Source organism: Ammodytes marinus (genome assembly GCF_949987685.1).
Source record: "Ammodytes marinus genome assembly, chromosome: 5".
NCBI lineage: Eukaryota > Metazoa > Chordata > Actinopteri > Uranoscopiformes > Ammodytidae > Ammodytes > Ammodytes marinus.
In genome coordinates, this window is record NC_137234.1 from 12,072,791 (window position 1) to 12,194,686 (window position 121,896).

A 121,896-nucleotide genomic window follows, 5' to 3' on the forward strand; every position below is an offset into this window, starting at 1 on the left:
ATGTTCACAGTGAGTGGAGCCTGACAGTCTCCCGTTGAGACTGTTGTTTTCATTCATACACGTAAAGTTCCTGTGTTCTCAGGAGAGCTAAGAAAGAGGGGGAGGATCATAGAGACTTATGACTTCCTCCCTCACTTTCTTCCCTTCCTCTCTATATCTTCGTCTGTACATTTTCACACGGACTAATTCCTGCGTGAGGAAAATGGGCTTTTTCTATATAGCACTCACAGGTAAAGCCAACTGCTTTCACTGCACGTGAACCTTAAAGGCATTTCACTGCAGAAGTCACCGTCTGCCATGTTTTAGACTCCCAGTGAATGAGCGGATGAATGAATGTTACGAGCAACCAGAGGGCATTAAAATCACATGAATTTTGCATGGGTAATGCATGCAAAGGTGAGGACAGTCGGTTCTGTGGTTAAACACTGCGCCGCATAACATGCTGGAGGAATATTATGGGTGAAACAGTAAATACCCTTTCCCTCCAACAGCACCGCGAGTGATGAGGGATGAGGAAGAGAGAGAAAGAGAGCAAAAGAGAAATAAAGAGAACAAGTCTGGATTGTTTATTTGATGAGGGGTGATTACGATCAGACAAGGTGAAGCGAGCACTTTCGTGAAGGGTGTGATCCCTGAAGAGAGGGGAAAATTGGAAGGGCAGGCAGGAGGAGGAGGAGGGCAGAATATGTGAAAGCAGACACTGGGGGGGGGGGGTAGAAAGAGAGCAAAAGCAGCGAGAGCGGCTGCTTTATAAAACATCTGGGAGCCATCAGGGAGCGAAGTGAAAAACGCTGGACTCAGCTGAAACTCTTGGGCTCCCTTCGCTACACCACTGCTTCATATCCAACAAACACCTTCCCACAAAAGACACAAAGTAGAGGAGGAGGGAGAGCACAGTCTATCAGAGAGAGAGAGAGAGTCCTTGAGATCTGCAAGCTCCAACTCCCCTCAGATGAAAAGGACGGAGTGGCGTAAAAGTGGACTATGTATTGTTAACAAAATGGGATTTGTATGAGGTCAAAACATTGCAAAATGTTAGCTGAAAATTACGTCCAAGCACGCAACTTGCCGTGCCTGAGATTCATTTGAAGTTTTAAAATGTAACCTATAAAAAGCTTCACCATGTGGTGGGGGACATGCAATGTCCAACCGTATTCGCCTGTGTTTCCTTCGTGCTGTCACCTGCACTTATTTATTTATCTTTTAAAATTCAAAGTATGACATTTAAGGAGGCAGTAGTACTTCCATAGATACAACTAGAATTTATATGCACAGCCTGTCACGTGAAAACACATAGAGACATAGAGTATCCTGTGTGGTCACAGCAGTGTGAGCACGGGGTGGCATCTGTCCATGTCTTCAGTGAAATGGCACAGCTCGTGTGATGGCATTAGCAGAAATGTCAGTCACCAACTCCCAGCGGTTGTGTAAAGGGCAGACTTTCTTTCTCTTCGGCACCACGACGGCTATCCATTAAAGCAGCAGATTCCCATCATGTCTCCATTTCATTCTCAAAGGATGGAGCAGATGGACGGCGCTCTATTATACATGCTTGTACACTGCATTCTTTGAAAAATAGAAAAATCTTTAGAGTATAGTCTTCCTCTAAAAACCCGATATCCGTTGCATCAAGTGTCTACTTGAACATGAATAACAAAGAAAGAAAAACATCACTACAGTTCAGATTTCCTACGAAAGGAAAGGTCAGTGGCTCATAAAAGTCAAAAAGGATTATCACCTTGGAATAATAACTTAACTTCTTAGGTTACAATATATGTTTAGTGCACATCATTTTGGGATTTTTGCCTGAGGTGGAATGGATTTGGAATTCTTTAGTACAATTCAATATTCTGTCCACAAGCTCAGAGGCAACCATGCTGTATAGGATTAATCCATGGATCACCATACAGTAAATATCCACGGCAAATTTGATTAAACTTTTAAAGTTTATCCCCTTTTAGTGGACCAAAAATATTACCCTGAATAAAAATGTCACTGCAATCTTGCCAGTACTTTGTAAAGACACCAGAGTGGTAGATGTATCCATGGACTACCAACACCATCATTCTCTATACAATGTAGATTATGGAATATGAAAAACAGTCACCATCTGACCCCTAACAACATTGTTGTGGCTCACGATAGCCAATCTATCAATGATAAAAATTAATCAGGACTATAACACTGCTATTCTATAAAAAGTACACATGGATCACATCTTACAATATTATCTTCATTAACTGCGGTAGGAAATTGTCCTTCACCTCTCAGAGCCAGGTCACTCCATCACACCTTTGTCCTGAAACTTCCGTGTAGCAACTTTGTACATAGCTGAGTAATGTCCGGACATTACAATGACAGCTTAGCCTCCGCGTTACTGTCAGGAAGAGGGGAAATGCATTCCTTCATGAGCCATTTGTAGGACGCTGCTTTCCATCAAATCTGTAAAAAGTCCAATTTCTGTTAGTAATCCCTCTCTGAAGGAACACATTGATATGTAAATTGTGGTCTCGGAATGGCAGACTGGTTATTAAAAAGGGGAAACAGATTGAAAATGATTCAGGGATGACCCCGCTAATGTATTCATGGCAAGGCCGCATACTGCTAGGGAACATTTCCAGCATACCTATCTTTAACAATCCGAGTCCCCGATATCTCATACCCACACTGCCTCTATCTATCCAGTATGATTATCATTGAAGAAATCATTTTGCATGGCGGCTCACAGGCTTCTACTGCTCTTACCAAAGGTACTGTACACACGATGTAGCAGAATCATTTCCTGCCGGCGCATCCACATGATGTAAGCCTTCGGTGATGGCTCATGGATTTTATACCTTCTGTTGTACATCCAGGTTTTTTCTTAGCAGTAGAACAAACAACTGAAACATTTCTTGGGATTTTGCTGAGCTCCTGCGCCAGTGTCAGGGGGCAACAACAGTTTGTAAATGCTGCCATACTGAGAATAACAGTTGTGGAGCTGATGACGCTTACTCAACTGTGTGTCAACTCATTTGACAATGGCTTGTAACCGACATTAATTTATATGAAAAGGATACGCACTATAGCTTTAAGCGATTTCCTTCACTCTCTAGCACTCTTCCTCTCCCCTCCTCTCCTCTCCTCTCCCCTACCGCAACCCCAATCCTCTGTCCTTCTTTTATCCTACTTCTCATTCTAGCGCTCTTCACCTCTCCCCACACACTAACACTGCCTCTCATCTCCTCATCCTCTCCTTGCCTATTTTTTTCTCTTTTTGTACTGGCCTGCCTATTTGTTGCCATCCAGCAGAGGTATTGCCGTGACGACAGTGGTGATGCAGAGTCCGGGACAGCGTGGCCGAAGAGACACGGGCATCACCATCATCATCTTCACCATCATTGTCATCATCAGCCAGATGAGGAGAGCCAAACTTGAGCTCTGTCCATCCCCATCAGGCTGGCTGACAGTCACAAACTCATCTCTTATTCACTCCGCTCATCAATTATGCACAGGCCAAAGGAGCCCTGAGAGGCAGGAGGCTGCAAAGGCCTTAGCCCACGTGTCCTCCTCGCCTACTGCAGCACAGAGACTAACAAATCGCAGTGCGCGCTCTGTGCTCAGCCCTTATCATCAATGTCCTACTTCAGTCTCTCTGAGAGCAGGAGGCAGCTTGTCATCATGCCTTTAGCCATGCACTGCTGCTGCTATACGTGCGGATGTCATGAATCTCATCGGGAGGTTATATTTTCATAAAAAGGGGGGGGGGAGGGGGGTCGAGCGACGCAGTGGTTAAGGGTTACATCATCTGTCGAACAAAGACACGATGATGAGAGAGTGCAGACTTGTACTAAAGTAAGTTTTTCCCGTCAAATGTTAATTTGTGGTGTCATACGTCAGGAGCCTTTAAAAGAGTGTCAACTATGTCAACATTTTGACCTGGAATTCTGCAATCTGATTATTCCCTCCCCACTGACCAAAACAAAACTGACAGATAGCCAAACATTAATCCTGCTCAGGTATTTATACAAGCGCCCATTTTTCTCTCCGCATGCTCAACCATTGTTTCGCTAACTCTGATTTACCACACAAGCGGGACCAATAACAACCAAACAAACATGATATGTGGTCCTGGAAAACAGATTAAGAAAGGAAAGGCAACGTTTAACAGTCAGTACAGTCCATTAAAAGCTCCATGTTGGGCTTGTATCAGCAATGCCTCAGCCAAATGCAGAGTAACATAGTGCTCAGTTATAAAGCTTTGTTATCAGAGATTATATAGATCTTTTGATGCTGTGTTCTAAGAAACATCTTTGATATACGAAGAGCTGAGCCTTCGTGATGTCATGTGGAGGATACAGCTGTCAAGTGGTCAGTTCAGTTCTAGCATGAAGAATCAGAGGCTAATGTTTGGGTTAGCTATTAGCTGTGTGCAAACACTGCTAATTCTGACAAGTAACCCTTCCAGCCATTCTTGGAAAGCTATAGACTACTTGGCAACAGAGCTGCTATCATGTTGTCTAGAACTTTATGATCCTCCTACCCCTGTAAGTGCTGTGCAGGCAAAACTTTATTTTGTCTACACGAGGCGAGTTTGATGGTTTAAAGAGACACAAGCGTCCACCAACAGTTTTGCAGTCACTATTTCTTTTTCCATATCAGGCTATGCAGCTAGCGTTGGTGAGCCCATTCAGAGAAGTGGGCTGGCCCTTACATGAAAGGAGAAGATTCCATGCCAGAGTTAGCGTGACATGCCCAAGTGTGTGTGTGTGTGTGTGTGTTTGTGTGAGGGAGAGAGAGAGAGAATGGTCACCACTGCATTAAGTAATCTGACCTGAGCAGGCAACACTAGCCTTGTAAGTCAGCCCAATCAGAAGCTGATGCTCAAAAGTTTAATTTGCAAAAGATACAACTGTGATAAGCATTGTATGATGAACAGAGCTCATTTTGCTTTTACTGATGTCAAGATGGCTACATTTTGATTGTTATTTCATGATGATATCATCACATTCAATCATTTTGGGCAATTTATTATTCACTCCTTTCCTTTGAGCTTGTTTTAAATATATACTATACTGTATAGTATATATTTAAAACAAGTCTATATACATTTGTTTATTTTTGAGTGTATGTATTTTATGGAATTTGGGATGTATATTGTGTGTCGATTTTAATATGTTTTTAAAACAATATATTTTTTATGATTTTTAATATTTTATAGGGGGACTTTTATCATCATCTGGTGTAGAATCTGACTGTGTTGTCTGGTGCTGCTCTGAATGGTTTTGTTAAGGAGCAAATTGATGATCAATTAGGTAGATGGTAACCACCTGACTTGTGTGTGTGTTAGGTGTGTACAAGTTCTTCTCTTTGATATTTTTTGCCAGCATAAAGACCTGAGGTTGGGATTTTGCTTAATTATGTTACGTTTATTGAAAGCCAACGATACAGTGTTTGGATATTTTGTCTAGGTTCTTCTAGTTAAGTTGAGTAGAGTACTTTAGAGTTATCTAGTTTTAAATAAACTATTGTCATTAGAGCTTTATAATTCATGCACAATGGGAGATCCATAACATCACCCAATAAAACATATTGGCAGCACACAGCTTGTACTTTGTTTATTTTGTACATGACAGCAATGTGTCGACATTCAATGTGATGCTCACTGCTGTGTAAACAGTGAAACATGCTGGCCTACAAAACCTGAGCAATTCACACACTCGAAGCATACACATCACATTATATGCACTGTTGACAGGTTCTGGGCAAATCTATAGGGAACTGATGAGTTTTTTTATTTTATTTATTTTTGGCATTTTTTTTATGCTTTATTGATAGTGTAGGGACAGAGTTGAAATGGGGCAGAGAGGGGAGTGACATGCAGAGAACGACCGCGGGCTGGAATCGAACCCGGGTCCGCTGCTGGCCGAGGCCCATGGGGGGGACGCCCTACCAACTGAGCTAACCCTTGATGAGTTTTCTAACGCTGACATTGCCTACAGAGGGGGAATAACTAGAGAAAATTGAGTTGTAGCTGACACCGCCTAATGCGTGATATCCTAACAAGATGAGGGAGGAGAGGATGGAAAGAGGGCAAGAGATAAAGATAGACAGAGCGAGAGAGACCACACAGAAAGCTGGGCAGCAAGTCTGACAACTGGCTAAAGACCGGATAATGGGAGGCTGCAAGAGGAGAAATACGGTCAAATGAATTCAATCAGGGAAAGGGATGGGGAGGGTTCAAGTTAAGATGGAGCAATACACTCATCACAACAGGCAAGTCCCAATTCCTCCACTGACACATACCTATATGTATCATGATGATGATGACAATAATGTGGAGATGAGGCTGATAAGAGGATAAGAGGATAAGAGTTAGCCATCCAGCTCTGATGATTAGAGTATACATTGAAGTCATGTGAGTGATTTATTTTGACATTATCTTGCAATATAGTACAGTGCTGTTACATCTAGCTCATGTGACACTTTGAAAGAAAAAGCAGTTCAGTAGTTCATTCTGGAGGTTAAGGAGGATCTTTCAAGCAATCTGAAATGAGGGTTGAACGCAGACAAGAGGCATGACATTAGTCCCACATTGTGACCTCAGTCTATACACAACTTCCACCCTCCAGAGACATATGCATGGACATAGTGTTATGGAAAAATACATAAAGGATTGAGATGGACTACTTATTCACATGAGTTAGAAGGGAAGCTGACGCTAGGCATGGCTAATGTGCCTTCACTAATTGATTCTCCCCAGGACCCGAGTTCAGAAAACACAAAACAGCTCCAACCATTTATTCCGTGCGCCCGTCGTCAGTGCTGCAAACGCCATCATCCCATCCGCTTCCCTTGACCCCCGTGAATCAGCACGTCAACCTGACACGATTAAATGTGGCGTCAAAACTGAGACAAGTTAAGTGCCGTCTGGAATCAAATACGCCGATGCCGGCCAGGAGTCAGGAATGTAGCCACACAGGCTACTAAAAATCAGTTTACAATCACAAAACTCTGTATCCTCTGTAAACTGAAATTAATCTTGAGAATGTAGATGGCTTCTCATGTAGTGGTATGTAGTACAACACTGTTAGAACCTGATTTACAGAAAAACAAATGTGAATAGATAAATATCAGAAACATAAATCAGAAGCGGAGCTTAAACATAAGTTAATGCTAGGCTGAAACGCTGAGCACAATTGGTTTATGTTTATCTTGGCGGTTATTTATATGGTGATCACCAGCTAGAGGTCGTAGAGTGTTATCTCTCAGCAGAATTTATTTCGACCACAGCCTCCCTTACTCCCACTAGAACCAAAAAGCAAACGTCAAAACAAGAGTTACTGTATGATATGAGGAAAGTTTGAACAACTAATCTAAACACAGACAATCACTCTGAGCCGTAATAGGAAACACACAATGACCCAATCGCATGTGTGTACCTCCACTCCTCGTTGTAGCAGTTTCTCCTCCAGTGCTGAGGACTGTGGATCTGATGAAATACGTTCATCTATAAATAAAAGCCGGCACTATCGTTTAGCTGCATTGCCTAATGGGAGAGTTGAGAGGGAGAGTGATGCTGGGTAAATGGCCAAAGGGCCACTCAACACTGTGGCAGAGCTTGAAGGTTGAAACAACTGAATGTGGACTGGGCACACAGAGAGAGAGCTCGACATTAACTCATTGATGCAGGCCTTCCCATTGCTTGCAGGTCAACTGTAATGACGACTTACATAACACCTACGCACCGACTTCCCCCCGTCAGAGGGCTGTGCAGCGTCTATTGGAGTGATTGCACTGACAGAGCAGCCATGTCTTTCTTTGGGACTAGAGGGTCTATATAAGGATACTGACAGGCGCATGCCTGTCAGTATCCCTATGGTAAAAAGAATAGAGTTTGGCAAAATTAGCATAATCACAATCAAATCAAAACAAAAGAATGGAGCTTATACCAGAAGGCAATTAGCCAGCATTAAAGGTGAAGTAAGCGGTTTATTTATGTTAATACAAGTGTAAAATCGCTCTTTATTCATACAGTGATCACTTACATAATGTGCGCGTTTCATAAAGCTGATCTCTCAGTCAGCTGCTTTGCATGTAATCGGCAAATAAACTAATTGTAGTGTCCCAACATTTTTATCCAATCAGAAGAGAGAACGCTATAAGCCGACACTCGTCTCACTCATACATACTATATACACTCCATGGTCTCACTGCCGGTGCACGCCAGAGCAACAGATGGGTGAATGTGTATGCGCCTACAATGGCGGAGCAGGTAAAAATCCTTCCCAATTTCTGTTTTGATGGTTTTTATCATGTTTTATCACACTTATGGATCTGAGTTGATGCTAGATAACTTGCTGCTTGAAGACCGCAGTGCATTAATGTGGTGACGTAGGGACGAGCGAGGGGACTGCCAACTGCAGTAACTGACAGGAAGTTAGCTAAAAGAACTATTCCGCTTATAGCACCTTTAAAGGTGCAGTGTGTAATATGACATCATCAAGAAAGTTCTAGAAAGTTCTAGAATGCAACACTCCCTGGGTAACCCCAACCCTTTAGAATAATAACAGAAGCTACAGTGGCCTTCAAGGACAAGAACAATTCTACATTTTAAACAATGCACCCGATGAAATTCCAACTATGACACTAGGCCTTGGTCCAAAATATGCAGAAATATGGACATATATGAGTCCCTTTCTAAGGGAAAAAATAATAATAAAAAAAAAAATCAGCTATTATGCACTAAATTGAATGTACTTATGGATATTATAATTACTTTCTAAAAAATCTGCTAGGAAATAAAAACCAAAATTCTACACACTGCAGGTTTAAGACTGATAGCAAGGGGAACACTCTATACCTTTCAATAGAACATAGAAGAAGAAATCAGTTTGTATTTTTATTTTTTATCTCTCTGTAATTTTATTTTCACACAAGATTGAGATTTAACTACAGAAAATGTGGTGCTGAACCTGTCTGTTGTTTATCCTGACCTTTAATATACACACATGCACCTGAGCCGACGCACAACATCCTGAGTAGTCCTTGGTAGGCCTTGTCCTATAGTGAAAATAGGTCCCCGCATGCATGACGCCCTACCCTAAAGCAATGGCACATTACGGTAGTTTGGATAATAAAATGAGATTTGGCATCAGACAGTAACTAAGCACTAAAGCTACCTTTACCTGGTCAAATTGCTCTATGCTGAAGGCAGAAAAAACCCTTAGGGATGGCCAGCACTGTAACCTGGTGGATGTCAAGCTAAAGACCATAACTGAGGATTTACTCCCCAGCTGGAAGATGTTTAGACAGGATTAGGTCCGTGTGTTGACAGGAGGGGTCAACAGTCAGGGCCACTTAAGGATAGATTATTGACCAATTCTCCATGCAGTGTAAACCAACCAAAGGGTTGAAAGCTGTCAAAATATCTGTGCATAAATGCTTAAACAAAAGAATAACCCAACAGAATGAATAATACAAGGGGATGGAGCTACGCAGCGGCAGTTATGTCAAAGCAGACTCGCAGCATCTCAAAACGACTTAACGTAAAAACAGTGAAATGGAGAGGCCGCTCAATAAAAATACCATTAGGGCTTCTCACTGTAGCCAAAGATTTAGGAACATGAGGGAAAGCCAATTAAAACAAAATCTACAAAGGAAGAGTAAGGCAGTTTACGAATATACCCTTGCAGTCGGTATGCCCTTGTCCTCTTTTCTAGACACGCACCATGTCTATACTTGGTCTAGCCTAGTGCAGGAATCCCTTATATGGGCTGCTGTCACACTGATGCATGCAAGCGTACACCGATTTCATCTGATTCTGTCAATTTTATTATTACCGTTTCAAAAGCTAAACGATGTTTAAGGAAAAGGACCAGAAGCTTATGTAACCATCTGAGATGAAGTTTCATATTTTATCCTAAACCATATACCACAAGAACAGCTATGAGGTCCAACTCGTTCCTGAGAATTTATCTCTCTGAATTATGTGAAACAGTGAGTAAAAGCAATTCCAGTCCAGATTTTAGAGCAGCAGCAGCTCATAGCTTTTGTTCCTGATGTAATGCCTTCATTCTTTACTGAGACGGCAGTGCATGTAGCCAGAGCAAAAAGGGAAGACCGTGCACAGAATGAGAAATTCAGATGGATTATTCAGGATCAAGTACATGCTGAGCTGAAGATGATGGAAGAGCTCCAGGTTGGAGCAGTTGGACCACGGAACCCAATGGAGAACATTTACAGATACAGTGTCCTACACATGACTGATGGACCGGCTTAATGAGGTTCACATGTCACAGTACAGAATGTGCTTCCATTGCTGCTGGTGTAACCAACCAAGATCAATATCAAAAGAATGTGACATGGATACATTTTCATCTGCAAACATGCTGTCATTAATTCTAAATAAAAAACATGTTTATCTGGGATTTTTTCAGTGGAGATATATAGAGGCAAAAGGGATTGGCGGTGTCCCAGGTGGGAGAGGAGATGGAGGAGGGGGAAACTCATCTGAGTGGCTGAGTCAGACGTCAATGGAGGGTAGAATCCCAGCGTTTCTTCACGGAAAGGCGGAGGCAGGATTAGGTTGTACAGGCAGAGCCGCTGTCCGCTCTCTAAATCTGCCTGCCAGTCTTTCCATCAATCATTCTTTTTGCTCCAAAATGATGTCACTCCTCAAGTCATGGTTTCGGATAAACCTTAGTAAGAATGTGGTAAACATCCTGCAAAGAATCATTCAGGGGATAATGCTGGAAATGCAATGTTCCAAAGAGAAATGAAGACCTTAAAACAAACACGGACACTCAATCCATCAGCAGGGATTATTAGACGTTAAAAAACCTTGTCAAGTTGGATGTTGTATGAGAATTTGACTGTTATAAAGTGATACTTTTCAAAATAAATTTTGGTTTATAGAAATAATGAAATAAATGTAGTTTTGAAGTGCACTCAATGATTGTCGGGGTAGGTGCAATTAATTCATAACAAAAAAAAGTTATTTTCGATTAACTTGTAAGATTAATTAATACGTAACAAAAGCAAACTGAATGTCTAATCAACACAAACAGACTGGATTACAATACAATTCCAAGCAAGGTTGTCAAAAGTGCACACCAAGCAGATTACATTGTAAAAATGTGCAAACAGGAGCGGTTTTCCTACCGAGCAATATTGATCATTATTGGAGAAAGCACTCCAGATATGGCTGCCTTCCTGTTTGTAACCGCGTCTCTGACTTTGCCGAAGCCAAGTGGTCTGCAATTCATTAGTTCAATGTTATCAAAAAAAAACTGTGGGAATGTTATTTACTTAAAGCTACATGAAACTGATTCTATTCAACTGTCTTGCCCTATGAATCATGAGTAAGTGAAAAATAGTAAATAATATGTGTACTCATAAGCTCACAGGACGCGCTTATCATTAAGAACTTCCTGCTCACGGCTGGCTTTAAATCTGTGATCCTGTGATAAGCCCTATTAAAACAGAATAGCTGAAACTGAGCAGAATATATTTTTAAGTTTAATTAAACTTATAAAATCCCAATAAAAAACAACTAAATGTTGACACGTGGAAACAGGGCCGACGGACTGGGGGGAAAAGTGATACAGTCGTGGGGGGGCCCAAGGCAGAGGGGGGCCCATTAAAAAAAAGGGGGGGGGCCCTGAACAATTCCATTCCAAAAAAAGAAATAATTGACTGGCTCGTGATAGGCCCCTGACCCTTGCAAGGAGATCAGGGGCCTGCACATGACTAAGGCATGTGTGCGGGAGAGTAAGCACGAGCAAGCCAACATTGAATTGAACTGGTGGCGAAAATAAACGCAGCGATGTTTCTATGGGGATATTTAGCTGTACAGAAATAAGTGCTGGCAAAGCTAGAACAGTTTAAGACTCCACATCACTGAGGCAACACAACCTATCTATCCGCTCAGACAGCGCAAAGAAAAGTCTGATGAATACATGAGAGTGATGGCCCCTGCAAGTTTCAGTAAGTTTAAAGAAGTGCCACACTGTTACTGTCTTTGAAATGCATTTAGACATTTTAAGGGGAAAATACATTGTATTTATTATTTCAACTATTGAGTTATTTGTAGAACAGCATGCTAGTGTAGACCAACAAGATTTATTTTCTGAATTTTCAATGCTGCTTTATTTTTATGTTTTAAATTGGGAAAGACATGTTCCAAAACGACCTGTATTTAAAAAGAAATCAAGCAGTATGCTAATAATAACCATTAATTAATTAATTATAGGCTATCGCATCACAGTAGGCCTATTGTCCACAATAATCACAGCCCCCCATCCATAAAGGAACTTTAAAAAGTTGAATTTGCACTTGATGTGCCTACACAAGTGTATGGTCTATTATTTGTATTTAGTGTGTCTGCATAGTATTGCACCAAAAAAGTAGAAGTTTTCTTTAATTGTATTTTGTACTGTCTGTAAAATTATACCTGCACATAGCAAACAAAATTGCACAACTGTATTCAAATAAACAGTTGTTTATTTCTATAGTGCGCATTGGCATCTTCGAGCAAAATACCCCCCAAATTTTCGCCACGGTGCTCGGTGCCGTGCCTCCTGTGACCCTGCCCAGTGACCACCTTGACTAAGACATGTTATGGGGGTAACACCGGTAAAAGTAATGATTTGGTCATTCATCAGATGAAATATTGTGGAGTTGTCTGGCTCAGAGAGCCATGTGTATTGTAAGACCGCTTTTCAGGGGGCCCATCAGGACTTTTTGTATAGGGGCCCAGAATTTGGTGCTACGCCCCTGCGTGGAAAGGATCACAATATATAGTCCTGTAAGTGGGGCTAATGGTGCGGTATAAAGCCCTGAAATGTTTTGCACCACAACATAGTGTCTTTTATCAATTTGCCATGACCCTTGCAGCTATGAAAAAAGCACACACAAACAAGAGGGTGCCAAACAACTTTCAGTGCTTTCCCCAACAAAAGAATGGAACAGCACCTGAAGGCCTCATTATAGGACATGCTGGAGTCCGAGATCCCCATGACTTTTATTTGTGTGAGTGTGTACGTGCACGAGACATTGAAGAGAAGGACAGCCATATTGTAGCAGACCTCTCCCTGAACTCCAGTTTTTCTCTGCAGGCATTTTCACTAACAGCTGAGGCCAGCAGGGGTTCTGCCCTGCTGGCCCAGTCATTAGCTCCTCCACAGCAGGCTCCCAAAGCTGTTCTGCTAATGGACGCCAAATAACGCAGCCCATGCCTACAACACACACATGCACATAAGGAACTTATATTCAGACCACAATGGATGCCTTGCTCCCTTCTGCCATTCCAACACCTTACATCCTCATCTGTACAAACAACTGGTTGTTGGTCAATATCCGTCGTTTTCCCCATTTTATTATATTTAGTATTCCATTTCCAATTGGGACAACATACAGTACAAAAAAACACATTTTTATTAATAATAAAAAATGTCATAATGTATAATGCATCATAACAACTATGATTAACACAGTTCATGTTACGGGTGGGGGGGTGGGGGGGGTGGGTATGCCGAGATGTCAGGGTCATTTATGTGCTGTTCTTTCTATAGACTGGGTAAAATTAAGAGCTACATTGTAGTGTCCTTAACTACTGAGTTACTGCCCCTGTAACAGTTTTCATTGCATTGAATACTATTCTGACATGGCTGGCACAATCTCACACTTCATTGTCATACACACGGGTAAAAGTACAGCATTCAGTAAGTATAAATAGGATAAACTGTTAAAGACTGTATTCTTGTACAATGCTACAATGTCATTCCAACTACACATTTCCAAATATTCCTATAAGTGACATTTAACATAGATTATCACAGTAAATACGGTTCTTTTAAAAACCTTCACAAATAATCCACACTACACAAGCATTTTCATGGTATAAAAATAAGTTAAAAATCTGCATAAATATTTTACACAAAACGGTTATAAAATATGCTGTTTTTTCTGACAAGGTTACACAGATTTACACCATTGGGTATTAAGTATATTTACAGTTTGGAAAAGAAAAAGTTCACATTTTTGATAAAAACAAGCTTTAAAAAAAATGCTAGTCCCATTTTACTGCACAAGGGCTACAAACAGTCGTTTCAGATGTACAGTTGTGTTCAAAATAATAGCAGTGTGTTTAAAAAAGTGAGGCAAGATCAAAATCTGTATCATAGCTTTTATTTCCAAACACGCAAATGCATTGGGGAGATTGCACATTCTATTCCAAATCCAAATATGAAGAAACTTTTGTCAAATGTTTCTTCATCTTTACAGAAAGTGAAGAAAAAGGAATATTTAGACTGTTCAAAAAAATAGCAGTGTCTGCTTTTCTCTTTACAACTCAAACATTTACTGTATCAACTGAACAATGCATGAAGATTTAGCTTTTTTATGAATCACTGAACTAATATTTAGTTGTATAACCTCTGTTTCTGAGAATTGCTTCACATCTGTGTTGCAGGGAGCCGACCAATTTATGGCACCTCTGAACAGGTGTTTCTGCCCTGGACGATTGGACCACATTCCACAATTCCTCTGCATTTCTTGGTTTTGCCTCAAAAACAGCATTTTTGATGTCACCACATAGGTTTTCTATTGGCTTAAGGTCCAGGGATTGGAATGGCCACTCCATAACATTAATCGTGTTGGTTTGGAACCAAGATCTTGTTCGCTTACTGGTGTGTTTGGGGTCGTTGACTTGTCTGTCTTCAAAGTGTACCGTGGCTTGAATTCAGTGTTTGGAGGTCGTCTGGCAAACTGTCTGCGGCCCCTATTCAAGCCACAGTACACTTTGAAGACAGTGAAGCATGGTGGCACAGACATCATGTTATGGGGATGTTTCTCATACTATGGTGTTGGGTCTATTTATCGCATACCATGGATCATGGATCAGTTTGGATACATTAGAATACTTGAAGAGGTCATGTTGCCTTATGCTGAAGAGGAAATGCCCTTGAAATGGGTGTTCCAACAAGTCAACGACCACAAACACACCAGTAAGCGAACAAGATCTTGGTTCCAGACCAACAAGATTAACGTTATGGAGTGGCCAGCCCTGGACCTTAATCCAATAGAAAACCTATGTGGTGACATCAAAAATGCTGTTTTTGAGGCAAAACCAAGAAATGCAGAGGAATTGTGGAATGTAGTCCAATCGTCATGGGCTGAAACACCTGTTCACAGGTGCCATAAGTTGGTCGGCTCCCTGCAACACAGATGCTCAGAAACAGAGGTTATCTAGGTTAACTAAATATTAGTTCAGTGATTCATAGGAAAGCTAAATCTTCATGCATTTTTCAGTTGATACAGTAAATGTTTGAGTTGTAAAGAAAAATGCTGACACTGCTATTTTTTGAACCGTCTAATATTCCTTTTCCTTCACTTTCTGTAAAGATGAAGAAACATTTGACAAAAGTTTCTTCATATTTGGATTTGGAATAGAATGTGCAATGTCCCCAATGCATTTGCGTGTTTGGAAATAAAAGCTATGATAAGGATTTTGATCTTTACTACATTTTTTAAACACACTGCTATTATTATGAACACAACTGTACAAATTTAAAGAGGCAAAAAAGGCAGAACTGCAGCAAAGCCATGTTTCACTTCCTTACATCGCCACTTCACTCCCCATTGTTCAGCAGAGACAGATGAAGAGCGTCCCATCCCATATATATATAAAAACATCCCACGAACAAGCAATTTCCCTTAAGTCAAGTCCATAGATGAGTCCTTACAGGCTGAGCACAAAGACAGGAGAGAAAGACAGAGAGAGGGAGTAAATGAGTTGTGCTCAGTGTGCCATGAGATGGATTATAGTATCCTGAATGTTCAGACATTGAGCTGACTTCCTTTGCAGACATGTTACTCAGTGGATTTTAGAGCTTGTTCTACAATGAACTACTGGGGTCAATTACTGGAATAATTACCAACATCCAAGAAGTATGACTTCATGTTTGAGTGTGACTTGTAAATGCCAAAGGTTGTGGCTCCAAAATGGCCTGTTTCCCAATTAACTGGCTTCAGAGCACATAGGCAACATGACACTGTGGGCGATAAATAATCATCTACAAAGATGTTTCACGAGAGGAGAGCCAGCCACGAGGTATTACTGCAGATGATCGGATGACATTACAATAACATTAAGGCATCAGCATTGTTTGATCTACACTATAGCAAAATAAATATGGAAGTATGGAGATGCAGCCTTGACGACAAGCCTCAAAAAGCAAGAATGAGGTGGGAGTTCTGTGTTGTAGCATATCAATTACTGTACTGTTTGTGAACTTCAAAAGCTGTGCACGGATGTTGATAGATATTATTTTATGCATCAGCCTCCGACTTTCTGTACATCTGTGAATACAACCTTGCCACTACAAACATTACTTAAAATACAATCAAAAATATTTTCAAAACTGAATTTACAATTAAAAGAACACAGAAGAAAAATTATCAAAAGGCAAAATTCCTGAATTTAGTCATTTGTGTGCACAAAATAAAGTAAACTTTTGTTGTTCAAATAAAACAGTTGCAGGCATTAAACTTGTACTATTCCATTAACTTGTAGTGTGCATGTGGTTGAATTATGTATAGAACAACTTGTCTACATAATACAGTATGTGGACATTTAAATACTTTTTGTCCAGTATCCACTATACATTCTTTATTGGGGCATAGGCGCATTACAATTGCGCAGGTGTTGTGTAATGTGTAGAAATCAATAACCAGGTCAAATAACTTGAGCACATAATGTAATTGATTAACACAATTCTTATTGTTGGCTGTGTGCTACTACTGAGTTGTATTCAAGCTAAACACACACTGTGATACTGTGTGTAGAATCGATATCTAAATACATACAGTATCTTATATCATATACAGCGGGTGAAATAAGTATTGAACACGTCACCATTTTTCTCAGTAAATATATTTCCAAAGGTGCTATTGACATGACATTTTCATCAGATGTTGGTAACAACCCAAGTAAACCATACATACAAAGGAACCAAAACAAATACGTTCAGAAATTAAGTTATGTGTAATAATGTGAAATGACACAGGGAAAAAGTATTGAACACACTCACTGATATTTATTTAATACTTTGTACCAAAGCCTTTGTTGGTAATGACAGCTTCAAGACGCCTCCTGTATGGAGAAACTAGTCGCATACATTGCTCTGGTGTGATTTTGGCCCATTCTTCCACACAAACAGTCTTCAAATCTTGAAGGTTCCGTGGGCCTCTTCTGTGGATCTTAATCTTCAGTTCTTTCCATAGATTTTCAATGGGATTTAGGTCAGGTGATTGGCTGGGCCATTCTAGCAGCTTTATTTTTTTTCTCCGAAACCAATTGCGTGTTTCCTTGGCTGTGTGTTTGGGGTCATTGTCTTGCTGAAATGTCCACCCTCGTTTCATCTTCATCATCCTGGTAGATTGAAGCAGATTTTGGTCGAGAATGTCTCGGTACATTTGCCCATTCATCCTTCCTTCAATTATGTGAAGTTTGCCCGTATTTGCTGAAAAGCAGCCCCACACCATGATGTTCCCACCTCCAAACTTCACTGTTGGTATGGTGTTTTTAGGATGATGTGCAGTGCCATTCTTCCTCCAAACATGGTGTGTATTATAAACAGTTAAACTTTGCTCTCATCTGACCACACTATATTCTCCCAGTATTTCACTGGCTTTTCCAAATGTTGTGCAGCAAACTTTAAACGAGCTTCAACATGCTTTTTTCTCAGCAATGGAGTCTTGCGTGGTGAGCGTGCATACAGGCCATGGCGGTGGAGTGCATTACTTACTGTTTTCTTTGACACAACAGTACCTGCTAATTCCAGGTCTTTTTTAAGCTCTCCACAAGTTGTCCTTGGCTCTTGGACAACTCTTCTGATTATTCTTTTCACTCCTCTGTCAGAAATCTTGCGAGGAGCACCTGATCGAGGCAAATTTATTGTGAAATTATTGTCTTTCCACTTCCGTATTATGGCCCCAACAGTGCTCACTGGAACTTTCAGAAGCTTAGAAATGCGCCTGTATCCAATGCCATCTTTATGTTTTGCAACAATTAGGTTGCGAAGGTCTTGGGACAGCTCTTTGCTTTTACCCATCATGAGATGTGCCTTGTGTGACACCTTGGCAATGACACCTTTTTGTAGGCAATCAGTTGGGACTGAACCAGCTGATATACATTTGCACTGACAAGGGGCTGGATTGCTTTTTAATTACTGATAGATTTCACTTGTTGTTTACGCTTTCCTTTCTTCATGTGTTCAATACTTTTTCCCTGTGTCATTTCACATTATTACACATAACTTAATTTCTGAACGTATTTGTTTTGGTTCCTTTGTATGTATGGATTACTTGGGTTGTTACCAACATCTGGTGAAAATGTCATGTCAATAGCACCTTTGGAAATATATTTACTGAGAAAAATGGTGACGTGTTCAATACTTATTTCACCCGCAGTATATAATATATATATTTTTGATCTAAATCTAACACATATTCACATGAACTGTTTCAGCTTACCTGAGCCTCAGCCGCTTATGAGGAAGTGCTCTGAAATTACAAAAAAAAAAATGTGTAAGGCCACTCTGCAAAGAATCTTTTAGATATCAGTGATTCTTGAGAAGTGGGACAAAACAGGGTGCAATGTTTAAAAAATACAAACCCTATGTCTAGGCAAATTAAATAACATGTATGTATCCAACATATACTAAGCTAAGCTTTTACACAACCTCCCAGCTTTTGTCCTTCTCATCAAAATGGGCTTTTTACCTTGCCATTCCTTATTTTGTGTCAACACCGTCAGACACCAAATACACAAATTCATATTCCCTCAATTTATGCTGGACCCAAATATTCACCAAGACTGACAGAGAAAAAATATTTTCTAAATGTATATGAATATACATTTTTTATATCGGTGTTCCTCCATGTTCTTCAGTTGAACTGTGTAATAGATTTTTTACTTTAAAATGAACAGCAATCAAAATGTGTTTAAAATTTCAAAACATTTACATGTTAGGTGACTGGTTAGATTTTCCCATATGACTAACTATTCCTCAACAACTATGAAATATCATTATGCAATATTATAAAAATATTTTTAATCTGACGGCGTTGACACATATCTGAGTTGACAAGTAGTTTAGTTTAGTTTAGTTTAGTTTATATATTTAGCACACATTAACAATTAATGGTGCAAGGAGGGAACGAGGCCCAATGGGCTTGTACTGAGTTCCACCCCTATCAATAATCACAATGAAATCATATTCAGGCTAACAAATAAACTCTAGAAATTAAGGAGGAGCCTGATTTTATTACATTTTAATGGATTGTCTGACGGTGGTGACAAAAAGTGTCCCACCACTTAGAAACCTTATAAAACATGAATGCGTTGTAGAAAAAAAGTTTTTATTGATACGAGTGATTATTTAGTGTTGCTTTTGATGAAAAAAACTCTTTTCAATCATTAAAGTACATTTTTAAGGTTTTATTGCATATGAATGATCGAACCCTTCTCTGTGGACACACTGTTTTGGATGTCGTGAGAAGATAACAAGTCATATATTTGACATAATAATGATAACATTTAATTTAAGGGGATAATTGTGCTCTAGACATTCTATTCTTAATCCCTAATAACATCTACAATTTGAAATAGTTTTACTTTTAAACATAACAGCAGTTAATATTGGAAGACAGCTTTTTGTCCCGCTTCTCAAGAATCACCGATATATAATTTTATACAATGTAATCACGTGTTTGAGGTGAATTCAGTCTAGTGTAACAAAATTAACCTCAACATGGAACTATATTGATACAATATAATTCTAGACTGCCCCTTAGTAAACCTCTTCCTGCCCTTTCTGTTTAAAATGTACAGGAGTTCAAAGACTCAAAGAAAGTATATTAACTGCCACATGCACCGGCCACCTCATTTGTTTTGGGATTTCATGCATTAGGACAACCTTAACATAAAATGGCTAAGTGCTGACGGTTATATTCAGCTATGAAACCAGAGTCCAGCAGCAGCCCATGCAGTTACTGAGCCTTCAGGTCTAATTAAAATCAGCCAGCCTGTGTGCCGATCAGCACACTTGTGAGCCATATATCTCCAGTAAGATGACCACTCTGTTATTTTAGGCACATTGTTCCTCTTTCAGGATGCATTTTCAGCCTTTTATGGAGTACCATAAAGCAAACCTTGTTTGTTTTTTTTCATCACAGTGATGACTGCACAGTCTGGCAAAGCTGCACAAGATTCACATCTTTTCAAAGCCAATATTTATTTCCTGGTTTAAATTAAACTATTATCGTTTGGATTTATAATTGAACAATGCAATTTTGGTTTCCTCAAATAACTCTTGTTTTCATATGAATCATGTGATAAGCTGCATCATTAAGTGATAGGCCAATGGAATACATCTCCACTAATAGAAACATATAATACATAATCAATAGATCTCTACATTATCAGAGCTTGTAGTTTCTGACTAAAGAAAACACAACATGCTACTACCAATCACTGACATCATTGACCAGGTTGTACAGTGTACAGTGTTCATTTCATCCCTCTAAAACACACAAGCATATACATACAGTATACACTTGTGTGTGTGTGTGTGTGTGTGTGTGTGTGTGTGTGTGTGTGTGTGTGTGTGTGTGTGTGTGTGTGTGTGTGTTGGTGCCACCTAGTGGAACAACATGCTAATGATGCTGAACATACAGATACACAACAGCTAAAATACACACTTTCACAATGGCACACACACACACAGGCTGGAGTTCATGCAATATTTACACATGGGAAACATGTGTTTGGCTGGGACACAATCAATCTGCAGCAATGATAGTGGGTCTGTGTGTGCACAAAGACACTACTGCCATCCTCTCACTTACACACACACACACACACACACACACACACTCACCTATAGATGTTTGGGTCTAGCTTCATAGCTGTGTCCTGCGGCAACTGGGACAAGTGCACCACTTTAGTCTTCAGCTGAGATCGCTCAGTTTCATTCACCCATACATCAGGTAGTCTGCAAGAACACACACACATATACAGAGATTGGACATGTGGTCAGAGTTTAAACTATAACAAGAAGGAGAAAAGGGGAGATGGAGTGGGGTGAGAGAGGTGTACAAAGAGCCTCATTGAGTCCAGTGCACATGTTAACACCTTCCTCTGAATACAGAACATTTTCATAAGTACCATGGCCTTGACCAAGGCACAGGGACTGACTCCCACAGACACACACTGACATACACAGAGATAAGAGGACAAAACATATTGTCCTCCACTGCTGTAACTTCTACAATACAGCCGATCTTAATGATCTTAATCTCTTGTTCTCACTAGTGTGAATGTGTTACCAGTGAAATGCATGCATGCATGGGAGTGTGTTTTTGTGCATTAACATGATCCATTGTGAAATAAACTTAAAATAAAGTCAGGCACCTCAAAATCAGAGCAGCCTGATTTATTTCATCTATTTAAACCTGAAAGTAGGGATGTCTTAAAAGTGACACACACACACGATGAACTGTACAGCTCAGATGCACGATACTGTACCCACAGCAGTGTGTTCCCCCAGTGAAAGAAGGGAGTGTGCGAGCACTGGCGTGGCAAGTCGAGGTGCAGTAGAAACAAAGAGCTTAGCGAGCCGACTGCGCCTTCCCTCCCTCCTCTAGCCCCCCCGTCTCCACCCCCAGCATTCCCCCCGTCACTATGTGCGTCATCACAGGAGCCCCCAGAGATGCAGACACACACACACACACACACACACACACACACTGCAGTAAGGCAAGCAGGCAGCCACCCAGCCAAAATCACTCATTCACATGCCTAGTCAGCCCACTCACTGGGACGGTGCACAGGTAGCACTTCACATGCAACACATTCTGCGCAACTGGGTGCAGGTAAAGATGGAGCAAAAGAGAGAGGAAAAGTGATATGCATGCATGTATATATCAATAAACCACCTGTGATGCTACATTTAAAAAAAAATCCTTCACGTTATCATTGTCAAACAAACAATGATTTGAATGGGGATTTGTCTGTTTTAACGAACACATGAACACAGATTAGAAAAAGTGTTATTTCAACAAGAATATGCACACAAACAAGCATGTGTTACAGAAGAACAAGGAAAATGTCCGGAGCCAAATACAACTCTTCATTGATGAAATGAAGCCAACAGCCCAACACACCGTTTTGCTTCAGACATCAGAAAAAAAAGCTGATATATTGAGTCCAACTGACTGGTACACTTAGTATGTGTTACTTCATTAATATATATACATTGGAAAACAAACAAAAAACACAAGATTTCTTTAGAAAAATTGTTATTAAAAAAGCAAAATCTTAGCAGGTTTCCAGTTTAATGAAAAGTGTAGAAAAAAACATTTAAATAGAGGTGCATTCAAATTAAATGAAAACTAAAATGAAATGCCCATGAGAAAGCCATTATGTACAAGTGTGATTATTATGATGGCAATGTTGTACAGTCTATTTTTGTTGTGGGTTTTTAAAACCGGTATATGGATGAACACTAATGGGATAAAGAAACAACCCTAATTTTGGTGAAAGGAAAGAACATTTCTTTAAATGGTTATCTCTCAAATGTAATGCTTATAACAAAGATACTAGTCAATTTTCTCACTTTTATGATCATGTAGTGCATGGCAAAAGTGTATCCCTCCCCTTTAATGGTGGGAAGAGTAGAAAAGGGAAAGTTGAGAAGAGACAGGGACAAGAGGAGAAACAGTCCCCTTCAAAGCAGCTTTAAAGTTTGGGTTGGTCTTGAGTTAGTGTGCTTGTGCAAAGCAAACCTAAAATGACAGAGGAGGACCTGCTGAGTGTTAGATAATGTGGTAAACAACCATGTGTGTTTGTGTCCGCGCACATGTTTCACTCCAGAGTCATCGTAAACATGTCACAGCGAGTGTGAGGGTGCTGTGTTGAGTAATTATATTCTGATGGATGTGAAGCACACAGGGAGGGGTCAGCATGTCACACACGTGTCACGCATACACACAGCCAAACTGTTCATCTCACTCATACAAATACACTCACACAAACAGATTTTCAAATACATCTCCATTTCAGTCACACCGGGCCACATAAAAAGAATTGGATTTGTTTTATTTTCCAGAGGCAGCTCTTATTTGGCTCGTTGCTTTATGAGACAGAAATGTATATTGTGAGTGAGGCCTCCATGGGGAAGCCTACTGGAAGAGCCTGCCAGAGTGAAGCCCGGTCTTCCAACTTAGATTGATGACTCGAAGGCTGCAGACCTTGAAGCTTCCAATTGTGACAGGAGCAATAAGTTCATCCCAAAGCAGCAAAATTAAATCACTTAGATATTAAATGGCTTCAAAATGGAACAAAGCAGGGATGACTGCAGGGGTTCAATGTCCTTAGAAACTATCATTCTGCAAAGCATAAGAGTTGGTAAGGGACCGCAGAGGACATTGCAGCCTGAAAAAAATAACTCTGACAAAAAGAATGGGACTGCACAACTTTAAACAAAAATCACAGAACAAATAATTGCTCACTATTGCGACTTATTCAAAATATTTCTTGTACTCCAGACTTATAACTACATTTGGAATTATAAATGGATTTAAAAGCATACACATGCATTGTTCTCTCTCATTGTTCTCTTTTTTTTTAATAGTTTTTGGCATTTTACATGATTTATTGTCAGTGTTAAGAGACACAGGTGAAATGGGGCAGAGAGGGGAGTGACATGCAGAGAACGACCGCGGGCGGGAATCGAACCCGGGTCTGCTGCTGGGCCCGGCCCGGGGGGTGGGGGGACGCCCAACCAACTGAGCTAAGGGCGCCCCTCTAGGTGCTGTTCTTCAGAATTGGTGCTCTTTCTTGGTCTGAAAGTTTACTGCTGCAACTGTGTGGCATGTTTCTTTCAACCACAATTTTCGCCCAAACAAAATCTAATGTCAGCACTAATGTTAACTGCAAAAACAAGTTATTATGAGAGAGTTACACAGCTTCATTAAAATACCAAAAATATACCACTGGTCCTACAGTGTCAAGCCCCGAATTGTCAAAGGTAAAGCTGGATATTCCCATTGTTCCAATTCCTACTACATCTGGCCTCATTTTACAGTTGAAAGCCAGCATGTTTTTTTGGCTATTCATAATCTTCTGCGCAGAGGAAGTGACATCACACATCAACTGAACTACCAAGAGATAACAACCAGCGATGGGACAAATTAATAAGCAAGAGGGTCAAGTTTAAGGTGCAATGTTACGATAACACACTAGGTCTCAATTGTTAGCATACTACATACATCTGACTGTCAGAGTTGCAGTATGTATATAGTAAAAAGAAAAGTGTGCAATTTGGAACGTATGGATTGTAGCAAATTCTAACTTTACATCCATGTTTATTTTCTTGTGTGTGACAGTTTAATCATGTGGAAGATTGACTTATAAAGTGCAGTGAATTGTTTTTCCTGTAGTTCCTTTTCCTTTATTATCTACCGTATAGACCAGAAATTTTACTTTTTATGGTGCGGAACAAAATGACACCTTTTCACACCTCGGTTGGAAGATGCTCACGGAGCATTAGTTTTATTTAGAGATTCTTGATCGCCTCCTTGACTCTGCACACTGAATTAGTATTGTCAATGTTATGTGACTAAGATCCCATGATTGTTTTCTCCCTAAGGAGATCAGGAGGTTTATAATTAATACATATGATTTATTATTAATAATGAAACAAACTAATTATGAGATTAAGTTTACATTTATTTTGTGCATCTATATAAGTTGGTATTGGCAAATGATCAATGAAAGATCTTTTCCCACTACATATATATTTGGTTTTCTAAGTGAACTAGACTTTGGTAGATGCCATCATAAAAAAGCAACGAAAACAAACCAATAAACAAAAATCACAAAGTTCTGCATGATAAGTAATGTGTAGTTTGTCTAAAATTATGTGCTAGAATGAATCCAGTGGCTTGAGGCATTCACCGACAGTGTGTATTCTATTGTTTGTTGTTCTGAAGTGTTTGACGACATGTATGGGAATCCATTCCCCCATCCATCAAAGATAGACAGCAATTATGGTTCTCTCCCTCCCTCTTATACCCACCCACTGCCTCGCTGAACCACTGCTGCTTCATGTTCAGAATGGTTTATGTTAATCAGTTACTCATTAATCCAAATGGAGTTAATGAGTGCCAGTCAGAATGTGAATGGTGTGCTCCAGTATTAATAAACATGACTTCCCCGCATTCACACGGCTAATCATTGACTTGGTCACTTAGAGACATACACGTACACACCGATGGATGCACTTGATGTTGACCTTGGTGTTCAGGTTCACGACACTTGATGGCTGAATAAATGACCACAAGATTGCCTGTCAGATACCAGGACATTACACTGAGTCAAAGACTAATTATTAACTTGGCCGAATCGACACCCTCTACTGACCATCCCTGTCACAAAACAGTTTTTGTAATCCCTCCCCTAAAACAGCAATGGCAGGCCTGTCAAGCTTTTCATTTCTCCACAAGCAGAAGCAGTGTGCATGATGGCGTACTAAGATCCATACCTGATGGTATTTAAAGAATGTGCTGGGTGGTTTCTTACAACAGCAAAAAATAAAATAAAGGCGTAAGGGATGGATTAAATAGTGTGTTGATATCCTTTAATGTCAGCTGGAATCGTTAAATCCTATTTTAAGCAGCTCTATCCAGCTGAATTTGGGATTGTTTACAGTTCAGCAACCCAACATAAGTTATCTGAAATATGATGGAATGCAATTATATAGCGCTTTTACAAATAAGTCCTACACTACCACTAAACTGTAATACAAGACAAATGCTGTTTCTTTTTTTTTACATGACCCCTACTTAGAACATCAATTAGGAAGAATTATGACTTTTTGCCTGGGACAGGTAGCTTTCAATGCTAGCATCAAGAGCCAACTGCCGACAACTGCTTTTAGGATAAAATCCATTTTTGAGATTCTTGATTTAAAACGAGTCATCTTAGAAAGAACAGAGCCTGCAGTGAAGTTTTAAACCAAAACATGGAGATACTGGAAGCTAATTAAGCTAACATTATAATGCTACTGCTAGTGTGAGATATCAGTGTATTTCCATCACCAACCCTCTATGGATCTATGGATTGGTAATATATGCGATAATGACCTGAGCCCTCGCCTGCCATGGGGCAAATACAGTATATGACTCAGTAGCCAAGTCAAAGGCATCTCACTCTCATCATTCTATTTTATCATATTCCCATCATTCACTCTCTCTGGTTTCATTCTGCGTATCCTTCACATTTCTCTCCCCCGCAACCATTTTCTTTCCACTTCCATTTCTCACTTTCCTCCATTCTCTGTCTCCCACATTATTTTCTCTCGTCCCTTCTGCCTCTATAGGTTTTTTGAGTCTCAGTATCAATCTCTATCTATGTCTCTTTGTTTGGAATGAATGTGAGCAAACTTCATCTTTCTCTCTCCCTCATTATTTCTCAGTGCACCAGATTAAAGTCCCACATTGGGAGGTGACGAGGAGATAGCGGAGGTGGATCAGAAGAGGAAAGAAGAAGAGGTGTATTGGAGGATGAAGCAACAGAATACTCAAAGAACAGGGCTTTAGCTACAGCAAAGTTCATCGAAAGCCGTCAGCTGAAATCTACTCCATGGTGCATCATACCGCTTTCATTGCCTGGTGCCACCTTTACTCTTCTTTTTGACAGTCATTCTTTTGTTTTTCAAACTCTTCTTTATCTCCTTTGACCTAATTATCCTCCCCTCCTCCTCCTCCCTCACCCTCTTTCCTCTTCTCTTTCATTCTTAGTCTGTCTGCTCTCTGATCATCCTCAGAGGGGGTGCAGTCAAACCCGTTAATGGGAGTATGGGAATGTTAGAAGTGTGGTGGGAGCTTCCCCCTGAGCCTGAAACCCTGCTGAATTTCACAGTCTTGTCCGGTGAAGCTCTCTCACTCTACAAGACGGGCCCATTTCATTAGCAGAGAGCTGAACCTACCTGCTCTTCTACCCAATGGCTCAAACAAGCTTGGGCTTAAGTGGTGCTGAGGTTCACCTCAAGTGTGCTGAGCCTGTTTATGCTAAGTAAGTTGGGAAAGGGTATGCAACTAGTAAGGACTGTGAGGAACATGACTTTTCCACCAAAATACTAGGACATTGGATTGAATACCATGGACATTCACTTCCTAAAATAGTGAAGAAGTCAAGCAGGTGGTATGGAGCTAGTCCCATACCCAGAGACAGCCTGTGATGGCTGCCCCTATGTTGTCATCAGAGTGTCTTTGCTGAGGCGTGTCTCTAACCTCTGCCTCCAATTTCAGCTCACCTAGGCCTGGTATGATGAGGTGACTTAAACTGCAGTATCCTTTAGCTCTCTCTCTCTCTCTCTCTCTCTCTCTGCTCTGGCCGTATACAGACGCACACTTTGGTTTTGTTTGGTTATGTTGTCCTGAGTTTACCTTTTGCTTCACAACACCAACACACACTCACATATGTCCTACACCACTGACCTCACTGCCTTCCACATCCCATTCTGTACATAGTTAATTTGGTAATTTAATTTGGTTGAATCTGCTATAATAAAGCCTTGTTTAAACATTAACATGGTGTCATATGGACAATAAGGGGACTTGGACTCCTCACACAGAGAGCTCTCCACAACAAATATTGGACCTGCCAAGAGCAGTAGGTTGGGAAGATTAATAGTGTGAGGGGAAGGCCACCATGTCGAGTGCAACGCTGGACAGAGGGAAGCATCGTAAAACTATCAGGGAAAGATACATATACATTGTTGACGTTCACGTGTACATGCATGCACCCCGGCTGCTGAAAAAGGAAATGTTTGTTCGACAGGCCCAGGCTTTACATGGTAAGGATGTGCAGGAGATGTGCAATGTGATGTTAAGATGCCTGTTGTAGATCAGTGACATTTCAAAGGTTAGCTGCAAATCCTAGTATGTTTATGAACACATATCTGTAATGCATGCAACATTTTTACTTAAAAATGTATACTGAACCATAGTTCAACTTTATGTCAACCAGTTCGCCAACAGGAATAAAGCTACAATTAATAACTATCGCAGATAGTTACGTCATCTGGCAAGTTGACCTAGAAGTATCCGCTATGCTATGAAGGTCACTACAACAACTACAAGGATATAATCATCACAGTGTGCAAAGGTTTCTTTTGTTTTGGTCACACAAACTTAACTTTATTTACAAAGATGTACTATATCCTCAAACTTTCTACTAAATGATTCTAGTAAATGTGTAACATACTAAATGATCACAGTCTGGAGAGCTAACAAGACCAGCTCGCCTCGGTTCGGCTAAGGGCTGCATCCTTTCTTTGTTGTTGGCAACCAAAGGCAGCTCATTTCTTGGCCAGTGAGAAGCTGGGGCAGCTACTGTATAAAGGTTAGCTGTAATCAAATTGCTTTGACCCAACAAAACATTTAGTTTGATTTCTTAATTGCTCATGATTTATATGCCTGAAATTGTTCTATTTGTGCAGTATATATATTAACTTTTTCTATATACTCGCCATTGTTTTTTAAATTCTATATAGGTCCTATACACCATGGTAAAGGTTTATGCAGATGAATAGTTAAGTGTAGGGGAAGGTTTACTCACATGTCTTCAGGTGTCCAATGCAGGAGGACCTTGACCTTGCCAGATCCCTCTTTCCGTCTGGCTAGCACCTGCATAAAGACAATCAAGCAAAAACACAAGATGAGCTATGCAAGACATATCAAAAGTGCCAAGTGCCTAAGAAAACAACTACTCCTTTCCCCTCACAATGGTTTGATTCAGTCAGCTTATATCTGCCGTACTGTTGGCATTTGAACTATGCAGAGCCAGGTAACCTGTAACGTGCTTCATCAATGAAAAGAAACCGCCCAAAAATGGACATATCGTTTAACCTACACATTATATTTAATTTCAAGTTTCAAGAGCGTGTGATTTTACAAGCATCAGATTAGCATAAATGTGTTAGCTTTGGCCCCTATTGCAGCATTCTGGCTCATCTGTCGAGAGCAGGCTTCAAAGACATGCCCCCATCCTGGCACCAACTCTCAAACGAATAATGAGGCTACATGCTTCAAACATCTCACCAAGTGATACTGTGGTATCCAAGTGATCATTAAACTAATAAGCAATGTGAGCACACTTGATAATGCATGCAAGAGCTCAGGAAGATTTCATTTGACAGGATCCATCCGACATTCCCCTGCAACATACTGTAACAAAGGAATTCAAATCTAGACAAATGATAGATATCTCCTAAGTATTTGGACTTACTTGAGAACTGCTTATCGCAGCTGACATTCTTGAGGGCCAAGAAGTTAGACAAGGAGGACCCACTGAGCAGTTATCACCATAAACAAGTCACCGCTCTCGTTGTGGATTATGTCAACACCAGGCAAAGCAAAGGTTTAGACAGGAGTTTGTCAGATGGAGACACACACTCACTTTCTAACAATTTGATGCAGTATTAAGGCAACTTGTGTCCGTTGTATTTGTGTTTTTGTTACCTGATTCAACTGCTCAATATTTAGTCTGCCAACATAACCTCAAACTTCAAAGCCTTTCTTCTTGTGAAAATACAGTTGAAACAGTACCAGATTCCCCAAATAGTTGGCCCTTTTTTTGCATAGCATTACATCTATCATGCTGTGTTAGTTTATAGTAAAACTGGTCTGGAATTCACACACATATTGGCAGTAAGGGGAAAAATGGCTAGAAAAATAACCAGGAGTGTCAAAAATAGCTACAGATGTAACCTCTTGCGTCAATTGGCTTTTTTGTTAAGAATGTCTATTTTAAGGATGGGGAATGAGCTCACATGTGAAGAACTCCTCTTACGCACATGAATATTTGAAATTATTTTTGTGACCCTTGGGACTGGCTGCGGCATTGATGGAAACTGGTTCGAGGGCAGCAGGGAGACTGCTCCACAGAGACAAGAGACAGAGAATAAGACCCAGAATTACTATCCTCTTTATCTTACAGCTGTGTGTACCCTCACTCTTTTGAGCCAGAACATGTATTATTTTTTATTTTTTTTGGAACCTGTCAGTTTAATTAATTCTACTGATTGGAATATTTTACATATTGTTATGCAGATCCATATTTTTGTCTTTTCTGTACTCTAGCATACTTTCTCGAAGTATTTATGCATGCTAGAATATTGAAAACAACACTCTTCCTTTGGTACTTGCACTCGGTTCACAAATAGCTGGTTTTTGTCCAAAATATTTGTCAGTGAGAAGTTTTGCAAATAGCAGCCAAGTTGGCAGATCAACCATGTTGTTGTCTCTTGTCTGTAATACAGTATTCAGGCGTAACATTGGAGTGGAAAAGAGAACAAGTATGCCGTGCAAATAAAACTATCTTTTACAAGCAGTGTACAAATACTTTGTTACAAGTTAAAGTCCTGCATTACCTGGATTCCTTGGATGACCTTGTTAGTTAAATGTGTATAAATGAACTGCATGTTTCCTATCAGTCACTGATTTGTGTTGTACATACTGTTTGGGCAGTACATGTTTCTCATATTATTAGATTTCCAAGGTAAGAATAATTATTTTCAGTACACTTAAAATGTCTATTGTGTAAATCCCCACATAGTTTGCTGCATTCCCTTCCAATGTTTCAAAACACAATAGTTTGATAAAAGTCTCTAGTTATTTTAAAAATGCATGTTGGCAGAGAAACAATCAACCATCAAGATACACAATCAAAACAAAATTCTTGTTCTTTGTTTACAGAGATTAACTTGAGTTGCTATTAGAGACCCCTCTTTGACATTTCCAACTCATTATTTATAAGACGTAAAAACGGCTTGCCAGCTTTTCAGAGCATTAGTCTCACCTCATTAATTAGCATTGTCACTGTATACTATTGGTGATTATCTCCCTCTGCCTTTATCTGCTAGCTTTTCACCAGCGCTTGGCTTGCTACTGCTGCTCTACAGTAAATCCGCACGAGGGAGAAGAGACAACTTCACAGAGACAACAACAGAAGCCTGGGAGCAGCATAAAGCATGAATCCTGTACTGGTTGCAATGGGCCCTACAGTTGGTGTATCAAGCCTTGCAGCCCTTAGACTAAAGTACACCAGGAGCTGCTTTACTGGCCTTTAATTAAAAATGCATAGCAGTAACATGTGCCCTCTTGCTCCTTGAAGTACCAGGTTAATAAGCCCAAGATACCCACCGAGACCATGTATGTTAAGGGTGAACAAGAAGAAGTGGGCTTGTGTTTAAGCAGCATGAAGTGATTTGTGAGCCGAGTGGTTTGACGATGGAAGTAGTTTAAAGGACAGATCTTAATCCTTTATGGACCCTAGAGAGGGAGGTAAGAGTGAGGGGGAGGAAGAAGGGAGTTTACAGTGGATGTAAGTGTGGCTCCAAAACAAGGCAGTGAAAAAAAGTGCAGGACCAAAGCCAGGGGGAGGGCTGGCCTGCTTAAACTGGGTGCCTGTCTAGTGTCAGGGGGTCAAGCTGTGGATGACGCAGATTGGCGCAATAACAAAAATATCCCATCATAAACATGACTGAGTTGCTCTGGCGTGTCAGCAGGCCCACCGGCCAAACTCCACATAACCCCCACAGCTTTGCTCCGTCTCCCGAGGCCTGGGGGGGTCCGCTGGGGCCCGGGCTCTTACACAGCGCCGCGGTTCTTCTGCACCACAATCCCCCTGGGGTTAAAGAGAAGGAGAACGTATGGCCCAACTGGCCAGATCTCCTTCCGATTCCATGACCCTCACCCTCACTTGACCCCCCGTTTTTCTTGTCCTTTCTCTCCAAAGTCTCTGTTTCTCTACATTTTATACTCTCCCTCCCCTGGCTGGCTCTTCCTCCTCCTCAGTCTGTGTCCAAATATGCGGTTACCTCTCTTAACCTCTTCCCAAGCTTTATCTTCGCCTTTATTTCTCCTGCGTTTTCTCTTCAAATTCTTGGCTGCTTGTGAGCAGCTGAGGTTTGTATGAGCAGAGTTGAAATGCCGACCAATAGCGTGGTGAAGACAGCGCTGATGTCAACATAAATTAGACTTAAACATGAACAGAAACACTGAGTTTGTCTAACATACTGTACATCTTCATGCTTAAATAACTGCCAGTGAAAAATTAATTGAATGGGAGAGATGAATGATGTGGCGAAATTGCCATCTGTGTAAAATGGCACCTCAAACGTACATGCGTGCGTTAAATACACCTTTATAACCAGCAGGTCTATCATTAATAATGATTCTGCAACCAAACTAATAAAATTAAAAAAAGTATTTTAACAAAGCAAGGGTTTCTATTTTTTTATTAACTAAAGAGTTTGATTTCATGTAATTTAGAATCAGGTTCTTTCCTTTCTTTAATTTATTTGAAGTGATTTTGCCAACATTTGCCATAACATGATTTATAATGCGATACGTATTAATATCATAATAACAATTTCAACATTGACAAATTCTTTAAACTACCGTCCTGCATGTGTGTGCCGTTCAAAACATGGCTTAACATGTGAGGAGGAGGAGCCCCAGGAGATGATTTCACTTCTCTCATAGACACTAATTGTTTCTGCTAGGTTAGCCTATGGTGGTATCCTACCGTAGCACAGCACTTTGAATGTATTATTTATTTATGAGTTATGGCGGGGGGGAAATGTCCCTGTAGAACACTAGAAACAGATAATACAGGCCACATGTCTGTCTACTGTAAACAGCATCACTGGCTAAGGAGTATTTCAGTATGTGAATATATAATGTGAAACAAGTCAGTGGGATTGTATGTGTTTATACGTGTACAGTATGCTAAAGAAGGTGGGGGATTTAGATGATGACCCTTTTTTCCGTTCACTGTGCAATTCAAGGGTCTTGAACTGGAGATACAGTGCTCCCTAGTGGAACTGCAGAAGAAAAGCAGTCATTCACAAAATCTGCCTTTCACACCCTGGCCAGCACATTCAAACTGGCATTACAGTTAACCTCCTTTTAATATATAATTCATTCCTCCACTCTCTGAAGCTCTTGCAAGTGAGAGATGGCGAAACTTATCAATGGAAAATGTTTTTTTTTTCTTCGACTGCTGCCCATATGTGCCTTCAATAGTAAGGTGCAAATGCATTTTAGAGCTCATTAAAAATGTATCACGCAGCGGGCTCAGAGTTGAACATGTGCTATACACAAAAAGATCCAATTGTCTTTCCTGTGAAGCCTGATTCAGAGAAAAACAACAGCCAAGAAACAACGAGCCTGGGGGCGACTTGCTAGGTTCACTTCAAGTGCACAGAGAAAAACAATCTGCAGTAATAAAAGGCTGATTTTAAAACAGTGATTCTTTCACACCCCCTGTTGACTAAAAAGAAAATAACACTAAAAGTATTGAAAGGGTGCACAAATGTGAAAATAATCACGTATGTTAAAGGACTAGGTACACCGTCTGTTCTATACACAAAACTAGTTAAAAATTAAAAAAAAAAAAAAGAAGTTCCAACAATAACCTTAATATATTTTCAACAATGGATATCTGTCAATGCTTTGTTGTGGAACACAGGAAACGTGCTATAACTGCTAGTTCATTGTGCCTATAACTCAAAGACCTTTCAGTTTATGGACGCAGAGTTTAAAAGCGGTTGATGAAGTATGACATTTCCACATATAATCCTCAATTTGAGTGATGTGAACTATTTAAAAAGTAGTTAACAAGTGAACTGTTAGAGACAATTCTAACTTAAGGTGAGTGACAAATGAATATGTAATTCATCATTATCACATAAGAAACGTAGGCCCATGTAAGCATGTAACATTAAATCTCAACAAACCCATGTATTCAGTGTTTACATTGTGATGTATTTGGTTCCTGTCGCACACTTTCAGCTACTTTCCGATTAATTTTTATTTTAGGAATTTTCCCATTTACATGAAAAATCTCTTTTTTGCATTTGAAACCTTGCAAATGTACAGTAGCAGCCATACTAGAAGAATATAACACAAATAAACGATTAAAGAGCAGTAAACAAGTCAATATGATCTTTGCCAAGGAATGCATCATATAATTTAATCCAAAAAGAGAATACATCCTTCAGCCATTCTCTTTGAACACTACAAGACATACAAAAGTGTTGAAGCTGCACACAGACTCACCGCGCTGTGAAAGAGCACACTGTGGCCATTGCCCACACTTTCGATGTGGGTGGAGAGGTTAAGACAGATGGCCCGGTGGCGGATAGCATCCATGGTTTGGGCATCAAAGAAGTCATGAGGCCTCGCTGGAAGGGGAGAAAGACAGACTCAGATCAGGCCAGAGTCAAATCAACATAACACCAGGGTTCACACTGTGGCCCCCCTGATATAAGAATTCCATGGCTTTTCCTTGTCTCTTTGTTACTAACCACACCTACGTCAGAATAAAAAATGCTATTCCTCTGCGGCTTTAGTTCACAAAAAATTAAAATAATAATAAGCACAACTCTCCATTGCCAGTAATGAGATTCTCATGGTTCAGCTGCTCTGAATAATTGCCTCTCTGCAAATATTCAGTGGTAAGGAATGGATACACAGACCACATATAAGAAAATAAATGTATGCTGGATTTTGGGCGGGGTACTATGCAAAGCACCTTGTACAAACACATAGAAACGTAGTAATTTAAAACAACAGAAAAAGTCTTTCAAGTTCTGACCCTTTTGCTTTATTTGGACTATAGATATACTATATATATATATATAGATATATATATAGGTGGGACTAAGTAATTTGGCAAGTCTAAAGTCCCAACTTCCCAAATCAAGTCCCAAGTCCGAAACTTTGAGGTTCAAGTAATAAACAAGTCAAATCTTCACCAAGTGTAATTCTAGTTTCGCAACTTCAGTGGTTTATGGTAAGTGGTTGAGTCTGCAATTTCCAAACCACAAGTTATTTTTTGTTGACAAGTGCATGGACAAAGTTACCATTGGTAAAACATATCTGACTGGGCTCAGTAAAGTAACGGTCATGTATCTCTCATGTATCTCTCCTGCAACTTGATTGAATGGATGCTTTGGGATGTTCAAAGTTAAAACTCACAGGATCTGAATAAGGAGTTGAATTGCTGAAAATGAACAGCGTTAACGTTAGTTAATTCAGGACATGAATTGATTGATGGGAAACTTTAAAACATACCCTTTCATCATGCATGTCCAAGTGAAGTTACGAGTGAATTTTGTTAAAGTCCAAGTTGGTTTGCAAGTCTTATTAGATTTTGTCAAGTTGAGTCTAAAGTCATTGAATTAATAACTGAAGTCTGACTCAAGTTCACACCTCTGCTATGACCTCTCGTTTCTTATTTGCTTTGGTTTTCTCTTTAACAGAGTGCTGTGCATTGAACAGGTTATTGTCAAAGGGACTAAAGATTCAGACCAATTATCTTTAAAAGCATGATCTTTAAAAAGCTGTGTTATAAAAATTGGATTTGTAAATGACAGTTTTAGTCATGTCCAGAAATGAAACTCAGATGAAGGTAAATAAATGATATCCTGAACATCCGTCTAATCCCTGCTGAGCAACAGGTTGTTCTGATGCAAGATATTCTACAGCAGGGCTATTCAATTAGTTTTGAATGGGGGCCGGTTGGTGGAAATTATCCAAAATGAGGGGCCAGAAAAAAATGCCTAAAATTGATGAGCATCACATCAATAGCTACATATACTGTAAAACACTACAACGACAAAGGAGTGCATATATTGTCTTTATTTTATCAAATAGAGTTCACCAGTTTATCAAAAAAAATCCCTATTTGATTAACATAGGCTGCCTGTTGTTTAAGTGTTTAACAATCTTATCAGTTCAGGAAAACACAATAGGTGAACAACAGCTTATCAAAATACATAGAAATAAATGTACTCTAAGTGCAACAGCTTATCAAAATACAGGTAGGCCTAGGTTTACTAAGAGTGCAACAGCTTATCAAAAAACATAGAAATAAATGTAGGCTACTCTAAGTGCAACACCTTACAGTGTTTCCCCCCAAAAATGTGTTTGTCAAGGGGTCACTGTCCAGGGTCATGGGAGGCGAAAATGTTGGCTGTATTTTGCTCAAAGATGCCAATGCACAGTACAGAAATAAACAACTGCTTATTTGAATACAAAAAAACTACAGACACTGACTTTACAGTTGTGCAATTTTGTGTTTGCAAATAAAAGTGTTTGCAACTGTTTCAATTTGCAACAAAGACAACAACAGGAAGTGGTTATTGCAAGAATATTATCCTCAAGATAAGGTTATAAATATCCTCAGATATTCTTGGCATCCATTCCAAGGATAAACTATTTATTTTTAATGGACTGAAATATGAAAAATGACTGGCCGTATTTGTTCTTCATCTAAAATGGTCAAGCTGAACATTTAACTTTTTTTAGCAGAACAAACCTTGCAAAGCCTCAAAGGCTTGTAAACCTTACCAACAAAGAAAAGTGTGAACAATTACAATGAAAAACATTTAGAAATGCGGTTAGTTTGTGTGCTTGTTAGGTACGTACGTAGGGAGCACCTGCGTTTGTTCTTGAGTTTCTTCCTCTTGTTAAGTGCAGCCTTGGAGGGCGAATCCTCTTTCAGTTTGGCCTGGCTGGACATTTTGGAAGAGCTCTGTTGGCTGAAATGGCTGGGGACATGGCGCGCTAACCCTCCTTGGGAAGCAAAGCTGGCATTGCAGCCACCGACTACACACTGCAGCGGAGCACAAAAAAGCAGAAATGTTCGCCACTTAACTTTTTAAATAAGCTATTACCGTATTTTCCGCACTATAAGCCGCACTGGACTATAAGCCGCAGGTGTTTTAATGTTTAATTACCATATGTAAGAGTTTGTGCACAGAGGGGATTGTCGGGAAAGAGATGGCTGCTTGAGGAAGCTCCCATTTATTAACATTTCAACAAACAAGTTGCATAACATATTCGAGTGTTACCATTTAGTGCAATAGTAGCTACTAGCTACAGAACATATACTGTGCTGTGTAGTTATTATATCATTAGCCGCACCGTTATGTAAGCCGCAGTGTCGAAAAATGGGGAAAAAGGCGCGGTTTATAATCCGAAAATTACGGTACTCACACATTTTTTTTAAATCAATGACATGGCAGAGTGATACTGTAGGGGTACTTGGAAGCCATAATTTCCCTATATCATCACAAAGACCCAAACATAAGGAAATATTATATGAAACCAACATCTATATTAGCAAAACGGTTTCGATGTTTATACTATAAATAGTACTTATTCTATGAGCAGAATATAATTAATTATCCATGTTCATTGATCACCTGAATCTAGAGAAACAGCAGATTTACATTGTGTATAAATTGTTTTTTTTTACCTTGAAGGGCTTATCTCCACTGTGGGTCAACATGTGTCGCTGGAGCCAACTTTGACTGGTGGACGGTGTGTTATAGACCTTACAACCCTTCCATAGACAAACAAACACCTGAGGGACAAAGAGAGAGGGACATGAAAACAATGAGCTTGTATGGGCTTAGTACACAGACGAATAAAAATGCATTTCATGCGGAGGAAAGTATAAGAAGAAAAGGCATAGTGAAACAACAGGGGAAAAATTGAGGTTTGTTGCCACGACAGCATGGAGAAATTCTATATACACTGTAAAGATTGCAACAAGTGGAAGAGGTTTGTGTGTTTTCTAGGAATCTCTCTATTGTCTCAGTCAGGAAATAGCAAATCATAACATTGGTAAACTATATTAAAATCTATACTGCGTATAACTTCTGTCGCCACCATGAGGAATTCTGAGGAATTTCAACAACACTGTCGGTGCACTAACATGATGTGGACCTTTGGTGATGATGCATGGATTTTATACCTTCTGCTGTATGTCCAGCTTTTTACTTAGCAGTAGTCAAGAACTGAAACATTTCTTGGTTCTTCTTGTTTTTTTTCTGAGCTCATGCATCAGTGTCGGGGTGACAATTAGTTTGTAAACACTGCTATACTGAGAAATATGGAGAGCTTTGTGGAGCTGATGGGCTTAATCAACATTGTGTCAATTTGTTTGCCGATGACTTGAATCTAACCGACATTCAAGTATATGAAAAAGTAACACACTTGAAAAAAAAGAGTTAAAAAAAGCAACCTCGCTTTCCAAAAACAGTGTCCCTGTTACTGCAGATTATCAGTTTTCAAAGGGCATATTTCTTCGGCAGGAAGTGGATTTTTGTAGTAGAGATTTGAACCAAACATTCAATACTGAGTGGTGGTTGCATGCAGTACAATTTCAGCAAATCATTCAACTCTTGAGTGTGTGGACTGTCAATATTAAGCTATAGTTAAAAATGTTCTTTAAAAAAGGGACTTTGTCTTGGTTGGCTACCTGTCAGACACAATAAAGGAGATCAATACGAAGCTTGTCCGAAAGGTTTTAAGTCTACTGACCCCTCCTCTCTGCCCGTCAACATGGATGCCCCTGATGTGCTCTGCCAGGTCCGGACTGGAGTTGAAGCACTCTGGACAGAGGTCCCAGCAGCAGGAGTAAGCCACAGTCTTAGTCCCAGAGGAACCGGCACTGCTCTGCCCGTTCATCATGGCAGGTGTGGAGCGCCCACTGGACACTGTGCTCTCCATCTCCATCAGGGTGCTGCTGATACTGAGAGTGAGAGAGAGAAAGGAGGAAGAACACAGGCCGACTATTGTAAGACATCGGCGCAAAGGTCGCAGATACAAAGATTGGAAGCTAATAATGGTCCAATATGAAATTCATATTAAGATGCGATAATCTGATATAGTCTAAATATATTGTTTTATTTATTTATTTACTATAATTCTAGATTTCTAATTCTGGAGTGGATGCATTTAAAGAAATTGTATAGGGAAGCCTATCAGGTAGGCGACCTACATATAATTACACATTAAGCTTAGCAAAGTAAGTTGTATATCTGATCACCTGATAACTGACTATCTCAAATTAACCTTTTGGTGGATAACAACAAAAATATGAAATCAAGTTGTATTACGTTCAAATATATATTATGGAAGGGTCTACTGCCTGGCCTGCAGCCACCGTGAGAATTTCAAATCTAACACAACAACCTGTCATATCCCCAACCAACCTGTCCTCCGAGTCCATACGGCTCAGCGGTTCACCATCCGAGGATGAGATCTCCACACTCGGCCGCCTCTTGTCGCCAAGCTCCCCGCCCCCGCCGCTGGCTTTCTCACCATCTTCACAAACTGTTTTGCTCTTTTCGCAGTCTATCCCCGAGCACCGGCTTTCCTCTGCCGGTTCCTCCTTCGCTTCTGTCATTGATTTATACTTTGCAGCTTCGTTGTTACCGTCTCCCGTGCTTTGCTGTGCCTCGGTCTTCTGCTCCGGTTCTTGAGGAGCGGCTGTCTTCTCCTGGTTACCCGCCTCAGCGCTGCCTTCTTCCACCGCCTCGCTAGGGGCCTTTTCTGTTGCTGCAGCGGGTTCCTCTTCGCCGGCCTCCCCGTCCACCTCTTCCATTTTCGGTGCTACACTGCTCAGCGGTTCCTCTGTTTCCGGTTCGGTGAGGCCCTTTTCTTTCTCCTCGCCTCTTGTCCCATGCTCGTTTGTCTCTACGGGGAGTATATTGTGTATAACACCCAGGGCGGGTGTTTCTTCTGTAGCCGCAGCTGCCATTTCAACGGCGTACGTATCGTGGGACCGTCAGTAATAAAATTTCACCGTGGCAGTGTCAAATGCTTCACTGCAGAAGAAGGGCGGGGTCAATCACACAGTCTGGCCTCTGATTGGTCAGAGTCAGCACGGGGAGGAGACACTCTGACGTTGGGATTTAAACTTTCCATGTGTTTTTTAAATCACAAGGCTTGTACTGTAGGCTACTGTCATGGCTTTATTCGGTCAATTATACTATTTTAATTATAAGCCATTAATGCAAATAACTTTTGGGGTTGCAAAGTTGTGAAGAAATCAATTTAGCTGGTCATCCTCCTTCAGCAGGACACTTGGTTTATGTGGATGATAGGTATTAGTTAGTTATAGATAGTATAATAATCATCAGGTAAACACTGTAATAGACCACCTAACCTAAAAAAAAATACTGGACTTAAATCTATTTATAAACTACATTTTAACATTAATGAGTTTAGAATTGATGGAATTGGCTTGGAAAAAAAGTGTTAAATCCACAAACCCAAGTTATTTTTTAACTGCATTTTTTGCAGAGAGGACACAACTATTTTTTACACTATGGCAATGCAGTTTGCTCCTTTTAATGCCTTATAATCATTAGCAAATTATTTATTAACCTCATAATTACCTCCTGCCAACATACTGTACATGCTGTGTAGCCTTCAACCCTTACTACACAAATCCCCCATGTTGCTACAGCAGAATGACCACAAGAGGGAGATAAAGTTCTAAATGTATGCTGGATTTCAATGCAACTGATTGTAGAGTTAGAACTCTAGCCAGACCGAAAATGTGAAATTATTGGTGAACTATTTCAGCATATAACTGTAAATGTTCACCGGTGTTTAAAGGCTTGAATGCAGAAATCTAGGATAGCCTTTTCCATATTGTGTCAAAATTAATTTAGTCTATAATACAATGTATAACTGTACACAGGTCTCGTGTTGTAGGATAAAGCTAAACTTGAGCAGATGAACTCAAGTAAATAGGTTTGCATGGCTTTAATCTCAGTTGGGTAGAAACAACGCAACCATTTATTAGGAACAGCAACATTTATAAACATGATATAAAACAGATGGAATATGAACATTTGAGAATCAAATCTAATATGTAGCAATATATTTGATACGTCCTCATATCCTGTTGTAGCACGTACATTATATACACAGTAAACCTCTGATAATTACACTTTGTACACACAAAGAGAAAATAATCCAGGATCCACAACCTTTGTATTTGTATTGCTTTTTACATGTGCTAATCTGTTTGTTTTTTTAGTTCCAAGACTTCAAACCAACATTACATAAAATAGAACCAAACTCTGATTTCTGTCCTTCTCTCAGTTTAAATATATCTTTCGGTAATAAAAAAAAGACAGTATAGAGTGACTAAAGCCAGAACATTCACATATGTGTCGGCAACAATGCGACGGGGACTGCAGAAGATCCCAATTTTAAATAATTACAACCCAGAAATAGGAAAATTACAAATTATCTTAAATCAGCTGCATTACGTGGCCCTTCCTTTCATTAAAATGGAGAGATCTATATTTCTTATATATATATATATCCATACTTTGCATCAACAAGTGTTCTTTACAGGAAACTGAAAATATGAATTATTAGTTAATAGCCGATGTTTGAAAAACCAATTGAGCGTCTTAAAAAAAGAAAAGACTTCAGTGAAGCATGTGGCACAACCCACAATATTTTGTCACAGGCCCCTAGCTCACAACAGAGCTCAGTCTATTAGCCTCATGTATGTATTGATAGACGTTGGCCCATATTCAAACAAGAACCTAGTAAAACCATATAAATAATACAAATAACCTTAAAATCATTGTTAAAACTGAAAATGGAACTGCAACGATAAGAGAATCAAAGCTGTGTTGTCTCACCAGGTTGAGGGGAGGGTGGTTGTCCCCCAAATATGGGCGATAACAGAGAAATGTCACAGAGAAAGTGTTTTTGTTGGTGCCATAGAATTTTAAGACGTCACAGTGACCATACAGAAGTCAGAGGTGAACACTCCAGAGTGCAGAGTGGGCAGTTTCTCTCTCAAGCCAGTGCCTTGTGCTGATGTTGCTGGGGGTTTGAGTCATCGTTATACCTCCACTGCTGATTCCTTCATGTGTAGGTTTTCACTGAAGCCAAGGCCTGTGCTGCAGAATGAAAGAAAGACAGTAAGGTATTATGATGAGGGCAAAACTAAAATTATGCTCCAAAAATAATACTCGACAAGACAATGGATAACTCAAATTTCCCCAAGATTCAAGAGTTCTACAATTCATTTAGTGGCCAATTTGTTAGGTACACATGTCTACCTTTATGATGCCTATAATGTTTAGTTTTGGTTGACAGTCATGCAGGTGTTAATTAAATGATGTGTTTCAGCACCGAGGTCATAGTTAGTTGGACTGGACTAAATTATATTCAGAGGTGTCGTGTCTTGGAAATATAATATAGACCATCTATGACCTTAGTAATCAACATATAATTTAAAATCAGCAAAAACTGAACATTAGGCTGTGTATGGAATTTCATTCCATTGGTGTGTGTTGTGTTCATTAGTCATTTGATCTTATGGTTAGGCAACAAATATTGTAAAATGTGAAAAAAAAACTTTTACACAACTTTTAAATCAATATTTTCATTCGTATGCTTTTTCCTCCGCAGAGACAACTATAAAAAAACACTGACAGCACTAAAGCATTGTGAGTATGGACAAAACAGGTTGATGAAGCCCTTACTGGTGCTACTACACACACATGAAGTGAGACCCGTCAGTGAGTTGAGGGGGTGTGTTAGGAGACTGTGGAAGGGGTGGGGAAGAGGGCGACAGGCTTTTCACTGCAATGAAACAGAGCAACATAACATGTTGAACACACACACACAAACACACACAGGCACACATGTAATCACAAAAGCAAATTACATCCGCGACTAATGACTACAGCCAAACAAGACAGGAAATAATCAGTAAAGTCAATACAATGAATGAAGAAAACTAATGAGACTAAACCGATTAATAAATGAGCACATACAAAATGGAAGCAGCTACGCTTTGTTAAACCACAATGAAAAAGCAGTGAAGTCACACTAGCAAGTTCACACTATCTTTAAAAAAAAACATACATTGTTTTGATCAACCTCCCACCTCCTCTCCTCTAGAGATGTACCTGCTACCAGCTTGCTGCGTTTTGAGGCCTCTGCTGCCAGCTCGTAGGAGATATTAATCATCTTCTCTTTCTCCTGTATGGTAACCTTCTCTTCAGTCTCCTCCTCTGGGCTGAGAGCCAAACTAGGCAGCACATTCTGCATGCTGGGAGAACACACACACACACACACACACACACACACACAATGGTGTCAATAATATACGGCCTGCAGCTTTAATTGTGGACATAGATCCTGAATACACACAGTCACCCCGGGACAGACAACACATCTTTTTTAAATAATTTCAAGATGGCTGACATTTAGAATAAAATGTCACGGTGGCTGGGAGATAAGTGCCTCAACTGTTGTGCACATCCAAGGCACTGATCTGCATTGGAGGAGCGGGCAGGCAGTGTGGCCCCTTCTGCAAATACAGCCCTTTCACCAAAGGATCCTTACATAACATCAAGGGTCTGCAGCAGCTTTGCCCGTGCTATTAGAGTTCTTGGTACAGGCTGATCCTGGTGCTGCGTTTACCTGTTTTTGGCTATGAGGGCTTTGATGCGATCCACTTTCCTCTGCTTATCAGCCTCCTGCTCGGGGCTCAGAGCCTCCTCTGGGTCTGACTCCACATAACGCTCAGGAATCAGCACTTTGTCAGGCACAGAAAGCTGAAGAAGCACAACACAAAGAGTCACTTTGTGTAAAATACGCTGAATGCAAATTAATATAATAAATCGGTGCTTTACAAAAAAAACAAAGCATAAGCTAAATGTGTCGACAATAACAATATGCAGAAATACACAAGATCGGATAAGAACATAATCATTTCATCATCGTCATTTACAGTACAGGATTTTTCTTGTTTTGGGGTGTGCAAGAACTAAATGGAGCCTCACAGTATGCTTTGTCCTGGAGCGAGAAACACTTAATGTGAGGCATTCTGCGGCATGCAGAGATCAGGGGGGAATATACATTGTAAGGAGTTTATTGATGTAATCCAGAGAAAGGCTATGAACTTGTAGAGAAAAAGACAGTGTATGGCTTGGTATGAAACTATTTTAGTATGACGGGCCATTGTGTCATGCAACCTTACATTTAGATAAATTGATTTATGAATCATATAACAAAGTAATTGATTTTCAAGGAAGGTCTCTAAGTTTGATATTGTGGTTGGAAATATGAGCGCATGGTGGTCCAAAGAACCAGAGTTCTTCATCAAGCGATGAACTATGAAATGATGATTTTCCATTTCATTAATTACTTGTCAAACATATTTTTGATGAGTATTATATTTAAGTAACAATATCTTCAAGGTACAATGGCATCTAGGCAAGGAACAAGCTCAACATCAAGTTTTTTCAGAACATCGTTTAACACAACATAATTGCACACATTTAATTGTGTCAGGTTTTGCTTTAATCCACAATAAGTGGTGTGCTGTTGGTAAACATCACCCAAATAATTAGCTTAAGATGATATTAGCCCTTTCAGCTTTCAGTCTGATGAGTAAGATAGCCAACTGTGTGCCTTACCTCCCGGTCCATATTTAAGTGGTCCTCATGCGAGGCCTCTTTGAGACGAGCAATCTCCTCTGCCGGCGTCTCCTGCTCCTGCTCCCTGAGTGAGGCCTCCAGCTCCTCAATGCCACAGCTTATCACCTCATCTCTGCGCCTCATTTGGGACTAGACAAAACACACACGAAAAGCAAGACAAAAAATTATTCCAGAATTTGATTCCAGCCCACTCTGAACTGACACACTTCCTAGGTATCTGAAGGAGTGGTCCAATACCTGCTTGCTGCGGAAATGGTTTTCTTTGGTAAAAGAGTGGCTGCGAGAGGGCGTGTTGGGGCTGCTGCCTCGGATGTTGAGGCCTTTCTTTTTCTCCTTGAGGGCACCCTGCTGGTGCCGGCGAATCCTCTCCAGCTGTTCCTCCACGCTCATCCTCGGCCGAGCGCTCTCCGCAGCGCACAGCTGCTGCTCCACCGCACTGTGTGGACGCTCCTGTTAGCACCAGAGGACGACCGTGGACATGCACCCACACCACATAGGAACAGAAGCAACACACACCATAGATAGAAGTTAATAATAATGTAGCATCACTCTCAGATATTTAAAGCTAAGATACAAAAGGCCACCATGGTTTATTTTTCCAAAGCAAAGCCATAGTTTGTGTGTTACTAAATGCGTCATGGTGTGGTTAGGTCAGATCTCATGATGCAGCATTCACAGTGAAAATCTAAACTTGACTAAGTTTAATAATAACATCTACCAGGGGAATACTGCACGTACTGGAAAAACATTTTGCTTCTTTAAACAAAGCCAACAGTCACGATTAACGTAATAATCACCATAATGATCGTGAAATGGTTCTTTAATGTGCATTCCCTTTGAGCCAAACTGAGCAGAAGTCCAAACACATATGGAAGCAACCTGCCTGACTGCCGTGAGCCTGTTAATGCCTGAGCAGGAGAGGCTGATGATGTGTAGTGAACTGAGAAGTTGTTCACTTTCAGGTTTGTGCCATGCCGCAAGGGCCGGCAGAGCTGGATTCAGTCCAGAGCCTGAGGCCTGCAGCCCTCCACTGTCCAGATTGTTCAAGATGCTGGTATCCAAGCGACTAATGCTGGGCTTACACTACACGACTTTTCACGCGATTTGACAGTCGCAGACAATCTTCCAATGTCGGACTGAAATCACTGAAGTCGTGCTGGAGTTGTGGCGCGTGCACGTAATCTCAGTCGTTTGGTGTATGGTGGTCTTCTGACCCGATTTCAGCCAGTCTTCTTCCCGTCTTGACGTTCCGACATTATCAAACAGGTTTGATATTATCGCTAGTCTTAGGGGGTTGGCTCAAGCAAAATGACGTCACACTCTTGCATGCACCAAGCACGACACAGGAGGAGCGGCATTAGTCGCGACCTGTGTCCACCTGGTGAGGCACAGAAGCCTCGGTGGAGAACCAGGCTAACAGCCGCGCAACCTGAACATTCTACCGTCAAATACAGGGTTAGGAGTTAAAGTTATTGGGGGATGAGATCAGCAAATAAAGCTGGTCAAATAACTAAAGGATGTCCCCCGCTCGGAATATTGAATTAACTTGTTTTTAATTAAATAATCACAATCGCATTTGCGGAAATAATATTTATCTCAAAAGGAATCTAGTTGTAGTCTTGCAATATGAGACCCCCTGTCTTTTCAAAATCGCACTTTGTGACTGAAAACTTGTCTTCAGGTGTGAGTTGATTGTCTTTAGATGTAAGAGGGTTTCAGTCTTCAGTCTTTTCAAAGTCCTCTAGTGTAAGCCCAGCATAAGCTGCTCTACAGGCCTGTGACACACTCCCTTACAACCAGGCTATGTGGCCTACAGGGAGGAATACAGTACGTGTGCATATTTGAGCAGCTGACGTTCACACAGGTTCATTTATACTACATGTCCTTTTTTTCAAACACAAACACATACAGACACTCTAAAAACAGAACACACCCTACAGAGTGGCACACTAATGACACGTTAAGGATATTTAAGGTTTGATAGTGACTGAGGCTGGAAACTGCTGGTAAACCGAGCTAGGCATCCATTTTATGCCAGCCTGATGTTAAGAGCATGAGTCACGTGGTGAGTGGCCACTTATGCCACATGATAGCTTTCAACCAACAGCTTAATAACCAAAACAACCAATTAAGAGGGAAGTTAAAGCAATTCCAGAAAATGAAGTGGTGGCTTGTTTGCTGTTGCCCTCAGGAGGCTCACAATAATGAGATAACAAGAAAAGCAAAAAGCATTTGTTAATCATTATAATTATTGTTTTTCTACTGCTTGTAGACACAAATGTCTGGTTTGCCACATAGGAAAATATGTGCTTGACAGATTAGCCATGTTTACAATTTAAGGTTATTTCTGGATCAAAGATGGAAATATCTTGCAGAATGCTGTGGCCGAGAACGTTAAAACATGCTAAGGACCAGTAACAGTTACTTTCAGAAGTCACATCCCCCCAGAACAGTGAAGACTTAAACCCAGGGACTCACCGTCCTGGGGTCAGGCTTCCTGCTCTTTCTTAAAGTAACATATGAAGCTATGGAGGATGAGTCATGCGCCGGAGATCTGGTCCTGGGTGGGACGATGCCAACTGGGTAGGACAACCCTAGTAAAAAAGGTTAGAAAAAAAAATATATATAAGACAGACAGTGACCCACCTGGTTCAGTATGTACATGTCACAACAGACTATTCTTAAAAAATAATTATCGAAAATGTAAGACATTGGGTTTTATAATCTTTTACTTAAGAGTATGAACATTGTGAATACATATAGAATAAAGTTTTGCAGTAGATTTCTAAAGGCATATTTTAAGTTTGACAAAACATTTTCTGTGTATTGGTGAGACCTTCAAGTGTGCAACCCCTGGGAATATTAAATCTGTCAACAAGTCCACTCTACCAACAATTACAGTAATAATACCTGCAGCATCAGCAGGTTGCTACTATTGATTGTGAGGCCGTGTGGAACAAGTGTGGGTCCACAGTGTAATCGTTCAACTTCAGAACATCCGGATTATTGCTGTGCAAAGCAGTTTCACCAAATTCAGGCCAATGTGCTCTTTTCTAAACCACCTTTTCACAGAAAATGTATAGTCTATATTAAGTCGATGAAATAGGTAGGATAACTAAGTGAAGCAAAAAAAAAAGGCAGTATTGCATTTACCATGTCATTGAATTTACGTTGCGATATATTGCCCTACATAAGCCTGGAAAAGCCTGAACTTGCATTTGTGCCCTGTGTCAAAGTGATGCCTGCTAGCAGTGTTTAGAACAAGTGTAACAGGTAGCACATTATACTTTCATCAAGCAATTATCTTTGCCGTCAACAAAGTTGATAGTTTATTGGAAACTGTGGAGATATCAGAATCGACATCTTATTGTGTGCAGTTGTTACTCTAAATGTACCTTTGTTTCCAGGATGTTCCTGGTGTTCAGATCTGTCCTCTCCATTTCCCTCATCCACTTCCGTTACTGTAGTGAGCTCTGGTTCACTCTTATAGAGCCTATAGTCTGGGCCCTGACCATGACAAATTAAGAAAAAATTCAAAACAAAAATAACATCACTAATTTACAGTTATGGTGAGTTTGGTTTCAAACTGGGACATAAAACATTTGAAAAGAAACAGTGACAAACAGACATTCTCATTATACAAGATGATTTTACAGACAAGGCAATCTTAAAAGACAAATTTACACAGCTTTAAGAAATAATCTGTTTTGTTTCTCCAAGCTGGCAGCAACACACTTTCACAACCAATTGAAAAAGTAGGCAACAGGCAGACAAGACAAAATAACTCAACAGAACAGAGCAAAACTATCAAAAAAATTAAATAAAAAAATGTACGGGTGAGGCTTCATCCAACTAACTGAAGGTGAAAGATGACGGAAGTATGACGTCAAGCAAATGAAGGAATATGATCCAACCAAAAAAAAAAGACATGAGACGTCTTTCCAAATGAAAAGTGAAGAGCATCACAGCGAACAATGAGAATGATGACACAAGCTGAAGGGGCGGGTTCAGCCATGAGGTCAACGGCTCATCAAAGCTTACACTGTGCGCTCCGTTCCTGTGCCCGGCCTTCCTGTCCTCAGGCCTGTGCAGCGATGATGAATGGCGCACGCCGGCGTAAGAGGGCAGAGGGGGCACGGTAGGGAGGTCGGGCTCATAGGACTGGGGTAGGGGTGGCCGTGGGGGAACCAAGTCCTCCTCCTATAGGGGGATTATACAGGGCATGACAGGACAGGAAGCAAGGTGACACATGGCGCCACCACGCACGCTCAGGGCGACCAAAACCACCATCTGGTACAGGGTAGCTCTAGTCACCACAACGACCAAACCAGCTGTTTAGCCGGAGAGAGAGAGAGAAAGAGAGAGAGAGAGAGCTCCATGTGCTGTTACAGGGTGACTGACACTGATACTCGCACTCGTACAGTCCAGGAGCATGTTCTGGCAGTTTGAGCACTCTGCTAAAGTTGGTCAGCATCTAAAAAGCCAAAGGAGATGTGTGGGGTAGGGAGAATTGTAGGGCTGCAGCTATAAATTGCTTCCCTTATCAATTATGTTTCCACCAATTAGCAGATGATTTAGTTTATGAAATTTAGTTTTAAAATGTTTAGTTATAAAATAGCAAAAAAAACACCCTTAAGGTCGGGTATTCAATTCACTTTTTTAGTCCTAAAATAGTCCAAAAGATCACAAACAAATTGGGCGACTGGAAGACGTCTCTTTCTGTAAATCTGTTTGTCCTTCGAGTTTCTTGCCAACAGTTCATCCTATCGCCTTCACACTTTGAGGGTGTGTTGCTGAGAACCCAAGGGACTGCAGAGGCAAGTGTGAAGTTGTTTGGATCAGCGGTTCTGTAAAAAGCTGCAAAAACCCGGACAAGCCAGACAGACTTTTGGGCCCATCTATCCATGCTGTCACGGTACAGGTGCTCGGAGCAATAAAAAAAAGAATCAGAGTGCGCTGCTACTTAACAGCGTGAATAGACATATACAAATACAAGTAGTGGAACAGGCATGTCCCGAAAATCCACCGTACCAATTTAAAAAAGAATAGAAAATAAAGATAAATGCTCACATTTGAGAAGCTGAAAACAGCAAATGTTTAAGTATGTTTGCTTGATAAATGACAGTTGATAATCATAATTGTTGTTGATTCATTTTCTTTTCATAAACTATTTGATTAAAGGTCTAATTGTCGAGAGAACTGTGCGGACAAGTGTACCATGTGGCGTCTCTGTTGGTTCCTCACCTCAGTTTTGTTCTTGCTGAAGTTGTTCTTGGAGCCGTAGATGTTCATACCGTCAGCAGCACTTCTTTCAGCTTTATGTTTATTGAGCGCCTCCATCACGTCTTGAATCCTCCAAAGTTCTTTCTGGATGTAGACGTGCTGCTGGCTCGGAGGCTCCGTCTGGGTGTGCACAGAAGACACAAACATGTTCACAAATCGCCAATAAAATATTTATTTTTCTTAGCTTGGCATTCTGGACACAGTGAAAAACAAAAGAGCAGTAGAAACAGATGTGTAGGTATCTCCTCCTTATTGATGACAGGTTTTGACTGTGAGTGAAGGGCACTTAAGAAGACACTGTCCAGGCTCCCTGCCAGCCTTCTGACTGTTGTATGAGCTCCGACTCTGACTCAGGCCCAACCAGGACTAACTGTTAGAACTGCTCCTCTCTGTCTCTACACCTCTCCCGCGATGAAGGAAGAGATAGAAGACAGACTTAATAAAGACCTGCTTTATCATCGCTAAAGTCATCAATCACTCACTAGGGTTGCTTTGATCTCTCAGCTGCTTCCCTTCACAGTGCACTGAAGGGCACTAGAGCACAGAAATCCTCTTTACTTTCTCTCCAGAGTGAGAAAAGAAAATGTCTACAAAAAGGATGATGAGGTGTTCAAGGTAATCTGTCCACATTTTCAGATTCCTTTGAAGCTTTCCAACCAAAGTTTGGATATTATGCCATGCTGGTGTTAGACAGCAAAATCGGTGCAGGGTTAAACCAAAGCGGCTTCGGTCTCAAGATTGATCCTACCTGAGGGCTTCCCAGTGCTTCAAGCTGCTCCAGCAGATTGTTCTTAGCCAGAGTCACATCTCCTTCCAGCGTGTCATACTCCCTCCACGACCGCTCCAACTCCTGGTTTAGGGAGAGAGACACTTTGTGAGTGACAATGTTAAAAACCTGAGGTATTGAGAAAACCATCTGTGTAGAGCTATACTGGACACTTTTTGGATGACTCATCTTTCACAAAATTTCATGAGATGAGTATTTTTTGTATTTTTATTTCATTATTATTTATTTTTCTTCAATATATGTGTTAGATGAATGTATGTACTGTATGTATGTGTGTAGCTATGTGCATGTGGATATGCACATGTTTGTTTTGGTGTATATGAAGATGTGTATATACAGTATGCAGGTATGTGCATATACACATGTACATATTTATACAATATATGTGTTTATATGTATAGGTATGTGAATTAGGGGTGTAAACATTTACAAACATTTCTAACCGGTTACACGGCTGCAAATTGTTCGTGTACACGTTTGACCGTTTGATATGGGGGGGGGCTTAATTATTGTTTTTTTGCCGATGCTGTTGGAGTGACAGTGTGCAGTGAGAAAGTCAGGCAGACAGACAAAGAGGCCTTTATTTCATAATTTAGCTTTTTGACTTCGAAGTGATCATAACTGCCTACTTAGTGATCATCTGTCATTAGACTGACTCTCGCTGTCGGGCTGCTTGCGAGTTGACCAGCTGATCGGACCAGCTGTTCAAGATGGAGATGAAAAGGAAAGTGAAACTGAAGGTGTAGCAGTTAAATAGTTCAATGAATAAATATTGTAACCTAAACAGTTATGATTTACCAAACGGTTACACGTGTACACCCCTAATGTGAATGCATGGTTAGGTATATGTATTTATTATTGATGTGTTTAATTTGTACATATATGCATTTGATTGTATACAGAAAAATAAATAAATAAAGAATAAAAAAAAAGACAAACCCTCCAACTTTACTAGCATTCCAGAAGAAAGACAGTGTCACTGGAAAAAGTAAGTGTGTGTGTGTGTGTGTGTGTGTGTGTGTGTGTGTGTGTGTGTGTGTGTGTGTGTGTGTGTGTGTGTGTGTGTGTGTGTGTGTGTGTGTGTGTGTGTGTGTGTGTGTGTGTGTGTGTGTGTGTGTGTGTAACTCACAGCGGTGACTCTGGACAGCTCTCTGCAGGTGCTGAGCAGGCCGCTCTGCAGTAAGTCTCTCTGCTGGATGACGCTCTGCATAGCGGCAGGGTTATCACAGTCCATCTCTATCTCCTGGCTGGCTGACAGCAGGGCTGTCTCCAGAGTGTGCTGGAGGAACACACCACATATAAAGCACACATCCTGGACCAGTATGTCGTTTGTCACCGTAACCTTTTACATCAGTTTACTTAGCGAAGTCACAATGGATTATATAAGCCCCCCCCCCCAACTTGTATCGCAAATGACCCTGTTTCTAGCACCCCTACTTCTTGCAAAGGCTCTTGTTGTTTACTCTTGTATTTAATTATGGCTGCAAGTAACATATTTTCTTGTATTTTTTTTTCTATGTGCACGGAGGCAACTCCAAATAGACACACTGACCGCAAATGATGTAACATTGCACACTTTGTTCATTTTATCAAACAAACATTTATGTAAAAAAAAAATCTCCTGTGACTGTGTTTGCATAAGTGACTCCAATGTTGAGTTAGATATGTTGGACAAACAGGGTGTGTTACTGTTCTTGCAATATCATTTGTTGTTGCAAGCCACACCACTCTTGCAGGTTACAAATAATTTATGTTTTTCCCCTTTTTTTGTTGAACCTCCTCAATCAAGCTATTCTTATAATTTAAATAGTTTGTGTTGTGTATTCTTTTTTTGTTTCAGCAAACTGTGTTGAGTTGAGAATGTAATGATGACAGATGTGCAGTGTTTAGTCACCTTTTCTCTGTACAGCTGCTGCAGTTTCTCCTCCTGTGTCCCCACCACTTTATCCTGTTCACACAACCTGCTGAGTTTGGTCTGAACAGAAAACAATAAAGAGTTGTTTGACCCTTGGCTTACATCGTTGAATGAGAAGCATCATGTGGTGTCAGAGTTCAACACTCAACTTACATCAATGTCCACCTCTGCTGGCATACATGTATAGGCATGTTCCCTGTAGCCTTCTGGACCCAACTGTGAAGAAAAACCCAATATTAGACAAAGACACCCAAAAGTGCAAAAACACATTAGAATCTGGAGATCTAATGCAGTGTCATGACGAGGCTCTCTCACTGAGCCATGGGATTTGTCCTTGATTAGAAACTCATATTTCACTGAATCAGTGCATCTGAGATAGCAAAGCCAGTCTAAACACAGATTCTGGAGCATTGTGTTTCAGAAAACACAGTTGTTTGCCTCCATCAGCACTGTGTAGTGGTTTCATTGGATATGCAACGAGGAGACATGTAAAACAATCTTGCTTAATAAACTCTAGAGTCAGCGTATAAACTATTTCCACCAAATGTGTTATATGCAGCCATGCACTGAAGCTAGTTGGCCCATGGATGAGTGTGTTGCACTAGGTGCAGTTTCACGAGAGTCTTACGAGAATAAAGGAGTTCAGAAGTGACGTTCAGAGCAATTATAAACCAGTCTTAACCGGTAGTTACTTGAATCCTGTCTAAAATACAGACCAAAGTTGTTTAATAATTATGCAATAACAAAACAGATGTTTATTATATTACCACACCTACATTTTTTTAGTAACTCAACCAAGAGCAGACAAACTCCTCTTCCTCTCCACTTGAATATATGACACTCATCTACTTATTTTGCAGGGGAGAAAACAGTGCAAAAACAGAAAATTATTTCAACTGCATTGGATCCCATGTTTCCAAAAATAATCAATGTATTCATATAAAGCATCATCATTCACCAAAACAAACAACACATATGCGGTCCATAAATATTAGGATAATTATGTTATTCTGTGTTGTTTTGTGTTCGTACTCACATTGGATAGAAAATCACACAATAACTAAAAAAGGTGCAAACTTTCAGCTTTGATTTAAATTATTAATGGAGCCCCAAAAAATGGGGAACCCAGATGAACTGAAAGTTGAACATAGACTTTAAGTAATCATGCTCACCATATATTTTCAAATACTCTGCGGTCAATGACTAGCCAATCACAACCTACACACATCAATAGGTCTGCACTACAGCCATCTTCCTTTCTTGCTTGTTTTCCGACTTTTTGGTTTTCAGCAAGTGAAACACAAGATCATATGAAATTTCAGATCACATATCGGCCTGGATCTAAAAAGCAATGCGTGCTTTTGGTGTGCAGTTTGTTTAGGATAATTAACCTGCAATTTGAAAGAATCTTAAACCTAAGAGCTGCTATTTTTACTTCTGAGACGTTATTTAATTTCAAATCCAATGTGCTGGCCAGCAGATCCAAAACAACAAAAAATTACCCACTGTCCAAATACTTTTAGACTCTACTGTAAACTAGCGTTCGTCACTCACACCTGCACTTTACACCCACACACATTTCCTCAGTTGAACCATACAGTACAGTTAAAGCAGGTGGGACCCGAGAACCACATGGCATTCCACACAGAACATGCAGAGTCTCCCACAGCCTCACTGTGGTGCTGTGTGGTGTGGATTACGACTGACATGGGTGGGAGGAGCGAGACAGACGTCTGGCAGCTGAACAGGTGGGAATGCAGCTGTTGCTGGGCTGATACGTCAATGAATGGGTGGAGGAGGGAGGGAGGGAGGGAGGGAGGGTGGGTGGGGGGCAGTCTTCAGCCACACTTTTACACCTCGAGAGGCGGTCACAATAAGTGGCAAAGTGATGTCACATCGCACACAAGCCGGAACCCTCCTTTTTTGTCACCAGCAGAATGGCAAGAGGGAGGTGAGAGGGAAGTAAAAAGGAAGTGAGAGTTTACCTAGAAAACACATCTGTCTTCATCTTTATTATCAATGTGCCCAAACCAACCAAGTGTTTATATAATCTATCCCAAAGCTGATGCTCGAAGGTACCCATATATAATAAGTTCTAACATCAAATTAATAAAGCAGCTCTCTGATTGACTCAATTAATATAAAACAGAGTATTACTTTTTTGTGCTGATAGTGCAATGATTAAGTGTCCTGCAAAAAGTAATAAAAACCACCCCCTGCATTTGTTTTTACATACAGATTAAGTAGTTGGTAACGGACTGGATTTAGAAGGGACATGTCTGGCAACACAGAATTAAGTCACACTAATTAGAGTTCCCCTGTCAAGTCCAGGTGGCTTGACTAATAAGAGGGAACACATTCTGAAAAGGGTTATGAAAAATCACACACTAAGCTTTACTGAGCTTCACTGGGCACAAGATGAAACAAGAGGAATAAAGACTAGAGGATTTGCCACCTAAATAATATGGATACAACCAAAGCTTTTATTAAGGACTGTCCATGTTTTCTAAACACGTAGTCACTTGTAGAGTAAATTATATCTTTATTAGCCCATACAGACAAACCTGAGAGTGAGTAAGGATTTTAAGAGGGAAGCATGAGCATACACATCATACTGCTCTTTTACAAGTCATGCCCATACTGGCATGACTTCTCATAATAAGAGGGGAACAGTCAAAAGCAATGGATGAAGAGGTTCTGGAGATACACACGATACAGGGAAACCAGTCTCAAGATGCCATGAGGACTTGGACACTGGAGGAGGAGCATTGCACAACAGACCCAAAAATATAAAAACAGTGACTGGTGAGGATGAGGCAAAGCAAAGCCTTTGGCTGGCCTTACGTGCTGGTAAAGTTGAGGCCTTGGGGCAGAGTTCTCAATCAAACTGTGAGTCATGACGATTAATGGGGCATTTTCCTTCATCTAGTCCAGTGTGGAGAGGAGCAATATAGCAAGGGTCAGTTTATAGCACTTCAGACACAACACCGGCAATGCTGTTACACCTTGTCTGCTCTATCTCTCTCTCATAAAGCAGACTCAAACACAAACATGTGCATCCAGAGTGAACAGGGATGGATACAGCAACGAGGAGCAATAAGAGACACTTACAAACTGTGGTGCAAAGATCTAAGACGCTTACTTACTGTACCCTGGTGGAAAGATCCTGTTGAACTTTGATGTACTGTTCATACAATTATGTATGCGGCAGTAAATGTTAAGCCTCATCTCGTAGTTTCCGTTTGCAAATGTAAGGCTAGCTCATTTACATATAAAAATGATCTTCACATACATTATTAGAAATGCGTTATTGTGCCTCTGTGAGCTATACATTGCACTAAGTAATTGGTAAAACTCTCAAAGCACATTATTGCAATACAAAAACAGAAAATTAAAAATGGAATTGCAGGAATTAAACACTTCAATTACATGATACCCTCTATATACACTGTATAAGAAAAAGCTTTTCCACATTTCCCACCTATAAGTGTTATCCAGATATTCAGTTAATATAGCTGACAGTAAGTTTAGGGTACGTATTCGGACTAATGCATGAATGAATGAATGAATAGGCCTACCTGGGACAGGGGTTGCAAACTAGCGTAGGTTATAAATGCTATGGTATGTGACATTGGTTCATGCTTTGTAGTAGAAATTTAGATTAAATAAATGTATGATTAGGTCAGCTAGGGCATCAAGGAGGAAAATAAAGGATTTTTCAGCAGACAGTACTGAATATTATAAGAGAAGCAAAGCATTAGATGACTTCAGTTCATGACAAGAGGGGACAGGGCCATGCGTTCATGCATTACCCCACCTGATTGTCCAAATACATGAGGTTCCTTTGGAGGTGATGGGAGAGAATGTCGTTCTAACGTCCGCAGCAGAACGGAGAGGAAAGAAAGGCAACAGTAGATTGAGGCAGAAGGGAAGGATAGTATCTATGTCCATTCATTCTCCCTCTCTCTCTCTCTCGCCCTCCCTCTCCCTCTCTCTTTCACTTTTGCTCATTCAATCACACAGACACCTGGTATACCCAAAAATTATCAGACAGAACGGAATGCAGGACCAGTCAAGGTGAAGAAAAAGGGTCAGGTAGCAGATGATGATCTATATAAAAGGTAATGGAATGGGTCTACTCTGGGATGTGAAAGACTAGAGCTCCATAATGAACAAATGTACAGACTTGAGCAAATGCAGGAAAAAAGCAAAAATAAAGGAGTAAACTGAGGTTGAAATAATATTTAACCTACACCACTTAAATGGCTGTGAGTGTCTAGATGCTAACCCACTATACATAACAGTATGTAAGGTATAAGTAGACTAAATGGAAGAGTAGTAGTTCAAAAATACAGTGCAAAAGTGACCTAAATTCCTCCAACCCAAACATTCCCCTGGTTGACCTACATCAGGAATGGTCAAATCTGTAGGCTGACGTCTTAGTGGAGACTAAAAATGCCCCAAAAAATCCTGAATAAAGGTTTCCCAGTGTCCTTAACCTCTTTAGCTGGTCACTCTTTAAGCCAGTGGCTTTGAGTTTCATTTCTGGCCTAACATCTGTCTGCCGTCTAGGGAAGTACATGACTCAATCAACTGCTTCCCTCGATAGGTTCAAATGTATTGACCTGATGGATTATATAAAGTCAGATTCTGGATGTGAAATAAGATTATCTTGTCTTCCTTGAGAATTTTTTTTTTTTTACATTTTGGTAAAAGTGGAAAGCAATTTAGCTGATCCCTAAATATGATGCACAACTTCAGGCCAAAACAGACGATGCTTACTATAGCTAATTTTTCTCCCTAAATCAGCCATGTGTGAAGACTACAACAAAGAAAAATCCACTGGATCCAGATGGATAATGGAAGTGGGTGAAGATGGCATACACACCGCACGCTAAGACACATGCCTGTACTGGCATCTCCTTGGAGGGGGGGGGGGGCTGACCTTTGGGTTGTCGCCATCCACGTTAAGTTGCATAAGCTGTGCTACAGTGTGCTCCCGGATACTGTTTAACTCTGCCTGCTGCCGCCGCAGCTTTATCAGCAGCAGAGTCAGTTCCTCAGGCTGCAAGGGAAGGAGGAAGGGAAGGAGGGATATATAGCCACCATGAAACAGGGGCACACCACAGGAGAGGAAAAAGGAGAGAACACACCAGGACAGGAGATTTAGAGGTATCAGGCTCCCAATAGGTGAACACAGGTTAGCATATCTGGGTAATGAGTTTTCATGCAGCTCAGAGATTTCCCAAGGTGCTATCGCTGTCAGCCGCATGCAAATACTACACATCCACTCAAGACAGAAGAACGGTTTAGCATTTACAGAATCCAGTTCACACTTTACCAGCTCTGTGAGGACCACACCACTGTGTGTGGTGTTGACATAAATTCCGGATTTGGCTTAGAGAGCTGTGAGTGACAAGGTTTTTAAGTCGCCACTGATGTGGAGCAGAGTCCTGAAGTGAGCAACACCCTAAATCCAACCATTTGGAACATACATCTGAGTTCTGCCTAAATCTGTTGCTCTAAAGATTCTGTCGCAATGTCTTCTTGGAAGGAAATGAAGGGCAGAAAGAGGGAGAGAGGGGGTAGGTGGCGTTATGGAAATAGCCTCGCCGCTCAAAGAAGTCCAATTAAACCCAAATGAATAAGTGTGCAGAGCCCAAGCGTGAAATTACTGGGCGGTACATTACAGAAATTCAGTTAGAAGATAGTGATGGATAGTGAGGGAACAACATGGACGCCGACTTACTGTTTTGCCTTGGAGAGACTGGGCAGTGATAGTCTGGACTGGGATCCCTGCAGGCATAGACCTCCTATCAGGCGGGTAGGCATACTGCTAGACACAGAGAATTAAACACATTTTTATTAATATAATTGTAAACTATGGATTGATTTGAATAATCACTCCCAGCCAAACAGTTCACCCAAATACAAACACATATTGTACATAGCCCTGATTTCTTTAACCATAAACAAAATGTCTTTCCAGCTCAAACTATGACTTGATGGATAGAAAATGTAACATTCTCTTCAACAGAGATCCTTAAGTGTCAAAGTAAATACTCTGAACAGGTTTTATAAAGAATGTGTGTGTCTGTGTGAACCATCACTTTACCATTTGTGTGTGACTGACCTGATTGAGCTGTGGCCTTTGCCGCCTGTCAATGCTCATGTCTCTTCTGTAGATGGGGGAGGCTACCTCTGAGCGAGCATTGTGGGATCTCATTGGAGAGTAGCCACCATACATTGACAGTGAACCGTGGGAGGGTGAGGGGGGGATGGAGTGGCTTGGTGCAGCATGCTCCGACAGGTTGATCATGGTTTTGGGGCTGGCCATATTGCTGTAGGGCCCCGGGGGCGGCCTGGTGTAGGCCTGCCTTTGCTGCCACTCAAATAACTGCCACATGGTGTCATCACGCATGGAGCGCCGCTTGTCAATTGGTGAAGGACCCAGAGCCTGGTCGTACATTGATGGCGACATGCTGCAGATGCTGTCCCGCTGCGCCATGCTATTCCTGGGCATACTACAGTAGCCGTCACCATATGGAGACATATAGGGCACACGATGGCTTGGCATGTTCCTAGGCAATGTCTGGTATGACGTAATGCTGGGTAGAAAGGAAAGACTCGTTATGAGGGTGTAATTCCCCTGTTTCAAAGACAGTACAATTTCCTAATTACTTAATAATACCACAAATGAGAGGGATCAAACCTAATTTCAAGAGTAATCAAATTAATTCTAACTAAACCACTTATCAAAGCAATGTTTTGTTATGGAATGAAGTGTCAAATCAGTGAATATTTGATTTGCCTTTTGAAAACATTGCATTTGCTAAACCCTTTAAGAACCCTCCCTAGACCAAATAAGACCTTTCCAGGGACAACACAGCTTTAAATAAGCTCCTCTTTGACAGTGGGTTCAAATTAAGTGCCAATGACATCAAGAGAACTTCCTATTAAGACTCCATGACAGATTGTGGCTATAACCCTCATAGGTCTGTAAAACTGAGGCTGAGCTTAAAGAAAAGGCTTGTGATAAAGTGAAAATGGAATAAGCTGGAGGACAAGCATGCACGTAATGATAAAGAGCGACCATTGGTTGAACTTAGATATAGACCAAGGTTTTTTCGTGGTTTTATCCATGATGATCTTTATGAATGAATGCTTGCTCAAAACAGGTGTCTATGGCCATTTATTTTAAAGTTAAAATTAAACTAAAGTGAATGACTTTAAGAACTTGGAAATGAGGCAAGGCTGTGTGAAGCATAAGCAAAAGCCATATACTGACAGACAGGTTAACAGATGGAGAGACAGACACACTGACAGACGGGCATGCAGGCAGACAGACAGGCACAGTGAGAGGACTTTAATCCGGGCCAATTAAAATGGGACCCTCACAGCAGGCTGAAAGAGGCAGTCAGAGTTTGGCTCTCTGCTCAGCTATTGCGTATCCCCATTTCTACTCACTGGTATCCACTAAAGTGTGAATCCTCTGGCTTTAAACAACAGAACTTTACAAAAAAAGATGGGACTAGGAGGCTTTAGAAAATCTGATTGTGCATGTGTGATGTATGTGGGCACTCAGATGCTTATCCCTACTGTCTCAAGATTCAGGTGAATTATTATAGTAGATTATTATTATGGTATATAAATTAAACCAAGTTCTACTTTGAGTTGGCAAAGTAAGATTGGAATCTTGTGCAATAACCAAAAAAGAAAAAAAAAAAACGGTTTGTGCTGGCAGATAATCTCCTCTCGAATCAACCTTATTTTAGATCACGTAATTAAATCATTTTACGCTTTCAAACGAAAAGATCATCTAATCAAACCAACCTTCTGGTGTCATCGTCCTGGTTGCGTCCTCTCTGTGTGCGAACCCACTGCTCCAGTTGCTGCATAGAGCTGGTCCTACTCAGGGCACGCACCGGCTCATGGGAGGGACTGTGTTGAGAGGGGGCAACAGTCCCCTCGGCCGGAGACTTCTCACAGGATCCATTGACCTGAGGGCCGCGGTGTGGCCCGTCCAGTTCTGAGGGAGTCTGTGGTGTGTTGATGTTAGCCCTGACGGCCGCTGCCTGGGCCGGCTGCAGTTTGATGCTGTTGATCTTAGTGAGTGGACGCTCGCGCTCCTCCCCATCCTTCTGAAAGCCGTAGCGCTCGGCGTCTCGCTGCTTCCGCTCTTCTTCTGGTGTCTTAGAGGCGACCGGTGCGGTGCGCTCATTGTCCACCTCACAGTTGCGTTCGTTGTTATGGATTTCAGGCTGTGTGAGCGGTGGCTTGTTGTTGGCCACGTGGTTGATCTCTTGTGGTCCGCACTGCTCTACTTTTAGCATGTTCAAGCGGCTGAAGGAAAAAGAACAGGCCTTAGTTAGAACAATACCAAGAAAATTCTCAAGGAAATCAAGGCACATATGATCACCTACACAGAGTTGGAAAACTACATTTGTTCGGACACTCATCTGTGTCATAGATCACCAGTACAATGTTTTTGAATCACTGCATCAAGTATACATAAAAAATCAAATGTGACCTAATGCACTACCTTTGAGGACTGTGCTAATGGGGGCAGCAATAAAACACAAAGAAAGTGCAAAAGTGGGTGGAGGTAGCCAATGTTTCTTCCATCGGCCAGAGGAGGCGAGGCGTGTAAAATGAAATCAGATATCTCCAATAAAACACTGCCTCTGCGGGGGCACATCACAAAAGGTGCTGCTCAGACTGCGGTAATCCATTGGCAGCTCCCTTTTCCCTCCTCTCTGTGGCTCTGTGGTCCTCAGGGAGGTCTCTAGAGGAAATAGACACTACTACTCCTTGGCCTTGGAGACACTCAAGGTTACAGCTTCAAAGTTGGGCTAATTCCCCTTAGCAGCACGGCTGACTGGGTTAGCAATGAGAGAGGGCAGGAGAAAAGGCATTCCTTCAGAGTTTCCACTTGTATCCTTTTTAAATAGCAGCGCTAGTCACGTAATGTCTTCTCCAGCCTTCTGTGGCTGAGCCCAGTAGAGCGCACATTTAGCCCTGTGAAAGGTCTGTGTGCAGTTACTCGTACTCTGTTTGAAAGTAAAGGTCATTAAGAAGGATTCAGGGCAGGCTACTGCATTCTATTATATACACTAGAGACCAGCTTGAAATGGGAAAAGATACCTACCTGATACATGGAAATTAGGATTATCCTTAGACTAGATCGGTAGTACAATGCTGGTAGGCTAGATAGCCTTATAGCAGCATCACACTGTGCTCTTTAAAAGTACTATTCAGTGGATTTCAGGCTCTACTGCTCTGTGTAATTACAAAGCACTCCTCTGCTCGGCCATGTAAAAGGAGGGCATTAAATAAGCGGGCTGCCAAATGACAGGCATTTAACAGAGTTTCAAATAAGGGAGGAAAAAACCCTATCCTGATGAGTCAGTGATCCTGATCAGACAGCACAGCTGTGCACAACATTCCCTGAATGATCCTGCACCATGCATTCCCAGTGCTTATATGCCCACGTGCACATGGCATTCTTTTGTATGTTAATATGTCATTTACTTGACAGTAAACAAGGTTACATAACATTAAAGACAGTCACAGCATCTTCAACAAAACCCACAGACCATAAAGGTCAAAAGTGGGTTTTAAACTGTTGTTTAAGAACTTAACAGGCTTAATGAAAAAGGATTTAAAAGCAATTGCTTTCAGTTCCTATGCTAAATAAGAAATAGCAAGAAGGAGAAATGAACTAAGGAATGCAGGGTCAATCATACTTGTTCTTTAGAACTCTCCTCAAATGCCTTTCCTAAATGTCTTCTTCTCCATTCAAAAGCTAAACAATCCAATGTGGTTCTCCGAACATCAAATAATATACAAGTAGGACGATTATTTTAATAATCGATTAATCGGTTGATAATTTTTCCGATTAATCGATGAATCGGATAAAAAAAGAAACATTTGTAAATGCCGCATCTTTATTCAAAAACTGAACATTACCGTATTTTCCGCACTATAAGCCGCAGGTGTTATAATGTTTAATTACCATATGTAAGAGTTCATGCACAGAGGGGATTTTCGGGAAAGAGATGGCTGCTTGAGGAAGCTCCCATTTATTAACATTTCAACAAACAAGTTGCATATTTGCATAACATATTCAAGTGTTACCATTTAGTGCAATAGTAGCTACTAGGGATGGGCACGAGTGTTTTCACTACTCGTGTGATCGCTTGCATTCCTCGAGGATCACTCGATTCCTCGTTAAACTTTTTTCTATTTTTAGAACGCAACGCATCTGTCTACAGAACAACGGTTGACCGCAATAAAGCGCTCAATGCTTATGTCAAACAGTCACATTTGCCATATGATATTAAGGATTTTTTTCCACAAGTTTAAAACACCTTTTCCTCACTGAAAGTTATTAAATAGACGGGCCACAATTTAAACCGATCGAGCAGGTCTGCGATGGGGAGAAAAAGAGAGAAAAAAAGCATGGGCTGCAGTTGTAACAAAAAAAATAAATAGCCTAAGTTACCATTTAAAATAAGAAGGGCAGCAAATAATATAAAATGATTGTCCTACAGTTTAAATACATATAAATAACTCACCAAAGCAGATAGTTGTATATCCAACCGCGTAATGCTCACTCCGTGTCCGTGAATAATTACCGCCACTAATTCCTCATTAACGGAACGTTACACCGGTCGGTTTTTGAATCTTATCCCCATTTTCCCTATTGAAGGCTTCTTAACTGTTTTTGGCTCGGAGCGAATGTGCCTGAAGTAAGCCTTGCTTCTTCTTTTCTTTCCAAGCGGAGAGCACCTTGCATGCTCACCTGGAGTCTACTCATTACTAACTGAGAGTAACAGGTGTCATCTCCCCTTTTTATAAACGCAATTTTATCATCTGCTTTGAAATAATTGGACAGTTATATTCCTGAAAATGTTCTGGAGAAGAGAGACCGTGTTCAGCTCTGTGGTGCTGTGGAGAACACAGGCTGCGCTGCGGTGGCACGGAGGTGGCAGTTATTTGCAGTTGCTGTTTGACAACGCTCAGTTTATTGCACTTGCATCAAAATATTTAATTTTGTTAAACTTTATTGTATCCGTTTTGTACACGTATATAACATTTAAAAAAGGGGTGGCCCGCCGGCCGGCCTAAAGGCTACAGACAAAAAAAAAACTATTTTCCTCATCCACCAATCGAGTTCATTTGAAACGAGGAGTACTCGAGTACTCGATTACTAACGCCCATCCCTAGTAGCTACAGAACATATACTGTCCTGTGTAATAACAGGGTCGAAAAATGGGGAAAAAGTCGCGGCTTATAGTCCGAAAATTACGGTACTTCAAATTCACAGTGCAGACTGAACTGTCAAAACACCAGGTTATTGCTCCAACGTCCCGGAACTATTAAAAGTAATATTAAATGATAAATTAAAAATAAACTTAACTGGGATAACAAAAAAAAAACATACAATGTATGATATACATTTATACAGTATATCAGGGATGTCCATGGTAAACCAGTCAACCGATAACGACCCAAGTCTTTATTGATACTTTTCTATTATTTTGTTGAAATAGAACTTTTATTATTGCTTTAATTGCTGATATGATCATAGCTCAAGATAGGACATTAAACAGGTCATAATTCCATCTTTACTATCTATTTTATATTGCTGGGAAAACAAGTTTTCGCCAAAATCTCAAATTTATTTTTTTTGTGTTGCATTTGAACACATCAATCATATTACTGAACCGGCCTGAACACATCACATTTGACATGTTTGCTACTTTTTTTAAGCTAACTAGCTCTAAATCCTTCCGATTTTAACATGGATTTAAAAACTGGATTACTATTTTTAACTGACGAGACTTTCTACACCGTTCGGTTGTGTGATTACTGCCGCTGCTTTGAATGACTGTTGATGCGCCAATGCCGACTCTCCGAGCCCGTCTGCACACCGTCTGCAGCAGCAGCAGCAGCTGACAGAGTTTTTTTTGGAGTGGACGGATACTGAGTTGAAGGAGTTTTTTTAACCCAAAGACCGCAAAGGTGCAACACTTTTATATAGGCCTACAGTCCAGTGTTAGATATGACCAAAATACAAGCTGTGGCTGCTCACACTATAGCTTTCCCGCACCGCTTCACGTGCGGAAGGCTCGCTGTGGGCGTGCATGAACCTGTCGGTGGCTTGATGTAAACAGTGCCGCGCCTACAAGTGACTTATTAATCGCGCGACTCAACGAATCGATGACCAAATTCGTTGCCAACGCTTTTAGTAATAGATTTTAATCGATTTTATCGATTCGTTGTTGCAGCCCTAAATACAAGTGATGCTCATACAAACCTTTTGGTTGGCTCTGCATGCACAAGTGCAGCATCTGTCATTACTTTCATCCACGACTCCATCTCTTTGGCTGTGTCATTGCAGAAATAGTATGTCCGCATGTTGGGGTGTGTTGCCTGTTTTGACAATGGACAGGATCAGGGAAGGGAACAGTCATACACGAGGAGAAAGTTACCTGAAAGAGACAAAAAAAAAGAATCAAGTCAACTGGGATAAGCATTTTAACCCTGAACAGTAAATCAAAGTTGGTTGCTTTTATGTTGGTGTATCACTAAATAAGAAGAATGTGGAGCTGTTAAAACACTTTGTGAAGAAAAATTACTTCAATGCATGTCATAAATTACCAAATAAGTAGTCAAAAAAATGCTGTGACATGGTTATTAAAATACTCCTGGCTCTGGGCATCTGAGCCATCTACATAAATCACACCATGAGTCACCTGAATTTCATGCATACCATTAGAGTAGGCCAGTAAATCTGCCTTAACAGCAGAGGACTTACCATGCATTGCATTGTGGTAGACACATTGTTCTGGAGTTGCTCTGTTCGCTTGCAGTGAACAAACCAATTTATTGTTCAATCCAGAAACAGAAACAGAAAAACAGAATGTTTAGTGAACAACCTCAAAATCCTGTTTACCAACAAAAGAAGCGCTGCCATTAGTCCAATTACCTGTAACTACTTCTTGAGAAAAAGGAACTTTTAATGACATGGCCATTTTGGCCACAAAATTAGAATGAAAACTATGCAGTCAAAAAGTCTCCCCATTCCTGAGCGAATCACTAAACTGAGGAGGTTGCGCCCTGCTCTCGTGTTTCTCTCCTTAGCTCAACTCTCTCTTTCAGCCTGAGTCTATGTTGGAAAAGGAGTGGGCTGTGTGGTTGGAGAAACCTTGAGCAGACTCCTGGGCGTCTGTGTTTGGCTGTATTTGGCAGGTCAACTGTTGTCTCTTAGGGTTTATGAAGGACCCACAGTCAAATACTGTACACACCACTGAGATGCCATAAAATATGTCTGTTGCCCTGGAACTTTGACTTTCTGAGTCAACTAAGGGAAGGCTAACGCTGTGACAACACTGGGGGTAAACAGCACAGGCATGACGCTGTTCAGGAGCACTTTATTAGCTTCCTTAGCATAAGTAGTGTGCAGTTCCAAGTTTTAAGAAATTACTTTCATAGCTTCACTGTCAATCTATTGAAAATAACTTCTAACAGAATGACAGTGATGAGATCAATAGCTTCATACTCTAGCTTCAGCTCTTAGCTTCTTTTATTAGAGCTTTAAATAAAACGGATGCTTTACTTTTCTTTGATATAAAAGGTCTTCAACCATAAAATGTTGAGTCCAACAAAGTTTGACCGGAAAGAAAACATGCACTGACCTTAAAGGCATATTTTCTGTTAATGTGATCATCCACAGAGAGCATGGATATGCGAAAGCTTGGTAAGAGGATGCTGCCAAGTATCCCCTCCTCTTTTTCATCTGCAGAGAGAAACCAAGATAACACAATGCTGTTGGGGACATTTCGATCATTCAACTTCAAGTTCACTGTCAATACTACAATAAACTCCTGGGGGGAACCCTCATTTGTGAACATAAGAAATAGGACAGAGACAAAGCAATTGAATTGAGAGATAAAAACTAAAACACAAGTGTGTTTGTCAGATGAGCAGAGTCCAATCAGTGGATTGATTCAATGTCCTATGCCGCTATGCTGCTCTAATCCTCATTAAGTTAGTAGACAGGGCTCTACGTTGACAATGGAGCACTCTCAACGGGGGGGATTAGATTGAGTCCTGAGTTTTAAGTAGAGAATGGTTAACCTCCTTATTTGATACAAGCAATCTGCACCACATCCCCGAAACATTGCAGGAAAACAAAAAACTAAAAATCAGGTAAGTACAGTGACTGCTGCAGTTCCATGTATGCACTTAATTCTCCCTACTTGCCACTTGTTATGTGTGTTGACTGGGTTATGTAAAGGTCTATGTCGCTGAACACATAGAAACTGGGTTAAATAAGACTCATTGTGACCAGTGAGTGAGTAATATTTGGGTAAATACATAATAGTTGAACTCTGGTCAGCTTTTGGTAGAGGCAAAACTATTTGGGCTTTGTTAGAACCCTAGCTCTACTACTGAATTCTGAAAGATTGATCTATTCATCTATTTGCCAGCATCAGCTTCACCTGCCACTGGCCCACTTTAATGTATTCATCAAGTCTCTGTGGCACACACACACACACACACACACACACACACACACACACACACACACACACACACACACACACACACACACACACACACACACACACACACACACACACACACACACACACACACACACACACACACACACACACACACACACACACACACACAGGATTCAGCAGAACAGTCTCTCAATATGAGTGAACATTGTTGGAGATCCTGAGTGCACAACAATAGTCCGATCACTACAGCAGATAGAAAGGGGCAGCCCGGTTCATGACCCTTTTTTGCCCACTCTCTCTGCTGATGGATGGAATACTCAACATGTCTGTCTGAATAAAGCCTTTGGGTGTGTGGCTGTCTGTGGCTTTTGTCAGTCAGTGGGCGGAATGAAGGCGACAGGACTGGCAGAGAACGGAAATAACACAGACTAGATGTCATTCTGATCAGCAGAAATGATGACTGTAGCCACATCAAGTAAGCAAGGGGCATTGAAATACGTAGACTTGTGCCAGGAAAGAGTTACATTATCTCTGTAGCCCACGGCAAACAGTAGACATACTCTAAAGTTACACTGCATTAGTATTCATTACATTCTTTTCAATAGGAAAGCTTTCAAATGTTGTCTGGACAGCTGTGTCAATATTTGATATGAACATAAGCACTGCATGACAGACGCTGAAACACCCAGTTAATAGCAGCTCAGCCACTAGCATCTGATAACGGAAGATCACCTCTGACACTTTGTTGTCCTACTGCCCAATCAAATGACAAAGCCTGTACATACCAAACATATATAAAAGGATGATCATAGAGATGTTATAACAGCGGTCACTCTGGTGTGGAATTAGAAGAATTTCTTTAAATAGTAGCAAGATAAATGTTGTTTACTGCAACTGAATTATGCTAGTATGAAACCATTGTATTAAAACATCTCTGGACTTGACGTTTACTCTAAAATCAAATTTCCTGCCATGCCGTCTCTTTCAACATTATCACATCAGCATGGCATCCACGGCTTGTTTAAAAGCCCTGGCTTTGCCTGGGGGAAATAAAGTATCTCTCAGATGGCAAATCAGACGACAGGAGAGCCATTTCAATTACTATGTCTCCTCAGTTGGTGACATGCTGCTTACCACAGGGGTCTACATCCAGATATAGCAACAGTCGCCAGAAGCGTGGTTTGTGGCTATGAAGGTCACAACAGTCTTTTGAACTTGTAATGGAAAACCACTATTGTAGTGAAACCTGTTGGTCACTGAGTGAACAGGAGGACTCACCTCTGTAGTAGAAGAGGCACAGGTCAGACAGCACAAACCATCTCTTTTTCCACAGCTTCATCCCTGTACTGTCCTGAAAAGACACCAGAGCAAAACGGCACAGTTATTTCTCTTTAACGAGTGGCAATGGTTTGAGAAAATACTCCCTTCTCTGTGATGCTTAGTCAAAAAAAAATTCCATGTGATTGACAATTGCTTGATTGATGCTTTGATGAGTTTATACTCCACTTTTTACTGCTGATTTACAGCCACTTAAATTGCACATATTCTTTTGTTGAATGGAGCAAGAGAAATGTATTTGGTTAAGAGAAAACATTTGATTTCTGGAATGGAATAAACAACACAATACAGAGAAGGCTCCAATGTGTATATCATTTTGAGAAAATAACCAGCTTTGCTTTTAACAGAAGTATGTTGTTCAACCCAAAAAGCACCTCCTTTGCTGAGGTTGTCCTTTTGTATTGAAATGCTGTGATCAAAAGGTTTTTTTCAGACGGCTACTAGAAAAGGATGAAGAGTGAAGAAGATGGTATTAACTTTCCCGTTTGCTTTATTGGAAAACTTGAGTCCTCAATGGTGGATTCCACCCGGAGACAAAAGTAGTTGGGAGGGACCTCGACAACTCTGTCATTATGGTTAAACAGCATGTGTGCTGCAGTTTGCTTTAAATGGAAATTCACTTCTATAAACCAGCATGTTTTACAGATTAGTATCAAAAAGTCACAATACCAGATGCTGCTCAATATGTTTATACTGGAGGCACATCTGAAATGTTACAAAGAAATTCAAACTTCCATTGTTCGTTACTGTATCACTTTCTCTGAATTCAATCAAAATCTTAACAATACGTTTTACAACCTGTTCATGAATAAACTTGATCAAAAGTTTTGCAGAACTTTTTCTGTTTGAGCGGGAGGAGAAAAACGAGGCTTTCACCATTACATCAATCACTGTGGCATTTTCTTCTCACAATGGATCAAGTGAAGGGCTGCAGCTTTTCCTCAGCCAAGGACCTCAATAGCTTCCAGCTTTCAATGAGGCAGGAGAAATAAGAGTGCAAATCCAGCTTTTATTCAGGGTAGCAGATTTGTGAGTCTTTTGCTTGATCTACGGCACCCTGATTGAGGTCCTCAAAGAAATAGCAGCTGGCAGCGGTACCGAAGGGAAGCCATCCTGTGCTCACAAAGCTGCACTGGGAGGCTGCAATCAAAACTAAATGAGTCTTCCACTTAAGAGGCATGAGAGAGTCCTGTCTGCCCAAGAGCCCCCTCAAGCACCCCCTTTTTACCCTGGCGTAAGAAACCAGAGCTGTGTTGAGAGACTGGTATTTAAACACTTTGCCCCAAAGGATGAATGGCTAGGCAGAAACACAGTGGACAAAGAAATGCTCAGATCCTGTAAGACATCAGAAATCTTCCTTTGTGCTCATCTTAAGACTGTTGCCGCAAATCTTTTGGCTAAAGGAAAACCTTAGTCTTGGTCTATTGTGTTAAAAGGAGACAGTGGTATACAAATAACTTTAAAATCTATATAAAAGTAAAATTCTAAACGATGAATCTATTACATATAATTATAAATTACTAAGCAAATTTACAAACAAACATACCTTAAACTTATAAATATGCGTATAACATAAATATCTTACCAATAATACAAAAAGAACAGACTGAAGGACAGGAACGACTTTTATGTTAGTTTTGCATCTGAATAACATTTTTCCTTTTGCTGCACTACAAACAGGTTGCTGTATTTTTGTTACTTTAGGTATCTCTTTGGTTTTTCTATGTTGTGTTTTAGCTATTGTAGAAACGCAAATATAGACAGGAAGTGAGGATTACAATGCCATGTATGCACTCTGTACTCTGGCACAGCGGCAAATACGGCTCAATGCAGATGTCAGCAAACTAACATGCTCGGTATAACAATTTTAACATGCTGATGTTTTGCATGTATGTTAACCAATATCACCATCTTAGTTGTATGCTTCAGCAAGCTCATGTCACGCAATCATCATGAAACATTAAAGAGGACCTATTATACTACTTTTCTGGTCTTAATTTCTTGTTTTACACTGCTATAGAGCAACCTGACACGAATCACATCACAAAAAACTATGTAGATTTTCGGGAAGCTCTTTCTCTTATTTTGGCGATCCAGCACGTCCTGTCAACACTTGAGTGTGTGTGCTTCGGCAATCTCCGCTCCCTCCGCCTGTGCATCGGCCATCTCCGCTACCCTCCCCCCCCCCCCCCCCCTCCTGCAAACCCCACTCCGTTGTGATTGGTTACCTTCCTTCCGGAACACTTTCAGTGGCGGGAAGCGCGAGCATGGACCTATAAGGGCGCGAGGCAGACGCGAGGCAGACGCGAACAGGGAAGTGACAGCATTACCATACATGGAAACATCCGCGTGGTGACTTCACAAAGTTTTATGCGACGTCACAAATTATGAAAGGGTAGACCGCTTTGAAGACGTGACTTCTCGACTGGCTAGAATAGTGTTTAGTGCTCGGCACAGACACCCCAGACGGTCAGCAGGGAATACGTCGAAATGCATGTAAGTCATTATTTGATAATTTAGTATGGTTAAGCATGACTATGAATCATCATAACAACGTTTATAGGTCATAAAAGTCAAAAAGCATCATAGGTCCTCTTTAAAGGAAACAGCTGAGGCTGATGGTCATGTTATTTACTTCTACTTCTCAATACATTACATGATTTCTGAGACTAAATGTTTTATTTGAAGTCATGTCATTTCACTCACCTGTTTATAAAGCCAGTTTTTCTTGATAACTGGAGCACTGGGATTCCTCCTGATGGAGTTGGATCTCTTTCCAAAGTTATGAATTTTCTTGGAAGGTCTTGAGGGCTAAAAACACAGTTTAAAATGAATAGCATTAGGCTCAATCCACAAAAAAAAGAAAAGACCGTTCTCCCAGCTTAATTGTTTTGCTTACTTAACAGAAATGCATGGCAATCCTGCTTTCATGTGTGTGTACTCACCCTTCCTGCTGGGTTACTAGGGTTGGCGGCATAGTCCGACCCGCCTGTGTAGTTGGAGACCTCACTCATGGTGTTTAGAGGCCGTTCCTTCTTCTCATTCGCCGGCACTCTGGAGACAGATCTGGACAAAAGACACAAAGCACGACGTGAGCATGAAGGAAAATAATCAGTCAGAAATAAAGCCTGGCGATTTGAGGCCGATGACCTCGATTAAATAAGGAAGGTAAGGATGCAAGCAAACTTTATTGTCTGTTCCCCCGTCATTCCTCTGAAGTTCAAACTTTCAGTTATAATGACATCTCAACATGGGCCTATGAATCGGGCCAATTACTGTCTGTCACTGCAGATACATTCCCAGTTCTCTAACAACTTAACATGGTGTGCAAAGTCAGTCGGGCCCATGGAGATGTCCTACATTCTTAAGGAAGGGAACAATGTTGTGGACTAGAGGGAAAAAGGCAGGGGAACCAGAGTAGAGCAGGAAGACTGCAGCAGTGGTGAAACAAATGTAATCTCTACTGGTTTCTGATCAGCGACATGGGACATAATCTGCCATTTCTGCACTGCATCTCCCCCTTCTCATCTGCCTATTTGATCAATTACCTCACATTCATAGATTCAGCATACATGAGATTAGATTCAGCATAAATGAGGCACTCATTTGACAATCAATAATTAATTTTCATTTAATTTAACTTTTATTTATCCTCGAGAGACCAATTGAGGGGTGACCCTCATTTTCAATGACGTCGAGTTAATAATAATAATAAACGCATTCATTAATTTATCATTCTACATGTAACGTTCCATTCATCTTTACCAGCTAGATCAATATTTCAATTTCTCCATCTCTTCAACACAAAGACAATCCAAGGAAGGATATTCAAAGGGTAGATTTAAAAAGGTTAAACAATTCAGACTCCATGCTGTTAGATTCAAGGTGCACAGACACGAAAAGGGATCACAAGGGATAACATCAGCGTGGCTCACAACAGCAGGCAACACACACAGGGTGTCATTTTTTTCGTGAAATTAAACAATGAAAATGAGAAGAAATGTTACATGGTAGCAGCAATATCGTACTTTTATGAACTTGGAACCTTATTTTTGCAAGGTCAAAAAGATGATTATGTATTTGAAGAGATTTGTCTAATCACTAGAGTTTGCTGGCTGACTGACTATAGAAGGGGCTTCTGTTTAGGGGGGACACATTTTTGGAGACAACATCAAGAAAGTCGTTAGGTAGACAAGCGGGTGACTTGTGCTCTCTCGAGTTGAAAAGCACAACATTTCAGCTCACTGCTCTGAAGTACTGTAGATGATTGTGCAGACAGAGAGTGATGAGTAACCACTGAGATTTGCTTCCTTCTTCGTCTAATGAGCTGGCTCCATTATTCAGCGCTTCCAGTGACAGGCCTTATCCTTAGTAATCAATGGTGTGTCGACTTGTCATGAATACGAAAAAGGTTGGGATGGGTGGATATGAGTGGATTGACTAAGGTGTAAGAGAGATATTGGCCTATTTGATCCTCTGTGTGGCTTACTGATCATTTCCAGGCTCTAAACTGCAGCGTGTTTGTATGTGTTGGGGCTTTGTTGATAATTAGTTGGAGACTGATAATCAATCTGTATGCAGTGATATTGACCAGTAGTAGTGAGTGTGCCAAAGTGGCTGTGTAAGTGTAAAGACTGGCCTGTGACGGCAGGCACAAAGTGAACAGTAGGAGAAATGATGTTGCATTACAGCTCTCATGCACAACTTTAAATATCTTGTGCAGTATAATTGATATTTTATTTGGGTTTCAAACTTAAATGTTAAATCAACAATGTTTTGTTTTTTTACTACAATCACATAAAAAAACACAATTACATGCAATACCATGAAAGTAACTTATATAATAACTATATAATTGTACTTTTGTCTATGATAAATGAAGATGTTAGTCAATGTAATGGGGGGCAGTCCTGGTGTAGTGGTTAGAGTATCCCCCCCATGAGGCTCTGTCCTCGCAGCAGACCCGGTTCTAATCCGACCCGTGGTCAGTTCCCTGCATGTTATTCCCCTCTCTGCCCCACTTTATCTATTTCTCTCTACACTATACATGAATCATAGAAAATGCCAAAAAAAAATTAAAAAGAAAAAAAATCATATTTAATGATTGATTTGTTATTATTTCTCAACATGAATCATGCAAGGAAGAAAAAATAATGTTAGCAGGACAAAAGATAAATCGGAGAAAGCATCCCACTAAAAATGTTCTATTGTACCAACATTTCCAATTTTAAATTGCACTTAGGTCTTTTTTCTGACTCATTGATTTGGCAGTAGTTTCAACTTGCTTCAATAAGAACATGTATTGAAAAAGAAATACTGTGCTCATACAAAGTAGTTGTAAATACTTTCTATAAATCCTTGATGATGGGAATTATTCAGAGGAAAAGGATTTGATCCAAAGCATTCCCTGTCTAGGCCTCTCCAGTATTTATTTCTCAACAACTAACAGTAAATATACCATACACACACGCAATGGGGACCACCAAATGCTTCACATCTATATTTTGAGATAGAACGTCACTCTTAGTGGCTTCCAAATGTCACCGTTCATATCCACAGCTTGTTGTTTTAAGTGTCTGTCTGCTTCAAATGACTATTTTCTTGTGTAAGTTGGTGTGTAAGTTGGTGCCTGCCTCCTGACAGCACCAACCCACAGGGGATACTACTGTGATGTACAGACACAATAATAGTTGTGGCAAAATAACAGAGCTAAACAACAACCATCTTTGTCTTTGTAAAGGCTCCATGTCAACAGCAAACTCAATGAATCTCCAAAAGGAGCCTTAAAGGACAACAAGATGGTTAACCTCCTGAATAAATACAAACAGAAAAAATTATTAAGGTTAAAACCTTATTCAGTTTCATAATGAAATCTACATTCCGTTTTAACGGTGTCATATTGTGTATTATAACCTTAAGTAACACTAATTCCGACCTAAAAAAAGATTAACAGTCAAATGAATGAATTTACTATCCAGCTCAACATATGCCAAACTTACTTGAATGCCGCTAAAACACCTGTGGTAGAGATCAATCAAATAATGTATACGACGTGTTGAACAAAAACACATTTTAAAAGAAATGTCTTATTGAGTTGCGTACATAAACAAGCAGTGTTGGTCTCATGTTTTCTTGCGTTATCTTCCACAAGACAAAACCTCTTTAACCAATTCCACATATTAGCCCATATGTATTACAGTGCTGCATCCCTGCCTGTTCAGGCATTGATTTTGTGTGTGTCTCTATGTGAGTGTGGGTCTGTGGTGCAAAAAGAGTGAGGGGGGATTACACTGCCACTGAAGCCTGGCGCTCTAAGCACACAGGGGGGGAAACGCTGAACTGATCGGCTGAGGGTGCATTTTAAAATGACCACACAGCGTTTCTAAAGAATCAAGAGTGCTTTCAAACACGTTTGTTTTGGTGCTGCTGGAGAACCTGGCCTTTATCATTTTAAATAACAAAAGACAAGGCAATCACGGACAGATTGAGGTATCGGTAACAGTGTATACATTTTGTATAAGGTCCCCTCAATATATATAGCAGTAAATCACAATTATAATTTTTGCTCTAGATTGCATTTCCAAATCAGGCAGCATGGAACACCACAGCTAATGATAAAGCTTGGGAAGATTAGCATACTCGATAAATATAGTTGTTCAGTAAATTACTGTGTATCATTGTGCACAGTTTAGTTGTTTTTTTGCCCATTATTTTTATTAAAAAAAATTGATAGAACCCTACAACCAGACAGAAGAGCAATGCCAATGAAATAATCTAATCAGCTGGGGAAAGACATGTCCGAAGGCTCTACTTTCAATATCAAGCCAGTACAACTCAAAGCTCACCTTCAGCTGAAGAAAGGTGAGAAATTATCTCTCTGATGTTAGTTGTACATAAGACACAATAAATGGTTCATACAGTAAAATGCACCTTACAGGACTTTGGCTTGCAAATGCATAACAGGTCATCAGGCAAACCACCATTCAAAACACACCCACAGTTTGTTGTTAGTGTGTAACAACAAGGACTGTTAACAGACAGACATGTCCAAGGGTTTACATAAAATACAAATGTGGAACACGCACAGTCATCCATATACACCTAGTATAGTGTATTACCTGCTAAAGGATGGTTGACACAATTTTCCAAATTTCACACTACAAAACAGAGAAAAGATACATTGGTTGAGAATGAAAGTTCAAATGGCTTGACAAATGATGTTTTTTAAGACTAGCTGGATATATGGGCAGTATATTTTTTGTTATCTACAGAATCTATTAATTTGGCCATTTCCAAGAGAGTCTGAAAAACGTTGAATCAGACAAATGAATCTTTACATCCCGATTATAATATATTTTCTTGAGTGTGTATGTTTCTAGAGTTTACGTGTTTGCATTACAAAAACCCAGAAAACCCAGTATCTTGGTTTTTAGAAAAAAATCTTTTTTTTCTGTAAAACATTTAACTAAAACTGTTTTACTTCAAGCAAGGATTTATTTGATTTTGAACGAAAAAGATAACAACAGGGAATTCTCAGACAAGGCTGTCCTGAGCCATATCAAGCAAAACTCAAAAGTTAACAAGGAAACAAAAACTGCATGGTAAAACGGTAAACATGTTACAGCATTTCATGTTGTATTTTGCTAGACCTGAATTTCCCAGAACACCACGTGGTCAGTTCAACTTTTGGTAAACATGCTTTACATGTGAGTTATACAAACATTCCACTGTCAGCCTGCACATGGGCATGTGGACCACTGGAAATAGGCACAGACATGTACAGTATTGATGGCAGAATGCTGAGACTGACATTCACTAAGGTGGGAGTAGCCCTTCTCAAAGACAGCACTGAGCCATGACTTGAGCTGTAACGAACATCCTAGCATAGCATAGTCTGAGTGAAGAGATTGATGTATTTGTATACCAAATGAACAATGCTAAAGCAGATTAGTAGAGGCTGATGTATAAGTAATAGCTTACATTGATCCCTCAATAACAACACAGAGGTGTCTGCTCGGTATGTTCCTGCCACGCATTTATCCAACTGTGGCATTGTGTACTTACTCCACAGACTGTGACAAGGGCAACCCAGGCATCACTTATTCATCTGTTCTGGTTGTGCTCAAGGTTTGGCTTATCTACATCAGCACGGTCCAGCTGCAGTATATTGGCCCATTTTAGCGGGTTGACGCTTTACTGGAAGATGACTCAACCTCTCAACATTATGAAATTCATCATGGAAGTGTAAAGAAGTTTCACACAATGTGGGAGACCTAAGCTGGGATACACATGCAGTCTTTGATTAGAAAAGGCTCTTTTGTTTTTTTGAATATGTTATTCAAAAACTCCTACTGTATTCCATTCAGCTTTTCTGTTTATATTGTACCTGTCTTTACATGATATACTAGACTGGTTCTACAAATGATAAGGCCAAATTCTTACTAGATTTCGTGTTTCGGATTTACTTAAAGTGCAGAGCAGATTAGTCAGTGATTTTGGGCATGGCCTCTTTATCCCTGTGGCAGCTTAAATCCGTCTTTGCCTCGTATTACTGGTCCAGCGTTAAGATTTCCCCCCTTATTACTTTTGCTTGAAAGGAGCCAACTGTTGGATGAAACGCACTTTTAAACTTAAGAAATAAAGTCAAGCAGTAGGTTAACCATCTTGATGTGGCCTCTCCGATGTTGACCTCTAATACATCTGATAGAGATTCATTTTGCAGATTGTATCACAGCAATACAACACTAATTGCTAAATGAGATATCATCTTGCAGCGGCACGTTGCTCCTCTGGGCGTGAAAAACAGCAGAGATGTGAGAGTAACACACTGAGGGGAGGAATGTGTCAAGAGAGTGCAGTGTGACAGTTCTGGCACAACACACTTCTTCACAACGCTTTTACCATTATTCCATCCCTGCGTGATGCAGCTCACAAGAATTCAGTGAGAAAAAAAGGCAATATATCACAGTCTAGTCTAACCAGGATTTTAATTTCTAAGCCACAAATTGAAAAAATATGAAACTGAGGGAATTTGGCAGCACATATTTCAATAAGCAATGCATTGCTCAATAAAGTAATTGACACCAGTTGTGATGACTTAACGTCATGGGGAATCTGCTATGACAGGGCTTTCTACGGGAAGTGAGAAACCGAGTGGATCTGATATGTTGCGCAACATTAAGCTAAATGGCTACTAGGTTGGGAGGTGAAAGTTGAGGCAAAACAGTCTAGTACATGTATTTAGTGGATTGGATTCTGCCCTCTTTTTTCTGTGTTGGAATGGACTGGACACCCTGCATGTCTCTGAAGTAATTGACTTTGTCTACACCTTGCTATAAATGGCCCATGGGGGTAGGGTAAAAGGTGGGAAAAAGTGAAAATGGGATTTAGTCTGACTGATTCATAGAGTAATTTTCCTTGAAGTGGAAGTTCAAGATGACTTGATCCAGTCATGTGGGCAGGCATGTGATAACTGTGGTGCTGAAAGCAGTGTGGATGATCACATGGACGTAAAATTGTTTGGCGACAACCTTTAAACTTCTGACGACTGACATAAGGCAATGAACTCTTGTCCAAGTCATAACGAGGCAGGGAGACATTGGGTATCATTGCATTCCTACTCACTGATGTTTACATGATACAATGGCTTTTTCATGGTCAGCCCTTAACCTCAAGATTGTTAACCCCGTTTGGCATTCGTTGAAAACAGCCACCCAATTATGCAATAAATAAAACCTCTTTAATATTATGACTATCTAATAAGTATATTAAAAGTGTCAATTTTATCCTGTAGATAAGTTCCTATTTTCTAAGGATTTTTTTTTTGAGATGGATAATTGAGGAAAAACTGCATAGAGGAGAATTTGAAAAGAAAGGGCAGGACTTGGAATAGACTGTGTTGCAACAGCATACTGTATTGCTCAAACATGCAACCCAGTGGCATTCTGAAAGCAAAAACAAGAGACTTACTGTTCGTTGACGACAAAGATGCAGTTGTCTTGTGAGGGTAAGCTTGAGACAGGATGCTTGCAGGTCACCTTCCGCTCATTGTGACTATTGACAACAGAGAGGAGAGAAGGAGGGGGGGGGGGATTGATCAATTTCAGAAAACCGGGCATGCCAGTAGAACATAAACCATCCATAACACTTGGTCTATCTTTTAAATGGTTAATAGGGATGCACCGAAATGAAAATTCTTGGCCGAAACCGAATAAAATTAAACAGTTGGCCGAAAGGCCGAAACCGAATACCGAAAGAGGCTTTTGCAGTTTTGTTTATTATTTAGTAAATTATTTCAACATTGCATACATGAACTCCCAAATGTTTTCCTCAAACATAGCCTACAACTAAAAAGCAATCCTAAATAAATAATTAAACAGTAAAACCTTCAAATCTAAGAGTAAAATTAATATTTTACTAGGAATTAATTTGTGAACCTCTCATTGATTTGTACCTTGACTTATATGAGGATGAATCTACAAAAAGATTGACTTATTGCCTTTTTTCATTTTTTGCAGTGCAGGTTGAGTTGCTCTAAAAAAACTGCATCACAGCTCCCACCGCAATGTTCAGACTTCAGAATTTGCTTCAAAGCCCAGGGGCCTCATTTATAAAGCTTTGCGTGGGATTCACGTGGAAGCTGGCGTACGGAAGAAATGTAGGATGTACGTGCGAACAAAAATATTCGGATTTATAAAACAGTGCGCACTCACGTCCTACGCCTGTTTCCCTTTATAAATCACAATCTACTCTAAATGTGGCGCAGCCTTTGCGGGCTTCACGTACCGCCCATATTTACCCATACATAGTCATCGACACGCCCGAATTAATATCATTTACTGAGTGCATGAAGGCGGTAGTGGCAATCGCCGACTGAAAGGGAAATGGAAAAATAAACTCCACACGGTGTGGATCACTGCGGTCACCCCGAGGTACCCGTTGGAGAAGTGGCGAACAGGGAAAATATAGTTTGGTGGCAGTGTGAGCGTAAAGGCGATAGAGTGCAGCCTGTGGCGATCTCTGTGAACGCTGTGGCCGAAATAAAAAGAAGTGATCTGACATAAAAGTGGACGCAAACAAGTGCATATCCTCACACAACAGTGTTTGTGCCACAAGCGGGGGGCACTGAGACCCCCCATGAGATACAGATTCGGAGAATTCATCCCGGGGCAGTGACGGGCGGCGGAGGGTTAATAATAAACTTCACAGTCCCTTTCAAAACACAATTGCGACGTGCTTAAACACAAAGAAAAACACATAGATAAAACGGACTAAAAGCCGTGAAAAAAATCACAGTAGCCTATGTGATGTACAGTAGGCTTATCATTAGTGTATGAAAAGGTGCACTCCTGTCTGCCTGACTGAGGCATCGAGAACAGCGTCAGTGTAAAAGTAATAGGCTGTATTCCACCTCAATATTATCAGAATTAATTCCACAACATGCAGATAGGTTATTCTTTAATAACTGCAGAGCTTATTCGAACGTTGCTATTTTGTTTTTATTTGCACTCATATGTCTCCGTTTGTAGGCTATTTAAGATCCTAATTCGTTTTGTTTTTGTTGGTATCACTCCATGGAAAAATCCGTGGAGGCATTTGTTCATTAGTTGTAAGAATGGCTTCATCCGTTTTGCAAAGGAACTCCCAATATATGATAGACCTACATGGCTTATAATAGGCCTATCTGGATACATTTTACACAAACACATTCGTTCTCGCACTTCATACATGTGCCGACGGAGTCGCCGTTTCTCCTTTCTCCACTTTCTGTGCGTACGCATGGGTCAGAGTTTGCGTGGAGGACCGCACATCTCCCGTCAAGTTTGGTTTTTATAAATCCCAATATTTGCTTAGAAATTGGCGTGCGCCCTCTTCTGGGCGTACGCAACGTTTATAAATGAGGCCCCAGATCATAACAATGAGAGGCTTTTAAACGATGTCCATTCTTAGGAGGTGATTGTAACCTTTTCGTCTGTAGACTGAAACTAACGGGGGGAGGCGGCTTGCTGGACATATATTTAGTCGCGCTGTCAGTTTGCCGACTTGGCTCTGTGTATTCAGGCTCGAGAAATGCAATCAGACCGTAGGAGCCTTTTCCCCCCAACAGCGCTAACGGACAGGACATCTCCAGTTATCATTTTAGATGTCAAACTAAAGTTTTTTTTGCGCGGCGGCCCTCACCGGCGAGGTGTCACTGTGAGTGACACCGTTACCAACTGTCACACTGTCACAGAGTTTCACCGGGTGAATCGCTGCTTCGCTCGCGCAAGGCTTTTGTGTTTCTATGGTGATTAAACATCAGTCTTGGACGAGCGTTTTAACTTTATGCTGCATTAAGCATTGCACTGTCTGCGCCGTGTTGCATCCAGTTTGAAAAAATTCTCCCACTCTGGACTCTGACATTTTCATGCACACTCCAAACTGCTCCTGCTGCTCGCTCACAAAGAGACGTGGACTCGCATACACGGTTACGTCTCTCTTTACTGCCATTTGCTGGTTTACAAGCGCGCAGCTCTTTTAAAAACATATTTCCTTAGTGTCATTTAGTTTGCCAATTTTCGGTAATGTTGTTCGGCTTTTTAACTGTTTCGGGCCGAAACCGAAAATGACTTATTTTGCCATTTTCGGCCGAACTTTTTCGGTGGCCGAATATTCGATGCATCCCTAATGGTTAACGTTGGAGTCAGCGATTCTGGATAATGCAAAATCAGTAAATATTTCACAATCTGTTACCTGCCCATACTGTGTGTGCGATGAAGAAAAAAATTCCAGTGTTTACACAAAGCATAGGCTCTGTAAACGGGTATGTACAGAAAGGGTATGTTAACAACGGGGCCCACTTTAAATGAGAACATACCCGTTCACCAAGCCTAAAGGCTGTGTAATAACACCAGATAAGTTTTCAGCGCACACAGTACGGACGGGTAGCGCATTGTGAGGAGATATTCACTTTTTTTGACAAAAAGGGATTTTGACAAGTATTCTCCAGGATCTCAGAATACATATTTAATGGATATGGTTCTTATTGAAGAATAACTCCTGCTGTAAAAGGTTCAGAGAAGTCTTCACCTGCAAAACACATGAGAGCAGCTAAGATAGAGTATGTATTGGCTGGGTAGAAAAGAGAATACCGCTTGGAGGCACGAAAGATTCACAATATGGAAATAATATTAGCAAACTGTGCAAAGGGAGAACTAGTCCAAACTGTAGAACTGTGAAAAAGTGGTTCAACATTTTGCATTTGGGCCACAGAAAGATAAAGAAGGATGTTACACAGGGCAAAGCAAAGTCTACAGGCTCCAGTAGGCTGGTTTGCCATCTAATGACATACAAAAGATGCCACCCACCCATCATGATGGCAAATTACAGCAGCCCACATTAACTTCCACACAGTCTTTCAAACAAAGTAGAGCCTGGTCAGTGTTGCTTGCGATATGCATGGCCTGGGGGCAGATGGCTCAGTAAACTTTCCAATAAGAATTACAGGCTTCACTGTTCCCCACTGTTAGAAGTAAACCCTACATCACTAAACTGACGAATGAATTCAAGATCCAGTTCTTATGCCTCCCAATATCATACTATTAAGAGATGTAGAATCGATTATGCTGAGTAAGGGAAGTTCAGTAGCTGTAGAAAGTATCTCGACAATATATGAATCAAACATATTGACGGCAGCAGAGATTAAACAAGGCATTAGACAATATGTGTAAATAGAAGAGCTGCAGTGTCAACAACAGTCTTCAAAGCTACTAGTGGCTTAATGTAGTGGACAGTTATTCTATATTTCAAACTCAGCCAGGCAGTACTATAAACAGAAAAGAGTCAAGCTACAGCCCAAAAATAACATTTTTTAATCACAGGGTACTCATTTACTGAAAAGAGCAAATGCCGAGCATGAAATAGTGGGGTTTAGTTTCAGTTTAGCCTGGAGAGAGTCAGTCCCCACAGCTCTGCTCTATAATTACTGGAGGCACTGTTGGCAGCAGATGGATTCTGTGCGGTCTTGGGGCAGACCAATGGCACCATTTTTCTTTGGTATCCCTTCACACATGCCCATACTGTTCTGCACGTAGGCTGGCTACACATTTAAGGGAAGAAATTAAGTATGGATTTAAGAGTGTTAAAAGAATGATGTTGTGCGGAACTATATGGATGGGCTTTAATATTCACTTCACAACTATTCAATACTTGAGAGGCCTTTAGCTTTGATATACTTGATTCCTTTGCGAATAGTAACTTTAAAGCATGCACTGCAAGTTTTTCTTTCATGTGGTGCTTAAGCCACGGCTGAAAGGGAAATACATTTAAATAAATTGGCATTGCATTTTCATTATATGAAAGCAAAGTTTTTGACATATATTTTTTTTTTTTATTATCTAATTAAAGAAAATAACTCCACCACTTAGATCAGTTATATTACTATAATGGTATCCATAAAGCACTGTCAACAATAACCCCATAAGCATACACTGTCTTCACTGCAATCATTTGGAGTGATGTATTACCATGTTCCCTGGGGTAGATTGGACTGCAATTTGCACATATCACGATGTATACTTTTAGTATTGCTGAAGTATCATTACATTGGCATTGACAAACAGTGAATTTTTCAATGTATTAACAATAGATCAGGCCATTTTGTGTGATATGGAAGGAATTTACTTTCTAATATTGTCATAAACACTTGGGAATCAACACCAACTCTGCAGTTTTCATCTGGTGTCAGCCCATTGTTTTGGTTTGGCAGTCCATGTGGTTAAATCCCAATAGCTCTATATGATGGTACAGGAAGTATGTGCTCCCTCCACACAACTCAATTGTATGCTACAAACATCCAAAGAAACTTCTACTGTAGCTAGCCAAAGGAAAACATTTTTTTTTAGTAGGCAGACCAGACAAAAGGCTACAAGGAGGCAACCCCAGTTAGAAACAACTGTTCATCGTGATAATTCATCAACTGAAATGAAGATCCAGTCTTATCTGTTCATAAGCGACAAGAACTTGAAATTAAAACAATCTTTATCAGCTAAATGAAAACGTTTTCAAAGCTTTACATGCAAAAAAAATTCACCTTGAGAATGAAGTTGACCATGGTACTAAGGGTTACACACCTATAAAATTAGAAAGGCCCCCGCACAAAGTTTTTGCAGATGTGCGTACTAACACATCTGCAGATTAAGTTTCTAAGAGGGGGTGTGTGACATCAAAAGGTCTCTGTACCTATTAAGGAAGGAGGCCATTTGAGAAGGTCCTAAACATTCCCAACATGATCTATGTATGTGGTATGGGAGGACAGTGCGTTCTTAAGACTCAGTGGAAAACACGGGCACTGTGAAGTAACATGATGGCTGTGGTTGTGTGGAAGCCAAAATAGGCAGGATGAGTAACAAGCTTTTTCCTGTTTAGCAGAAAAATTATCTACTTTTGGACAACCTACAAAAGAAGACCATGACAATAAGTTGCCGTCTACTTTTGAGCGACTCTTCAGGCTATTTCTGCTTTCCTATTCACAATTATACATTAGTGACATTTACCATTCCACTGTGATATCCATGACAACGCAGAGAGAAAAAGAGAAAGAACATCCCACAGTGCTATGGTGTATATTAGTCAAAATCAATGCCAGTGCCTCCACTTGGTGTCAATAGCTGATTGCAAACATGATCGGCGGACCATATTGCAATTATTGACAGAATATGGAAGTCTGTCGCCTTGTCTCAAACAACATTATTGCCCTCTGAAAAAGAACTGGATGACGATGCGATGAAAAGGTGATGACAGCAGTGATCGTTATATAAATCAAGGGATGCTGCAGAGCTACCACCTTAAAAATGAAATCTAATTTTGAAATAATGTGTTTCTCAAAATACATCTGACCAACTAATTTTAGCTCACAACCGGATTTAAAAATGGTCACACATGCTGCAGAGGATGTGGTCTGTGGTCAATACAGTCAAGATCAGGCTAGGATAAAATCGAGGGGCTGTACAGTCAGGAGAGCATATGGTAACATTTTAGCTTCAATAGAGGGCAAAAACATTGTATGCTCTTCTTTCCAGCTTAGGAGTTCTTGTTGTTTTCCAGAGGGAGGTGTTGGTTTATTGGGTGTGTATGGGTGAACGGCACCAAGAGGTTCCTTGCCTCTTGACCTCTGATTTATAGAAGTGGGGAACTAGGAGTGGCTGTTACAGCCACTGCCCTGTTTTGAGGAGGGTTGGACAGTTTTCCGGGTTCAGGACTGTCTTGTCCACACTAATTAGCAGTGAGCTGCAGTAATGAAGGGCTTATGGTCTGCGGGTCAATGCTCCTTAAGGCTTAGCTTTTATTCTTCTGGGTGGGTCTACCCGACTCCCCTTCTACTACAGTTTAACCACAAACAAGTCAAAAAAATCTTTACATTAGAGGGAGAGTCTGAAAGACCTTCATGGGTTTTGACAGCTTACTGTTGGATTTTAACACCAGTTTTGGATTTGAACCAAAACAAACCTGGAATTCAGATCCACGCTTGATACGTTTTTAAAGAGGTGAGGTGGGGGCAAACTTGTGCTTGAGCATTCCACCTTGTTCCTGTCATCTGTGAAGCCGAAAACAGCCATACGATTCAGCAATTTTCACTGAATAAATATTCGATTCCATGTTTGTTCAAAACCAGAAAAAGAACAACATTGTTTGAATCTTTTGAGGGTTCTAAAAGCATTTAAAAAAATCCAAACCACTGGATGCTATATGAAAGCAGAATTGAATAAAAATAGATAGGAAAAATGATTTTAACACATACATTTGTCAACCCATTATATGAGCAACAGACATCCTCACAGTCTTTCGTTGCTTTCTGCAGGCCAAATACAGAATGGAAGAAAAAAATAAAACTCTACTTGTGGTCAGTTGTTTTGTCAGAGTTTTTAGTGTTGCCTGACTGAAAATACTAAAAAGGGGATTTCCTTGCTCCCTTGCTGTGTAAAAAAAACTGCGGCTGCTGCTGTGCCTAATTTAGATATGGAAGAATTTATGAAAACAAGCTTTACAACTTCAACACTCTTACTAAGGCTAAGACAAATGGAAAATAAACTTTGATGAATGTGTTCAACCTGTATTGAAATGGGAAATGAGAGTGGGAGCATACATTTCATTGATTTATGACACAAGATTTGTTATCCTTTCTCCAACATTTGATTAATTTCTGTTGTATCAAAATAAAGAAAACAATCACAGGCATATGCAGCAGGTTTTGCATGGATCCAACGATCTATAGCCAGTTTACCTCACAACACTTGTGCGGCTACAAGATCCAAGCTCTGTTCTTTTGCTGCTTATTAAGCTTTGCTTTAGGGAACATTAAGCTGAGACAGCCATGCCTCCCTGCTTTTCCTCACAACTTCTATAAATACATACTGCCTTACCACAGCAAAAAACTGTCCTAATGAATTTTAATCGGATGCTTTTACTAAGTGGGCATCCTAACGTACAGCTAAGGTCAGAGCAATCAAGCAATCCAGCCTCCTTTCCCAAGGTAATGCAATTTACTCCAAACATTTATCACATCCCTCACAGAAAACACAAATTAAAACATTTTAGCACCAGACCCAGTAAGGATCACAGCCTTATTTCAGCAGCGACATCAATACATCGTATTTCTAACAGTCTGCAAAGTAAAGTGCAAATTTCAGCACTAGCTTCTTTATCCCATATCCATGTTAAACATCTGAGCTCAGAATTTACACATGAACCTACTTAGTGACATTTAAAACCAACTGATACCACAGTGGAAGATCACACACATTCTTAGATATAATCTAAATGCCACAGTAAACCTACAGGCTAAGGCTAAGTCTACAACAGTTCAGCAGGGAAACATATTGGTCCCTTAAAGACCTACTTCACCGGTTGGAATATGAAGGTGTATTGAATTTGGAGATCCTATTTAGTATAAATGTGCAAAAAATTTAAATCAGATCATCCTAGCCTGAGAAAAGGCAGAAAGAGTGTTTTATGGTCTCACTGTCTAACCCTACATTTTCCTTCTTGTGACATCACAGTAAGGGTTAGGATTAACCGGACAGCTGGGCCAAGGGAAGATTTAGGGAAGACTGAGGGATGAAAAACCTCATTCATTATATTATAATAGTGATTTTATAATGATATAACGCCGGTTCTGTATGGGTGAAGTATTCCTTTAAACAAATCCAACTGCAAATCACCAAAAAGCCTTTAAGTGATAATTAATTCTCCTGTTAATGCGCAGAAATCTAATCCTATTACAAGGGAAGGAACTTGGACACGACATTAGACAAGACCGGCGAGTAGTGATTAGAGCTTTCACATTATCAGGTGAGCACTCTTAACTAGCATTTTTTTTTAAAGGGTTTGGCTGCAGTAGAACTCCTCAATACCACATGGACATTGACTGGGGGTATGAATAGTCCATTCTCACAAAAGCTGAGCTGAATACGCAGAATAGGCAGTTTGTGAGTGGGCATGTGGAGGGCAGCAGGAGAAAAAAGAGAAAAGACAAAACAGGGGGCTTAGCAGTCCCCAAGAGGCCACATGCAATGCAGTACAGCAGCCTAAAGCAATGATGTGCTAGCTAGCACAAAACTACACAACCTGGAGAACTGTAATATTCTTAACAGATTTTGGTTCATATTTTATTTATATTTTTTAAATGTGGAAAAAACCTGAACCGCACAACACTCCTAGCAGAGAACACAGCCAGTGGCTTCGGATCTGTGCCTGTCAAGCTTTGACTTTCACCTTAGACCTTTTTACTTAACAGCAGAACACAGCTGTTCATTTAGGCTACAAATCAGATTTTTCTTTCACAAACAATTCAATTAGCTGCCCCCTCAAAGCAGCTGCGACTGTGCAAAGTGTGTCAAGGAGACACTATGGAACGGACAATTTAAGAACATTTCAGACAGAGCCATGGAAACAAGTTGCCTCTTTATGTTAAACCGAGCTTCCCTTTCTGTTACAACTGTTCTTTACCACTAGACAAAATGATTAGTTCCTTAAAAGTCTATTTTAGGAGACAAAAACTCCACACCACCACACATTTAAAATTTTCACTTTCAGTGTCTGTAAAATGTCACTTGTTAATAACCATTCAATGTTCAATTTCAGGCTTCATTACAGACGACAGCATTTGTGGCAGATATCATGATAATGTTTGTGTTTCTATTTGCTGATACTGAGACAGAAATCACATCCGTTTCCATAACGTGTAGCTATGAAGGTCCATTGAAGGACAAGGAGCAGAAGTGCAGCAGCGCCCAAAATAGTACTCCGACTCTTCTAATCAAGGTCATCTCCTTAAAGAAAAAGATGGATCAAAGGCTTTGAAGCTACAGGCAATTCAATTATGATTAGACTATTGACAAGTCTTTTTTCAAGCATAAGTGAATGGGTTTAAATCTGTACCGTCAGCTTTGTTACATTACCAATATAGACTAAAGTAGTAGTAAGGTGGGAAGTAACACACTGCTTTCGTGTGTTAATTCCCCTTTCTTTGCCACGCACTGGAGTGAGCATGCAAATTAACTGGAAGGCATTCGAATTCAAGCTAAACTCATAACGATTCCCTACGATATGCACATACTGATGAGCTAGTGATGAACACACATTGTTGATGCCATCCTACTAAACAAACAACTAGCAATCACATGAGAGAATTTCAGAAAGCACATATTGGAGGCAATGTCTTAAGTTCATTACCTTCATATAACAGTTCAAACTAAAGTAAATTGGGCTGATTATAGGACTGATCAAATAACTGCAGTTTATACTCAATCAAAGTCTGAAACCAGATGCGGCTCCGCCCTCTTCACCCCTTGATATCTTCTGGCTGTGTTCGGAAAGCCATACTAACGTCCTACTCATACTCATTTTGACTTCAATTTGAGTATCTGACGGTTGGGTATGCGAGTTTGGGTATGTGAGAAATTCCCGGATGAGTACTAACTTCCGGGAAGATTTTGGGTATGAATCGATTGTATACTTTTCCTACTCAACCGCCCCACAATGCACTGGGTCAATTCTACCCACCCAGGAAAATGAAATATTTTTGTTGCTAGGCAACTACATTGTTTGGGGTCCGCGATCTGACAACTGTACGTGCAGTCATTCATAAACTCTTATAATAGATAAGAGATGACGATAAATACCTAACAACTTAGAGTTACTAAGTGAAATGAGTGATGTGAGTCTGATATTGGAGAGAGATCAGAACAGATCGCTGTTCCACACACCGCGGCTCGTCCAGCTCAACCGAGCTCAACTCACAGACAGCTGAGTGCTGTCTGACGAGCCGGACAGAGATCGTCGGAGGGATCCTCCGCCTCAAAACATAATTATAAAACAAGAGGTCTAAAACACAGATGATGAACACAGGACTGTAAAAATCTAGTTCAATATCTAACCTGTAGAGGGCGGTTATGCGCTAAACAGCGTCTTAACAGCCTGAATCTTAGAAGAAGAAGAAGAAGAAGAAGAAATTCTTCATTGCTTGAGTATACTTCAACTGAAAACGTTTCGACGCACCTCGCATACACAATCGATCTTTGAGTAGACAGTATGCAGTATATAGATGGTGAGTATGTAGGATGTAGGACGCTAGTATGGCTTTCCGAACACAGCCTTTGTTTAGTGAGTGCAGAGGGCAGGATCAGCAGCCAATTACAGGGCATCTGTACATCTTTACAGCTGACCTGCTTTTGAATGATATCCGAGTCTTCCACATGTACAATTTATTTGAATGCCTCATCAGAATTGATTTGCTCCATCCAAAACTTTGAGTCGAATATTTTTCCTAAACTCAACAGCCTATCAAACTGGACTGTCTTATCAGGTCTGCAAAAACGGTGCGATGATATGATGTAAAGTCATATAGATCGGAAAATGACCTGCTTGAACAGATGGTAGTTGTGAGTCAGTGCAATGATGTTTCGCAGTCAACTCAATGGATGGATGACAGAGCACCCCGCCCCCAGGCTAAACAACAGAAATAACTTCAGTTGGTAGGAAACAATGCTGAAACATCGATGATTAAGAGTCTCTTGGATATACTGAAGCTTGAGGACAATTGGGCGACCGTGGCTCAGGTGGTTAAGCTGGTTGGCCAATGATCCTAGGGTTGGCGGTTCGATCCCAGCCCGGCCACTTGTGTCATGGTCGTTGTGTCCCTGGGCAAGACACTTCACCCACCTTGCCTTGTGTGAATGTGTACGACTGCTGTATGTTTGAGGTGGTGGTCGGAGGGGCCGATGGCGCTGAATGGCAGCCTCGCTTCTGTCAGTCTGCCCCTGGGCAGCTGTGGCTACTATGGTAGTTTACCACCACCAGTATGATTGTGTGTGAATGAATGGAACCTGGAACCCTGTAAGCGCTTTGAGTCACATAGAAATAAAGCGCTATATAAATCCAATCCATTATTATTATTATTATTATTTCCAGTTAATGAGCTGATAGGGAAAGTGAAAAAGTACTAAGGACAGCATTGCCATTTCCTCTCTCCCTGTGGGTTTGAAAGTGTCATCCTAATCTTTTGGCTTTTTTACAGTGAGAGCAACACTACAGACGTGCTTAACCACACTATACTATGAGTACGATGTTTAATAAATATAAAGGGTTTTTTGTTAGACATTACAAACAACTGTGCTGTAAGCAGAACATCCAGTTAAGAGATTGACCAATAAGACCACACTGGGTTCTGACAACAAGCCCAGACAGGAATACTTCAATCAGAGCAAGAAGGATCAATGTCTTCAGATTTTCCATATTGTTTACATACAGACACACACACACATAACAGGTTAGTTTTGTAGGGGATATCTGTGTATGACCTAAGGCTACACATAAGACAATATGCCTAAAAAACACATCCTGTCAGATTTTAAGGAACAGGTTCAACTGCTCCTTGTGTGGGCATTGGGTAACAACCCAAAGATAAACTCAAAAAAGCAAATTAAATACACATTGCTTAGGACATCCAGTGGGTCAGAGACAGGACATATTCCAGGTCAGTGCGGGAGAGACAGCATTGCTATTATGGCTAAACTGACTGCTTAACAACCACTGTTCACTTTCAGTACTATCAGGGATAGAAAATACCATCTGAGGCAAAGTAATAGAATGCAATCAAGGGGGAAATAGTGGCTCTTTACTTGAAGGACTACTTCAAGTAAAGTGGCCAACACATCAGTAATTTGTAATGGAAAACCTGTTACGATAACCGCAAACGGTGTATGACAATTCAAGAGAATAAAACAGAGAAAAACAGAAACTGAATTTGAAAGTCAAAAAGTAATTTTCCCCCAGGGATTTGCTTTCCCTGTTTGTACACTTCAGTCACTCCTAACCCTCTGGGATCCGCTTTACTGACCAACAGAACATCACTTTGAAAACCTATTAAAGATATTTGTATTGGTTTTGTTTTTTTGAAAGGGAAAAAAAGCAATTTCCTTTTTCATATGGTAGCTCCACAAGAATGGAAAAGAAGAATTATTAATAAAAAAAAAGTGTACATATAGAATTCATGACTTAATTGCAGAATATATCATAAAAATGGCCAAGTAAGTAAAACAACAGTTAGTATGTTAATGTGTGGACTCGCAAGTATATGGAACTCTCTAACTTGACAACATAGAAACACCATAACAGAATACAGTATCAGGTTTAGGTAGTATCCCGTGAAAATTACGGTGTTTGCACATGAAGCCATGTGGGGAACAAAACGCTGACTGGGAGCCTGGCAGGAGCTCGCAATAACTGCAATACAGTAATCTTCAATCACAGGGGCTGCATCTAAATAGCCCTTTGATAGCCTCAACCATCACCGTCAGCAAAAATCACACACCCCTACACCTCAATTATCGCGTTAATAGCAAACCCCGCTCAATGTATGTCGCACACATCAACAGCACTGCAGGTTTGCACTTACAATGAGACGCTTCCATAAATGTCCAAGGCAGTTAAACAAAACCGCGGTGAAGTCAAACGGGTCGGCGACACGCGCAGAAAAACAAGTAGTCGTGTTATCCAAATGTGTACGTCAAATGTGACGACTTGAGAGTTCCTTGGCACTTTGCAGGGGGAAAAAGGAAACGTGTGCTGTGAAGTGCGCTCAGTCCGCTGCTGCTGCTGCTGCTGTTGTCCTCAAAGGGAAGAAACCCTCGCGCTGACTGCTGCGCCGCGTGCGCTACTATAGTAGACACACTGAAACCCGAGAGGCGATGATGTCACGGTCCGGATGTAAAGCAAGTGAAGTGGCCGACGGCGCTTTTATTATTCCCTCCCAGCACAATTACAACCGAGCAAACAAAGGTGCGCTCACACACACACGGACTGAGCAGCGACAGTAGCCTAGTGATCGTTTGCCAAAAAAAAAAAAAAATACTTCTCCTCTACAGTAGCTGGATATAATTAGATTCTTTATGTTCAATTTACACATCTTCAAAATCCTCCACACGTGGAAGGAATGTTAAACTGCATGTCAAAAGATGAGACACTCCCTGACAGCAAATGGTATTATTATAAAACCACATGGAAGAACTAAAGTGACACCAGATCCCAGATGTTAAGTTGTTCCATTGCTTATTTGGGAAAGTACCCAGGCAGTAGGTCAATTATATGCACGTACTGTAAATGAATTTGAGCTTTATCTCCTCAGTGAGCTTTGTTATTTCTGGCATTTACTACCTTGCTGAATGTGGGGAGCTACACCTCCCTCAGCTCATTCTTCAGCAAGTCCTGACAAAGGGGGGGCATGTTGAAAAGTGAACTACGGCTGCACTGGGCTTCAAAAGGCTCATGGTGGAAGCATTCTGAATCATCCGCATGAAGCTGTGGTGCATTTGGTTGCAAAACACTGTGGCCAAGATTCAAGGATCTGTAATAGTGTCATGTGGATCTGGTTTCCATTCTTCCACACAGTCCATCCCAGTTCCTGGAGCTATTCGGTTGAAGCTTGTTAGTTTCAATAGGACGAAAGTGAGAGAAAGAACTGAATATCAAGTAGGTTCAGCAGGGAGCCTGCAGCTATTGAAGACATGAAAGCTCGGACAATGACCTCGGCTCCAACCTAGAAGCTAAACAGCTCCTCCACTCATCAACCTGCTGAGTGCAGTCAGCCGAGCAGGAAGACACACAGAGACAGTCAACATATAGGCTCTGAGTGGCTGCTTTTATCTCCCTGTTCCCTCCTTTTAGTGATAAACCAAAATTGCTTTAAAGAGAGTAATGCAGCTCTCTTATGTCATTGAGTTTTAGCAAAAAAACAAACTGGGATACTGAATGCATTTTTCATGGGTTGAAAACAGAGTAAAGAGGCATTACAGATATTTACACCATCAGTAATATGTGAACTACCTTGACCAGCTGTGCTACATAAATAATGCAGCATGCATCCATTACAAAGAGGCTATCCCTGGTCCTCCAGGGAAGGCCTCCCATGTTGGAGCTTGGAGCCAAGGGGATATGGGCACCACCTGGGGCACACGACGGACACCACACCCCAAGAGAAAGCAGAGAGAATGGGGAGTAATAATGAGTATCTGGTGGATATGTGATATGATATTTAGTGACCCAACCCGAGAAAGATGAATATGTGGTGAATAAGGAGCGTGCGCTCCAACACCCACCAAACAAGGTGTCAGAGGGGAAAGTCAAAGCAAGCTGTTCAGCCATCTGCGTGTGTGTGTGTGTGTGTGTGTGTGTGTGTGTGTGTTTTTTTACTAGGATAAGCGAATCAATGTTTGCTGTCAGTGTCCAAATCAAACAATAGTCTGTTCTTCTCAAGAAAATTATTTCCACAGTCGGAAACAAAAATATTCTTGTAGGGAGACCAAGAGAACTTGTGCAATCGTGATCAACCAGGCAGCTTAACATGTGTTCTGACTGCAACTGTATGCTATTTGTTGTAAGTTATTTTCATTCTTTCTTTTTTACAAATTAGGAAACATGCCAAGCTCAGGCTTGATTGTGGAAAAATCCCAAATACTCCCTACACCAGTTAATCAAGCTCTACTGTTCCAAGAATCTTTTTAAGGTGGGGGTATGACCGTACCAAGGTCAGACAAACTGTTTCATCTTATCCCAAAACTTAACTAGACTCCGTTTTATGGCCACACACCATTAGGCTTTATGACAGTGAGGATAACATGGTGGGCAAGCTAAGGTCTCTTGATGTTATCGCAGCAGTTTGGCTCCACCACTCCTGCTGCCTTGCCATCGAAGTTGAGGGCCTCGTAAAGTAACTATGCATTGCACTGCGTGCAAAGGTAGGTACAGAGACTGAGGACAATATAGCATCACCTGTGCAACACTATGCAAGCCAGTGTAATAGCCTTGCAACAGACAGTACGCTACTACATTTGCCAAGCTTCTAATGTTCAATCTTTATTTAGACTGCTTCAGACATGCAATAAGTCATCTCTGTGGTATTTTTTTTCCAGACTAAAGTTTGATGGTTTTTATTTAATTAATATCAATCAAATGATCAAACAACTGTATTAATCCCATTAAGGGCAATTGGTTATGGACAGCAGGTTGTATTATACAGAAAAAATGTCACACAAGAAAAGCAAACAGATACACCAAGGAGCTTAGATGTGGAAGAAATCTATAAATTAATGAATGGTAGCGTTATTTACACTAAAGAACACTATGTTTTGTTTCTGATTTTTGTCAGCATCTTGCAAATAAAGGTACAGAACAGTGCAGTACAGTAGAGAGCAACTGTACCTAAAACATTTTTTTTATCTCCTATACAATGCACCAATTATCAATGAGCAATAGAGCGTTTCTTCTCAGCTCCAGCTTTCACTAGGGGCTTCATCCGGTTCCCAGCCGACAGATGCCGAGGAGAAGCTTTCAGACTCATTAGCTGCCCACACAGAGTCAGAGTGAGACAGGAAGGGAGAGGGGAATCACTAAGTGTTCACATGTTTATCCACTCTTCTACCTGCCCACTCGCTCTCATCCCTGGCGCTTTCCTCTTCCACCTACACTCCCACGCTCTCTCCTGTTTTGTGACTGATTTGAAGGTGATTACCTGCTGTTGTGTTCTGAACAGCTGCAGGTACAGTGGTGGCAAACAAACGGTAGCCTGAGGTTGACAGCAAAGAAGACAGCCAGGATCAGAGTGTTTTGGCCATGCACTCTGCAGGGTCCCCTCTGTTCCAATTGTGAGTGACAGCGATATTATACTGCATGGAATAAAGAGTCATGTTAAAAGCTTGTCTTTTTGGAGCCAGTGAGAAGATGGGCTGACAAAGCCAACCTCCCGGTGCATTGGTGCGCGCGAGTATATAGGGAAAAGGGGGGCGTCTCCGGCTCCAGTAATTAGCTGTGTGTGTCAAATGGAGCTGAACAACAACAATGGAGTCCTGGGTGCCTGAGCGGTCACATCCAGAGGAACGAAACTCTAGTCACTCCAGTGACATCAGTGAATTGGAAACAGAGGAAGTGGGATTTTGTAGAAGTCAAATATACAATAAATATTAGGCTTTCTTATGTTGTTGATTAAGCCAAGAGATCTGTTTCATGCTAATGAAGTCATTATTATTTGTACAGTACATTCTAGAAATGAGATACAAGATAACCTATAATACATTCTAAGATATTTTAGCTAATTTATGACAAGCCATGACATGCTCCAGGGAAGATACCAGCCATGATTGTTGTTATCTGCATGATTTCCAAAGAACTCACTGCTAGGGAGACACGGTTTGTCGGGAATTGAGAAATCACAGAGCAAGACAGGTTTTGTTGGCTGCCTTAGCCACAGAGATTCAATCCTGTCCATCTGATACTGTACTGAAAGTATTTCTCAGGAATTCTCCAAAATAGACTTGAAGTGACTGAGCACTCTGAGTCACTGCAGTGAATGAAAAGGTCAACCCAGATGATTGCTTTGTCACTAACAAAAGTGTCACAATCCTTTGTACAGGATACAGGATGTAATATTAAAAAAGACAAATAAGAAACTGCATATAACAGTTTTATCATGCTGCCTCTTTGGGAGGTTGTAATGAAAGGAAAGTGTGTTTACACTAGCACACAGAAGAAAAGACTAATTAGAAAAAGATCAAAAAGCACAAAGCTAATTTTGCAGAGGCTAACAAAATGGACCAATCAATGAGATCGTCAAGCTCACGGTCCCCCAGGCTGCCAGGAAGTTTAGCAGAGCTGAATCCTCTCGTGAATTACAACACCCCACTGACCATAATTACATGAGCAGGCCTGAAAATCGCTGTGTGTTCTACTGACACATTGAAAATCGAAAAGGCTGTTTCTAGGATCTGTTGCGTGCAAGTAAAAGAGCAGATACCCAGTTGGAGGCACAGGCAGTGTGCAGTCCTGGGATTAAACCAAGATGCTCCAGTCACAGCAGTGATGAAGCAGAAGAGTGGGAGGAAAATAAGGCCTGCAGATAAGTGAATCCAGGGTGTTTTTCTAGAACAATGGCCGTGGTTAGTGACCTCACAGAAGGCCAGCAGAGAAAAGAGGGGTCGCGCAGACTCGCTTCACCGCTCAGGCTGCTTTGCAATGACAGTCACAAATTCCAAAGTCCGCAAGTCAGATCTACAATAGCGATGCACTCTAGCATGAGCCCTCTCCCAGCCCCGCCCCCTTCAACACAACTCATTCCAACTCATGACTTCATGCTGCTGACCAGGCTTGACTTTCTTCTTCTATTAAATTCTGTACAAGCAAAGGGTAGGGAGGCTCCCAACTCCAGTTATCCAAGAAATATTCGCAGATCCTTTAAATCTCGGCTCATGCAACTGACAGCATCAGCCTGTCAACTTTGCATTTAGGATGCTGAGGCACAGCAACCAACGCAAAGGTAATTATTTAGTTGTGAATATTTTATAGCTGAACTGTTCAGGATAAACACAAACACCTTTGGGTAAGCACGGCATCAATCTCAGAGGCTTCAGCTTGGCAGAATGATGAGACAAGGACGTTTTATGGTGTCTTGTAAAAAAGTCAAAAAAGTAGTTGGAATCTGACCAAGGCGTAAAACATGGTAAACTGCGAGGCTAGCAGAGAAAGATATATTTTTTGGCCATGTGTGAATGCATCAATACAGAAGTAGGCATTCTAGCGAATACATTACAACACTACACCTTCATACCAATACCCCCTCTTAACTGGCAGTTTCCAAAAAATGTCTTCCACAGGTTTTGATACCCCTTTCAGATAAACTCATACAAGTTAAAACTGAGTCAGGGATTAATTTGAATAGGCTGATAATGTGCCACCTGACCAGAAGCAACACCAAACTATTTGGCATATTATTGACAGTGATAGAATGCTTAAGCCATGAATTAAATATAAAAAACACAAGTGAAAGAATACGGATCCTATAATGGCCACACAAACACTTCCTCCAGGTAAATTCTGGCTGAGAAATCTTCAAAGTCAGGCCTCACTGGCATTGAGCTTCCACAGTGGAAACATTACAAGATGCGCACAGTTCATTGTGAGCTTAATGAATGTAACAACTCTTGTCTTTAGGTGTAATGAGTGCATTGGGACTTGATAATGTAGGCCACAGTGCTGATTTGATAGAGCCAATAACACAAACCCCAATCACATATACAGGGAGCCTCCAAAACTAACCACTACAAAATGATTATACAGCAATGGAGAGGCGCTGCGCAGCATGTACCATCGCCCATCTCATCGGCTCATTTCCCTCCTGAGATAATGCTTTAATTTCAAATTGATTATGCAGAAGCCTCAATATGCAGAATCAGCTTTTGACACACCAATGTCGACTATACACAGTGCAGCAACAGAGGTGAGACATACTTTATGCTCTGAATGTAATCTACTCTGCCCCACCAGACTCCAGGCGTTGGTGATTTTGCCATGTAATAAAAGATGAGTAGTGTATCCATTTACAGAATACCATTGATCTGCCTTCTAAACAATTCATTTTTCACAGTAAATGACTCCAGAGTTGCTCGGATTTCCTCACAGCCGGGAGGACAATTTATGGGTTCCGAATGCCCCTTTTCCCTCTCACAACTATTTCCTTCATTGCCAAAGAACTGAGTGAAAGCTGCCAATTCAACTACACTGGAATACAACAATCACCCCACTATAAAAAAAAGGGTACAGGTTTTATGACACTCGCTTATTTGAAGACCAAGCTGATTGCCTAAATGCATATGAATGGGAACAAAGAACTCGAATGGTAAAGAGTTTCCGTGGTTTCTAAGTCCTTAAGAGTCCCAGCCCCAGAAATCTTTAACAGGTTCAACTTTACGTTTTAGAGGGACATGATAAGAGTTTTACATCTTCTATTTCTCTCTGTTCTGTTGTGGCTGTAACTGTTGGTTCTTAGTTCCCACTTTTAAGTAAAAGAGTGCATGTGTTTAAAGTTTGTATACTTCATTTATGCATGCTTTTTGAGTGTGCTGTGGATGTAGACTAATGTCTCCAAATAATGCACAGAAGAGACAGAAAAGCTACTAACAGATGCAAACAATTAAAATAATTTGGGAACGGGGGTCAGACAACTCTACCATTAGGAAAGAAAAACAGAAATAAGTAGTACATCTTTAAAGAGATATTTTGATGACATTCCAGGGTGCATGTATTATCATTTTATATCAGTATGACATTTGAAACTAAATAATGAAAACTAATAACCTCTAAGTTGATTCCTTTAATGTATACTATAAAGAATACATACTGTTTTCAGTTAGCACTTAGTATGGAATTAGGGCACAGAGACTGTGACAGTGTTTTGGCCGAGCTCCTCCTGCTGCGTTTTTTTTTTCATTGCATTTTGGCGACATGTTGAGATGGGGCGTCACTTGACCTGATAATATCTTCTTGGGTTGGCCAGGCTATTTCAGCTGGCTCCACATTCTGTATCTTTCTCTCTCGCACCATCATCACCTCTTTTTTCCTCCCTTCTTTGAATTGTCCTACACAATACCACATGTTCACACACAAATGAAGAAATAACTGACCTCTAGACTAAATGTGCCTTTTTTTAAGTTATTTATTTCCATGAAAAATGGTACCAAAATCAAAAGACACTTAAGAAAGCAATTTTTAGTTGAAGTATGTTGTCAAACATAACACTGCTTAGCATTGCACATGTGAGGATTTACTGCTTGTCTTATGTGATGTGAATTGATTATATTTAGTCTTGGACTGTAAGGCAATTGTGATGAGCAAAAGGACAATACTCATAACAATCAATCAAAACATTGGTTAACTTTATTTAAATCATGTGTATACCACACGCCTCCTTGTCTAGCTCACTGATTCTGTGCTGTCACAGACCAAGAGAGAGAGAGAGAGAGAGAGAGAGAGAGAGAGAGAGAGAGAGAGATGTGGTGGTATAGTAGGACTTGGTTTTGATGCACTCACAAGCCTTCAGCAGTGCTGAGCATGCTCAGTAGGCCTGCCAGAGGGCTATGCTCCTGCTTTGGCCTACTTCTGATACAGACAATAATGTCATGGAAAGTTTCTTTGCAGTGAGTGTGTCTGTCAATATTGCAGAGAGTGTGTGACAGAGAGGGAAGTGTGTGTGTGTGTGTGTGTGTGTGTGTGTGTGTGTGTGTGTGTGTGTGTGTGTGTGTGTGTGTGTGTGTGTGTGTGTGTGTGTGTGTGTGTGTGTGTGTGTGTGTGTGTGTGTGTGTGTGTGTGTGTGTGTGTGTGTGTGTGTGCCCTCAATATAGGGAAAAAATCCAATCATCATCAACTGCAGCCCCAAACAAATAATACCACCCCTGGTGTGTTGGCTGTTATTGATCCGTGGCGCCAATCATCCAGAACTGTAACAGGAAATGCTATGGGGACCCACTGTACTAAGAGGGAAACCCCAATCCAGAAATTGCAGCTGAAGGAAAAACACTTAAATGTCAATCTTTAACTGACACTGTAATGACAGACATAAAAGGATCTGTTAAGCTCCAGTTCCTCAAGTCCCCAGGCAAAGATATAGCTGCTAGCGTGAGCAGAGAGACGGGGCAGCACTGCTTCACTTAGGCATCGCTCCATGATTATAGAAAAGATGACCAACAGAAGTGGGTCAGCCATATCAGCGACAGAACAAGATACTTTGAGAGACAGCGAGAGAAAGGAAAGACAGAGCCACAGGAAGATCATGAAGATGCGAGTGTATGACTTCAGTGAATGATGGGTGTTGGAAATTAGAAGGAGGACCATTTGTGGAGTATACAGCACCTGAAATCCTGCAGTGCAATATCAACTGTGACATGAGTGTTTTACCTTACAAGTACCTGTACATTGTGTGGATGATGATATTTTATTTTGATTTTTTTACCAGATGAGCTCTCTGAAAGCAAGCGCAAATATAGTCATGTGCAGTGGATTTTGAAACATTATCAACTTCAGGCTGCAGGAAAGCAAACACAAGATAACTTAACAAACATTGTGTTGAGCAGATATTCCAGTTCCCTCCTACAATTTCAATCATGCGAAGCAGAAGGGCCTTAATAAACAACATATAAAAGCTACTTAATCTGTTATACAGGCTACGTTTTGGTAGGATTTTTACCTTTGCTTCGCATTTGCTCTGTTACCGTACATAAATAATATGAACTATAGACCAAGTGCTGCTGATGAGCAGTTGATAACTCTTGACATACAACATCAGTTATTTTCTACACAGACACAAAACTTCAACTTCTGTGCAGATACAGCAACAAACAAATCACATGTCATGCTGAATCCTGGAAGAAATGTATTGTCAGAAATTATAGTTTTAAGTCAAAAGATGCGGTGAGCTGGAAAAACACACCGACACGGGACACGATTGCTCAACACTCACAGGGGGTCATACTAGTGTGCACTTTGGACTCTCAGTCAATAAATCTGAACATGTATGTATGCACATTAAGTATAAAAGCATGGTCAGATAGTTGCCAATGCCATAATGACATATGAGGATTGGCTATTTTAGTCTTTCGGCATGTATCAAAAATAGTGCCTATTACTAACTTACTTGTGTAGTTGTACCTCATATGGCATTTGGTTTGTACTCCAAAACGCATGGTGCAGACACACTTGTGAATATTGTTAATTACTGATATAAAAAGCACAGCTCTTTCCAAACTATGTCCCGGCTGAAGTTTTCCTCGTCCTGATTTGACATTCTATTATAACACCCTGTTAATCCATATTTAAAATGGGGGCAATCAATGCCACTATAAAACACAGACTGGGCATGTACAGGGAAAGGCATGGCTAGCAAATTGAGGACAGCTTTCAGCGCTGGTCAGGCAACTGAGTTAGTGAGTGAATCAATCCAATGAGAGTTTGGCTCGTCATGTTTTTGTCCTTTTGTCATTCACCCCCTAATTCTGCCTTTTTTTATAAACTAAATCTGTTAAGCTTTGAATTCAGAGGACGTTATCTCTGAGAAGGACTTTTCATTATTTGTAGAGGGAGTGTCTCCTTGTTGGTCCACCCACTGCTGTGTTTGTAGGTGCAGCTGCATTACTCAAATCCTCTGAGAAAAAGAACAACAAGCTACTTCTGTCGGCGGGGCTCAAATCCTGTTCCTTTACTGCTCAGCAGACCTACAGCCATCAGTAATGTCCAGCCCTCTGACCAACAGCTGCATGTGCCAGGTGTAAATTACAATGGGGCCCCAAATGCAATGCATCAGCAGCCGGACAAGCACATAGATTATAAGAAGGGGAGGGAATTACTTGGAAAGGCATGAGAGATAGACAGAGAGTAGATATGGTGAATTTCTTTCTGTCCACCGTTTTTTTAAATGAAGGTGAAACCTTACCATAGAAGCATGTTTTGGTTGAATTAAAGTTTCCTGATTATAATTACAATGTCCACAGAGTTGTTAAGGCAAAAATCCAACACTGCCCTCCCATGGCTACAAGCATTACTTACTCAATACATCTACAGAACAGAAAAAAATATGGCATATATTTCTAACAATACAAAGCTATTATGAATAGGTTATACAAATGCTGAAAATTATTTTGATACAACTTTGAGAGAAATGGTGAAAGTGTGCAAGGGAATTCAACCACGAAAAAAAGGCCCTATAGTATATAAATCCACAGAAAGCTGCCCACATTCCACGGGTACCAGCTTTTTAGACTAATATAATAATAATAATAACACTCTCATACAATCAATGAGATAGAAGATCACATTTGAAATGAACTATGGCACATATGAAACTAAGTGACAATGCAAAACACATGCATGCCTCCTCTTGTTATGCTCACAAACTGTATATAATGCTACATTGAGGCCCTCTGCTGGAGAGGACTTGTAATTACGCCTGCTTAGCTAAATCAATAATGGCATACAGGCTGACATCTGGTCTTAATCTCATGCTTATTTTTCTTCTGTCAGCAGCACAGTCAGCTGGAAAGGACGCAAAGCAGTAAATGAACAAGGGAATGGGTACAGGCATAAACAATTAACCCCGTATCACAGGAGGCATTGGAAGATCTCAGTAAATACTAAATAGCTATGCATATTCATCAAGGAAATCACAGACAAGGAGATTTTTGAGCACAGCTGCTTGACTGCATCGATGTTTAAAAGAGAAGCCTAACAGATGGGCAGACATAAATTGAGCCATTTTTACTGCTTGCTTTTCCCTCACACACATATACAACACCTGTGTTTGGTCAACCCCCAGCCACTAATCCACACATTTAATGCAAAAATCTTCCGATGTGTCTTTTTTGACACATGCAAATGAAGATCCTGTATTTAAGAATATATGATATTGAGCATTATACAGACTTGCAAACATACTGGTTTACATTGGCACTTGTCTTTTTGCCTAGACAGACGCAAACCAAAATATTAAAGTAAGACTGGTATGGATGCTATTGTCACATCAGTCGAGAGCACACAAGCTGCAGGGAACACACATTGGGACTTCTAAGTTGAACAATATGAAGTAATATTTTTATACATACTATCATACTTTCATGCAGTCTCAGCTACCATCGACGCCACAGAGATTATTAAGATCAAAGGATAGACAAACGTTTAAAACTCTATCAGACAATGTCAGAAACTAAACCTTGATCAAAGAATAGCCTGTATTTAATTTTTGAAAATATCTCCAATCAAATGAGGAAGCCTCAAAATAATTCAGATCAAAGCGCCTTTCATCTCTGTGCTGTACGCTTAGATGCGCAACCCATTCTGCTGATGGCTGTGCTTGCTGGAGGAGAATAAAACAAACAGCATATCTCAGACTCTCTCACACACACACACACACACACACACACACACACACACACACACACACACACACACACACACACACCACTTGTGTTGTCAAAATTCATGAGGACCTCCAAACAGCATCCACTCATTCTCCCGTTTTTTCTCCACTCCAGGTTCAGGTAGAGTGTCACTGCATTGTTTTCATGGGCAGGTTCCACCAGCTGCCTCTAGGAGCCCCCAGGCCAATTTAAGAATGTAAACTCACCACAAAAACCTACGAAAAGAAACTCTAATACAGAGTGAATCAGCTTTTCAACTCTGAGGTCTGGCAGGGTCAATAAACCCCTCCTCACGCCGTCACAAAAAGTCATACAAGCTACTATTTTTGTCTTCTTCTCTACCCCCGATTTATTTCTGACCATAGGTGTAGGTTATCGCCAATGCTGCAGTGCTGTTAAGAACATCTTGATTTGGTGATACATAGAGATGTCTGTATTTCCACTGAAAAACTCTCTCTATCTCTTTAACCCCCGGAGTCACACATAACGGTCAAATCATTCATAAAGATTATAAATAATGACACACACCCTTTTCCAGAGAGAAAACTATTTCTAAGATTTAAATGTGATTTTATTCAGACTGCATCCAACTCAGCAGGAAAAAAATATTACTACAGCCGGAGGTAACAGTCAACCAAATCTAATCTGTAAACAATAAAGAGGCTCTCTTGCTCTTACAGAATTCAGCTGTGCCTTTATATTCTGTACATCATTATCATTAATGAAGAGAGAGGACATTTTGCCATGCTGCCAGCGTGTCAACACCAAGCAGTAGCTTTAATCTAAGTTAATTGAAAATTATTTGTGGACATTTTAAACTGGTTAGGTGAATAACTGGTATATACGTACTGCTGCCAAGACGCTCATTAAACCTTAGCACAATCAAGGTAGCATTGCCTTTTCCCCATGTGTCACTGCTAGTATTGATAGGAGAAGAACAGGTCATACTTCACACAGGAGATGTATGTATTTCAGGAAAAATAAAGGAAGAGAGACTTTCACTGTCTCACTGCAGTAAATTCATGAATTGGGCTGGAAGAGTCCATAGCATTTCCATTCAGTGATGTTTTTTTCCCATCCATCCAAAAAGATGCACTTTATGGTTTTCCCTTGATTGCATATGTTGACTAAATGTGTTGTCAAACAAGTTTAGTCGAAGTGTTTGATTCAAATTCAAACCTGATATTTCTTTTTTTGTTTAGAGAAGGTTACAGTATGATTTACATTTTCATATGTATTCACATTATCCTCTCAAGATCTTCTTCACCAAAATGACACCAAAGTATGGTTCACATACCTACTAAAATGTCAACGATAGAAAAAAGGACAAATCCTCACAACCCATCTTAAGTGGAAATGAAGTCCTCTTTTACCATTCATTACAACATAGTTGATTAAAGTACTGTGTGTGTAAAGTGAGATTCCCTTAAGGAAAAAGTTAAGAAGATAATTTTCCAAACAAGTACCAAACCTACAAGGAAGCACGAAACACTTTTTCATGAGACAAAACATAAAGTTTGCACAAAAAAAAAAAAAAAAAAAAAAAAAAAACTCAGCTACTGAAAAAATGTATGTCATACATCATTAGGTCACATAAAAACAAAAGAAAACTCATGGAAGCCCTGACATTCACTCTATTGTCTGAAGAGCAATACTGCACCTTGGTGCAAACATTCTGTATGTGCCACAGTTACACATAGAGTATCAACAATCAGTCTGTCAAGAAAGCATTGTGATACTAGTTGCATTAAAAATATGTATCAAGAAATGCCTTGAGCAATACTGTGTGATTTAGTATCCCCATGCACATTGCACCTTTGATATGGGTGGTGACGGTTAAACATTACATAACCTCTCAGAAATACAAAAGAAGCAACAGGGCCACACTAAGTTTGTAATAGAAGGGAAATGACTAATATCGCTTGAAGCCTTTTACTGATTTGAACTCCTGGCTGGACATTTCAACACCACATTAGACCTTTCCATAATATCACCCTGCATCAACACTGACCAATTTGTAGAAAGTCTGTTGTGGATTTATTAAAATGCATTGTGTCTGTTCTACTGTTCTGTTCTACTTGTTACCTGGCTGCAATACTCTTGCAGTAGTCAACAAAGCACGACTTCTTCTCTATAGACACACTAATCCCCTAGTGTTGACTATTACAGTGAGGTCGTATCAGGTCACACAGAGTCAGTGCATTCATCTCCAGGAAGGAAATGAGCCCCTGCTTGAACCAAGCTTCACCTTTAGACTTATTTATCTAGAGGCAAGTAATGCAAGTAAGGTGAGGTTCATATTGTAGAGCAATGACATTTCACATTGATGCCAAAAAGGAATGCAAATTATTAGCAAGAAAAGATGAGGCTTAACATGCACTAATGCCCAAAGAACTATTGCATTGATTGAACCGAGGTTTATTAAGTAAATTTTTAAAACTGTGTGCAGTGCTGCGATGGGATGTTGGAGTATAAGAATACAGATGCCTTTATGATATTTCCCTGAGGAAAGCTCTCAACATGCGTCTGTTCATACCTCATTAGGATGATAGCTCTCTGTTCACATTGCAGGAACATAACCAACCAGCTCCTGACTCAATATGGCTTACCTAAAGAATGGTTGATGTTTCCAGTGAAACGGTGTGAGACAGATAGTTTAAATTTGAAAATGCCACAAATAGTGCCAAATTGCCTTTGTCCAGGTTTTACTAAACAGGTTTCAGGTGTCGACCGCGTCAAATAGGTCTGTTGTTACTGTATGGTGAATGGCTAGCTCATAGAAAGATAGAAATGAGCTTAGCAGAGCGACTGTGGCTAGGACTTACGTTAGTGACATTACTAAGTTCAATGAAGTTTAATCAGTTTCGGCTGAATTCATCCAAAATGTACCCAGATTTGTATAGTGAACTGATTTTAACAGCTGATTGTGATAGTCAACTAAGTTTAATCTTTGATTACACTTTAAAATGCAGCTTTGGAATAACAGTTGGCTACTATCTTTAGATGTTTGTGTACACAGGCTTCGACTTTCAATCGAAGAACTAGATCTTTTCTAACACAATTGCTTATCTTTTGTACTGTTGATTAAACTGGGAGTGTCAGAAACCATCTGTCACCTAACACCATCTAGGCAAAATGGGGATTCCTAACTCCTTTTGGATTTTTGGGAGGGAGTGGGGGGGTTTATCAGCCATGTAAATACCATAAATATACTCAGTCTACTCTTTAGCCCATAAAGGTACTATGCTAATCCATAAAAAGTTAAATAGAAAACAATCTGACTTTGCTGGGGTTTAAAGATGTTAGACCAATCAGCCCAAAACAAGTTCTGTCAGGCACTGTCCTGGCTGGTTTTGTAAAAATACAAGTCGTGATAAATGTTTTTGAGAACATGGCCATTTTGACTGTAGGTTGGGTAAAGCCAATTTTAAGCTCGGCAGCAATCCAGCCTCAACTGAGCTTTAGTACTTGACAAAGAGCAAACTTCTTGTGTACACATTTACACTGAATGACTAATGAGTCTCCCTCCTCCATAAATAAACAATAAAAACAAATAGTCAGAATCTAACAGCTCAGAGGATCTTTCAGTCGACTCGGGCTTCCAAATCAAAATCACTACACAGAAACTTCCGTTTTGATTAACTGTAGCATCAAAGACAAGGGTCCACATTCGTCAATCATTTTAAAATCACTATCATGTAAATCAAGTCTTACAAGGACTAAAAAATACTCTTGATAGATATTTATGGGGCTTACTATACACTAAAGACTCTAGTTTCCCTGTAAGAAAAGAAGGAGGCCAAGTTAAATTAAAGCTGATGTCTTGCATTATATTCTGAGTAGTTTCACTGTGGATAAAAGACACCCATAAGGCTGACTGGCAGATGATCTTACACAGAAAAAAATCAGAAAAGCATTACTAATGGGTGTCTGACTTCCAACCAAAGTACAAGCCTTCTTGGCCCACACTGATTGAAAAGAATCACACAAAATATTTATGAAGAGGTGCTCAATTCCTCAACCACGAATCAACAGAACCCTAAGTCTTCAGACATAGGCTTCATACACCACAAGTATACTATATCACACAATACACAATATGTCTATCACACAAATATAGGTGGTTACTGGTTACTAATGAATTTTACAACAGATTCATCAGATCATAAAACCTGAGCCAAAAAAAGTAACCATGTTTCAAATGAATGTGATTTAAATGCCTGTTGGCTCCTTGCCTGTTCACTTGTTTCTAATATCCTAGAAAAATATATTACATCTTCTGCCCTCAACAAGCAATGGGTGCAGCTCCTCCCAGTGCCTTTTATGTGATCTGACAAAGCCTATCATATGTTGGTGACACAACAGTATAGTCATATACACATCATGGCTCATCCATCTATAATTGTGACATTTAGAGCGGTTACATTTCCCACCACTACATAGACACACAGCACCCACCCACACACTCAATAAGGGCTATCATCAGTCCAGTGGCAGGCAGTAATAAAGCTGTCATCCAGGGGAGATGTCTTGAAACGGTCTCTGCAAAATCCCCACAAGAGGCTCAGAGGCAGAGACATTACAATCATAACATCACAGTCAAAGTGGAAGGTGCATTTATCTGAACCGCCAGCAGAGGTCTTGCAGTGAAAAACAGCGGGCTCCCTCTCATCGATAGAGGAGGAGGAATGCCTGCACACATCAGTTTGCGAATAGCAGCACAGAGGTGGGAAGGCTGCATTTATCCCTTGAGCAAGTGGTGCTGATATTTAAACCAGACTGTTGACTTGCAGACATATTCATCCATACTCCTCCTGCAGAAATACTGCAGAGGGCTGACAGCTGATTAGACTGATGGATCACTATGTGGTGCTACCATTACTACAGTTATGAAGCCCCTGTCAGCTCTCCGGCCTCATCTCTCACACAGCCTCTAACTGAATCTGAAAGGAAAGCTGCACAGAGCTGATATGCTGTATTAGAGAAGGGACAGGTTGATTTAATTGCACCTATTTGGTAAATGGACTCCACTTATATAGCGCTTTTCCCTGGTTTTTCACAGACTCAAAGCGCTTTACATTAGGGCTGCAACTAACGATTATTTTGATAATCGATTAATATGTCGATTATTTTCTCGATTAATCGATTATTAATCGATTAGTGTTTTGGTCTGTAAAATGTCAGAAAATGGTGAAAAATGTTGATACATTTTCCAAAGCCCATGTTGACGTCCTCAAATGTATTGTTATGTCCAAAACACACAGATATTTCAGTTTACTGTCATAATTGGATTAAAGAAACCAGAAAATATTCACATTTGAGAAGCTGAAATCAGAGAATTTGGAAATCTTTTATTAAAACATTACTTGAAACGATTAATCGATTATCAAAATAGTTGGCGATTATTTTAGTAATCGATTAATAATCGATTCGTCGATTAATCGTTGCAGCTCTACTTTACATTGTTTTGTACACATTCACCCAGTCACACTCACATTCATACACCGATAGCAGCGGCTACCACGCAGGGTGCAAGCTAACTATCGGGAGCAATTTCGGGGTTCAATGTCTTGCCCAAGGACACTTCGACATGTGGCGGGTAGGCGGGGGGATCGAAACTCTGACCCTGCACTCCAGAGGCGACCTCCCTGCCCACTTCGCCACTGCCCACTGAGTTTTAACTGGTGGCCAGTTGGAGTGATGTTTTTATGAGTAGGTCCCTATAATGTTTGTAATCCCGAGGTCTTTCACCACGTGCACCAGGATGCACAGACACATGCACAAACACAAGCATTGGTTAAAGTAAAAACACACATCTCCACACTGTAAAGTACAGTAACAGGTGGTGATGGTGGTAGTTCAAACCGCATTAAAAAAAGACGAAAAAAACAATGCAGGCTTCAAAACTTAAAGCAAAAGATTGCAAATGAAAGGGAAAGGTTTTTAAGATACCAATACAAATACTTAGATGTAAATCATTTTAAAAGTTTAAAAGTAATGTACTTTGTAAACTAAATTTTTGTTGTTCTTTCTACAGAAACCCTTGGATTTTGATGAAAATCTGAAGTGAGAAAATTGAACTAAGGTTATGTACAGTACCCAGCTGTGCTATTCTCTTCAGCTATATGTCCCTCACCAGAGCTCAAACAGACTACAACTACGGTAAGCGAGAAGCACTCTGTGCCTCCAAGGCAACAGTTGACTGTATATCAAGGGATGTCCATTTAGCAGTTTAGTTTTTCCAGCAGTTTGTGGTTTGTGTATGCTGGACAAACAGATGTTCATTTGTAAAGAGGGCCAACAATATCAGTACATTTTCTGTGACTCTAAGGCAAGCATACCATGGCACATTCTTCTCATGGTTACTCCAGCGATGACATTAAGCTTGTGAGAAACACAAATACAGTAAAATATCAATCACAGCAGGTTTACATGAATGAATGAGAGACTTGGCACCGACTTCAAATATTTGTTTAAGCAGGGGTGGCCAGAGCGGAGGACAGAGCGTGGGAGAGGTTTCTGACAGCATAGGAGTGACTACTAAACAGTAGAGAAATAAAAGCATTGTGAATTAATCCCTACCACTGTCCATGCATCCCTCCCTGTCCCCAAGAGAAGCTATGTGTCCTATACAGGTGTTATGTAATTATGTAGATTTATTTAAATATGTCCACTCTCTCTCTTCTGATGACGTAGATAGTGCCAACGCACCTCAGAGAACTTGGTACTATTTGAAGCAGTCATGGTGACCTGGCTGCTATTTATATCTGTCAAGTGCCCCATCTAGCAGCAGTGCACTCAAGACTGCACTATTACGGACTACACCACATGCACATTGACACACAAGAGGCCGATAAGTGGCTGTAGAGAGCCGTTTCACTCTTGGTTGAGGATTGTTGGGAACAACTATGGAAATCCTTCACACAGTTAGTAGATATATTACAAACAGACTTTTTATTTGAATGGCGTCTCCAAGTGCCAGCCCACTGGAGATGGACTAGATACAAAATAAGCCTACCAGTGCACTTGAAGTGATTAGACCATTAGAGATAAGTAAGGGGTATAAAATCGATGTATGTGGCAGCCAGCCACTCCCAACCATTAGCACTCACTTTGGTTCTCGAAAGCAAGAGAACATCAAAGGCTCACACCTAAATGAGCCAAAAGCGTCTGTGCTGCCTCCGAGCTCAAGAGACTCAGATGAGAATTGTGAGAGGATTAAAAACAAACAAAGAAGAGTCAAAGAAAGAAATATTGTCCTGCTGTTAGCATACATTATGTCTAGCCTGAGCGACGTGTGCCCAGAGGGGACAATGGTAGGACATGCAAGGTTGCTGGGGGAACGGTGCAGCTGACACTGTTGCCAGGAGAGAAACAGGAGGGAATGAGCCAAGACCACAGGACCAGTCGGGTACCATATTAATCTCCCACTGCTGCTGCTAAATTGAAAACTTTGCCACAACACGTACATCAGTATAGACCTACCTTTATTTGATCCTCTGGAAGAGTGTGAAAAACGATACACTGCAATATTTTGTGACCACTGAAAAGAGAGGTTTAGATTCTCTTTCTGGGTAGCAGTTAAAAGGGGGAGAAAAAGAAGATTACTGACCGCCTGTTTGGATGTGGATAAAGACAAATTCAGAGGCTGAATTTGTAACAATTTGTTTCAGGAAACAGTACGCCGTTCCAAAGCCCTCTGTGGACATTTTTAACATGGTGCTCCAAGAGCTCACAGCTGTACAACATTTGAGCAGAGTGACGGCTTCCAAAAGCTCACTAATCATCACAGACCATCTGGAAATCAACTGGACCATGCACTGTCCACTGGACTGAGGTAGACAGACAAGAGAGAGAGAGAGAGGGGGGGGGTGTATGCTTTGCCATGGCATGATATGGGAGCTGTACCGTTTTGCTTTAGAGATATATCACCTAGATCAAGGGAAAAGATGCAGCCAAAGTAATAGGTGTATTGCACACACACACACACACACACACACACACACACACACACACACACACACACACACACACACACACACACACACACACACACACACAAACACACAGACCAGCTGCTGATTGGTTTCTAAATAATTATTTCACCATGAGCACTGAAATGGTTGTCTGTTCAAACTTCAAGCAATATTTCTGAAATAAACAGGCCCTTTAGAAGCAGTCGGTAAAGCTGGATGGTATTTCAAACATTTGACAACAGAGGAGAGTAAAGATACACTCTGGAGTCTCACAGGTGGCTTGAGATCATATGCTGCAAAAACTCTCTCGCTTGTACCTTCAGCTTTATATCCCTCACTTTCAAACTATAATTATTAAACAAAATTGTTAAATGGATGGTAGAGAAAGCACGAGAATACTTAAGAAGCTGGCACGCTAACTATTGCAAAGCAAAGCAGTTACCTATGAAATATTAATAAGAGTGTATCTGATTCATTTAAAAAAAAATGCAATAAGGCTGGTATAACAAGTTTAAAGATGTAATGTGTGGAAAAAGAACAGAGCAACAGCATGGCCCCTGTAAAGGCAGCTTCCCCCAGATTCAACCTGGCGCAACATCAGCAAAGGATGGATTGCAGATTACTACAGGGATTATCCAAATCCAACAGCTTTATCAGTGTTAAATCAAAGACACCTCACAACTAAGAGGCATTAGAACTAAAGACTTAGACTGTATGCTGCACTACTAAAACCTAAAAGGTTGGCCTTCATTCAATGAGCGTATTCTCTACTATCAGGGATTTCATGTACAAATGATTCATTATGGTGTGTTAATCACTGCAGGGTTTGAATAATAGTGCATTTTTGTCAGAGATATTTTGTAAAACTATGACAGAGTCTGATGATCAGCATGCCTTGTGTGCTCACTCTTACAATCTCAAAAAGATTGTCACATGAAAAAGTCATTTACATTTAGAGAGCCAACCCCTTCTTACTGTTAATAACTAGGATCACAGTAGACAAAGACTTGGTTGATGTTTGGATCCAATCCTTAGAGAAGACTTATTCTCATAGGATAAAAAAGGAGCTAGTAGTAACTACTAGTACCAACAATTTGTAAACAACAAATGCCTCACGCAACTCTGGGATAGGCAGCCAAGAATAAAATGAACCGCTGCCGAGGATAACTTGGTCTGATGTGGATTTTCGCTGAGGAACCGTCTTAATCAGCACCTGGGGCAGTCGCCGACATCAGAGGATCTCGTACACATATGTTCACACACACACACAGAGCATCCCAAACGCCACAACAACACATACACGGTTTTCCTCTAGTGCTGGCCAGATGGCAGGAACCCCACAGAGACTGAAACGCGGCGTGAGCCAGTCTGAGCAGCTCAAAGCCTGCCTTCTTTTGACTGTCTGTCTCCCAGTCAGATCCCAGAGTTATGGGGCTAGACACAAGGATGATGTACAGCAGATACAGGTCCACTCCACTCACTGGTTTCCCTCTTCAATCACTTCCCACACACACACACACAAACACACAAGTGAGCGGCATGAGTACAGTACAGAGCACTGAAAGAGTGAGTGAGTCAGCAGCCACAGCCATCAGAGCCTACCCATGTACACTAAATACTCTCTCAGAGCTTTGCAGTTTGAAGAAGGCATTGTCCCTGGTGTGCCGTTTGTTAATGCTAGCCATGTGTATGAGAACAAACTTCTTACTTCCCTTCAAACATACTGTTAAGACATTGCATTCAATTCTGAAGACAGATCAATAATGGATATCATAGAGGCAAAAACCGACATGATACAAGTTGAGCGGTATTTCCTCGAGTCCATTTACACCTCAAGGTGCAATCTTTATCTTATACTATGGCAACTTCCCAGAGGCAGAAAGGTAACTTTGCTCACACTGCCACTCAATCAATCACTGTGTGTGCTGCCATAGTCTGTAGCTCAGGCAAAACAAGCGAAAGAAACTGGCTCTACTTGTTGCCTTTGTAATAATCTCTTTAAGAACTGTTACGTGTTACAAGCCAGGATATATACTCTGAGGAAAGTAGAACCAGAGATCTCTATTCTTCAAAGATGGACTGTTTTCAGTAGACTGTTGCTTCTGATTTGATTTAATTGGAAGAAAATGTCAGGCAAGGCAAGTTTGTTTATATATCACAATTCAGACACAAGGCAATTCAAAGTGCTTAACAGGGGCATACAAATGTAAAAAGAACATTTGGAAGTGTTGCCCCGGCAACCCTGCGCAAAATAGGATTAATAAGGTGTGCAGTACGTTTCAGCACTGGGTGTTAACTAGTAACACAGTATAAAGCTCAAATGTTGTTGCTGCCTTATGGTTGATAGCAGTGTTGCACAGTGATACAGTATATAATGATGGTTTAAGATGTGATTGTCGATTAAAGCTATCCTCAAGCTATCCCTATACAGTATATCATTCTACACGTGCCAGCTAATGTGACCCTTGCATTTTCTATGCCAATCGCAAAAAAAAGAATTGATCCAAACATAAAGCACTGAGTTGCATCACAATGACGGTTAACTGTGTAGTAGCAAGGCTCTCGCCTACAGCTGCAATCATGTTTTGGAAGCAGAGATGAGTTCATCGCAGTGGGATTAAGGCGAACGCTTGTGGTAGGTCACAGCTTTCTTTTCACTGGGGATCACTTGATTTGATGCACCAGAGCAGGCACTATCCATAAAGGCAATGTTTCCGCAAATTGAGTTTAATAAGCTTAAATGTGAAGGCTTAATTTCAAACAGCCCTATAGTGTTTTGAATTGTATTCCGAGTCCAAACCCTTTGTCACCTCTTTCACACAGTCTCTAATATAACTGTATTATCAGGGTTACATAACCAGGTCTAATATAAGGCTAATGTTAGTGCTCGTACATAGAAGCTCAGAGATTATTCCCTGGAGAGAAGGGGGAGTCTTTAAAGTTGGTTATAAATGTGCATCTGACTCTGACAGTTATGGAGGGTTCACAGGGAATCCTGTCATGTTTGCCCTGAAAGATTAAGACCTATATACACATCTTAGTAAATTCCAGGATACTGACAAAGACACTGCAAACCTACAACCCCAAAAATGAGAATGTATGTGTGCCATTCGTCCTCATTGTCCCATAGCGTTGCAAAATTGTACTCGCTGATTTCACTCTTGAAAATGAAAAAGAAAAAACTATGCCTGGAGCCTGTGACATGCTAATCCATTCTTCTGATCTCCGATCAGATGCCTCATTTTACTGATGCCCTGAAGTAGCAGTGTCTGAAGTGGCTGCAGATATGGAACTTAGAAAGAGGAGAGGCAAGACAAGAACAGAAATACGTGTGTGGGCAAAATGCATTAAAATTGAGACTATTGAATTTAACTATTTGAATGCTAGTAGAATACTAGTCGTATTGTTGTTTTGAACTATAGGTTTCAAATAATACCATTATTAACCATTTTTCTAATCTACTGTATCTATGGCAAGAAAGTGTATACCCCAAAATGTTGCCATAAAGTGGTATTCGTTATATTTCATAAAACGCTATAGACACTTATCAACTGACTCTGCAGTTCCCCTAAATCTATGGATATTTTTTCTGTTTTACTGTTTTGGTTTACTCTCATTGCATCACATCGTTGTCAGCTGAAGCATGCGGACAATATTGATATTCTATGTTGCAATGTGTACCGGCGAGCGGTCTGAAGCGGGAAATCACCCTCAAAGGGCGCTGACAGAGGACATCAGACAAAACATTAATATATGGGCAGCCATTAAAGAATTTCAGATAGCACTGTGAGGGTCAGCTTCTTCAGCCTCCTACTGTCCTTACCACTCACTCATTGCTCTCCCAAACAAGGTGTCAGATATCTCATGGCATAACCTAGTGAAATGAGCGCAGTCCGGTTTCCCTTCCTTCTTTCCGGACAAAATAAATGAGACGGTAACAGCAAACAATGAGAGGGAACTGGCAGGAGACCCTTCTATTCAGAAACATCATTTCTATAAACACTTCCCACATCCACAAGGCTACAAACACATAATTAGGGTCATCAGTCTCCTTTTTAAATATTAAGCCTTTTAAATCAGTCAAATTGGCTGATCCAATGTATCCTGATCCAGGGCAGGCTTCGACAAACATTTTGACAAAATGCTGGGACAATTGCCCAAATCATGTTTCCTCATCTTGTTAAGAAGAAGGCTTCAGTTAAAATGTGGGACTATATGTGTTTAAGAGATTAAATAAAAGTCAGGAGTCTGTCGGATGCTGAAGGCACAGTCTCATCAAAAACGCTGTGTACGTGACAAACAAAAACTATCCAAACAGACACTGCACTAGTCTGAGTGGCTGTAGAATTTACCAGCAGACCCAAGAGATGGATACAGAGAAAAACAAAATGCCTCAGGGCTTTACTCTGCACACACACTATAGTATTTTGCATGTGTTCTTTTAAAAGTGCAACATATTCAGCATTAGAGAGCCCCAGCTGCAGACAGGAGAGTAGCAACAGTCAGATAATTCGCCCAGCTCCTAACTCTCGACACAGGGTAAGTGACAGACAGGTGATCTAAAGGATAAAGTGTCACTCTGATGTGTGTATTATTGGTTCCGGTCTTGAAGGACCAAAGAAGCAGAATTGCTGGATGGAGTTCAGTGTTCTCTGATATATCGCAAAGTTAAGCAGCTGAGACCAGGAACAAAGGCTACCCACTTAAAAACTTGAATGAAACGGGGGCGCCTTTAGCTCAGTTGGTAAGGCGTCCCCCTCCCAGGCCGGGCCCAGCAGCAGACCCGGGTTCGATTCCCACCCGCGGCTGTTCTCTGCATGTCACTCCCCTCTCTGCCCCATTTCACCTCTGTCTCTCTGCACTATCAATAAAGCATAAAAATGCCCAAAAAATATCTTAAAAAATAAAAAAAATAAAAAAACTTGAATGGAATAGGACTAAAGGGGGTTTGTTATTGACCCGCATTGACTCACTCCTCAATGAGCCACAACAGATGGGAAGCTACAATGATGCTCTGTGTGTATGTTTGTGTGCGTGCGTGTGTATGTGTGTGTGCGTGAGTATGTACATGTGTGCGTGTGTGTGTGTATGTGCATGTGTGCGTGTGTGTGTGTGTGTGTGGATGTGTACAAAAGGCCAAACCGCACAGAAAAATATACAGATACAAAAAAATACCTCTGTACGAGTGGACAAAGCCTCAATTTAGTAATCTCCTCAGGATCACAGTCTCTGTTAGTCAAGGAGCAAGTGCTGACCTGATAACCATATTCCCCCTAACTAAAAAAAGGCTGTGTTGGCATTGGTCCACCTGCACAGACACAACCCCATAAACTCAAAAGAGGCTGCTCAATCTGAGGAGAGAGCAATAGGCCATGACTGATTCTATTACCATCTGCACTGACCTTCACTCACTCCGTCAAAACTCACAGTTCCATAAAATAATCAAATCTTGTGACGGTCCACACTATCACACCAGTAATCTGCACCTGCCCCCCTCCCCCAACTCATCCCCATCGGAGGACAGCCCACGTCGGCACAATCTGCTCCTTGATGCTCATACTGTGTAACCTGATGGGAACAGCCAGGCCACACGGCCAGCATGTGAATGGGCCAGATCCTTTTGCAGGCTGAAAAAAGACCAATGATGAAGTCTCTATTTCATAAATGTATAAACAAGAGGAAAGTGTTGTTTTGTTTAGGGTTTAATGTGTTACATCAACATATGTTTACCCTAAACTTGCAACAACTTACAATACTAAATTGTTGACAAAGAAATTATAACCTACTGCAAAACATAAGGCATAGACTTATCCAACTATCATTAGGCTAATGGGTTTGGACAGTTTTCAGAGGCTATTATTGGCAGCATCACAGAAGGCCTCAAAATGCTCAAAGCCCTGTCCAAGACAGTTATCACATCAACATGTCAACAAGCTTATGTCAAAACGATGAGTCACAATGAAATTAACAGGCATGCTTTAACATAGCCCAATTACTCAAGTTTAAGTGCATCTGAGATATATCTCCATGACTAAAGACTGACACATTGATCTTGTGCCCGGTTCCTTTATCAGTGTAAACAGACAGCTTAATTACATGAATAAAGTATAGTGGTAACCATATGACTAAAATTAAAAAGGCTCTTTCTAAGTAAAACAACAACAAGGGCTCTCGACAGGGTAAACAGTCTGGGAACATGTGTTTTACTGAAAAAGTCAAAACAAGCAAGACTGTGGCAGCCTCGGTCACATGTAGGCTAATTATCTGCATTTCCCCCACACAATCTGCATCAGCTTTCATTTATGAAGCAGTGCAGTAGTCTACCCTTAGCACACAGGCAGTACAGTCAGTGTGTCATATGCCTACTAGTATTTTCTTTAGGACAAGTACAAAATAAACTACATGTGCAACATGTACTGTCAATATGAAATAAATTCACATTTCAAATTTTGGATCTCACACTTTAGCTTTCAGTTAAGTTCCAAATGACAGGCATTGTGGGTAAGGGACATTCACCACTAATCAGTGAGAGAGAGGGAGGTAGGAACAGAAGGAAAGAGACCAAAGACAGGTTTGAGAGACAATATAATAGGGAGGAGGGGAAGGTAATCTATTGTGTGTATTTTTGGTCTTACTATCACATTTCTCTATTCTAAAAACTAGTTAAATTGTAATCAAGCATTTTAATCATTCAATATTAAAATAAGCTTCAAGTGTCTCAACAGCTGAGCTAATAATACATAAATGATTTGAAATTATGTGAAATGTACATAATATATCTCCTTAATCACCACAGTCTCCTAATCCTCAGTTCAACCTGTGTACAGCACTGTTATCCTCTATTTCACATACAGTATAGTGACCTCTATTGACAACTAAGTCACTTAGAAGAAAACAGCAACTGGGTTTACACCAAAACAAAAAAAGCTTGTCCTTAATCTTAAACCTCACAAATATCAAAACATTTAGAAAATGCAACCGATGCCTATTCACTTGCATTATGCTCTTTTGCATGCTTTGGTGACAATATGATTAGTTTGTAACTTGTTTTGTGGATATTATTAACATTACCATGTCATTGGACAGTGTCAGAATCCCAGTGATCAAATACTGGATGTGTTCCCCCAAGTCTGCTTTGCATTGAGAAGCTGTGATAAAATGCTAGAATATAAAATGACTGCCTTTCCGTCGGACTGCCTGGCAACCTGCCACATGAAGCTCCTCAAATTCATGAGGAAGTCAAAGACGGAGGGGGGGATTCAGTGAGTATAATAAGACTTAATGTCCTACATTTTGCAGCTTGTGTATTGCAATGCGTTCAATCACACAGGAGCCTTCTTGTATTTTGGATGAGAAATGTGTCTGTAGACTAGATATACCTTCTGTGTACGAGTATAGAGTTTGACGAGGATATGCAAAATAACAAAATACTTCAACTCCACATACTTGGATTTAAAACCTTCTAAAGAACGAATGACAACACTTGTGATCTCTTTTCATTAGTTGCATGCATCAGACCCACCGTGGGGGAGAGAGGGGAAAATGTGAAATATGCTGCCGTTGGAACAACTAACATGTTTGACTTCTATTTTAATGAATGTAGAATCCTGGCCTTAAACATAGAGAGGGGCACTGACTGAAAAAAAACAAAGACTTTCATTGGACATGGCTGATATGTCGAGTTCTCTCCCACCCACACAGCACAAACAAAGGAGCGCACTGGGGATATGATGTTCAATTTAAATCAATGGAAGGAGACTTTTAAATAAGAAGTCTTTAATGCTCTTGCGGTTGGCATGTACCCCGGGAATATTTTTCAGCATCTTAAGACAAGTGCCATTTTGAATCAGTGATCACACCATATGAACCCATACCGTTAAATAAACAGTTTTTGACAGTTTAATAACTGTCTGAAAAGGCTAACATCATACTTTGGCTCAACTCTCCGAGTAGGCTGAGCTCTGGGCAGGGTAAGTCCGAACAAATAAAAACAGCTTGCAAGAAGACAGCAACCACACTTTGCCCATGTCTGTCTAGTATTTACACAATGTTCCTGTGTAATCATTAACTTTTGCGATAGGTTTCCACAGAACAGAAATAGGGAGTAAAGGTTCCACATTTATGGCCTTGCAGTATTTACCTGATACACAGCATTTTAAGGAGGAGTGCAGCATTTGAATGAGCTTTTCATTCATTGGACACACAAAAACTGGTGGTAAATAAATTCCTCTTTATAGTTCAGGCACGCTGGGGTTATGATGACATGCAAAGGGGGAATGTTTTGAATTCATAGAACAGGTTAAGATATTGTATGCAGATTCTGGGGTGGTGGTGGGCGTGTGTGTCTTGTGGACTCACTTGATAAAGCACCTTGCACCCTCGAAAGTATATCCTTCTTCCCATCCAGTGGGTAGGTCTGGGAAAGGCAGAGAGGTGGACAAAAAAACACGTCAACACAGAACACGGTGGAGCAAACAGATGTTGGGTGTATTAAATTAACCAGGGCTATGCATTCGCAGCTGTCAGTTCACACGCTGTGATGCAGAGCTACAACGATTAGTTGTGCAAAAAACATTAATTGGCATATAAAGTCTACTTATTATTGTTCCCATTATTGTTTAAGCAAAACTGCCACAAATTTGGTGGCTGCAGCTTTTCAAATGTGCAAATGTATAACCATCACTTTTAGGACTGAAGCTATTATTTTGATTATCAATTAATCTGTCTGTTTATCGTTTGGTCTTTCAAATGGTGGAAAAAAATGTAAACTTCCCATCACTTTTTTTCTAACGCTCCATGTTATGTTGAACAGTATGACAGTCCAAAACTCATAATAGATGGATATTCAATTCAATATTAGATAAGACAAGTAAAAGCAGTTTTGCTTGGAAAATGTAATGTAATCTTTCTTTATAACAGAAATATTTGCAAAAATATTTTCCGGCAAAAGACTAATTAAGTCCAATAATCAAGATCTTGTTTCAGGTGTGATGGCTTTGGAAACTGTGATGGGGATTTTAACTATTTTATTTACGTAATTAATCACTGAAATGATGTATCAAGGGAAAACATTATGCAGATCACCAGTAGCTGCACGTTCCTTTAATACAGCAGCACATGAGTGTGAAAGCTCTGCAGAGACTTTAGATCATATGGAGGCTGCAACATAGTAATAAGTCCATATAACATCACCACCAAAAAAATGTCAAGGAGCTGATTTTAGCATGTACCACCTTGTGTTAAAGATTGGTGGTTGAGAGATGTATGAGGTGTAGACGAGGAAGCTAATTGATTTCCAGCTAACCTTTCCTAGCTCCTCAGTTCGCAGCAGCTGTTGCTGTATAGGCTACCTGTCAAACTGGAGATCACTGTTAAAGCGGGCTCTACCTCTGTTAACGGATCAACTTCACATCAAGTGTAGGCTTAATAGCGTCCAGGATATTTGGTCTACACTCGACAGACGCCGTTCGTTTATTAAAATAAATAAAATGCTTCCGAAATGTGTTGTGGTTGTTATAGTAGCCCAAAAGTCGTCCTTTTACAAGTTCACAGTGGCTTACGTCAACTTCACTGACTGACTAGGCTACTAGCCAAAAGAGGCACGACAAAGTGGCACGAGGAGGGCAGAAGTGGGCACGAGAGGGCTCACTTTTCAAAGCGCGAGCGGCGGAAAGCCAACTCATGCATTAAGAAACACGGCATGGATGTCACAGCCTTTCTCTCAGTGTGGGGAAGTATCGGTTCAGGGATATATGGACAACAGCATGAAAAAATTACAAACATACACGAGAGACGCTAAACACAGAGAAACTTGACAGCCGTTAAGTGGCACCTCACCTGGAGTTTTCCTGTGTCCGGTTATTACCGCTTCTCCACTCACTGGATGCAGCCAGGTTGTACTCTTGGCTTCTTCGCTGTTGAGAGAGGGAAAGGCAGTATTACACGGTGACTTTGTTCGAATCAGAAACGGCAGTTATGACTCGAGACGGGTTTTTAATTTACTTGATGAAGAAGACGCGTCCATCCACAGTAACCCCATAACTCCAGGAAGACGGGAGACAAGAAATCCACTCGGGCTGTAGATCCGCCGCCATGTCTGGCCAAAACTGTATGACACTCGCGCGGCTCCGCTCGCGCAGGCAGCGCGTACACGGAAACCTTGGCAACGGCGGATGGCTGAGACGAGGGCAGGAGCCCACAGACAGATAGTTATAGTCAATTCCTTTATCTGGCATATAATTCAATTGGCAGACATGTTAAATTATTGAATTGACTGATAGGCTATATCAACAATGTTATTTTCCTTGGTGAGACGTTGCTATACAAATGCCTTTAAAACCTGTTTTCCTCTACTGTTTTATTGTGATAGCCTATTGTTGTCTGTTGTGTGTTTGTGAATGCACTTTGATCTAAACAAAGACACCTCTCTGTAGGCCTACTGTTAGCAACCGAGGGGGGCAGGGCCAGATTAACCTGCTGGGAGGCCCCAGGGCAAAAGGGTTCTGCTGGGCCCCATATGCTTTTTTTCTCTCACTACAGACAAATTGACATTTTATCAAAGGAAGAGCACAAGTGTTACTGATCACATTAAAGATGGTTCCTTAATCAAGTGTCCAAGTAAGACAGTGAGCCAGTAGGTCTAGGCTTTGCAAAATGCAGGACCTGAAATTAAAAAAAGCTAGGCCTAGCCTAAATAGCCTACAGATTAATTGTAGTAGCCTAATTACTTGTGCTTCTATACGACAATGACTATGCCTATTAATAGGCCAACATGATGGGCCAAATAGGCCTATAGGCCTACAGTGTATGGCAATAGTCAATTTATGACCATATCGTTTTTATGTAATAATCAAACCACCACAAACTATATGCAGATCAACAGGGTCCCAATAACAAAATTTGACCTAGGCCCCAGCATCTGCTTAGTAGGCCTAGCCTAGCTCAGGTGTAGGGTTGCAAAGGGGTGGAAAGTTTCCGGTAAATTTCCGGAAACTTTCCACGGGAACTTTCACTCGAGAATTTTGGGAATATTAAATATTATTATAATTATAGGAATTAACTAAATGGCGTTCATTTAAATGATTTTTTTTCATATCCACACATAAATCTAACCATTTAAACATTATGTTTTGTCATAGGCAGAGTGCAGACATCCATGCAAATAATACAATAAAAAAAACATTACATTTGAACAGATTTATTTGTAACTAGAACTTTATCAAGCTTTGGTTATTTTATGAACAATCAATAATTTCACTGAACAACAAAAAGATGAATGTTGAGTTAAATATAACTCATCTGTCTGACCCAACCCATTCAATACATTAAGCAAATTGATGCCCCATGTGATGGAGGAATGCACGGTGCATGTAGGGGGCGTGGCCTCAGTACCCCTG

At 40.6% G+C, this 121,896-nt stretch overlaps 2 protein-coding genes across 9 annotated transcripts; both read right to left on the reverse strand.

The window, feature by feature from the left end:
• Positions 1-15,448: 15,448 nt before the first annotated feature.
• On the reverse strand, positions 15,449-39,688 carry aebp2 (AE binding protein 2; the record flags this gene model as incomplete). 2 transcript variants are annotated; one of them, XM_080027633.1, is made up of 9 exons in its annotated part: positions 39,126-39,688; positions 38,452-38,662; positions 37,382-37,489; positions 36,550-36,736; positions 34,177-34,301; positions 28,670-28,737; positions 20,925-21,038; positions 18,517-18,546; positions 15,449-15,728 (listed from the first exon to the last, which is right to left on the reverse strand). In XM_080027633.1, the coding sequence occupies exons 1-9, from the start codon at positions 39,671-39,673 to the stop codon at positions 15,722-15,724; spliced, it is 1,398 nt and encodes a 465-aa protein (XP_079883759.1). In that variant the 5' UTR covers positions 39,674-39,688. The 2 variants fall into 2 exon arrangements, with proteins under 2 accessions (XP_079883759.1, XP_079883760.1); XM_080027634.1 differs by lacking the exons at positions 15,449-15,728; positions 18,517-18,546 and having other exon boundaries at positions 20,921-21,038.
• A 1,008-nt stretch (positions 39,689-40,696) lies between these two features.
• On the reverse strand, positions 40,697-120,609 carry plekha5 (pleckstrin homology domain containing, family A member 5; the record flags this gene model as incomplete). Of its 7 annotated transcripts, XM_080027554.1 has the most annotated exons (28): positions 40,697-41,846; positions 42,435-42,534; positions 42,864-43,006; positions 43,381-43,514; positions 44,379-44,528; positions 44,637-44,849; positions 46,878-46,993; positions 47,795-47,906; positions 49,644-49,802; positions 50,431-50,532; positions 51,599-51,748; positions 52,364-52,444; positions 52,538-52,600; positions 55,229-55,309; positions 56,202-56,255; positions 57,330-57,449; positions 58,134-58,217; positions 58,518-58,992; positions 60,218-60,727; positions 64,707-64,822; positions 66,088-66,188; positions 68,200-68,272; positions 70,966-71,070; positions 71,205-71,325; positions 78,229-78,312; positions 118,859-118,916; positions 120,338-120,414; positions 120,503-120,609. In XM_080027554.1, 27 exons carry the CDS (start codon positions 120,592-120,594, stop codon positions 42,443-42,445), a joined length of 3,666 nt encoding a protein of 1,221 aa, XP_079883680.1. In that variant the 3' UTR covers positions 40,697-41,846; positions 42,435-42,442. The 7 variants fall into 7 exon arrangements, 6 of the variants coding, with proteins under 6 accessions (XP_079883680.1, XP_079883679.1, XP_079883675.1 ...); XR_013844876.1 differs by lacking the exons at positions 55,229-55,309; positions 56,202-56,255; positions 57,330-57,449 and having other exon boundaries at positions 42,842-43,006; positions 58,134-58,220; positions 120,503-120,594; XM_080027553.1 differs by lacking the exons at positions 55,229-55,309; positions 56,202-56,255; positions 57,330-57,449 and having other exon boundaries at positions 42,453-42,534.
• Positions 120,610-121,896: the final 1,287 nt, after the last annotated feature.